The 144179-nt window shown below is 47.0% G+C and overlaps 2 protein-coding genes, 1 long non-coding RNA gene and 1 other non-coding gene across 4 annotated transcripts; 2 read left to right on the top strand and 2 right to left on the bottom strand.

Annotated features, from left to right (window-relative positions):
* Positions 1-4316: 4316 nt before the first annotated feature.
* On the top strand, positions 4317-4423 carry LOC138444515 (U6 spliceosomal RNA). Its single transcript, XR_011258532.1, has one exon. It is a non-coding gene; the product is annotated as a U6 spliceosomal RNA (small nuclear RNA).
* An 18334-nt stretch (positions 4424-22757) lies between these two features.
* LOC138443204 (choline/ethanolamine transporter FLVCR2) lies at positions 22758-84717 on the bottom strand. Its single transcript, XM_069595198.1, has 10 exons — positions 83134-84717; positions 54408-54549; positions 51846-51986; positions 40918-40985; positions 39596-39699; positions 30319-30429; positions 29432-29537; positions 29171-29282; positions 28532-28587; positions 22758-24616 (listed from the first exon to the last, which is right to left on the bottom strand). The coding sequence occupies exons 1-10, from the start codon at positions 83854-83856 to the stop codon at positions 24539-24541; spliced, it is 1641 nt and encodes a 546-aa protein (XP_069451299.1). The 5' UTR covers positions 83857-84717; the 3' UTR covers positions 22758-24538.
* A 26465-nt stretch (positions 84718-111182) lies between these two features.
* BATF (basic leucine zipper ATF-like transcription factor) lies at positions 111183-133835 on the bottom strand. Its single transcript, XM_069595197.1, has 3 exons — positions 132986-133835; positions 130617-130721; positions 111183-111754 (listed from the first exon to the last, which is right to left on the bottom strand). Exons 1-3 carry the CDS (start codon positions 133046-133048, stop codon positions 111545-111547), a joined length of 378 nt encoding a protein of 125 aa, XP_069451298.1. The 5' UTR covers positions 133049-133835; the 3' UTR covers positions 111183-111544.
* On the top strand, positions 111285-119767 carry LOC138443203 (uncharacterized). Its single transcript, XR_011258025.1, has 3 exons — positions 111285-111782; positions 119248-119366; positions 119468-119767. It is a non-coding gene; the product is annotated as an uncharacterized lncRNA (long non-coding RNA).
* Positions 133836-144179: the final 10344 nt, after the last annotated feature.

Genomic DNA, 144179 nt, shown 5'->3' with positions numbered 1-144179 from the left:
AGGAGATCCAACCAGTCCATTCTGAAGGAGATCAGCCCTGGGATTTCTTTGGAGGGAATGATGCTAAAGCTGAAACTCCAGTACTTTGGCCACCTTATGTGAAGAGTTGACTCACTGGAAAAAACTCTGATGCTGGGAGGGATTGGGGGCAGGAGGAGAAGGGGACGACAGAGGATGAGATGGCTGGATGGCATCACGGACTCAATGGACGTGAGTCTGAGTGATCTCCAAGAGATTGTGATGGACAGGGAGGCCTGGCGTGCTGCGATTCATGGGGTTGCAAAGAGTCGGACACGACTGAGCGACTGAACTGAACTTAACTGAACTCTGCATATAAGTTAAAGAAGCAAGGTAACAATATACAGCCTTGATGTACTCCTTTTCCTATTGGAAACAGTTTGTTGCTCCATGTCCAATTCTAACTGTTGTTTCCTGACCCGCATACAGCTCAAGAGACAGGTCAGGTGGTCTGGTATTCCTATCTCTTGAAGAATTTTCCACAGTTTATTGTGATCCACACAGTCAAAGGCTTTGACATAGTCAATAAAACAGAAATAGATGTTTTTTTAGAATTTGCTTGCTTTTTCCATGATCCAGAGGATCTTGGCAATTTGTTCCTCTGCCTTTTCTAAAACCAGCTTGACCATCTGGAAGTTCATAGTTCACGTATTGCTGAAGCCTGGCTTGGAGAATTTTAAACATTACTTTACTAGCATGTGAGATGAGTGCAATTGTGTGGTAGTTTGAGCATTCTTTGGTATTGCCTTTCTTTGGGATTGGAATGAAAACTGACCTTTTCCAGTCCTGTGGCCACTGCTAATTAAAATGATTAGGAAACTGAAAATTGAGACTTTAAATTTTCATTTACACCAGAAACCAGGACATATTAGAAAGTACACTTTTACAGCCATGAAAGAACAAATAAGTTTGAGGAGCCTAAGCCACTCCATTTTGCAAAAAAAAAAAAAAAAAAGAGAGAGAGAGAGAGAGAGTCTCCATTTTAGAGTTCTGAGGAAAGAGTCTTTGGAAATCCCCTGACCCTCACCCCACCACCTGTGAGCCAATCAGATCCCAGATCAGGATCTCCTGACTTTACGTTCAGGACTTATGACCTGCCCGGGAAATTCAAATTAAGCCCAGGAAATGGGAACCAATCAGAACCTGTGGCCAGCCCGGGAATGAAGACCAATCAGAACCCAATACCTAACCCTTCCACAGAAGGTAACCAATTAGACGTCTCCCAACCCAGAAACTCACGTTTCTTGAATTTTTCATGAGCGAATACCCTATATAAGCAATGTAACCCAGAGTTCAGGGCTCGTCTCCTTAGCCTCTGCGTCGATAACGGTGGGAGCCCCAGCTCGAGCTTGGTAATCAAAACTCTCTTGCTTTTGCATTGGATATCGGCTCCCTGGTGGTCATTGGGAGATTTCGCGACTTGGGCATAACATTTGGGGGCTCGTCCAGGATCTCCCATCAGCCCCGCAGGGAAACCAATCCCGAGAGTTATCCGCAGCCGGTAAGCTCTTCTCTGTCTCTTTGTTTCTGATAAGGCCTATTTTCTGAAGCCGGTATACGATTCAGGCTGACACACTGGCGGGTCACCGGTACGGGTCATTGGGAGACATCCTCGGCCCCTTCGGAGGGGACGGAGTGCCCCTCTTCTCTGTAGACGATAGCGGGTCGCTCTCGCAGAATGGCTGAAGGCGTCGTCTTACTTTCAGTTTTGCCTCTGGACTCTCAGAGGTCTGTATCTTCTGTCTCTCTGTCTGTCTGTGTGGCTATCTGTACTGTCTGTGTTAATTTACCAACATCTGACTGATCTAGGAACGACGGGGCAAAGTCAATATAACCCTACCCCTCTATCCCTGATCACTGACCATTTTAAGGAGGTCAAGATGTGCGCACATGACCTCAGTGTGGAAATTAAGGAAGACAAATTAATCACTTTTTACAGCGCAGAATGGCCAACCTTCTATGTGGGATGGCCCACAGAGGGCACCTTTGACTTGGAAACCGTGTACCGAGTCCGAGACATCATCTTTCGACCACGGAGCGGACACCCTGACCAAGTTCCCTATGTCATAGTGTGGGAAGATCTCCTATTGCGCCCCCCTCCATGGGTAAAACCTTTCTTGCCTCAACAGGGATTCTCCACCGCGCAGGTGCTGGTGACATGTGTAGGAAAGAACCTGAAAGAGCCCAAGGAACCTGAACCAATGGCGCCGCTGTACCCCATTTTACAAGGGGGAACAGAGGAAGAACTCTTCCCACCCCCTTACCAACCCCTCGAGCCACTGCGGGCCCCTGCTATCCTTCCACCTAGGGCCGACGCATCAGAAGGGGGGCCCACACAAAATACTCGCCATAGGCAAGCCATGTCTCCGGCGGGGCCAGTAGACTCAACTGTTGCCCTCCCTTTACAAGTGGCCAGTCCCCCCAACGAGGAAGGGAACCAACCTCATCAATACTGGCCCTTCTCTACCAGTGACCTATATAACTGGAGGTCACAGAATGCTAAGTTCTCAGATAACCCTAGAGATCTAACTAACCTTCTAGAAACTGTGCTTTTTACGCATAAGCCCACCTGGGACGACTGTCAACAGCTGCTCCAGATTCTCTTCATCATGGAAGAGAGAGAGAGAATACAGAATGAGGCCCGTAAAAGGGTCCCAGGGGCAAATGGAGAACCCACCACTAATATAGATGAAATTAACGCCTCTTTTCCTTTATCGCAACCTGACTGGAATTACAATATGGCACAAGGTAAGGAGAGGCTCCGGGTCTACAGCCAGACTCTGTTGGGGGGGTGCTCAAGGCAGCTGCATGGAAACCCACTAACCTAGCTAGAGTAGGAAATGTTCAACGAGGCCCCACTGAGAGTCCAGCCACTTATCTGGAAAGGCTGATGGAGGCCTTTAGGCAATACATCCCCATGGACCCAGAAGCAGAAGGCACTCAGGCTGCTTTGATAATGTATTTTGTCAACCGGGCGGCTCCAGACATCAGGAAAAAGTTACAAAAACTAGAACGCCTGGGTAAAAGAGTATCCAGGATTTAGTAACAGTGGCAGAAAGGGTCTACAATATTCGAGAGACCCCTGAGGAAAAACAAGCTAAGGCAGCAGACCGCCAGACCCGCAATATGGCTCGCATCCTGCTAGTGGCAACAGTTCCTGATTCGGGAGAAAGGGAGCGCCAGCTGCGCCGCCTAGTGGCTGAAGGTAAGAGCCACCCCCGTACGCTACCAGCATTAGGAAAGAACCAATGCGCCTATTGTAAGGAGGAAGGACACTGGTCCAAAGAATGCCCTAAGAAAAAGAAGGGACCACAAAAGACCCCTATCCTGGCCGTCGATAAACTGAGCGACTAGGGGAGATGGGGTTTGGTGCCCCTCCCCGAACCCAGGGTAACCCTAAGAGTGGAGGGGACCCCAGTTGACTTCCTTGTCAACACAGGGGCTCAATATTCAGTTTTGCTGGAGCCCCAAGGGAAACTGGCCAGAAAGACTTCATGGGTGCAGGGGGCCACTGGGATGAAACAATATCAATGGACTACCCGAAGATCGGTGGATTTGGGCATGGGCCGGGTATCCCACTCCTTTATGGTCATCCCAGAATGCCCCTTCCCACTGTGGGGAAGAGACTTGTTAACCAAGATGGGAGCTCAAATTCACTTCCTCCCAGGAGAAACTAAAATACTTGGTCAGGCGGGCAGGCCGATTCAAGTACTGACAATTCAATTAGAGGATGAATATCGGCTGCACCAAAAACCGACCCTTCCCCAAACGGACATCCAGGAGTGGCTAGATGAATTCCCTGAAGCGTGGGCCGAGACAGGGGGAACCGGCTTGGCAAAGCACCGCCCTCCTATATATAGATCTCAAGCCAGGGGCTGATCCTGTCCGAGTCAGATAATATCCTATGACCTTAGAGGCCCGATAGGGAATCACCCCCCATATCCGCAGGCTCCTAGCCCAGAAAATCTTGAGACCCTGTCAGTCGGTGTGGAACACTCCCCTGCTCCCTGTTAAAAAACCAAATTCTCATGACTATCAGCCAGTACAGGACCTGCGGGAAGTTAACCGCCGAGTTCTAGATATTCATCCTACGGTGCCAAACCCATACAACCTCTTGAGCTCGCTCCCACCAGATCATCACTGGTATATGGTCCTAGATCTAAAAGACGCTTTCTTTAGTCTATCCCTGGCGCCCAAGAGCCAGGAGCTTTTCGCCTTTGAGTGGTCCGACCTGGAAGAGGGGATCAATGGACAGCTGAACTGGACGCGACTGCCACAGGGATTTAAAAATTCTCCCAGTGCTCGCTTCGGCAGCACATATACTAAAATTGGAACGATACAGAGAAGATTAGCATGGCCCCTGTGCAAGGATGACACGCAAATTCGTGAAGCGTTCCATATTTTTAAAAACTAAAAAAATAAAAAAAAAAAATAAAAAAATTCTCCCACCATCTTCGATGAGGCCCTCCATGAAGACCTGGGTGAGTTTAGACAACAGCACTCCCAACTAACCTTGTTGCAATACGTAGATGACCTCTTAATTGCCCCAAAAGACCAACAGACTTGCCTCATGAACACCCGAGAACTATTGTGGACCCTTGGAAAATTAGGGTACTGAGCCTCAGCCAAAAAGGCTCAGATATGCCAACCAGAGGTCACCTACTTAGGGTATGTGTTAAAAAAAGGGCAAAGGTGGCTGTCAGAGGCATGAAAGGAGACGGTACTCAAAATACCGACCCCAGACTCACCTCGAAGGGTGAGAAAATTCTTGGGGTCTGCTGGCTTCTGCTGTCTTTGGATTCCAAACTATGCGGAACTGGCTAAACCCTTATATGAAGCCACCAAAAGCACCACCCCTTTCAGCTGGACAGAACAGATGGAGGCCACCTTCAAAACTATTAAAACGGCTCTGCTGTCAGCCCCCGCCCTAGGGTTGCCTGACGTCACAAAACCCTTTCTCCTGTATGTGGATGAAAAACAAGGAGTAGCAAAAGGGGTGCTGATGCAACATTTGGGACCTTGGAAATGGCCAGTGCCCTACTTGTCTAAACGCCTAGACCCCGAAGCATCGGACTGGCCCCCATGCCTCCGCATGATTGCGGCAGTGGACCTAATGGTCAAAGATGCAGACAAACTGACACTAGGGCAGGAGTGACATATTACAGCCCCCCATGCCATTGAAGGCATACTGAAACAACCCCCAGGTAGATGGATCAGCAATGCTCGGCTGACCCACTACCAGGGACTACGGCTAAACCCCTCCATAATCATCTTTCTACCGTCTACTGCTCTCAATCCAGCTACGTTGCTTCCTAACCCAGACTTGGAAGCCCCGATCCATGACTGCAGCGACATACTAGCCCAGGTGCATGGGATGCGAGAGAACTTGCAAGATCGCCCCCTGGTGGATGCTGAGGTCACCTGGTATACAGACAGGAGCAGTTTCATTTGATATGGACTCAGGTATGCGGGGGCGGCCATAACCACGGAAACCCAAATTGTGTGGGCAGAAGCACTACCTCCAGGTACTTCCGCTCAAAGGGCTGAACTAATCGCCCTAACAAAAGCCCTCCAGTTGGGAAAGGACAGAAAGCTTAACATCATTACCGATAGCCTGATACGCCTTTGCTACTACTGCCCACATACACGGAGCCATCTACAGAGACAGGGGACTCCTCACGGCCGAGGGTAAGACGATTAAAAACAAAGAAATAAAAGCTCTCCTCTCAGCATTATGGCTTCCTAAAAAACTAGCCATAATACACTGCCCAGGGCACCAGAAGCCAGACACCCCGATCTCAAGGGGAAACAACTTGGCAGCCAGGGCAGCCAGGGATGCAGCCCAGAATACCGTGATAGAGGCCACTCTTCAGCTGCCTGACCCTGGGAGCCCTATTCTGCCAGCTTTGCCCAATTACTCAACAAGAGAGTTAGACTGGATAAAAAGCCTGCCTATGGCCCAACAGCTGGCCGGGTGGTGGAAAGCAGCAGACAGCTCTCTAATCCTCCCAGAAGAACTAGGAAAACAAGTATTACTAAAAATGCATTGTGCCACTCACCTGGGAACCGCAAATTGCAAGACCTGATTAGACATGCCAAGATTACCATGAAAGATGTCAGGACGATAATAGGAGACCTCGTATCAAACTGCAAACATGCCAGCTCACGAACGCTGTCCCTGATCTGGCCAACCAAGGAATTAGAGAATGGGGGACAAGACCAGGAGCTTGCTGGGAGGTGGACTTCACTGAGGTAAAACCGGGTAAATATGGATACAAATACCTATTAGTGTTCATAGATACCTTCTCAGGGTGGGTAGAAAGAAGCTTTCCCCACCAAGAGAGAAACAGCAGAGGTGGTGGGCAAAAAGCTGATTGAAGACATCTTGCCACGGTTCGGGTTTCCGGCACAGGTGGGGTCAGATAATGGGCCAGCCTTCGTGTCTCAGGTAAGCCAGGGGGTAGCCCGAGCTTTGGGGGCTAGATGGAAGCTGCACTGTGCCTATAGGCCCCAGAGCTCAGGGCAAGTGGAAAGGATGAATAGGATGCTTAAAGAGACATTAACAAAACTAGTTGCTGAGACTGGTGGGGACTGGGTGGCTCTCCTCCCCTTTGCCCTGTACCGGGTGCGGAACTCACCCTACCAACTGGGACTCACCCCTTTTGAAATCATGTATGGGATACCTCCTCCAATAATCCCTAACCTAAAGGCAGAAGTGTTAAAAGAAATAGATGATCAGAAGTTGCTTTTTTGTCTCCGGTCCTTACAATACTCCCACAGGGACACATGGAAGAGGCTCAAAGTGCTATATGAATCAGGCCCTCCTCCTGAACCTCACCGCTACCAGCCAGGAGACTGGGTGTATTTGCTCCGTCATCTCCAAGAGACCCTAGAGCCTAGGTGGAAGGGACCCTTCCTTGTCCTGATGACACCAACTGCTCTCTCTCAAAGTTGACAGCATCTCTGCTTGGGTCCACTACACCCACACATGGCCTGCAGACCTGTTCACCTTACGAGAAGAGTTCCTCCCCCAGTGGAAGGCCGAATTGGACAAAACTAACCCTCTCAAGCTAAAACTGCAAAGACAATAAAAGAAGGTAAAATGGTAAAATGGCTACTCGGCTACTCCTGGTGCTCTCCTTCCTGGGCTGGAAGGCTTTAGGTGTGGCCCAGGACCAAAATCCACACCAACCTTTTAAAGTAACCTGGAAACTATGAAATGGAGAGACATACGAGGTGCTGAACCAGACGACTGCCACGCACCCTGTAAACACATGGTGGCCCAACTTATACTTCCACCTAAAAGAATTGATGGAGACTTCCTGGGCACACGCTTATCTGCAGAAAGTGGGTTTGTGTGCGTGTCCGGGGCACAAAAGAGACCGGATAAAGACTTGTGGCAGCATGCAGAGTCGTCACTGTAAGGCATGGGAATGTGTGACTTCAAATGATGGCTGGTGGAAATGGAGTGTGGCCAGGCCGTCGGACCTGGTCATGACGACTTTCGTAAATCCTATCACCTCAGACATGTGGAACAAGTGATTTACCGGTAATTGCCCTGACTGCGACCTCATCAAGGTCTCCTTCACTTCTGAAGGACAGAAGAACATAAGATGGACATCAGGACTCGTCTGGAGTATACAGGGCCTCTGATTATCTTACTTTTGCTACTCACCTTTGGGCCATGTTTATTGAACAAGTTAATGACGTTCATCAAGAGCTGCATCAACACGGTGCAGCTTATGGTGCTCAGGTCCCAATATACAGCTCTGCCAGCGGCCCCCTTAGTGGAAGAAAATATAGAGCTGGTTACAGACCCATGATTGAGTCTGTCCTGGGTCCTTGAGAAGGGGGGAATGAAGAGCCTAAGCCACTCCATTTTGCAAAAAAAAAAAAAAAAAAGAGAGAGAGAGAGAGAGAGACTCCATTTTAGAGTTCTGAGGAAAGAGTCTTTGGAAATCCCCTGACCTCACCCCACCACCTGCAAGCCAATCAGATCCCAGATCAGGATCTCCTGACTTTACGTTCAGTACTTATGACCTGCCCGGGAAATTCAAATTAAGCCCATGAAATGGGAACCAATCAGAACCTGTGGCCAGCCGGGAAATGAAAACCAATCAGAAACCAACACCTAACCCTTCCACAGAAGGTAACCAATTAGACGCCTCCCAACCAGGAAACTCACGTTTTTCAAATTTTTTGCAAGAGAATACTCTATATAAGCAATGTAACCCAGAGTTTGGGGCTCCTCTCCTTAGCCTCTGCGTTGGTAATGGTGGGAGCCCCAGCTCGAGCTTGGTAATAAAAACTCTCTTGCTTTTGCATTGGACATCGGCTCCCTGGTGGTCATTGGGAGATTTCGAGACTTGGGCATAAGAAGTTAGATTAGTAACCAAAGTAGACTAGTTTTACGGCTTACTTTATTGAAAGCCTAAGAACATTTTGGTTTTTAAACAGTTATTTCATGAGGAATAGATGTCATTCACTCAGCCTCCATAACTCAAAGCCTCTAAGCCTTGTTCATCCCAATGTCTGTGCTGGAAATGCCTTCCCCACTTTCTCTGTTCACCTAATCCCACTCTCTACAGCCCAGCTCATCTCACCACCTCCCTAGAGCCTTCCCCAGCTCCTGCAGCCCACAGAGTTGTATTTCTCTGAACTGTAGCAGTTGCTGTATAATCATTTGTTGATGATCTTTTTAATCGATATAAAGCCAGCTTTTACAATGAGAATTAAACACTTTGTAAGGACTTAAGAACCTATACACCCAGTGCACATTTCCATGTCTATATGTATAAATTTCTAATTTGGGATCCCCAAGGAAAATATAGAAAAAGAGCCACTTTACATTTACTATTGCAAAGAATGTCATGCAAAACAAGGATGCCTGGACAGTTTCTAGCTCTAATGTCCAGGTTTACAAAGCATGAATACTTTAATACAGCCCGGGGATCTGAGCAGATCTAGCAGATGTCCATGGAGAGACATCTTGGGAGTAAGTCAACATCCTAGATGATTTAAGACCTGCAAACTTCCAAACCTTTAGAAATGTAAGCCTGTTCCTCCAAGTAGGAACAAGATCGACTTTAAGATAAAGTCTCAGCTGACCTAAAGAGCCATCAGTCTCATCTCATATTCATCCAGGCTGCAGCCTGGCTTCTCAGGCAGGGTCTGGGGACAGTGTGTGGGCAAGCACTGGGAGCTTGTTAAAAGCCCAGGCTCACCCTGGACCTACTGAACTAGAGGCTGCATTTTAAAAGACATCTAGGTGATTGGTTGGTTTGCACATTAAACAGTCACTGGGTGCCTGTGCTTCCTTGCTTGCTTTCTTTGTTAATCTTCACCCCCAAAATGAAGAATTCAAAGCTCTGGGGCCAGGGTTCTAAACTTGAGCTGCCCATTAAAATGCCATGGGGGAACTCTTCACATTCCCCAAACCTGAACCACATCTCAGGTCAAGATCTCTGGGAGTAGCCTCAAAATCTGCCTGTTTAAAACTCCCCTGGTGATGTCAACTTGCAGCCAGGTTTGAGCATTTCTGTGGAGAGAACCAGCTCCGGGTTTTCTACAGAAAGCTAGCACAGTCTGCCCCCTAGAGGTCAACAACTACTCAAGGCTATAGGAATTAAACTTGAAGTCCAAGTGTCATGCACTGGTTTACCATCACCTCCACTGGGGCTGTAGATGTGGAAGTATGGAGCCCGAGGAGGGAATGGGAAGGCTAAATGGCTAACACATCAGGGTGAGACCCTGGATGAGTCCCTCTTAGGAAGTATTGACACTTGGAATTTGTAAACACAGTGCCCTTGGACATCTTGTGTTCGTCCTTTACATGTGTAATACTGCACACTCGCCCACGCCCTGACTGCCTCACCTCCCTCATTTCCCTAATACTTTAGCTCCAAGTTCTTGGGAACATCTCCGTACAGCCCGGAATCCTGAACAAGAGAAGTGTCACTGCACATGCCTATCTGGATACCTGTCCACAGAGTTGAGTTGAATTCCACATCACCACGAAATTTCAGAAAACTGGGACAAAGAGGAGATCCAATGAGTTTTCAGAGAGATAAGAACAGGTTCATAAAACACTTTAAAGGAAACGGGCGCAGAATGTCAGCAGGCTGTCTTCAAGCTGGGAAGCTGGAGCTGAGTACAACAGTCCCTTCTGAAGGAGAACCCTTTCCTGCCGAGAATCCTACACTCAAACTACCGAAGAAAAGTGCGAGTCACACATCTTCACACTTCCAAACTTCTGAAAATGAACTGTCCCTCTATGGTCAGAAGCTGCTAAAGGATGTGCTCCACCAAAACAAGGGAGGCAACCTAGAGAGAGTGAGAGATGAGATTCAGGAAACTGGGTCAGGAGGGCAGGGGATGGGAATCACTGAGACTGTGGAAAAGGAAATCCCCAGGTGGACAGCTATGAGTCAGGCAGGACAACAGCCTGTTCGAATGGACACTGATCAGAGACTCCAGGAAAGATTCTATCAGTAAGATGACACTGAGGGGGTTCTATTTGAAATTATAGAGTGGGGTAAACAGAACTTGGAGAGAATTAGAGGCTGGACTTGTGATCAAAAGCACAAACAAGTCAATGGGGAAGAGAGTCAATTTAAAACTTCAGTGGAAGATAAAAAGCTATGGAGGAAAGGGGAACAAAGCCATGGTGACTTTAAGTGACTTCAGTTGTGAATAATGTGAACACAACCATGATACTGTGAAAACAATGTTGATATAATCCAATATGGCATAACTATATTGTGAGGATGGAGGAATGGGAAGTGGGCACGTGTATGAGGTGGAGATGAGGGTAGAGTGAGCAGAGCTAAATCCTTGTCTACCATATTGGAAAATCAACAGACAATGCCTAATGTGGACAAAATCAGGAAGTATCTATAGGGAAAGTGAAAGTTGCTCAGTCATGTCCCAATGACTTTGTGACCCCATGGACTGTCCATGGAATTCTCCAGGCCAGAATACTGGAGTGGGTAGCCTATCCCTTCTCCAGCAGATCTTCCCAACCCAGGAATTGAACCAGGGTCTCCTGCATTGCAGGTGGATTCTTTACCACCTGAGCCACAAAGGAAGCCTGGAAGTATCTATATACCCATGTTATTTAGAGCTTTGGAGATAAATGCCAAAATATCACCTACTAATAACTGAAAGTAGTTACCTCAGAGGACCAGGAAATCAGGGTAAGCAATGACATTTTTGATACAAGACTATTTGATTTTTTAAACTATAGAAAGCTTTGGTTTAAAAAAAAAAACTGTAAAATTAAAAAATGGAACAAGTTGAATGAAGATTGTGCTGCTTCTCTGAGGCCCACAGGTGATGTCCAGGGGTGAGGTCAATTCCATCCTGGACTTATTATAATGTTGGAGCTAAAGTGAACAACAAACCTCCAGCCCTGGAGCTGCAGGGAAGCCCCTTCAGTTGAGCTGTCCTCCAAAACCATGCTGGGTGTCTTCTCAGAAAAGCAGGTGTGCGGCCAGAGGCTCTGTTACCTCTGTCTGCACCCTTTCTGACCTTCCACCTGCTTCTAGTAGCTTTCAGGCTTGTAGCCTCTGTAGGGGTCTGATGACTTCTATAACATTTATGACTCACCTGCTGCCCCAGCATCCAAAGGCCAAGCCCAGGGCTGCTTCTCCCCTGAATCCTGTGTGCCAAAGAGGAGCTCTGCCAGCTCGCAGTCAGCCAGACCCAAGCCTTGAGAGGCACCATCACTGTGTCCACTGGGTGCTGACCTCCTCACCACCTTCCCCCTGGGCACCACTCCAGTTCAGATTCTCATGGCTCCTTACCTTGATCATGCGCTGCCGCCTGAATTGTGCTTTCGCCTCTCATTCCCCATCACACTCTCCGCAGGGCTCTTCGCTTCTGTCCAGGCCTCTGTCCTGTCTGGAGTCCTTCAGTGGCGGCCCCTACCTTCCAGAAGGTTCTCACTCCCTGGCTTAGCACACAGGAGGTCGTGATGCTGCTCTGGCCGCCTCTCCCATCCCTGCCCACTCCCAGCTTTCCCTCCACCTGCTGGGCCTGCCTGCAGCTCCAACCAGCACTGTAAGCTCACCATGCCTCGTGTCCTGTCTCCCTGCAGGACAAGCATCACCTCCTCCAGGCAGCCTTCCTTAGAGCCCAAGTGTGACTCAGGGGCTCCCCTCACATCCTGCCTGTCCACCTGCCTGGTAGCTCCTTTCTCACTGTAGCATGAGTGTTTATTTGCTTCTTTAAGTCCTCCATTCACCGTGGTTTTCTTCAAGGTTATGAATCATTTCTTTCATATCAAACCCCCGACCTCTCAGCTTGCTGACTGGCCCCAGAAGGGACAGGAAAGTGTGACTGAAGTGACTTCTGAGAGGCAATTCCTGGTGTATCCCCCTCAAGAGGTGTCAACATGAAAGCATACCTGGCTGTTAACCAGCCCAAGGTTGCTCTGAATTAGGTTATCATGTTCCCATTATGGCTTGCCATTGTAATTATCTTTTATTTTTTGTCTGGCTATTGATTGTGAAAATTGATAAACATCTTTCACTATTGTGATTATGAAAGGGTAACAGGTAGGAAGGCTACCTTTTCTAATCCTGTGTTGTCATGACAACACCTGGTCTGCCTGAACTTAACTTTTCTCAAACCTTAAGCTAACCAATGTGTTTTTCCTATGGAAATGTTTTCTTAAGCTATGCTAATGAAACTATGTATTTGCTTGGAAATGTGCCTTTTTTCAAGATTCATGTCAATTGTTTTATGGCCCGGATGACCCACCTTGTGCCAGTGCTATCAAAAATGCATCTGGTAGGAGAGGGTCCTGGTGCAACTCTCTCAGTTTTGACATGTTTCTTTCATCTGATTAGCAACTTGCTAACAGATATATAACTCCTTGCTAAACACTAGCAAGGGGGCACTCTTTCTGTCCCCTTCTGATATTTATGTCAGAAGCTTTCTTTATCCCTTTTACACTTGAATAAAGCTGTTAGGGGAAGCACACCGACTGAAGCCACCCACCCTGGCCAGGCTCTCTAGTAACCATTTACATGAGTTGGTTTAGGCCAGGAGGTCCTGGTAAGGAATAGAGAACTAATAAGCCACCACCGACCAGAAGACTTAGGGAAAGGTCAAAAGGGGACACTGCGTGTCCGTCCACTTCCCAGAATCTCTCTCACTGGCATCCATATTGGCTGAGCTGTGTGTGCGCCACCAGGAAAGACTCTGAGTCAGAATGATTGGCCAAAGACAGCGTGGAAACTAATCCCATCACCACAAAAACTGAGACTGCGAGCCACGTGGCAGAGCAGTTCTCCTGGGTTCCCTCACCCTGCTGCTCTCCACCCGGGTGCTCCTTTCCCAATAAATTCTCTTGCTTTGTCAGCACGTGTCTCCTCAGACGATTCTTTTCTGACTGTTAGACAAGAGACCTCTCTTGGGGCCCTGGAGGCCCCCCCCCCCTTCCTACAATAAAACTTTTGCTGCACAAAATGTCCCTGGATCAAAATCCTCTCTGCTGGGGGTCATGAATCCCGGCATAGCACATGGCTTGGAGCTGCAACATTTCAATTATAAAACTATTACTCACTTAATACCATTTTATCAGGATTGGTTTTCAGAAAAATAACAGAATTCTATATTATCATTTAATTGACAAACCTGTAATCACTTTTTAAATCCAGATGCATATCAGAATTATCTTGGAGCTTTCTGAAAAATACAAATGCCTAGTTATTGCTTTTTTCCACTAGAGCTCCAGATATGTTTCTAATGAGCAGCCCTGTAAAAATAACTGGACTCTGTGATAATCTTTTACTTTTATTTAGTTTGTTTCACTTTTTCTATTTCATACTCAGTGCTCCTATTTCATTTAGTTTATGTTTTCTGGTGTTTCTCCATCTCTTCCTTTTTTTTTTTTTTTCCTTTTGATCTTCTTTATCAAATGTAGTAGAGAAGCTCTTCTATACATATGTAAATAGTATGTATAATATATATATTTTAGAAACCTTATGAATTTTTGCCTAACTGAAAAAATTTATGACATTTTGATTCTACTTGTTTGACTTAGCATGAATAGAATGCTAGATTTCTAATTTTAAAAAATAGACATACAACGGCAACAAAGGTTTATTGTATATCATAGGGAACAATAATCAATATCTTGTAATAATGTATGATGGAAAATAATTTCAGAAATAATATATATCTATTTGTATAACAATCACCATAAAAAGAATTCTACTTTTTGAAATTTAGGAATGTTTATCTTTTGTCAGTTTTTCTAAATGTCCTGTGGACATCTAATAACTTATAGATATAAAATTTTAAACGCAGCAATATAACCAAGATGAAGAGACAGAGGAATACCCAGCAGGTAAAGGAACAGGAGAAATGCCCACCAAACCAAACAAAAGAGGAAGAGATAAGGAATCTACCTGAGAAAGAATTCCAAATAATGATAGTGAAAATGATCCAAAATCTTGAAATCAAAATGGAATCACAGATAAATAGCCTGGAGACAAGGATTGAGAAGATGCAAGAAAGGTTTAACAAGGACCTAGAAGAAATAAAAAAGAGTCAATATATAATGAATAATGCAATAAATGAGATCAGAAACACTCTGGAGGGAACAAATAGTAGAATAACGGAGGCAGAAGATAGGATTCATGAAATAGAAGATAGAATGGTAGAAATAAATGAATCAGAGAGGAAAAAAGAAAAACGAATTAAAAGATATGAGGACAATCTCAGAGACCTCCAGGACAATATGAAACGCTCCAACATTCGAATTATAGGAATCCCAGAAGAAGAAGACAAAAAGAAAGACCATGAGAAAATACTTGAGGAGATAACAGTTGAAAACTTCCCTAAAATGGGGAAGGAAATAATCACCCAAGTCCAAGAAACCCAGAGAGTTCCAAACAGGATAAACCCAAGGTGAAACACCCCAAGACACATATTAATCAAATTAACAAAGATCAAACACAAAGAACAAATATTAAAAGCAGCAAGGGAAAAACAACAAATAACACACAAGGGGATTCCCATAAAGATAACAGCTGATCTTTCAATAGAAATGCTTCAGGCCAGGAGGGAATGGCAAGACAACTTAAAGTGATGAAAGAAAATAACCTACAGCCCAGATTATTGTACCCAGCAAGGATCTCATTCAAATATGAAGGAGAAATCAAAAGCTTTACAGACAAGCAAAAGCTGAGAGAATTCAGCACCACCAAACCAGCTCTCCAACAAATGCTAAAGGATCTTCTCTAGACAGCAAACACAAAAAGGGTGTATAAATCCAAACCCAAACCAATAAAGTAAATGGTAACGGGATCATACTTATCAATAATTACGTTAAACGTAAATGGGTTGAATGCCCCAACCAAAAGGCAAAGACTGGCTGAATGGATACAAAAACAAGATCCCTATATATGCTGTCTACAAGAGACCCACCTCAAAACAAGGGACACACACAGACTGAAAGTGAAGGGCTAGAAAAAGATATTCCACGCTAATAGAGACCAAAAGAAAGCAGGAGTAGCAATACTCATATCTGATCAAATAGACTTTAAAACAAAGGCTGTTGAAAGAGACAAAGAAGGCCACTACATAATGATCAAAGGATCAATCCAAGAAGAAGATATAACAATTATAAATATATATGCACCCAACATAGGAGCACCGCAATATGTAAGACAAATGCTAACAAGTATGAAGGGGAAATTAACAATAACACAATAATAGTGGGAGACTTTAATACCCCATTCACACCTATGGACAGATCAACTAAACAGAAAATTAACAAAGAAACACAAACTTTAAACGATACAATAGACCAGTTAGACCTAATTGATATCTATAGGACATTTCACCCCAAAACAATGAATTTCACCTTTTTCTCAAGTGCTCATGGAACCTTCTCCAGGATAGATCACATCCTGGGCCATAAATCTAACCTCGATAAATTCAAAAGATTTGAAATCATTCCAAGTATCTTTTCTGACCATAATGCATTAAGATTAGATCTCAATGCCAGGAGAAAAACTATTAAAAATTCCAACATATGGAGGCTGAACAACACGCTTCTGAATAACCAACAAATCACAGAATAAATCAAAAAATAAATCAAAATATGCATAGAAATGAATGAAAATGAAAACACAACAACCCAAAACCTGTGGGACACTGTAAAAGCAGTGCTAAGAGGAAAGTTCATAGCAATACAGGCATACCTCAAGAAACAAGAAAAACGTCAAATAAATAACCTAACTCTACACCTAAAGCAAATAGAAAAGGAAGAAATGGAGAACCCCAGAGTTAGTAGAAGGAAAGAAATCTTACAAATTAGGGCAGAAATAAATGCAAAAGAAACAAAAGAGACCATAGCAAAAATCAACAAAGCCAAAAGCTGGTTCTTTGAAAGGATAAATAAACTTGACAAACCATTAACCAGACTCATCAAGAAACAAAGGGAGAAAAATCAAATCAATAAAATTGGAAATGAAAATGGAGAGATCACAACAGACAACACAGAAATACAAAGGATCATAAGAGACGACTATCAGCAATTATATGCCAATAAAATGGACAATGTGGAAGAAATGGACAAATTCTTAGAAAAGTACAACTTTCCAAAACTGAACCAGCAAGAAATAGAAAATCTTAACAGACCCATCACAAGCATGGATATTGAAACTGTAATCAGAAATCTTCCAGCAAACAAAAGCCCAGGTCCAGACAGCTTCACAGCTGAATTCTACCATAAATTTAGAGAAGAGCTAACACCTATTCTACTCAAACTCTTCCAGAAAATTGCAGAGGAAGGTAAACTTCCAAACTCATTCTATGAGGCCACCATCACCCTAATACCAAAACCTGACAAAGATGCCACAGAAAAAGAAAACTACAGGCCAATATCACTGATGAACATAGATGCAAAAATCCTTAACAAAATTCTAGCAATCAGAATCCAACAACACATTAAAAAGATCATACATCATGACCAAGCAGGCTTTATCCCAGGGATGCAAGCATTCTTCAATATCTGCAAATCAATTAATGTAATTCACCACAATTAACAAATTGAAAAATAAAAGCCATATGATTATCTCAATAGATGCAGAGAAGGTCTTTGACAAAATTCAACATCCATTTATGATAAAAACTCTCCAGAAAGCAGGAATAGAAGGAACATACCTCAACATAATAAAAGCTATATATGACAAACCCACAGCAAACATTATCCTCAATGGTGAAAAATTGAAAGCATTTCCCCTAAAGTCAGGAACAAGACAAGGGTGCCCACTTTCACCACTACTATTCAACATAGTTCTGGAAGTTTTGGCCATAGCAATCAGAGCAGAAAAAGAAATAAAAGGAATCCAAATTGGAAATAAAGAAGTAAAACTCTCACTGTTTGCAGATGACATGATCCTCTACATAGAAAACCCTAAAGACTCCACCAGAAATTTACTAGAGCTAATCAATGAATATAGTAAAGTTGCAGAATATAAAATCAACACACAGAAATCCCTTGCATTCCTATACACTAATAATGAGAAAGTAGAAAAAGAAATTAAGGAAACAATTCCATTCACCATTGCAATGAAAAGAATAAAATACTTAGGAATACATCTACCTAAAGAAACTAAAGACCTATATATAGAAAACTATAAAACACTGATGAAAGAAATCAAAGAGGACATGAATAGATGGAGAAATATACCATGCTCATGGATTGGAAGAATCAATATAGTGAAAATGAGTATACTAACCAAAGCAATCTACAGATTCAATGCAATCCCTATCAAGCTACCAACAGTACTTTTCACAGAGCTAGAACAAATAATTTCACAATTTGTATGGAAATACAAAAACACCTCAAATAGCCAAAGCAATCTTAAGAAAGAAGAATGGAACTGGAGGAATCAACCTGCCTGACTTCAGGCTCTACTACAAAGCAAAGTCATCAAGACAGTATGGTACTGGCACAAAGACAGAAATATAGATCAATGGAACAAAATAGAAAGCCCAGAGATAAATCCACACACCTATGGACACCTTATCTTTGACAAAGGAGGCAAGAATATACAATGGAGAAAAGACAATCTCTTTAACAAGTGGTGCTGGGAAAACTGGTCAACCACTTGTAAAAGAATGAAACTAGAACACTTTCTAACACCATACACAAAAATAAACTCAAAATGGATTAAAGATCTAAACATAAGACCAGAAACTATAAAACTCCTAGAGGAGAGCATAGGCAAAACACTCTCTGACATACATCACAGCAGACTCCTCTATGATCCACCTCCCAGAATACTGGAAATAAAAGCAAAAATAAACAAATGGGATCTAATTAAAATTAAAAGCTTCTGCACAACAAAGGAAACTATAAGCAAGGTGAAAAGACAGCCTTCTAAATGGGAGAAAATAACAGCAAATGAAGCAACTAACAAACAACTAATCTCAAAAATATACAAGCAACTTATGCAGCTCAATTCCAGAAAAAATAAATGACCCAATCAAAAAATGGGCCAAAGAACTAAATAGACATTTTCTCCAAAGAAGACATACGGATGGCTAACAAACACATGAAAAGATGCTCAACATCACTCATTATCAGAGAAATGCAAATCAAAACCACAATGAGGTACCACTTCACACCAGTCAGAATGGCTGCGATCCAAAAGTCTACAAGCAATAAATGCTGGAGAGGGTGTGGAGAAAAGGGAACCCTTTACACTGTTGGTGGGAATGCAAACTAGTACAGCCACTATGGAGAACAGTGTGGAGATTCCTTTAAAAATTGCAAATAGAACTGCCTTATGACCCAGCAATCCCACTGCTGGGCATACACACCAAGGAAACTAGAATTGAAAGAGACACGTGTACATCACAGCACTGTTCATCACAGCACTGTTTATAATAGCCAGGACATGGAAACAACCTAGATGTCCATCAGCAGATGAATGGATAAGAAAGCTGTGGTACATATACACAATGGAGTATTACTCAGCCATTAAAAAAGAATACATTTGAATCAGTTCTAATGAGGTGGATGAAACTGGAGCCAATTATACAGAGGGAAGTAAGCCAGAAAGAAAAACACCAATACAGTATACTAATACATATATATGGAATTTAGAAAGATGGTAATGATAACCCTGTATGTGAGACAGCAAAAGAGACACAGATGTATAGAATGGACTTTTGGACTCTGTAGGAGAGGGAGAGGGTGGGATGATTTGGGAGAATGGCATTGAAACATGTATACTATCATGTAAGAAACGAATCGCCAGTCTATGTTCAATACAGGATACAGGAGGCTTGGGGCTGGTGCACGGGGATGATCCAGAGAGATGATATGGGGTGGGAGGTGGGAGAGGAGTTGAGGATTGGGAACTCATGTACACCCGTGTCTGATTCATGTCAATGTATGGCAAAACCAATACGGTATTGTAAAGCAAAATGAAGTAAAAATTAAAATTAAAAAAATTTTTAAATATATTTGTATAGTATATAAGGTTAATATAAATGAATATAAACAGATCTATTCTATTTAAATTATTAATGCCATCATTTAAGATGCTCTGATTCTTTTTTATGCACTTGATAACATATTCTCAGAGAAATGTTTATGTCTCACTATGATTATATTTTTTCTTTTCTCTTATATTTCTTCTGATTTTTGCTTTTTGTGTCTTTGTTTATGATGTCTATCTTCTTAGTGAATTGTACCTTTTATCATTAAAAATAGTTATCTTTGTTTCATTAAAAAAAAAAACAAAACCCAACTTTCCTCAGTCTGAATTCAGCTCCTTTGAAACTCTAACCAATGGCTGGGAGGGACCTCTAACAGTCACTCACTGACAGCCATGTGCTTCCCCGGACCCTATGGCAATTCCTATCTATCAATATCCATTCCAAAATCTTGTGGGAATAAGGGGTGATGATTGTTCTGGCTACTTCCTGCTGAACAGAGGCAATGAGGGGGTGATCAGGAAATGGAATTGATCAGCTTTGGGTCAGGAATATTCCTTCATAATTTTAGTAAGTAAAAAAATTCTCTGCAACTATTTGAACCTGATGAAGTTCCTTCTGCAAGGAAATTCTATTCTCAATACTTATCCTTTCTGAAGAGCAACCTTAAGTCTTCTAAGGGTTCACAAACACATTGCTCTCTAGGACTCTCAGGAGTTGGGTCATTTTCTGATGACGGTGAGGCTGCTTTGACCTGACTGTGATGTATCCATGGCTTTACTCCAGTTACTCCAGCTAACCTGACAGATATGAGTGTGTGATAAGTAATACCACAGGTGGTTCTGTCCACTTTGCAGTCAGCTGGTGCTCAGGCCCTTGTTCTCCACATGTTTTAAGAGGATGCAATGTCCAGGCTGGAAGGGATGTAAGGAAGAGTTGCTAGAGCAAATTCATGAACAGAGGTTTGTATTGTGCCTAGAGTTTGAAAATAATTGGCAACTGCTAAATCCTTCAAAGTATTTATACATTCTCCCTCTTGGGCAGACACATGGAATGGCCTACCATACAATATTTCAAAGAGGCTAATTGTAAGCCTCCTTCTGGAAGCCACTCTGATCCATAGTAGGGCAACTGTCAAGCCCTAACCCCAAGTTAAATTAGACTCAACATATATTAGCAATGCTATTTAATGTAGAATTCATTTTCTCTGTTATTCCTATTGAATGTGCACTCCAGAATAAATATAGCTTCCCATTAATCTGCAGTGGTTGAGACATCTATTAGGTCATGCTAGAGAAAAAAGCAGGCCCGTCATCACTTTGAAGGGTGCTAGACTCTCCACGGAGAAGCCAATGGCACCCACTTCAGTGCTCTCGCCTGGAGAACCCCATGGATGGAGGAGCCTGGTGGGCTGCAGTCCATGGGGTCTCCAAGAGTCAGACATGACTGACCAACTTCACTTTCACTTTTCTCTTTCATGCATTGGAGAAGGCAATGGCAACCCACTCCAGTGTTCTTGCCTGGAGAATCCCAGGGACAGCGGAGCCTGGTGGGCTGCCATCTATGGGGTCGCACAGAGTCAGACGTGACTGAAGCAACTTAGAAGCAGCAGCAGCAGACTATCCAAATTGGGGAAAATTTTCCTTAAGCATGGCTTTCACCACTTTGGAGGCTTTTTCAGTCCTGGTGCCTCCACCAGTCCTGAAAAAGACCACCAATACTAGCAGGAATCTGAAATTCCCTGCGGCTCAAGGCAATGAAGTCAAGTCTATTTGCCACTCCTCGGTGGCGCAGGTGCCTCTGTGTTGGGTCCCTGTCCAAGGAGACCTGACAGCAGTCTTTGGGTTATTTTTAGTATGAATCAAGCAGTTTTGAGAGGTCACTGGATGGTCCATTGTAGGTTGATGATGAAGTTCACTCACTCAGTTTCGTCCAATTCTTTGTGATGCTATGGACGTTAACCCACCAGGTTCCTCTGTCCATGGAATTTTTTTCTTAATATATATATTTTATTGACGTATCGTTGACTTGCAATGTTTCAGGCACATAGCAGGATGATTCAGTTACATATATACATACACAGATAGTACATATATTATTTTCAGATTATTTCCCAATATAGGTTATTACATGATATTGACTATAGTTCCCACTGCTATACAGTAAAGCTTTGCTGCTTTTTGTGTATCTATTTTTTAAATTCAGCCTCCTCCTGGAAATCTTGCAGAGATAAGTTGTGAAGGAAAAGTGCCTGAATTATCTCCCTGCCTCTTGGCCCTCTCTCCTGCTTCCCTACTGGGCCTCCCAGCCTTTCCTGCAGCCACCTCACCACTGCAAGGTCCAGAGTCCACAGAAGCTGCTCTGGTTCATAGTGTACAATCCCTTCCTCTCTTCTGCGAAGGTCACTGAGAGGTGGGGGGAGGCAGGGCTGGAGACGGTCTCAGGGGGGTGGTACCCACTCTTTCAGGGCTTCCTTCAACAGTGCATCTGGAGCCCTGACTACATGCCTGGCTCTGGTCCAAGCACAGAGGAAGAACAGTGAACACAGTGACAAGCTCCCCAAAGTGAAGTTTACAGTCCTGTGGGGAAGAGAGTTGGCAGATAACAGTCACAGCATCATGCAAGATAGCAAGATGGAGGGAGGTGGCAGGCAGGGGAGGCCTCTCTGGAGAGGGGATGTTTGAGCTGAAGTGAGTAAACAAGTCATATGGACATCTGCAGCCAGTGAACCCCAGACACAGGGACTGGCAGGTGCAATGGCCCTGTGGTGGGAACATGCTTGGTACATTCAAGGCACGGCAGGGAGATCGTGTGGGTGGAGCAGAGACTGAACAGAACAGTGGAGGACAGACGGTCAGATAGGAAGGTGGGGGCCACAGTGCATGGGGTCTTGTGGGCTCTGGTGAGCTCTGGGCTGTGGTTGAGGTAAGAAGCTAGAATAGGGTTTAAAGTGGAGGACTGATGCGGTTGACATGCACTGTAAAAGGATCACTCTGAACAGAAAGTTGCTGGAGCCACGGATTCGGCCTTCAGTTGCAGTCTCCACATGGACAGACAGTAACATCTGCAGCCTCATCATTAAAAAGTAACCCACTGGCGTGGTAAGCCTCATCATTAAAAAGTAACCCACTGGCATGGTAATATCGATGTGGAAGGACGACCTTCCACAGTGTGGAGGAGCGCCTCCTCTACCCCAAGCCCCCACCCCTCCAGCCTGTTCCCATGCCAAAGCCATCTCTGCCCCAACAAGTGACAAGGCAGACCACATGGAGGATATTTTATTGCTTTAATATATCTGGTGTTACAAATAGAAAATACTAATTATGATTTCAAATAAAAGGATGGTTTCAGTAAACATTTTGTTTATAAAATTAAGAGACTCAAGAGTAAACACTTTCTCTTTATGAAAAAGTAAGGCACCTTCATTTTCCACCTCCTTTCCATCCCTAACTCAGTCCTTGCACCAGTAGTGTGAACTTCTTCTTTTATGTACAGAGTACTGTACACACACACACACACAGACACACACACCAGCTGCCCTCAGGCAGTGGCCCAAGCACCCAGCACCACTTCCACGCAGGCAGCTCCCATATGCTGAGCCCGGGGCAGTGGCCACAACAAGCACAAAAGAGCACAGGGTTTGTGATCACGGAGCTCAAAGCACTTGAGAAACAACCAAAATGCCTTATTTTGAGGAGATTCTCCCCAAGCCCATGAGTAGAGCCAGACAGCAGGTAAGGCAGGAGGGGGCAGCTTGGGCTGGTTGAAAGGACATGCGCGTGTGCGCGCTCAGTCATGTCTGACTCTCATAGCCTACAGCCTGCCAGGAGCCTCTGTCCATGGGGTTCCCCAGGCAAGAATACTGGAGTGAGGTGCCATTTCCTGCTCCAGGAGATCTTCCCGACCCAGGGATCGGACCTGTGTCTCTTGAGTCTCCTGCATTGGCAGGCAGATTCTTTACCACTGGCAATACCTGAGGGCCCCTGGTTGAAAGAGGGTCCCTTTAAATTCAGAGTATCTGAGAAAGAATTATTACTATCATAGAAGGGGGTGGCAAGAGGGGCTGGGGCTGCAAACACTGTCCCCACCAGAGGTGGATGCACTTACCTAACCCAGCAGACCCGAGTCCCATTCACGGTCCACCTCTCCTTCTGCCCCTTCCCCTCATCTCTCAGGGACCTTTGGAGCTCTCAGGGGGAAGGACACAGGTGAGTTTGCAGTGAGGGTCACAGGCAGGAGAACACGAGCCCCTGAGTGACGTCTGGAGGAAGGCACGGAGGTGGCAGTGACGCACACAAGGCCCTGGGCCAGGACGTCTTCTGCAGAAAAGAGCCTTTCTGTTCCCGAATCAAGCTACCAGACTCCCCAGATTCTTAGCACCATCACATCCCAGGGAGGTCAACTCTCTGAAACTGGCTTAGTCTTCTAGGTGACAGCAATGTTTTTATCAAGTTTATTGATGTTTGGTTTGATCAGCTCTGAGGACAGAGGGTTTGCAGACATTTGCAACATGAGCCAGAAGAACCTGGTCCTGGAGTCCTGAGGGGCTTGTCCTGAGGGTGTTTGCTCTCCCACAGAATGTCAGTGGTCAGTCTGAGGGCCCAAGAAAGACCCTCGTCCAGAGCAGCTGCTGCTCCTGAGAACTGGGCTCCTAAGGGTCTTTAGACACTAAAAAAGTTAATCTCCTGAATAAGATTTCTTTGGGGATAATGTGCAGGCTTTATCCCGAGGGATGGGCTGGAGCAGCAAGGTGAGGCAGCAGCCAGGACTGACTCCAGGATTCTCTCTGCCCCTCCCCAGCTCCCAGAACCTGCAGGGGGAGGGCAGGGCCCCAACCTGTGTGGTGGAAAGGGCATCTCCCCCACGGAGACAGAGACAGGGCAAGCTCTGGAGTGGCTTCCAGGAGGCAGAGCGCTGTCCTACAAGACACAGATGTTCCTCCCAGTTTCCCCAGAAGCTGCTCGGGTGAAGGCCGTGGGGCTGGCAGGCAGAGCTGTGCTGGCTGGAGAGGTGGGGGCGGTCCGAGTCCCCCGACTTGCTCCTCCGCTCTCTCTCAGAAATGCTCCTCCTGGACAGTGGTGGGGTCTTTGTTGCTCTTTCTGTCCTCCTCCTCTTCCCCCTCCTGGGGTTTCTACAAGACAGACAAGGGGACAGCCCTTGGGGTGAAGAGGCAGGGACTCCTTGCTGGAGCATCTTCCTGCCCGTGCGTCTGGAATCTAGGGGGAAGACCAGAGTCCCAGGCACTCAGCATCCCCGACTGAACAAAACAAGGACAGGGGCTCCGGTCACACACAGTGCTCCCCAGACACACACACCATCACGACAGGAGCAAAGAGGAGCGAAAAGGTCAGCCTTCCAGGACACCACAGCCTCCAGGGACCATCTCACTGAGTGCCACTGAGCTCCGGTCACCCTCCTCCCCTTCTGACAACCTCGCCCCACCTGGATGGACCTCCACGTGCCTGTGCAAAGGCCCAGGTCTGCCCCCTCCTCAGGAGTGCTGACTACCCCCAGTCAGGGGCAGCCCCCAGGGGAGGAATACAGTTACCACGTGTATGGAACAGACGCACAGCGAACTGTTACAAAGACAGGAAGCGGTATGGCTCACAGTAGGTATATACTAATATAGCTCCCCAGAGAAGAGGAGGCTTCGGCTCTTTGCCATCAGATTTCTTGGGGACGATGGCATGGAATTAGAAGGTATTCAGGGTCACACTTGTTAGCTGGGTGGGATTAATATGCCCTGAAGATTATGCTCTGAGGCCTCTAAGCACTAACTGCCAACTTGGGCGTTTGTCTGCTGTTTCAGGAACACTTTGCTTCTTCCCTCAGGGGCTCATCTTGCTCCCAACAAGGCCTCAAGCACGGGCCGAGCCCCATAGAGCTCTGACCATCGAGGCTGGCGGAGCACACGCAGGCCACGTCAGCTGGACAAACGGCACTTCACCCGCCACGACCCCCAGGGCAGCCCATGGCAGAGGCAAAGCGGGAGATCCAGTGTCCGGTTCTTCATCTTGCTAACTGTCGGCACCAGCTCGGCCTCAGCCCTGAGAAGCTCTCACTCAGGAGCCAGCAGCCGCCTTCAACCATTCACGTCACCTCCTGTCTCTGACACACTCATGCACACACACCTGCCTCCTTCAGCACGACCACCTTGAAGTCACAACCAAACAAGGCGTATGTCTCTTATGGTGGAGAATCACCAACTGGAAGAAGATGCACACTGTCTTCCTCAAGATGACTCATGAGCCCCCAACCAGAAGTTCTGGCTCTTTCTGCCAATGACACACCTCACTGATCAGAAAACGCACCTGTGGCCCGATGCGCTCCCTGCCCTGTCGTCCCCTGGCGCTGAGGCTGAAGTCCTGGGAGGGTCTGCAGGTCCCACTCACACCCGCCACCTCGGTGGGGAAATGACGGCTCCTTCACGATGCCCTCTGACAGCCCTGACTCCCCTGGGCCCAGCCCCGCGTGACTCTGACCCCCGTCCCACCAGCCCCCCAGGTGCATCCAGGACAGCACCGTGAGCCTGCACCCACTGGCCTCCTGGCCCGACTCACGCTGCTTCCCGCAGTCCACATGCACAGGACTGAGCCCTCACCGCCTGCTGGATAACAAGCCTGGCCCACGGGGGCAAGGAACTGCCTGCGAGACAGGGAAATGTGGGACAACCTAAGTAGCAAACAGGAGGAAACGGACGTGTGTACATGGAGACGCAGGGTCGGGGGGCAGTGGTGTAGAAAGGCTGTCAGACTCTCCTGCGGAAGCAAGCAGGGTAGAAAATCCAGCGTGCACGAGCACATTTCTGCATCCACAGAAAACGTTGGGAAATGACTCAAGTGTTACCAGGTTATCTCTGGGCACTAGGCCTACAGGCAACCTTTACTTTCCTCTGTTTGCTTTGCCCAGGGAAACACTGATTACAGAGTAAACACAGCAGAGTCTCATAGCGCTTGACACAATGCATCACATTTCAAATTGAAAGCTTTTCACCAGTAATCCATCCTGTTATCATAGGCACCTTTTCGTAGGCTCACAATATAGTCACCAAAGTGTCCCAAATCACGTTTCCTCGTCTACGCCTCAGAGACAAGCCCATCTCTGAAGGGCTGATGCCACGCTTCTCACAGGCTCCTGAGGAGACCGCTCCTGTCTCAGGCGTTCCCTGTGTCCCCACTGAATGTCCTGTCCCAGGCATCTCCCCCTTTCCCTGCTACCTGCTGCCACCTGCCAACTCCAGAGTGTGAGATCAGAGGACAAACAAGCAAGCAGAGATGAGCAGCCATCTCTCAGCACACATCCGTAAAGCACTAAACGTATCTCTTTCAGGTACCATTTTTGCCTTCGATAACTGGCAAAGATTTTCAAAATGAGAAATTCTCAGGGTTGGCCTCATACACTGCTAGAGCAATGCACATTAGGAGGATTGATAGTGCCTTCTTTCTACACGACAGTCTGGGAACACATATCAAAGTCTTAACAACAGGCACAACCACTAATCCATTTCTCAGGACAATACAGTGCTTAAGAATATGCCCAAAGAGTCAGCTCCAGAACAGTAAACAACAATCAGAAAGACTCTTGGTGTTCCTGGACAGGAAAGTTGTCAATCAAATCATGTCTGTCCATGTGCAGTTATTAGGACACTGTGACGTCAAGTACGTTGTAACAGACTAATGACCTGACAAAGCGCTTGCAGAAAGTGCAGAAGCACACAGAACAAGAAAGCCTGCCGAACAACAAAAGTGCAAGATTCTACTTTTGTTTAAAAAATACATACATATATCTACACATATACATTATACGTGCACACAGACGTGGGAGTAAAAGCAAACATACAGAACCTCATCTCTAGGTGATGCTATTACAGGATGACTTTCAAATTTTGTACACTTTAAAACAAACAAAAAAGAAAAAAATGTGTACACTTTGCTATATTTTTAAATGTTTTCTACAAAGTATGTGTATTACCTTTGTAACAGGTTTTGGGTGTTTTGTTTTTTTAAGCAATATCCCACTGACTCCTGAGAGCTGAAATTCCTTTCATCCTGATTCAGATTTGATATCTAACACATTGGTTAAAGGATTTCCTGGTAGCTCCACCGGCAATGCAGGAGACCCCAGTTTGAGGCCTGGGTCGGGAAGATCCCCTGGAGAAGGGATAGGCTACCCACTCCAGTATTCTTGGGCTTCCCTGTTGGCTCAGATAGCAAAGAATCCTCCCACAATGCAGGAGACCTGGATTCAATCCCTTCGTTGGGAAGATCCCCTGGAGGGCATGGTAACCCACTCCAGTATCCTTGCCTGGAGACTCCCAATGGACAGAGGAGCCTGGCAGGCTACAGTCCATAGGGTCGCAAAGAGTCGGACACTTTGAAGTGACTTAGTCACAAAATGCTTAGTCACAAAGTTGGACACTTTGTGACTAAGCACAGCACAGCACGATGGTTAAAAGAGTTCCCGTCTTTCCCAATTAGGAAAGAAGGGAAATGCTCTTCTGTTCTGGATCTAATTCCTGGTCCTCTCCCCTTCCACCATGATCCACTCCTGCTTTCGGACTTGTACTTTTAGAGCCCTGCTGGCAACCCATTGGCTCTGGTCCCTCCCCGGCACCTCCTGAGGGCCTGCCACATGCCAGGAGACCCACTGCCCTGGGGCCACCACCGCTATGACAGGATGAAGGAGCCAGCCCCCACGTTTCCTCTCTGTTCATGAACCCCAGGCTGAAAGGAGAGGAGCCAGGGCCTCAAGACTTGTCTCAGGACCCCGGGGTGGGTGTTGCTCTGCAGACTGTGACACAGGGCCCAGCGCTGGGGACCAGAGCAGGGAGGCCAGGAGCAGGGAAGGAAATGGCAGAAAAACCCAGAGAGGGCAGCAGAAAAGCGGGGCTAAGCCTCACGGAGGAAACCCTTTGTCCCCTCGTGTGTGATGCTAAGCGGCTCTCACAAACCCCAGTCCCCTGGGCGCTCCCCCCGCGTCCCCCCAGTGCCACAGCCTCAGCAAAGTCTGTGCCTACGTCTCGGCCCAGCAGCCCCCACATACTCACAGTCTCGGGAGTTTCTTTGTTTGCATCCTGCCTCCGGAGATCTGCCTTGATGAATGCTGAGGTTCAAGGACACAGAAGAAAGGCAACAAAGTTATCTAGCAGAGCAATGGTCAAGCTCATCCACGAGAGGGAGCGCTTACTCTCCTAAGGGTCATGGGAATCCCACCTCCTTCAGACCTTCCAGGGATCTGGAGGTTCCACCAGCCAGCTTGACAGAGCCTGGGAACCACTGCTGTGCCAGACAGGAAGAAGCCAGTGATGACAGTGGCCTCCATGCATAGACCCCTGATGTTTGCAGGGAGTTTGCACACAGTGCTCCAAGCCTCATAGCCATCTCCATTCTACAGATAGGAAAGTGGGGCTCCAGAGGCTGGTCCACTTGCCCACGGTCAAAGAGCTATGGAGGTCAGTGTCACAGTGCAGGGTTCCAACAAGGGTCTTTGGGGACCAAAACTGAAGCTCATTCCAACAAAATATGCTGCTGCCTGCCAAAGATACCTCCTCATGAGCCCTGTCGTCTGCCCTGCTGCACGTGAGCCCCTTAGCTATATGATCAGTGAAGACATTGGGTGCCAAACTGCCAACAGCATAAACTCAGGCACAGTCAGAGCATCACATTGTCCTGAAGCCCTGACTCACCAGTGAGCACTGCCCCAAGGGTCAGGAAGACACACAGGAAGATGTTCCCAGGCGTGGTTCCATAGTTGTCGATAATCTGGCCCTGGGAGATGGTGAAGATGATCCCGAATACCTGCAAAGACATGGGGAAGACTGGAAACAGGGGCCCAGCCAAGCAGCCCACGGGGAGCTGAGCTGCCCTAACGCAGCGCCTGCACCTGCCAAGCCCGGCGGGGAACACAGACCCACGGCTCCGGTGCCACCACCCAACGAGAGGCCTACCTGGGCAGACACGTTGAGGAGGCCAGACGACATGCCTTCTGATTCCGGGTATGTCAGCTCTACGGCAAACTCAAACCCCAGTGGGAGGTAGCCAGTCATAAAGAATCTGAAGGCCAGATCACAGAAACAAGGTGATGGAGAAATTCTGGAGCAAAGAAGAAAGGGTGCCCAGCTCCTGCCCTACAACTCCTTTTTCTGTTTCTTCCCATCAAGACATGCCAGGCCCCTGAAAATCAGGCCACCCCCTAGGTGGTCATTATATACACACACGCTCACACACCCTCACGTATACCATCCATAGGAAAATAAACAAGAGGTGAAGCTGAGCAGAGATCCCTGTGGAAGGGGCACCATTTCCTATACTTTCTCATACAACAGGTCTAGAAAATTCCAGCTCTGATCTCTTACAACTGCACCACACTTCCTGGTGCTTTCACATCTGTTAATCCTCTCCTTCTTTTCAAAAACTCCACAAGGGAGGCCACTCATCTGCAATTACGGATGAAGACACTGAGCCTCAGAGTGAGTAGGCCGGTGCCTACAATCTAATAAACAGCAACAGTGAGCTCAGGACCCACCCTTTCTGATCCCTAGGCCTGTGTACTTACTGTGACCCCAGGTTGTCCCAGGCAGAGCTCACAAAGACGCTAAACATTTCCTAGCCTCCCAGAGATTTATGAAGGACATAATCCATCCCAACAGCATGGATGGGCCTGGGTGCTCCAGGTAGCCTCTTGAGGTCTTATGAGTGAACATGACCTCTGGCCATTTCCACGTTTACAGAAATCAACGAGAGGCGGCAGATCCCTATTGCATCCTAGGATGTCAGTAGGTCTTGGAAGCACGAATGGTGCTTTCCAGTTAAGTAGGTTTGAAGTACAACTTACCCCATTGCGCCAGCCGTGATGAACACTACCCACAGGTGTCCCAGGTTCAAGGTAGATGTGTAAACCACCATGCCCACCAGAGTCATGATATAGACCACCAACGTTGTCTCCCTACAAGCAGAGGCAATGAAGTTGAGTCATAAACTGCAGACAGGATATTTTCCTTTCCTTCCTTCCTCTTTTCCTCCATCCCACTTCCTATCTAATGGGCAACTGCTGAGTGCTGAGCAAGCCCACGTCTGTGTGCTATTTACTCTCATAGAATTTTCTGTCCATGAGGTTGATGGACACCGGACCAGTGATTACACTGTGCTCAGAGTTACAAAGGGTCAGACCAGGACAGTGTGAAGCCATCTTGTAGCACGTGTGTTCTCCTGCAGAAACGTCTCAGCGAGTAAACACTGCACCTGGACTGGCTGCATCCTACCCACAAGCAGGGACACAGCCCTTTCCTTTTCTCCTTCCACCAGAAGAAAAAAAAAGGAGGGGGCACACATCAGCTGTGGTCAGGTGTCAGTGGTACACAGACAACCCCAGAAGCCCATTCTGCTAGTCTGCATCGCCCCCCGACCCCAGGACAGTGCCGGGCAGGGACCTGACTGTGAGAGTCTCCGTCGTCTCCAAGTCCTTCCTCTTGCCACCTGCACACGTGCAGCACAGCTTTTCCGCTGAATCTGAACTCCTCCACTCCTGACAGTGTGGCTGAGAGAACATTCCCCAGCCCTGAACGAGCTCTTGACTCCAAAGCCCAAGGGAGAAAGCTGCACCCCCTGCCGGGTGCATGTCCCTCTGCTGGTCCCTCAGAAGGCCCATCAGTGCTGGCTTCTGCTTCGGGCTCACCCTGCTCGTGCCCCTCCACGCACCTCTCCCCCAGGTTGCCCCTCAGGACTGCTGTGGCCCTGACTCCTGCACTTGGACTGGCCCCTCTCCCTGTCCTCCTGACTGAGGTCAGGGACCCACAAGGCACCTGCTTGTGCACTCTGGCCATGAGCATCAGGACTCAGACCACGAAAGCTCAGAGCGTTCCCTCATCTCTGCTGAAGCCAGAAACACGGTGGGGCCGGCTGTGTATACTGTGCTTACATCAGACTGATACTGCAGTGATTGGATGCCAGAGATTCTCTTAGGCACTTTACATATATTTAGTATTTCATTAACCCTTACAAAAGCCCTGAAGGAAAAGTATGACTGATTTAAGAAAACTGAAATCATATCAAGCATCTTTTCTAATCACAAAACTGAGGTTAGAAATTAACTATGAGAATGGCTGATTCATCTTGATGTTTGAAAGAAAACAAAATTCTATAAAGCAATTATCCTTCAATTAAAAAATAAGCAAATGTTTTTAATGTAAAAAGGAATTTTAAAATATTTTAAAAATCAACAATGAGGAAAAAAAACTACAAAAAACACAAAAACATGGAGGCTAAACGATTATCTACCAAGCACCCACTAGGTCACTGAATAAATCAAAGTAGAAATTAAAAAAAAAAAAACCACCTGGAAACAAATTAACAAAAAACACAATACAAACTATACCGGGTACAATAAAAGCAGTTCCAAGAGGCAAGTTTTTAGTGACACTAGCGTATCTCAGGACACAAGAAAAATCTTTAAACCGTGTAATCCAAGGCAGTTGGCATATTCAAAGCAATTCCTGTCAGAACACTAATGGCAACTTTGCAGAATTAGAACCAATAATCCTAAAATTTGTATGGAAATACAAAAGACTCCATATAGCCAAAGCAATCTTGAGAAAGTATAAAACAAGAGGCATCAGTTCTTCCAGATTTCAAAGTGTACTCCAAAGCTATTGTAATCAAACCAGTATGGTATTGGCACAAAACAGACACATAGATCAATGGATCTGAATAGTGACTCAAAAATAAACCCACATTTTTGTGAACAATTACCCTATGATGAAAGAGGCAAGAACATACAATGGGGAAAAGACAGACTCTTCAATAAGTGGTGTTGGGAAAATTGGACAGCTATATACAAAAGAATCAAACTCAGCTGCTATCTCATGCTATGCAGAAAAACAAACTCAAAATGGATTAAAGACTTAAATTTAAGATTGAAACCACAAAAATTCTAGAATAAATTTATAGGCAGTACACTGACATCAGTCCTAGTAATTTCTGGGGGGTGGGGGTGCGGGGCGGGAAACGTCTCCTCAGGCAAGGGAACCAAAAGCAAAAACAAATAGGACTACATCAAACTGGAAAGCTTTAGCACAGGAAAGGAAACTACCAACAAAATTAAAAGGCCATCTATTGCATGGGAGAAGATGTATCTATAAGGAGTTAATGTCCAAGATATACAAAGATTTAATAGAACTCAACATCAAAAGGAAAAAAAAAACCCAATTGAAAAGTGGGCATAGGATCTGTGCAGACATTCTTCCAAAGAAGACACACAGATGGCCGAGAAGCATGTGGAAAACAGGCATGTGAACTGCTGGTGGGCACTGCAAATTGGCGCAGCCACTACAGAAAACAGTCTGCTGCTGCTGCTGCTGAGTCATGTCAGTCGTGTCAGACTCTGTGAGACCTCATAGATGGCAGCCCACCAGGCTCCCCTGTCCCTGGGATTCTCCAGGCAAGAACACTGGAGTGGGTTGCCATTTCCTTCTCCAATGCATGAAAGTGAAAAGTGAAAGGAAGTCGCTCAGTCGTGTCCGACTCTTCGCGACCCCATAGACTGCAGCCCACCAGGCTCCTCCACCCATGGGATTTGCCAGGCAAGAGTACTGGAGTGGGATGCCATTGCCTTCTCTGTGATGAAAACAGTATGGAGATTTCTAAAAATAAGATTCAAAATAAAACACCCGGGGGCTTCCCTGCTGGCTCAGTGGTAAAGAATCTACGAGCGAATGCAGGAGACATGAGTTTGATCCCTGGTCTGGGAAGATCCCACGTGGGGCAGAGAAAGTAGGCCTGTGCACCACACTGATGGGGCCTGAACTCTAGAACGGAAACTACTGAAGCCCAGGCACTCTAGAGACTGTGCTCCACCACAAAAGAAACCACTGCAGTGACAAGCCAATGCACCACAACTGGAGAACAGACTGCAAAACAACAAAGATCCAGCTCAGCCAAAAGTAAATGAAATTATATGCATATATATGAAAAACCAGAACACTCGGATGACCCAGCGATTCCACTCCTGAGCATTTATCCCAAGAAAATGAAAACACTAATTCAAAACAATATATGTACCCCTATGTTCATCGTAATATTATATACAAAAGCCAAGATACAGAGGCAATCTAAGTGCCCATCAATAGATGAATGGATTAAAAAGATGTGGTATGCACACAGATGTATTTCAGCCATAAAAAGGAATGAACTCTTCCCGTTTGCAGTGACATGCATAGACACAAATGATCTTAGGCTAAGTGAAATAAGTCAGAGAAATACAAACACTATATGATTTCTTTGCTATGCAGAGTCTAAAAAACAAAACAAACGAACAGACATTAAGCCAGAAACAGACTCATAGATACAGAGAGCACACAGATGGCTGCCAGAGGGAGAGGGTGGGGAGACGAGAGAAACAGGTGAAAGAGATTAAGAGGTACAAACGTACAGTTGGAAAACAGATGAATCAAAGGGATGAAATGCACAGGGTGGGAAATACAGTCAATGAGTAATAAAATCCTGGTATGGTAACAGACCACAACCAGACTTAACTTAGGGGTCATTTTGAAATTCCTAGAAAATATTGAATCATTATGTTGTGTTAAGGAACTAACCTACTAGTGTAGTAGGTCAATAATATGTCAAAAACCAAACAAGCATGCAAACTCCTTATTTGTAAGGCCTCCCCAGACAGCCATTTTGCTTTTTTGCATTTCTTTTCCATGGGAAACTAGTCAATCTAATCACACTAGGACCACAGCCTTGTCTAACTCAATGAAACCAAGCCATGCCCGCAGGGCAACCCAAGATGGGCGGGTCATGGTGGAGAGGTCTGACAGAATGTGGTCCACTGGAGAAGGGAATGGCAAACCACTTCAGTATTCTTGCCTTGAGAACCCCATGAACAGTATGAAAAGGCAAAATGATAGGATACTGAAAGAGGAACCCCCCAGGTCAGTAGGTGCCCAATATGCTACTGGAGATCAGTGGAGAAATAACGCCAGAAAGAATGAAGGGATGAAGCCAAAGCAAAAACAATACCCAGTTGTGGATGTGACTGGTGATAGAAGCAAGGTCCAATGCTGTAAAGAGCAATATTGCATAGGAACCTGGAATGTCAGGTCCATGAATCAAGGCAAATTGGAACTCGTCAAACAAGAGATGGCAAGGGTGAACATCAACATTCTAGGAATCAGTGAACTAACTAAAATGGACTGGAATGGGTGAATTTAACTCAGATGACCATTATATCTACTACTGTGGGCGGAATCCCTCAGAAGAAATGGAGTAGCCATCATGGTCAACAAAAGAGTCTGAAATGCAGTACTTGGATGCAATCTCAAAAACAACAGAATGATCTCTGTTCGTCTCCAAGGCAAACCATTCAATATCAGGTTATCCAAGTCTATGCCCCAACCAGTAACGCTGAAGAAGCTGAGGTTGAATGGTTTTATGAAGACCTACAAGACCCTTTAGAACTAACACCGCAAAAGATGTTCTTTTCATTATAAGGGACTGGAATGCAAAAGTAGGAAGTCAAGAAACTCCTGGAGTAACAGGCAAATTTGGCCTTGGAATGTGGAATGAAGCAGGGCAAAGACTAATAGAGTTTTGCCAAGAAAATGCACTGGTCATAGCAAACACCCTCTTCCAACAACACAAGAGAAGACTCTACACATGGACATCACCAGATGGTCAACACCGAAATCAGATTGATTGTATTCTTTGCAGCCAAAGATGAAGAAGCTCTACACAGTCAACAAAAACAAGACCAGGAGCTGACTGTGGCTCAGATCATGAACTCCTCACTACCAAATTCAGACTCAAATTGAAGAAAGTAGGGAAAACCGCTAGACCATTCAGGTATGACCTAAATCAAATCCCTTATGATTATACAGTGGAAGTGAGAAATAGATTTAAGGGACTAGATCTGATAGATACAGTGCCTGATGAACTATGGATGGAGGTTCATGACATCATATAGGAGACAGGGATCAAGACCATCCCCATGGAAAAGAAATGCAAAAAAGCAAAATGGCTGTCTAGGGAGGCCTTACAAATAGCTGTGAAAAGAAGAGAGGCGAAAAGCCAAGGAGAAAAAGAAAGATATAAGCATCTGAATGCAGAGTTCCAGAGAATAGCAAGAAGAGATAAGAAAGCCTTCTTCAGCAATCAATGCAAAGAAATAGAAGAAAAGAACAGAATGGGAAAGACTAGAGATCTCTTCAAGAAAATTAGAGATACCAAGGGAACAGTTCATGCAAAGATGGGCTCGATAAAGGACAGAAATGGTATGGACCTAACAGAAGCAGAAGCTATTAAGAAGAGGTGGCAAGAATACACAGAAGAATTGTACAAAAAAAGATCTTCACGACCCAGATAATCATGATGGTATGATCACTTATCTAGAGCGAGACATTCTGGAATGTGAAGTCAAGTGGGCCTTAGAAAGCATCACTACGAACAAAGCTAGTGGAGGTGATGGAATTCCAGTTGAGCTGTTTCAAATCCTGAAAGATGATGCTGTGAAAGTGTTGCACTCAATATGCCAAAATTTGGAAAACTCAGTAGTGGCCACAGGACTGGAAAAGGTCAGTTTTCATTCCAATTCCAAAGAAAGGCGATGCCAAAGAATGCTCAAACTACCGCACAACTGCACTCATCTCACATGCTAGTAAAGTAATGCTCAAAATTCTCCAAGCCAGCCTTCAGCAATGCGTGAACCATAAACTTCCAGATGTTCAAGCTGGTTTTAGAAAAGGCAGAGAAACAAGAGATCAAATTGCCAGCATCTGCTGGATCATGGAAAAAGCAACAGAGTCCAGAAAAACATCTATTTCTGCCTTATTGACTATGTCAAAGCCTTTGACTGTGTGGATCACAATAAACTGTGGAAAATTCTTCATGAGATGGGAATACCAGACCACCTGACCTGCCTCTTGAGAAATCTGTATGCAGGTCAGGAAGCAACAGTTAGAACTGGACATGGAACAGCAGACTGGTTCCAAATAGGAAAAGGAGTACGTCAAGGCTGTATATTGTCATCCTGCTTATTTAACTTCTATGCAGAGTACATCATGAGAAACTCTGGGCTGGAAGAAACAAACTGGAGTCAAGATTGCCGGGAGAAATATCAATCACCTCAGATATGCAGATAACACCACCCTTAAGGCAGAAAGTGAAGAGGAACTAAAAGGCCCCTTGAGGAAAGTGAAAGTGGAGAGTGAAAAAGCTGGCCTAAAGCTCAGCATTCAGAAAATGAAGATCATGGCATCCGGTCCCATCACTTCATGGGAAATAGATGGGGAAACAGTTTAAATAGTGTCAGACTTTATTTTGGGGGCTCCAAAATCACTGCAGATGGTGACTGCAGCCATGAAATTAAAAGACACTTACTCCTTGGAAGAAAAGTTATGACCAACCTAGATAGCATATTCAAAAGCAAAGACATTACTTTGCTGACTAATGTCCGTCTAGTCAAGGCTATGGTTTTTCCTGTGGTCATGTATGGATGTGAGAGTTGGACTGTGAAGAAGGCTGAGAGCCAAAGAATTGATGCTTTTGAACTTTGGTGTTGGAGAAGACTCTTGAGAGTCCCTTGGACTGCTAGGAGATCCAACCAGTCCATTCTGAAGGAGATCAACCCTGGATGTTCTTTGGAAGGAATGATGCTAAAGCTGAAACTCCAGTACTTTGGCCACCTCATGTGAAGAGTTGACTCAATGGAAAAGACTCTGATGCTGGGAGGGATTGGGGGCAGGAGGAGAAGGGGACGACCGAGGATGAGATGGCTGGATGGCATCACGGACTCGATGGATGTGAGTCTGAGTGAACACCGGGAGTTGGTGATGGACAGGGAGGCCTGGCGTGCTGCAATTCATGGGGCCACAAAGAGTCGGACACGACTGAGAGACTGAACCGAACTGAACTGAAAGGTCCTCATCATGAAATTTTTTCTATTTCTTTAATTTTGTATCCATACATGATGATGGATGTTCACTAAACTATTTGTGATGTCGATTTCATGATGTATGTAAATTAAACCATATGCTGTACATAGATACAGTTTAAGTCCATTATATCTCAATAAAACTGGTAGGAAAAAAGAAGCATATGAATATCTCCAATACGACAAATGTGGAAACTGAGCTCAGACCAGTCAAGTTACTTGTCCAAAGTCACCCACTAGGTAAATGCAAGATTAGAAACCCTGCTCTCTCTGCTCCCACACACAGGAATACTAACACACGATTTGGGCTCAGTTCAGTTCAGTCGCTCAGTTGTGTCCGACTCTGCGACCTCATGAATCGCAGCACGCCAGGCCTCCCTGTCCATCACCATCTCCTGGAGTTCACTCAGACTCATGTCCATCGAGTCCGTGATGCCATCCAGCCATCTCATCCTCGGTCGTCCCCTTCTCCTCCTGCCCCCAATCCCTCCCAGCATCAGAGTCTTTTCCAATGAGTCAACTCTTCGCATGAGGTGGCCAAACCTCTTCGGAAATGAGCAACAGCCTCTGAAGGACACCTCTCCCTCCTGGGTCTTCAGAGCAGCTGCTGAGGTCAGAGGGCCTTCATCTCTTCTCGCCCTGCTCCCTGCATCCAGGCCCTCCTGCTGCAGAACCCAGCCCCATGGACACCCATCTCCCTTGCTGACCACACAAGCTCACCTTCTGCCATATTTCTTTACACACAGCTTCTTCTTAAACCACTGCTGCTGCTGCTGCTGCTGCTAAGTCGCTTCAGTCGTGTCCGACTCTGTGCGACCCACAGATGGCAGCCTACCAGGCTCCTCAGTCCCTGGGATTCTCCAGGCAAGAACACTGGAGTGGGTTGCCATGTCCTTCTCCAATGCATAAAAGTGAAGAGTGAAAGGGAATTCGCTCAGTCGTGTCCGACTCTTAGCGACCAGAATGGACTGCAGCCTATCAGGCTCCTCCACCCATGGGATTTTCCAGGCAAGAGTACTGGAGTGGGTCACCATTGCCTTCTCCATCTTAAACCACTAGCCTGTCTGCAAAACTATCTGTAGCCTCAGCCAGACATAAATGGACCTGACCATCCAATTTCCTGTCTCCAAACCAAAGGGGACACATCTGGGATCCTCGGGGAGAAGGAACAGGCACCAAAATGCCCAGAAGACAGAGCTCCCCTACCCTTTCTCTGCCCAAGTAGTGGAGCAGAAAGAAGAATGTCCCAGCTGATTGCAGGATGCTGATCAAATGACACTAGGAACCGTGTCAGCTAGACTCTGCAGTGTCCAGTCCTTACTACTTGAAGCGAGCAATTGGCATATGGCAGAAACGAGGCAGTAGCCCAGCTCCACCAGAGGTAATTAGATCCAGCCGGGCTCCTCCTTTTGTCCAGCCAGGCAGCCACATCCCCAGGGAGGGCCTCAATTGGCCTTTGATGAGGGCAGCCAGAGGGAGCCCTGGTCGGACCAGAGCCTCACAGAAGCGGGTTTGTGTGCAGAGAACAGGTTTGCCGCTGTCTGTCGCCTCCAGACACTGGGAACTTTGGAGGCCTTGACAAAGCAGCCCAGAATGCTGCCCTGCCCAGCGCAGGACAGCCCAGGCAGCTGCCTCACTGAGCAGCATTAACTGAGCACCCAGTGGATGTGGAGCCCGGGACAGACACAAGTTGAGCCTCTGTTTTCAGAGCACTTTCTCCAAGGTTGGCGACTGAATCAAGGCATCTGGGTTGATTTCTAAATGCAGACTCCCCTACTCAATTGACATCCATGAGGAATGGGGCCCAGGGATCTGTATTTTTAGTAAGCATCCTGGATTAGCCTGCAATCCACTAAAATCTTAGTGGCTCTTAGAAATGCACTGGGCAATCGGGACTAAACCATATCACAATATTTACCAATGACATGGAAGCAATTGCAAGCTAATACACTGAAAATTGTTGGAAGCACAGAGCACCCTGGTTAACCCCAGGGGGTCCATGAGCAAGCCATGGGAATTTGGCAATGGAACCACCTCCTCATCCCCAGAGAAGATACATCTGAACTGCCTCCTTGACCACTCAGCCCCCAGCTGCTGCAATCACATCCTTGCAGCCACGTTCCTAATGAACATGTCATTTCAAAACATGGGTCTCCAATTCAGTCCAAGCGGAAGAGTCACTTACTTGTAGGTTTTTGTCCTATCCAGCCAGATGCCTGAGATCACAGCCCCAAGCATTCCTGCAAGGACGATGGTCAGGCCGATTCTTCCAGCATTCACTTCTTCCCCCTGGGGAAACCATAGCCCCAAGGATCACTCAAGGATGGAACAAGACATCTGATGGGGCGCAGTCACCAGGAGGCAAAGGGGTAAAGGCAAATAACTGGGGTGCCACTACAGCCAATTTTCAGAAAGCAGCAGAACAAGACAAGCTGTAAAATGCTGCCAGTAATTCTAGGGGAGGAAATCCTAGAATAACTGCTCCTCCTAATATAATATAATATAATCCTGGGTGTGGGTGCATGATACTGGATGCTGGGGGAAAACAAGTTCTATCCTTAGAAACCACTTTTAGGTAGATTTTTCAAAAACATAATCCTCATAGGAACCCTTTATCGTTATTCCCATTTCACAGATGGAAAAACTGAAATATGTATTTCCAAACATTTCATACTTAAGCTTTTTTTTTCCAGTTATCACTGTTTTAGAGGTAAGACGACATTACATATGTTTGTGTGTTTATTAAGAGTCAGACACCATGCTGAGGATTTTATATCATCATTTCATTTAATTCTTCTGATTGCCCACCAGGAGGTTAAGAATCAATACTCCCCATTTTACAGATGAAGATATCAAGGCACACTGAAATTAGCCTACCAGCTGAAGGTCATGAGGCCTTTATTAAGTGCAGAGGCAGGATTTAAACTCAGACCTGTCAACCTCCAACACTGGAACACTCACTCACCCATGGTGGCCCACCGTTCCCAAGCTGAGACCCTTGACCTTCCGAAAGAGGATTGGGCCTGACATCCCAACTCCAGGATACTCAGTGTCCAGTTCCCAGTATTTAATCCTCCCTAGTTCTGGAGACATTTGCAACCTGTTTTCCGTTGAGCAACTAAGACTTTAAAATTAAATCTTGCCCACATTTCACAACTTAATTGATTTCATAGGTGATTCTATATGTATATACATTTACCTACTAAGTTGCCAGGCACTATGCTATTTACACATATAAATCTTATGATCTACTAATTCTAAAATCAGTCTTTTAAAATATAAAATTAAATTAATCTTTCAATAAATAACTAGACTTCTTTTGCAGAAAAGAGAATGAGAGCTCAGCGATGCTAACCAGCTCTCACACCGCTGAGAACCACCAGACCTGGGGCTAAGACCGCCTCCCTCCAAATCCTGGAGCTCACACCACACCACCTCCCCAGCGCCTGTCCAGACACTAGAAACCTCCTCCTCTCTGGGACTGGTCAGCTTAGGGAATGCCCTTACCGGGTAGTGGGAGATCACCATGCGAGTCAGCAGAGTGGACAAGGCATAAAAAGCACCAGCGTTCAGACCTGAAGGAAGCAGGGGAAACAGAGCATTAGGGTCGCTGTCCTGGGGGGCCATTGCTGGCTCTCCCTCCAGTGGTGAGAGAAGAAGGACATTCTCATCCTTGTTGCTGCTGAAGGTGGTGACCTCAGAGAAGAAGAAATACTCCAGAACAACCCAAGGTAACCATTTTAACCTCTTTGTAGCCACACACCATTGCCCTCTCATCCCTTTATCCTGTCCTAAAAACACAGTCTCCAGGAAGTACACATTACTCCTAGGTCAGATCCATCTACATCCCTCTTAAGCGCCGGCCTGGCCTAAGGGCTCAGTGAAACTACGGGACACCTTCCACCTCCTCCTGATGACCTATGCCCCCTCCAGAATGCTCCAGACCTCTGACCCCTGACAAAACTCCCATTCTCACCTGTTTTCACATCTCTCCAACTTCTCTTCGCAGATTCAACACCACACAAAGTCTTATATTTGAAACCAGAAAGGACCCTAAAGAACATTTAGATGACTCTCCTAATTCATCAATTTATCCAACAAATAAATGGAATACTTATAACATTCTGTAAGAATCAATTTCTTCAGAGGATGAAGTCATTTTGTTCAAAGCCGTACAGTGACTTCATAGCTAATATGAGACTAAAAATGAATCCAAAGGAGAAGGATCTCCTGCCCTCCTTTCATAATAACAATGATGGTGACGATGGTGGCGGCGATGGTGGTGATGTTATGATGACGACGGTGGTGATGGTGGGAGTGTGGTGATGGCGATGGGCATGGTGACGATGGTGAAATGGTGGTGATGCTGGTGAGGCTCACATGACCACCACTGGCACACCTGGCACTGGGTCCACTAAAAAGGACGGAAGACGGGACACGGTGCCCAGGGACGGCAGCCTCAGGAATCGATGGTGATGGCTGCTGGTGATGCTGCTGGCGCTGATGGCAACAGCACACTCTTCTGTGCTAGGCACGTCTCCAAACAACTTACCGTCCTCATAACAATCCCAGAAAGTAGCTAACATATCCTCATTCCCATTTTACAGATAAGGAAAATGCACACACATTTAAAAAAGAAATACAGAGGTCATTCTGGAAGACCCACCAGGGACCTTTTTAACTTCAGCCAACTTTGAGGCTCACATGACTGCCACTGGCACACCTGGCATTAGGTCCATTTAGAAGGACGTAAGACAGGACACGGTACCCAGGGACAGCAGCCTCAGGCGCCCCTCTTCACTGGAGCGGGTCCACAGGACCCCAGGCCACAGAGCCACTCAGAAGCCATTCTCTTTCGCTCCCAAACTGATGGCTCAGTGCAGGGAAACGTGGGCACGGCCCCCACCCTGCCTCAACCCCTCCCAGGAGCCGCTATTGTTTGTAACTGATGCACAGGCATAGTTGCCAGGATCCCCATAAAGGACAGGCCAGTGGAGAGAGTCGCTGCGCTCAGAGAAGGACAACGAAGGGCCTCCCAACAAGGGGGAGTAGATCGCCCAGCCCACTTGCAGTTATTTTCATCAGAAGTAAAGCCACCTAACCGCAGTTAGCTTCCTTTCTTGATCACGTTCCCAGAGGAATGAGATACCAAGTTAAGCAAAGGTCACATTCTCCTGCAAAATGGAGGGGTTTGGTTTGCCCTCCACACCATCACATGGGTGGTAATGTTAGGGGAAGCACACTGATTGAAACTGCCCACCCTGGCCAGGCACCATAGTAACCGATTGCATGGGTTGTTTTATGACAGGAGGTCCTGGTAAGGAATACAGAACTAATAAGCCACCAACCAGAAGAGTTCAGGAAAGGTCGAAAGGAGACACTGCGTGTCCGTCCACTTCCCAGAATCCATCTTGGCTGAGCAATGTGTGCGCCACCAGGAAAGACTCTGAATTAGAATGATTGGCCAAAGACCACCCGGAAACTAATGCCATCACCATAAAACCAGAGACTGCGAGCCATGCGGCAGAGCAGTTCTCCTGGGTTCCCTTACCCTGCTGCTCTCCACCTGGGTGCCCTTTCCCAATAAAATCTCTTGCTTTGTCAGTACATGTGTCTCCTCAGACAATTCATTTCCGAGTGTTAGACAAGAGCCCAGTTCGGACCCTGGAAGGGGTCCCCCTTCCTGCAACAGTAAAAGGCAGGGCTGCATTCGAACCCAGACTGCAGGGTGCCAGGTCTTCTATCTTAAACACTCGATTTTATATCCTTACGGAACTGATCCTCAAGGATTCCCCCAGCTCAGCTCACTGGTTGTTTCATGCCCAGACTCTCCGAGCAGGTCACATCAGGGATGCAACAAGGCTGAGCTCAGTGCCACAGTCAGCGCCCCAGACATGTCATCAAATATCAATACAGCTGCCAAACTCAGGCTCTCAGCAACTTCTTAAATAACAAGCACACCTACACCTCACCTTCTTACCACACACCCAGCCACTTGGAAATTCCATTCCCAGGTCAAGAGAACCCACAAGGAGACACATTCCTGAAATGGCGGGAGGGGGGTGGGTGGGTGGGGTGGGGTTGTGCAAGGAGGATGAAACCAGCCCCCTTCCTGCCCCTCAGTTTAACAAGGCCAGGGGGCAGGGCACACGCCAGGTCAAGTTCAGCTTGGGCCCACCTGGGCTGAACAAGGAGGGCAGAATCCCCAGGCAACTGAGAAGTTATCCAAGAGGACTGGGAGCAAAAAACCCTAAACACCAGCACTTTTTGTGACCCAAACACAGATACAGACACAGTGCAGAGGGGCTGATCCAGGAGGGCAAGCAGCTTTGTGAGGCTCAAAGGTTTAGGAAAATCTCTTCCAGATCAACAACCCCCAGAGCTTGTTAGAGATGCAAATCTTGACCCCACCCAGACCTCCTGCTGTAGAAACTGGGAGTGGGGCTTTGGGCGGTCTGTGTGAACAAGTCCTCCAGGTAATCCCAATAAAGCTCCAGTATAAGACCCACTGGCTTGGCTAGACTAGTGTGATCTACCAATAACTATCCCCGGCTCCCAGCCAGACAGGAGAAGGGGTCAGGGCTAAGGCAGGGAGGGTGTGGAGGGGAGCAGGGGTTCCCCCTGGAAGGCTGCCATTATTTCCAATTCTTTCTACACTCCATTTGGACCTCCCTGGTGGCTCAGATGGTAAGGCGTCTGCCTACAATGCGGGAGACCTGGGTTCGATCCCTGAGTTGGGAAGATCTCCTGGAGAAGGAAACGGCAACCCACTCACTCTAGTATTCTTGCTTGGAAAATCCCATGGAAGGAGGAGCCTGGTAGGCTGCAATCCATGGGGTCGCAAAGAGTCAGACACGACTGAGCAACTTCACTTTCTACACTCCAACCTTAAAGGCATTAGAAATTTTGAGTCCCTTTTGAATCTCGATGGCCCTCCCCATATTGCCAAAGGTTGCCAGATACAGTTAAATGGCACGAGTCTACTCCACTGACGTCCCTGCTGGCTCAAACGGTAAAAGCTTCTGCCTGCAATCCCTGGGAGGGGAAGATCCCCTGGAGAAGGAAATGGCAACCCGCTCCAGTACTCTTGCCTGGAAAATCCCATGGGTGGAGAAGCCTGGTAGGCTACAATTCACGGGGTCACAAAGGGTCGGACACGACTGAGTGACTTCACTTTCTTTCCATTCCACTGACCGAACCAAGGTGTCCGGCATCCACATTGAAGGGCGAGAATGAAATTCATGCTGTCCTGTGCATGACTACCTCTCACAGGAATGCGGGTGACTGTGTTATATTTGGGTGTGATTGTCCCTTAACAATGTAAGCCTGCCAGGTCAGTGAAATGTGATCGCCCCTGAAAGGCCAGGTCATGCCTGTATCAGCCACCTGGGAGAAGTACGGGTCCCTGAGGGGCTGGGCTGTAGGAAAGCAGAAGGGACTCTGAGTTTCTGTCTTGTGTCAGGACTAAATTATTCAAATGGCAGTCTAGAGATCACTGGCATTAGAAGGCCTCAGATTTTTAAAATGCAGATTTCTGAGCTCTACCCAGGACCTATTTAATCTGATTCTCCTGGATTGAAGCTAGGAATCTGCATTTTAACAACAACAAAACCCCCCAGGCATCTCTTAAACTCCCTGAAAAGGTGACTAAATGGCCTTGGGCACAAGAAGATCACAGAGCAGGCCCATGCTCTGAGAGGCTGGAGTTCACATGGAGGCAGCTGGGAGGGGAAGGGGCTTTAAGACCCCAAGAATCACCACTTACACACCCATATTAGAGGTTCTCAACTCTGCTGCATGCTAGAATCTCCTGGAATGCTTGCAAAGGCAGATTCCCAGGCCCTCGCAGACTCTCTGAATCTGACTTTCCAGAAGAGAGGCAGGGAATCCAGGCACACACCACCCACAACCCAGGGGACTCTACCATGAGGCCAGAGTGGGAAACTCTGATCCCAGATCTCATCTCTGGGTTCTGGGAACTCTGTGCTCATTTCCCTTTTGTCCTCCTGAACCTGGAGTAAACTGTTAGTTTAAAGGGCCAGCCTGACCTTAGCAAAGCTCCAGGGACTCCCAGAAGGATTTGCTACCACCCAGCATCTTGCCAGCATCTTGAGGGGACACAGCTCCTCCGAGGCCCATGTAGGGTGATGTAAAGGCCTTGAGAGCCTCAAGGACAGGTGTCCTCGGACACAGGTAGAGGCTGTGAGTTCAGATGCCCAACCCTGCAGATTCTTCACAAGCATAGCTTGAGTTTCAGGGAGCTCAAATGGGAAGCAAAGGTTATTCTTTTCTGAGAGGCGGTTCTTAGAGAGACAAAGGAGGAGCCCAGGATGGGTGAAGGTGGTACACTCAGTCATTAGCAGAGCTGACACCAAAAACTCAGACCTTATATCCCTTACGTACCAGCTCTGAATTCACTGGCCCATCACTCAAGGCTATTACTCCAAGACACGTGCACACAGATCCAGCACATTTGTCCATGAAACTCTTATCAACTGCTTGATTCCCAGCGACACAGTCCTAAGAGTTCATAATTCAGAGGAAAATATAAACATTGTGTATCATACAGTGACGTGTGTCCTCAGTCGCTCAGTTGTGTCCGACTCTTTATGACCCCGTGGACTGTAGCCCACCAGGCTCCTCTGACCATGGAATTTTCTGGACAAAAATACTGGAGTACATTGCCATTTCTTACCCCAGGGTACTCCAGGAGATCCTCCCAACACCGGGATCAAATCCGAGTTTCCTGCATCTCCTGTATTGGCAGGCAGATTCTTTACCACTGAGCCACCTGGGAAGCCCTACACTAAACGGTTATACATGCATATAATTGAAGTATGAACCATGTCCCTTTTCAAAGCTTAACCTGCGGGATTCTGGGCGGTCTCACAATATTTATCAAATGTGTAGAGGGTCTTTTTGGTTTTTGGTTGTGTGTGCCTTTACAATTTGGAGCAAAGATTGTAGGAGAAGAAAGCAGGGATTCTCAGGCAGACTGAGTGTCAAACACTGCCTTTACATGACCTGTAACTCTCAGAAAGACACATTAAGATTGAAACCTCATCATCCCCATGTCCCAAAGATGGCTGGTCAGTGAAGGCAGGTCCTGCTTCTAACCCCCAGAACTCCAGATCCTCATCTTCAAGGAAAGCAAGCCCCAGGGAAAGGGTCTGAGGACTGAATCTGAGGAAGGACAATCCATCACCACCACCCCTCTCAGACAGATCCAGAGGCCACTCAGGGAACTGAGGTTGAAAACAGACCCCCAGTTCTGTCTCCAAGATGCTCCCTTCTGCATGGGGAGACAAAGTGGTGTGGTTAGGAAGACAGGCTTTGGTCTCAGACAGACAGTTTATACTAAGCTCTCTTGCTTACTACTGTTTAATCACAGGCAAGGAATTAAATCAGAGCCTCCGTTTCCTTAGGTATAAAATGGAGCAGTAAAACACCTAAGTCATGGATCTCTTTTGAAGATTAAATGAGATAATGCATATAAAGCACTTTACACGGTGCCTGACATACAGTAACGGCTCAATAACATTTTTTCCCAAGTCTGTGATCAAGCCTAAGAATCATTTCCTAGTTAGCAGAGAGCCCTGTCACCAAGTCCAACTCTCTATCAAGAAAATAAGGCTTGTGTTTTTCTGCAATGTGGGAGACCTGGGTTCGATCCCTGGGTCGGGAAGATCCCCTGGAGAAGGAAATGGCAACCCACCCCAGTACTCTTGCCTGGAAAATTCCATGGACGGAGGAGCCTGGTAGGATACAGTCCATGAGATCGCAAAGAGTCGGACACAACTGAATGACTTCACCCACTTTTCTGACTATTATGAAATGTGTGCAAACCACCAGATTAGTTCAACTCCTTCTCACTGGGACTGCCCCAGGCTTTTGAGAAAAATGTTAAGAAATTCTATTTTTTTTTTTAACTGGACATTTTTAATATACTGTCATCCCTACAAATGAGATTCTTCTCCTTCCCCCAAATATGTTGCCGTTGCTGTTTGGACTCATTTTGTAACATCTGTGTCCTTTGTCATGTGCAACCACTGGTTTCTGCTCTACTAACTTAGTTTAGGGCTAATGATTAGACAGAGATTTACCGTAAGCCCATAAGTCTCCCCACTTTGCTGAGGACCTCTTTGTATTTATTGGGATTCGCCTGTGATGCTTCAGCAAGGTGGTACCAACTCTGCCCTAGCCTTCACTTTCCTCTTACACAGAGCTTCACGTGCAGCCAGAGGCAAGACTTTAGCACTTCCCTGGGTCTTTCTGGGCATGTGCACAACTCTGGGCATGCAGATTTCTAGACTGCTAAGAATATGTCAGAGGTTTCCAAAGCCCCCTGGTTATCTCATTCTCCAGATTTTCCTTTCAAGATCTTTGGCCAGCCTCTTGATGACCCCAACCAGTATTGTAACCTCAGACAGATGTGATGTTAAATAGTGACTGCTTTTAATAAATACCCTGGACATAGCGCTTTCCCACTGAGAAAACTCGGAGTCAAGTCAAATATAGGCAAATCCTCTGAATGGAGCCTTTCCAGTGAAACGGAAGTCAAATAAACAGTGAGCTAGGGATGGGACTTTGTTGGGGAGGGGGGACCTCCAAAATTGTTTGGCCCCCTCCAGCAGCTGTGAGGTTGCGAGTTTTCACAGCTATCATATCTGGGAAGTTGGTTTTCAAGGCTACCACAGAGCCTGGAGGGGAGGATTGGAATAGGACAAGTTAAAACACAAAGCTTGCTACTTTACCATTATTTAGCCATTTGCCTTGAACAGCTGCTCATTGGGTTAAGCCTTTAGTCAAGAACCCTGAAATAAGCGATGCTGATAATCTCTGCCAGTGTTTTTGTTTTCATGGAGGATCAGAAGATCTACAGTCCTCACTCCACCATCCCAGAAGTGTTAACCCATTTTTTTCTCTGTGTTATCATTTAACCAGATAGATAAGGAAGAGTATCCAGAACCACAGAATTAACACCATTCTGCCAGACTGAAGACCATAGATGCAACCAGCTGTGCAAGATGGAAGGAAAAGAAGTCGCTTTGCCCCGCAGCATGGCCCAGAGCCAAGCCCATATCAAACAGCGCTGCTCCTCGTACATTTTGTTATTTCTTACTTTCACGGGTCAGTGACCTGGCCCTGCCAACAGCCTCTAGCGCTGAAGACTGAAACCTCTGGAATGAGGCCACTGCCTGGCTAATACCACCATCACCATCCTCACTCACAGAAGATACTTATTAAGTGGTTATCTGCCCTAGAATTCCACGGTAGGTCTCAAATGCCCTGTTGTCAGACACAGTAAGGTTTATAGTGGTCAAGGGCTGATGCACTCAAGATGTTTAATTCTAGGGAAAAGGGAAAACTTCTTAGAAGCATGGAATCCTGAGTCTGGAAGGGAACCAAAAGATCATCACATTTCAGTTCAGTTCACTTCAATTGCTCAGTCGTGTCCGACTCTTTGTGACCCCATGGCCTGGAGCACGCCAGGCCTCCCTGTCCATCACCAACTCCCAGAGTTCGCCCAAACCCATGTCCATTGAATTAGTGATGCCATGCAACCATCTCATCCTCTATTGTCTTCTTCTCCCACCTTCAATCTCTCCCAGCATCAGAGTCTCTTCTAATGAGTCAGTTCTTCACATCAGGTGGCCAAAGTTTCACTATCATGTTTCACCACCCATCTATAGGCTGATATTCCCCACAATATCCCCACTAAGTAGTTGGTTCCACCTACACTTGAATATCTCTCAGTGGTGAGCAACTCCACTTTATCACCATTTTAATCACTTTATCACCATTTTTATCTTTAGTTGGCCACCCTGAGAATTAGAAACTTTGTTTTGTGAATGAATGCAGAGACACACTCAGAATCGAGCAGGTGGAGACAGGAAGACTGGAGACCACAGACCCTGAAGACTGACATGGATTCCTGGGGCTGTTCACCTAACTGATTCACATGCCTGGAAACCAGGGGGGCCTCTCTACTGATGATACCACCTCTTAGCTAATGCCTCAGCAGGTAAACACTTTAATTCAGGTAAAGGGTGTTGATAAGCTTAAAATGTTAAGTTGCTTCAGTCGTGTCCGACCCTGTGGGACCCCACAGACAGCAGCCCACCAGGCTCCCCCGTCCCTGGGGTTCTCCAGGCAAGAACCCTGGAGTAGGTTGCCATTTCCTTCTCCAAAGCATGAGAGTGCAAAGTGAAAGTGAAGTCGCTCAGTCGTGCCCAACTCTTTGAGACCCCATGGACTGTAGCCGACCAGGCTCCTCCGTCCATGGGATTTTCCAGGCAAGAGTACTGGAGTGGGTTGCCATGCCCTGGCAAAATTCAAGGAAGGAGTACAGGCAATCATGGATCAGGCTTTGGAGTCTGACAAATCTGTGTTTGAATCCTGGCTCTGCTCTTTAAAAGCTGTGTGTTCTTGAGGTATTACCTAACCTCTCTGAGTTTTTTTCCTCATCTGTTAAAATGGGAAAAATGATACCACTTACCACACACTGGTGTGGTGGGAGTTAAACAAAAAAATCTTGGCACATAGTAAATGTTATATTGTTGAAAGACACATGGTTTCGGAGCCTAGAGAAAACCTAAGGGTATAGCCAAGTCATTGGAAAAGACCCTGATGCTGGGAAGGAGGAGGAGAAGGGGATGACAGAGGATGAAATGGTTGGATGGCATCACCGACTCGATGGACATGAGTTTGAGCAGGCTCCAGGAGACAGTGAAGGACAGAGAAGCCTGGCATGCTGCAGTCCATGGGGTTGGACACGACTGAGCGACTGAACAATAGCCAGCTGGGATTTCACTAAGAGTAAGTCATGTCAAACCAATCTCACATCTTTTTTCTTCTGGTTATTGAGCATGATATACTTTCATGATTTTAATCCCACCAAACGAGAGGGTTAAATGGGCAGAGTGGATAGCAGTAGAGTTGTGTGGATCTGTAAAGACACCTTTAATGGAATGCCCTGAGGTTGTGTCCTAGCCCAGGCCTAGGACAACATCACCATTAATCATTAGAAAGAAGATGCTACAAACACCTTGCTGGAAAGGTGAGCCGATATGCCAGCAGAAAGATGGACATTTATCTTACCAAAGCCAAGAAAATTACATGAAATGTGGATGTTGTCTTCCATTCAGGTAGAAAAGAAGCCAAGTTAGAAGATGAAGGATTGGCTGGGGCGTGATTCACATAGTAAGACTCACGTAAACATCCATCCATACGCTCATTCACTCACCCATCTAACAACTGTTGGAGTACCTACTCCAGGCTACAATACCTCCTACTGCTAATGAATTATACAGGTAAAAAGACATCAATCTCTACTCTCAGGGAGTTCCTACTTTGTGGGAAAAGAGATCTGGAAATGACTTATCCTGTCTGACTCTTTGCGACCCCATGGACTCCTCTGACCATGGGATTTTCCAGGCAAGAGTACTGGAGTGGGTTGCCATTTCCTTCTCCAAAGATGTACTAAGAAAGTGAAGTCGCTCAGTCATGTCCAACTCTTTGCAACCCCATGGACTGTAGCCTACCAGGCTCCTCCATCCATGGGATTCTCCAGGCAAGAATACTGGAGTGGGTTGCCATTTCCTTCTCCAGGAGATCGTCCCAACTCAGAGATTGAACCTGGGTCTCCCGCACTGCAGGCAGATGCTTTACCCTCTGAGTCACCAGGGAAGCCCAAAAAAGCTACAAGCTTCCCTTGTAGCTCAGTCGGTAAAGAATCTGCCTGCAGTGCAGGAGACCTGGGTTCAATCCCTGGATTGGGAAGATCCCCTGGAGAAGGAAATGGCAACCCACTCCAGTACCATTGCCTGGAAAATCTCATGGACAGAGAAGCCTGGTGAGCTGCAGTCCATGGGGTCGCAGAGTTGGGCACAACTGAGCGACTAACACTTACTAAAAGAGGTACTAAGAATAGCACAATAAACGGTCACCTAATACTGCTTTAGGTCTCCCCTGGTGGCTCAGAGGGTAAAGCGTCTGCCTGCAATGCAGGAGACCCGGGTTCAATCCCTGGGTCAGGAAGATCCCCTGGAAAAGGAAATGGCAACCCATTCAAGCACTCTTGCCTGGAAAATCCCATGGACGGAGAAGCCTGGTAGGCTATGACTGAGGCTAAGCCTAGTAGGACACAACTGAGCGACTTCACTTTCTTTCTAATACTGCTTTATAGCAGACATACTGGGATGAGACTTGGAGGATCAGCAGGCACGTTTCCGGGTGACTTGACAGGGATGGTTTCCTAGGTAAACTTAAAGGAACAGGGAAGCCTCTGAGGCACAGCTGGCTCTTCTGCTTAACCCTAAATGATGACTTTACATATACATTTGGGATCTGGAAACAATAAGATACACAGAAACCTCAGGTCTCTTGTCTCAAATGCCCAGTTCCAGTACACCCCAGACACACATGCATCATACCATAGGTGATGACTAGCAGCACAAAGTTGAGGTTTTTGAAGAATCGGATGATGGAACTTAAGTACGAAGCATCAGTAGACGCCAAGGCGTAACTCAGGGACTGGGCCCTGCTGGGGGGATGTTTAGGCTTCTCTTTGAACACTGAAAGGAAAGAAACAGAGATCATTGCAAGTCCCCTGGTACTACTCCTGCAGAGCTGCCACATGGATAAGCCCTGACTCCCTCATCTGAGAAGGGGCTCAGACTCCAAAAGGAAATATTAATTATTTGATTAAATCCTCTAGAGTCTCCTCTCTTGAAGCTGCATCTCACTGCCTGTGGCTGAGGGGCTGGCCCTTTGATTACTTTTTATTAATGACCTTTGGACAGCTGTGATCATTGGACTTTCCAGGCAGTGCTCAAGGATAAAGGAGTCCTGTAATAAATGGCAATACCAAAGGGCAGAGCACTGAAAAATCCCATAGTAACCAGTGGACAGAAAGGAAGTGAGAGCTGAGGCTCTGGGATTAGTGGGCCCAGATGAGGACTCAGCCCCAGAGCGCCTCCCGGGGAAAGGGCTGGGCTGCCCATGCTGAGCACAGAGCCTGGCACCTGCTGCCCATAAACACTCCCTGAGTAAGGGAAGGAGCTGCTCCTATTGCAGAGACCTCGAGTCCCTCCCTAGTTTCTCAGAGTGTGAATCACCATCTGCCTCCTGAGAAACCAGAGGACTAATACACGCTCCTGCAGGACTGGGCCTCTGATAGGAAGGACCGGGGAGGGACAGTGGGGAAACCATTCTCCTTATGTTCTAGTTGCAGTACAGCTGGTACAGTCCATTTCACTGCACTGACTGCTGTTCAGTTCTCTGGGGGCCAGATCAGTTTAACCAGCTGTCTGCCTAAATTGGTCCCCCAGCTGAAGCACCATCTTCACCCCCAGCCTCCATGTGAATGCTCCTGAAAGGTCAGGAGATGGTTTCCAGTTAGAAAAAGCTTTGGAAATGAGGTTTACTCTCTCAAACATCAAAGGTCTTCCCGCTCCACCCAGATAAATCTCCAGTCCAGACTTCAGAGCCTTGCTTCTTCCTTTCCGGAAATAGTCCTGGCCAACTTCCCCCACCCACTGGGAACCTCTCAATTATTGTCTGACCTGTTCACCTTCCCTTCTATCTGGGGAAAGAAATCAAGGCGAGAGATTTTTTTTTTTTTTTTAATCTTGGCAACCATAGCTGTTTGCTCAAGGATTGGGCAACCACAAACCACAATTTGGATAAGATTTTTCAGTTCTTTACTCAGTGAGCAATGGTCAGTGCTTGCTAGTATAATGTAAAGCAAAGAAAGGTCCTAACTCCAGGATCTCTGCAAAGGACCAGGCCCTCACCTGCTACAAACACAAGAATTTGGAGCTGAGCACATCATAATTCGAAACTTCAAGGCTGTCTGAGGATGTTCTTTCCTGTTCTCAACCACAGCTTCAAAGGAACACCTTTCTCACCTTTCCAGGAACACCAGGTTCTCCGTCCAGGAGATTCTGTGAACTCTGAAAAGCCCTTCCTCTCAGTGTGGACCCCAGGGAGGAAATGACACAGTGAGATCAGTTGGGGGAGGTCCATGATCATGATAGTGTTTGACTCTGGAGGTGAGGCCAGCAGGCAGGAAGGAGACCTTTAACGTGTATGGTGGAGTTTTCAAATATTAAATGAAAGCTGGTTAACCTTTAAAGACAATCGACTCACTGAAAACTTCTTCTACACTCTTTATCACAGCGCATCTGATATTACTCAGATAATAAAAGATGATATAAATTATACTAACCAAACATCTCAGTGATTACATATGTATACATGGAGTAATAGTAGTTCTCTGGGGCTGGTGCTTGGGATTAACTAACTCTAGGCTAAGTTAATGGTCATCCTTTGGTGTATGCTTTTTTGTATCTTCTAGATTTTTTCATAATGAGCATTATCCTTATACACATTTTTTCCAAACATTTGAAAAATGTGGGCCCCGGGCATTCTCAGGTGAATATACGAGAGTTTCAGTGTTTGTGGGTGAATCCTGTTTGTTTTGTTTTATTTCAGAAATGTAGATTATGGAGTTAGCATCTTAGGCTAGAATTCAATCTCTGCCACTTACTAACTAATCTTGAATAATTTCCTTCTCTCAAGTCACTGTTTTCTCTTGGTTAAGAAATACTGATACTAGGACCGCCCCCCACCCCCCACTAGGAGTCAATGAGAACAGGTACACTCAGCACAGGGCCAGTGATATCATAAGTGCTCAGCAGAGTTGCATCAAGGGGATCAAGGCTGCCCATTAATTCTAATAAGGTCATACCAAGGAACTGGTAATTAGAACTAATCTTGACTGAGCATCTAACAAAGCACACAGGACCAGTTAGTATTGTATGGGCAGCAACTCCTCTGGCTAAAACATTTGAAGACCACTGGAAGCTTGGCTTCCAGTTTCTATAGACATGTTTTATAAAATACACGATACCTAGAATATTCACAAGGGCCTCACCCAAGTCAGTAGGACCTCCCTGCCTCCCCGCACCCCACGGGTCTGTCAGTGGCCTTACCGATGATGACAAGGATGAAAAGCAGAGTGGCCACGCCTGCAATTATGTAGAACATGATGCTGATGTGGTAGGCAAGCTTGTCCTGGTCTTTGATGTTGGGTACCAAGACGGGAGGGACCAAGAACCCAATGGCAATTCCTAGCTATAGAAGACAGAGACAATCGATTATAGTATCAATAGCCAAGAGGCACACATTTAAGAGACTCCCCATAAGAAACAGTCCTCAACTTCCAGTCCTTAAAACCCAGACAGGGGTTGTTTCCCACTCAAGACACCACAGGTCTTTCTTTTGATTGACAGCTCAATGCACACACACCCTTGACTACCGCCACTAACAATGGTGGTTTAGTTGCTAAGTTGTGTCCGACTCTTGCGACCCCATGGACTGTAGCCTGCCAGGCTCCTCTGTCCATGGGATTCTCCAAGCAAGAATCCTGGAGTAGGTTGACTTTTCCTTCTCCAAGGGATCTTCCTGACCCAGGAATCGATCCCAGGTCTCCTGCATTGCAGGCAGATTCTTTACTGACTGAGCTACGAGGGAACCACTGAAAAAGATTGCAGTTGGGGTTCTCATTGCAGGCGACTTTTTTTTCTAACAACAAATTAATGAAGAACAGTTTTTATACTCCCTTCTCTGTGGTAAAGTAAAACAATGCTAGTTTTGCCTTTGATTCCAGTTAAATCCTTGATTTCACTGATTGACCTGTAGGGTCATTGACCTATAGTTAACCTGTAGCTGAGAGACCAGCTGAGGGATAAATTCTATACACTACAACTCCAAAAACTTGCATTCAGTGAGACATGGAAGCCAAACATCGTGACCACACTGACAAACGTAAGTGTTTAAGTTCACTCTGGAACTTGTCATTTAGAAAGCACCTGTGGTGTGAATTCACAGAACTGCATAAACTTATATACACAGGACATAGGCGTATGAAACTGGCTATAAACACAAACACACACACACACACTCACATACCCCAATAAATTGAAACATCTCATATCAGCACTGCAGTTCTAACTTCAGGGACCTAACAGCTGAGTATTTCTGACAGCAGAAACACCGTGATTCAGGAGTGACCAGCTGTGATGCAATGCCCCAAACCCTTCTGCCACATGAAATACCAAGGTGGAAATTGGAAGATTCAAATTCTAGAATTGAGAGAAGCTAACTCTTTTGTGTTAAAGTAACTTTGTGAATTTGAAAGCAACTGCAGGGAGAGAAGCAATTTGCTTTCAGGCCAATTACAACATCATTAACCACTAATGCACTCATCATTCCAGTTGGTTTTCTAGCCTGTCAATTATACCCACTCGAGGTAGTCACTAATGATTCTTAGCTCTGAAATAGCCTTAAAAGTCATCATCAACAGGTTCAGAGTAGCATTCTTCCAGTGCGTACTGTACACAATCAACAAGTCAAACTGATCTTTTAAGCACCTGCTCTTTGAAATGTATTCTGCTAGATTTCCGAGAGACGTATATGGCAAGAGTACTGCTTCAAGGAGATTTATAATCTAGTGGGGGCAGGGAGAATTAAAAGAAAGATACAAAAGGTAACACAAATGGAGATATTTGTGGGTTGAAGTGATTGAACAATAGTTCCAGACCAAATAGAGGTTTAGTGACTTGTTCAGGGTCACACAGAGTTGAGAAACCAGATCTCCTGGCATCTCTAAGACGTGCCTCCTTCGTGGGGCCTAGATTGCCCTTCAGGGCTAAAAGTCATGAGAAAAGTCCAAGCGAGCAGGCTCCTCCATGAGAGAAGGTATTTCATGTCCTTAGAGCTTTATCTGATCCTCACTTACATTAATCTATCAGAGTTGAGTCCCGCTTCTTAACTGCTGGTCTCCAAGATGTTGAGGGTAAAAAACAGCCAGGGATAGAGGGGCAAATGTACCCTTCACAGCTGGGAAGCTGGGCCACTGCACGCCCTCTCTGGTTTCCTAAGCACTTTGAAGTTGCAGATCTAGCAGTCAACCAAGATGCCAGAGGGTCCCTTTGCCAAGAATGAGGGAAGATATGGGACATCACTCAAGGTTCTGGGATTCTCTCATTCTCAAAAGGACCTTGATGGAGGGGGACCTAATGCCCAGTGATCTTCTGCCTCGAGAGGGAGGTCCTCCCAGCTGGGTCCCCGCTGCACAGTTGAGCCCTCAGAGGCCCTACTCCATCCTCTGTCCACACTCCGTCGACACTCTAAGCCTGAATGAGTGCTTTTCCAGCCTCAGGATGGGGCAGTCAGCTTAAGGACCCGAGGCAGACCTGGCCAGGTGGCAAGGCTGTCCCACAGGGACCTTTCTCTAGGAGGATGTCGGCTTTGGCGGTACTTTCATACCCAGTGTGAAAATTCAGACACAGGGATTGCACTGCAAGCTGCTGCCTCTTCTGCTTTTCAGAACATTTTTTTTTCCCTGCTTCTCGAAAGCTGTGCTCAGTGAGTGTGCAGAGCCCTACATCCAGCTCCTAGATCCAGAGTCTGTGCCTTAGCAGGAAGTCAGTCATGTTGGCTGGCTGGGTGGATGGACAGATGGATACTGGTGGAAGGTCTTATCTACACAAAGCTGGTAGAATCACACAGGTCTGCCCACTAATGACCATGTTCTTTCTACAAACCATGCTGTACTTCCAGTGGTAACGGAAGAAAATGGGTGTAGGGGTGTGGGCGGGAAGAGGGTAGGATCCTGACTAGCTTTTGAGCATCTACTAGGCCCTGAGCATGTAATACAGCTTATCTTTTTCACTTAGCCCATGAAGTCTTACAACAAAGACAAAAATGAGAAACACTGGTCAGTGCGCAGCCAGCATCACACCGACTGGTAGCGTTAAGAGCCGGGCTCCCAAACCAGCTCTGTCCGACTCTGGGCCCAGCTCACCTCCCACCTCCCAGGAACTGTCGCTGCTGCAGCATCAGTCAGCCTAGAAGCCTGTGTCTTCACTCCTTTGAGTTCTGTCACCCACTCGACAGGACACCCACCAGGGCAAAAACCAGAGACCTGCAGCCCTAGTGAGGCCAAGAAAATGTGAAGAACTGAGAGAATGCTGCTCCCAAGGGGTAGGAGCCTCATCTTTTCCATGCTCACAAAAAAAGCAAAGCCCCACACCACGAGTGTAAAGGATTAAAAGTCACTGCTTAAAAAAAAAAAATCACTGCTAACTTGTTCTGGCTTGCCCTTTGCCCCAGCATTTGTTCTCGTTTTATCCTCCTCAAATAGTCCTGGGCAAAGTACACAACTCACAGACAAACCCAGCCACAGTCTCCACCCTTCAGAGCCTAGGAGCCTAATTACAATGGTGCACTTTGCCCCAGAGGAAGACGTTTAATCCAAACGGGGTAAACGAAGGATGGAGATGCAGACTGCGAAGATACTCTATTTTTATCTTTGATTGATCTCACCCTTTCTGCAAACGCAAGGGTGACATCTAAACCCTGTTGGCAAGAGCTGCGATCTTGAACACTTGCAGAGCAAATGTCCTAGTTAAAAACACGTCTGTGCAGCCCAAGGGCTTCGGGTGACAGGAGGAAGCCATACTTGCATCATGCATCACTTGTCATTCTGGCTCACGCACTTGGCAGAGCAAAAATTAATCCAGAAAGCACGAGGCTGCATCTGGGGCAAGATGTCCACACTTAAGCCACTACACAGCACAGCGCATGTGTTACGTTTGCTCTGAGACCCACAGAACCACCGTCCCCATCACCATCCACGTGGGGCACTCAGAAAAGCCCAAGTCAGACTGAGTCAGAACCCAGGCCCAAAGCTGCCCCGAGAGCCGCCTGGTCATGGACATACCCAGACCATCCGAGGAAGACCCTGGGGCTTTCGCAAAAGGCAGGGAGCTCTGTGTCAACACCATGGTGAGGGCTCAGTGCTACCGGAACTGGGACAGACCACTGGTCCCCATCTGAATCCTCTGCCAGGGTCGCAGGCACCTCATCCTCCAGACCCAGGTATCGGTCAGGAGGGTGCCGCTCCTCTTGGTAGGAGGCAACCACACCAGCAAGCAGGTTCTCACCCACCGAACCTCATTCCTCCTCGGCCCTTTCCTCCCCCAGGCAGACCGGCTGATCAGAGAAAGCCCGGCCCACTCTCAGCCCCACGGCTAGGCCCCCGCTGCCTCATTCCTCCCCTTTGGCCACAGTCACCAGATCAGGACAACATATCTCTTGGATTTCAGGGCTCCCAAGAGCCAGCTCCCTGGGACCAAGGATCAGAAATGTCCCCTTACTGGGTCAGAAGTTTCCCTGCAGCAGAAGCCCCGGGCTTGACGGCTCCCTTCCAACTTGGTCTCCTTATGTCTTCACCAGGAATCACCTTGCTCCCCAAGGAGCTCACACCCATGAGGTTCATTTTAAGAGGGAACGTTGTTCATTGCAAAGCAAACCTCTCCCCCTTCCTCCTTTCTACCCCAATGTCCCTCTGACTTGTCACCACTCTATACAGCGGTGAAGGGCTTAGGCTCCGGGGTCAGAAAGGTCTGAGCTCACAGCCCAGCTCTGCCAGTCACTAGAAGGCTGACGTTGACATGGTATTTCCCTTCATTTCGCCTGTTTCCTAGCCCACAGGAAGGTACTGTACTGCCTAGTTCATACCCCCTAGCTCAGGGGGCTGCTCTGAGGACTAGTGGGCCCCTCTGAATGGACTTCCCAGCAGGATGCTCTATGTCAGGAGGGTTCACTCCCTTCCCACCTGCCACGCTCTCCCACAACGACAGGCCTGGGAGGAGAGGCCACCTGGACAAACAAGACATGCTCGGTTGACCGACGCAGCCGCTCAGCCACCTACCCTGGTTCTCCTCCTCATCCTTCTCTGCTCCTTCTCTCTGCCTCTCTCATCTCCTGGGGGCCCTGGCGTCTGCCTTCTCACATCCACGCTGTCTGGACCCTCCCCGGCCTCCTGGGATGCCCACTTTGCCTCTGTGTCCCTTTCAGGCGGTGTGACCTCTCCCCCAGCAGCTTGCACAGTGTGTTCAGAAGCGCCTTCCTCAGCACTGTTCTGATCACGGGGTCCAGCTCAAGGACCCTCAGGGAGCCAGCCCTCTCCCAAGGAGGACCACGTCCACACCCCTCAGCCTGACATTCCTGTCTTTCTTCACCTCCAGTCTCATCTCCATCTGCTTCTCTGGATGGCCCCGGATTGGATGATTCACAAGCCCAACGCTTCAGCATCTCTATCCCAGCAGATTCCTTGCTGGCAAAGGTCTCCCTCCTCAAACCTTTTAGAGCCCAGCTCACCCTCAGTTCCTTCTCTGAGTCCTTGATTATTTCAGGGAGGCCTGGCTTCCTTGACCCAACCCCTTAAATCCTTTAAATTTCACCCCTTCTTCTGACATTAGTCTGCTGCCTGGTAAACAGGACAGGGGGTTATTCGATAAATGGGCATTAAACGAAAGGGCTGCAGTTTACGGGCATGTCAAGAAACATCACGTCCCTTCCAGACTAGCTGTGAACCCAGACCTGGGGAATAATGTGGTTGGAAACTTAAAACTGACTAGACAAGGCTCTTAGAGAAAGTGTGATTTTTAAAATAACATAAGTGAAGGTTCCTTTTAAATTAGCACCACATGAGAAATAAATCTGGGTTCAATCTAGATTGCCATACATCAGGTTTGCTTAAAGCTGATCAACCCCCATGAGCAATCAAAGTGCACAGCACGATGCTACCCCCACAAGGCTTGCTTTTATGCGATGGGTGACCACAAACAGGTGTGTATCTACACAAATCTGTACACATTAGCGATGATCTTCATGATCTATTAATCATTACAGATTAATCAGAAACTAGAGGTCACGGAGAACAACAGTTGAGAAGAATAAACATAGACAAACATATGAAAGTGTTCTTTCATAAAGGGCCATTTCAGTCCATACAGAGTTTACGGGCACTAAAGTGAAAGCGTTAGCTCTTTGCCACCCTATGGACTGTAGCCCATCAGGTTCCTCTATCCATGGAATTTTCCAGGCAAGAATACTGGAGTGGGCTGCCATTTCCTTCTCCAGCAAATCTTCCTCACCCAAGGATGGAACCCCGGCCTCCCACACTGCAAGCAGATTCTTTACCGTCTGAGCCACCAGGGAAGCACCAAAAGGTGCTACAAAAAGCAGTATGTCAACTTTCCTTCCCATACACTCAAACCCACCCACTCCTGGGCTGCATGTCTGGACTCCGGCACCTCAGACGTGGACAGCAGGGCCACCCGCAGGGAGGCCGCCAGCACACCCTGTGGACAAAACCCAGAAGTGACTTCAGCACTCAAGGCCCATCCCTACACACTGCTGTGCTCATTTAAACACCACAAAGCGGTGCTGCTGAGGCAAGTCGGCACACTCAATACAAAATTCCGCTACTATTAATACTGCTCTCCCCGCTTGGCCAGGGGCACTCAGACCATTGTTTATACCTTAGTGAAAACACTACACCTCAGCGATCAAGGCATAACAATCTGGGCAAAATGATGCACAGAAAAGGCTCCGGGCCCCCAGGGCGGGGTGGTGTGCTGCAGGAAAGCCCCATTTGAGAGCCAGCAGGCTCAGAGGGCAGTCCTGGGACTGAGTCTTGGATGCCCAGGAAAGGAGCGAGGCGGCTGCTGGGCATGGCAACACTGAACTCGAACAACGGTTTACTCATGAGGACGGGCCACCCAGGACCACCTGGCAGCTCCTAGGAACACATCACAGTCAGCAATAATGTGCTCACATGACTGTATTTTTTAAATTCCCAAATCCAAGCCCCTGGCTTCTTCTGAAAAAGCCAACTCGGGATTAAGGATGGAGCAGACCTTCAGGAACAAAAGCAATCTCATTGATTTGGGGACAAATCGCCCACGAAAGAGGTTTATGGATTTAAAAGGCTAAGCTTAGGTCCCTAAGAACTTGAGAAGCGGTGTCACAGCTGGTCAGACTCTAGACTCCCTTAGAATCCCCTCCCCTAATCACAGGGTTTGTCCTCAAATCTGTGACTGCGCTGGTGGCTTACATAACCTCGACGCTCTTGGATTTCCTCAGTCCTTCAGGTGGCGCTAGTGATGAAGAACCCGCCTGCCAACGCAGGACACGTAAGAGCTATGGGTTTGATATCTGGGTCAGGAAGATCCCCTGGAGGAGGGCATGGTAACCTCCTCCAGTATTCTTGTCTAGAGAATCCCACGGACAGAGGAGCCTAGCAGGCCAAGAGTCGGACACGACTGAAGCAACTTAGCAGGCACTTGAGGCAAAGAGGTGAGGCGAAGGCAGCAGAAGCACCAGGGAAACCAGGCCGGCCTGGAAGACGTGCCTCCCAGGGAAGGCCAGAAACTCCATCAAGGCTGGCTGACTGCGCTCGCCACGCCACAGCTGCCGGCCTGCTGCTGCTGCTGCTGCTACGTCGCTTCAGCCGTGCCTGACTCTGTGCGACCCCAGAGATGGCAGCCCACCAGGCTCTGCTACTAAATGCTGTACCTATGTGCGCACACACCCTCTTTTAATCCCTATTTATTGTTGTTGTTTTGCTTTTTATGCTGTTTTGGCTGTGTTGGGCTTTCCTTGTGACGTGTAGGCTTGGTTGCCCCGTGGTATATGGGATCCTAGTTCCCTGACCAGGGGTCGAACATGTTCCTTGCACTGGAAGGCGAATTCTTAACCACTCGACCACCAAGGAAATCCCCAAGTCTCTATTTTAAAACTGAGAAAACTAGCATTTAAGTAGCTTGTCCAAGGTCAAAGAACAGCACGTGTTCTATGCTAGGCTTCAAGTTCAGGCCATGGGTACTGGGGTTCGTAGCCTTAACCATTTGGCCAGACATTCCAGTCCTAGCTGTTATTCAAAGCAGAAGGAAGGAAATGAATACATAATGAGCACCCACTGTATGCTAGGCAGTTGCTAAATGATTTTTCACACTATTTCCTTTAATGCCTTACAACAACTCCCTAAAGTCGACAAGATTATCTCTGGTTTGGTTTTTACAGAAGAGAAAACTATAACTTGCCCAAGGTCACCCAGCTTCTAATGGCAGAACTGAGATGTGAGCCCATGGCAATCTGATTCCAAGTCCCTTGACACACTGGGCAAATTTCATGGAAGTAACTGCCTCAGAGACCTGATAACATCTCCAGTCTTACAGGTACGATGCTATCATTCAAGCGCCTCCCATGAGTCTAGCTACTGGAGGAAGCAATCAGCAGATGTGGTTACAGCTATAGTCTGACTGTTTCCCACTTAGTCAGCCCCTATGGGGTTTCCTGTTCTTATATGCTTGACTTCCGATTGTCTTCCATGTAGGCTATTTGTCATCTTTCCAGCTAGATTTTAGCACCATGAGGACAGGGACATTGACAAACCTTTCCTTGTGTGACCCCTCCCCATGCCACACCAGCACTCTGCCAAGAACAGAGATGAGGCTCAGGAAATACCTTCTGAACAGAGAAGACTTTCAGAACTCCACAGCTCAAACCTAAATCAAGTATTGCCAGTCTCTGCTACAGCAAAGCAGCTGAGAAGAGTAGCAATTTGCTGAACTGCAAGAGTTGACCACCAAAAGAAAGCAGATGCAAGGTGAAATGATGTAGAGAAGACCCCCAATTTGGAGCTCCCCAAGATCAGACACAGGGGTCACTGGAATGTAGGCTGATCAACCACCCACCCTCAAACCTACACTTAAGATTTACTGAACACCCACTGTTATGAAGCACCACACTAAAAGGTAGGGGAGGAGATAAATGCAAGACAAAGGGCATTACCAAGCTTCCAAGCAGCCAGCATGCCTTGATCTTGACGTACAGCCTTGGGGATGGGTTTCCTCCTCACTATTGAGAGAGTGCAGGCAGCAGAGGTACCCTGGGCTCTAAGCAGAGAAGGTGCTAAGTTTAGGGGAGGGGTCTGAGTTCTACAGGGAAATTTTGATTAATTTTTTTCACAAAGGGCTTGCTTTTGTTTTTTTTTTAGCTCAGCTTCATATTTGTGCTGCTTTCAGTCATCACCTTGGAGGCTCCTGGTGCACACATGCCTCCTTTTAAGGGTGGCTGTTGCTCCTGAAATTGTGCTTGTGGTGGCATCAGCAAAGGCTCAGTCCTGGTCTAGGTGAGAGCAGCCTTTGCCCCCCTTTCCAGCCTCCGCTCCCCTTTCCCCAAGTGCCTGACTCATGGCCGACTTCTCCACCCAAAGGTCCCTCTCGTGACAGAGCGGACAGCCAATGACCACAGGCTCCCAGAACTTCCCTAGTGACTGAGTCAGGGAAGAGGAATGAAAAGGGACATCTTTCTAACCTCCAGGCCAGGAAAGGGGCGGATGCAGACCTCACTTTCTCCAAATCTTGGAGAAAATAAAAAGCTCCATTGAGATGCTTTGGCACTTCCACCAACTCCCAACCAGACGCCAGCCCATGGCAGCCAACAGCTGAACTCACACATCTCGGGTGCTGTTCCCGTGCTTAACCTCACCACTCCCTGCCTGGTGACAGATGGTGAAATAGCCCAAAGCAGAAGAACTGTCTCCTTTGTCTGACATGTCACATGCTGTCAATTCCTGGAAGCAGTTCATGTGACCACGTGTGCACAGTTAGTCACTCAGTCGTGTCTGACTCTGTGACCCCATTAGCCCGCCAGGCTCCTCTGTCTATGGAGTTCTCCTGGCAAGAATACTGGAGTGGGTTGCCATGCCCTCCTCCAGGGGATCTTCCCAACCCAGGGATCAAACCCGGGTTTTCTGCATTGCAGATTCTTTACCAGCTGAGCTACCAGGAAGCCCCTCATGTGACCACACATGTTTCTAATACTCCCAAGTTTTCATCTGAGTCTGATTGGGCTTTCTTGGTTGAAAGACCCCCACTTTTGACTTTCAGAGGTGAAACTCAGATCAGAGGGCTTACTCACAGGCAGGCCCTGGAAGACTGGTTTCTTAACAGGCTGCCACGAGCCAGGCCCAATTCCTCCCACTTCAGGGTGAGCTTCCAAAAAGAGACAGGCTGGGCCCTAGGTAGTTTTTTCCTAAGACACCAACTTCATACGGTAACTAGCCCTGCCTCTTGGTCCCAGAGAGATCTGGAAAGAAAAAGAAATCTAAACCTTGCACCAGAAAAACTATTAAAATTAGCCATATCTACCACCATCCCCGGAAAGTAATACCATGAACTCTGGCCTGGGATTTAGGGAGTTACTCAGGACCTACTCACATGAGGTCGCTCCCCTCCTACTTGGCCTGACTCTTCCACCATTAGTCACTCCATCAGCCTTAGAGTCTAATTCCTCTTCTCTTAGATTTGAATTCAGGAACTTTTCTTTTCTATCGCTCAAGTCCATAGGGTCTCAAAGAGTCTGACATGACTGAGCGACTGAACAACTCTTTTCTCAGAGCTCAGAATGTGGGTTGGCACAGAGTAGATATTCAAGAAATATTTGTTCAGTCAGTAAATAAAGGCTGTGGTACATTGTCTCAAAGAAACCATAGCTCCCAAGAACTGACATAAAGGTCAGAGTGCTTGGCCCTATAAATGGAGAGTATAGCCCTTAATGGGTTTCCTGGGTGGCCTGCTAATGCAGGAGATGTAAGAGATATGGGTTTGATCCCTGGGTCAGGAAGATCCCCTGGAGGAAGGCGTGGCAATTCATTCCAGTATTCTTGCCTGGAGAATGCCATAGACAGAGGAGCCTGGTGGGCTACGATCCACAGGGTTGCAAGGAGTCAGACACCACCGAAGAGACTTAGCACACATACACATAGGCCTTACTGGCTTCCCAGGTGGCTCAGGGGTAAAGAATCCACCTGCCAAGCTGGATTCAATCCCTAGGTTGGGAAGATCTCCTGGAAAAGGAAATGGCAACCCGTTCCAGTATTCCTGCTTGGGAAATTCCATGGATGGAGGTGCCTGGCATGCTACAGTCCATAGGGTCACAAAGAGTCAGACATAACTTAACGACAAACCAACCAGCCAACGAAACCCTTAACCCAAGGTTGTACCACATGAGATAGACAGCCAAGGGGTTTAGAGCCTTCATTCACGGACTCTCATTTGTCACATTACGTGTGGTCTGTCAGCTGGGGAAACACCCAGAGGCTGGCCGGGATACATGCAATCCAGTACCAATAGCATTCAAAGAGAAACAAAGACTGATGGCCAGGGGCCGCGTCGGGTACTTGCAAGGGACAGAGATCCGGCCGCAGTGGGGACACCCTGGTGAAGGACGTAGATTTTTGTGGAGCAGCATGAGAACACAAAGCGAGCACTCCAGGGACAGATAATGGGGTCCTCTCTTCCCCAAGGAGAGACAGAAGAATTCTGGAGAGAGAAAAATCAGTTATCACAGCCACATGGATGGGCTGAGCCCCACCAGTCTCCGCTTGTTACCGTGGATCAGCATCACCCTCAGGTGGCTGTTGGTGGTGGTTTAGTAGCTCAGTCGTGTCCAACTCTTTGCGACCCCATGGACTATAGTCCACCAGGCTGCTCTGTCCATGGGATTTCCTGGGCAAGAATACCAGAGTAGGTTGTCATTTCCTTTTCCAGGGGATCTTCCTGACCCAGGGATCAAACTCGGGTCTTCTGCATTGCAGGCAGATTCTTTACCAACTGAGCCACCAGGAAAGCTCAACTGTAAGGGGCCTGGGAGAAAATGTGGTAACACCAGGACCACTAGGCCCTGAGGAGAGGACTTCTTACTCCCAGGACCCATCTCCTGACAGTGAGGACCAAGTCAGTTCTGTGTTCTGCCACCAAGGCTACTGCCTACGTCGAAGACAGGAGCCATCCAGGACATACAGAGATTGAAAAGCTGCTTTGTGCCAACCCCTGGCAAAAGGCCCTTCTTGGAATCAAAAAGGAGTTAGAAAGGTCCATAGGACCTCAGGAGCTGCATCATGGCTCAAGTCAAAAAGACCAAATCAGGGATATTCTGGAACCCAGGAGCTCTGGGAGAGGCCCCGACAACCAGAATGACTGGAACTTTTTCTGAAATCAACAGCTGACTCTAAAATCAAGAATGGCGAGCCCTGTAAACCAAGGGTGTGGCCCCTAATCCAAGGTGGCTCTTTACCAGGTGGCCAGGACCTGATCTATATACAGGAAGCCTTTTACTTTCTGAGTGTATTGAGTAAGTCTACAGACATTTTTTTCAGGGCACTTAAGGGGTTTCCCTGATAGCTCAGTTGGTAAAGAATCCACCTACAATGTAGGGGATGCCCCTTCAATTCCTGGGTCAGGAACATGCCCTGGAGAAGGGATAGGCTACCCACTCCAGTATTCTGGGGCTTCCCTTGTGGCTCAGTTGGTAAAGAATCCGCCTACAATGTGGGAGATCTGGGTTTGATCCCTAAGTTGGGAAGATTCCCTGAAGAAGGGAAAGGCTACCCCCTCCAGTATTCTGGCCTGGAGAATTCCAAGGACTGTCTAAGTCCACGGGATCACAAAAAGAGTCAGGCACGAATGATCGACTTTCATTTTCACTTTCAAAAGCCCACATTTGCACAGAATTTCACAGTTTTCAAGGCACCTGCACATCCAGCATACAAACAGCATCAAAACCATCCAGTGAGGTGAACACAGGAAGCCCATGGCACAGATGAGACACGGAGCCCTGGGAGGGGCCCGTCCTTCTCTCCCTTTCATAACTGAGCTGGCTCAACTCACTGAAGTCACAGAGCTGATGAGTAGTGAGGTAACATCAGACTTCTGTTGGTCCACTCCCAGCCCTGCTGTCTTCCCACAGAGCCTTGCTGAGCCAGGCTTCAAGCAGCCACACAGCCCAGGAACACGTGGTCTGAGACCCAAGAAGAGCCAGGGACCAATGGGGTCGTTTGCAATGGGGTTTGCTACATAACTAAGGAATGTGTTTGGGTCGTTATAGAATAGCTAACAATTACTCTGGACCTCTTATCAACATTCTTTCTAGGGGCGTCCCTGGTGATCCAGTGGCTAAGAGTCCATGTTCCCAATGTAGGGGGGCCTGGGTTCGATCCCTGGTCAGGGAACTAGATGCTACATGCCCCAACTAAGACCTGAAACAGCCAAGTAAATAAATAACTTTCTTCTTAAAGTTCTTTCTGGACAGTGAGTCAGAGGCAGTACAGTAACTGGAGAAAATGTCAATATCTATGGTGTCTCTGAACAAAATTACAGTGGTGGTCTGATCTCTGCAAACACAACTTCCTTTCCCTCACAGTAGCCTTGAGAGAACCAGCCATTGCCAAGGAGGACTGTCATTATCGTATAGTTGCTCCCTCTTTTGAAATCCCATAGACTATAACCCGCCAGGCCCCTCTGTCCCTGGAATTCTCTGGGCAAGAATACTGGAGTGGGTTGCCATTCCCTGCTCCAGGGGATCTTCCTGACCCAGGGATCAAACCCGCATCTCCTGCTTGGCAAGCAGATTCTTTACCGCTGAGACACCAGGGAAGCCCTAGGGCTGTCTTTACTCCACAAATAAAGCAAGGCATTATCGAGATGGCTGTCCCAAGGCTAGAGGCTGAGGATGTCCCCTGGCAGCCAGGTCTTCCCAGGGTCCCACCCCCCAAGTCAGCCAGTCTCAAAGGAGGAGCTTCCCCACCTGCCACTCTTCCCAGGACCAGCTTCCAAGGCTGCTTAGGAAGCAGATGGAGGGGATTTTTTCAGGAGGCCCACTGACACATAAAAAGTGGAAAAGACTAGTAGGAGGGCTGGGCCAAGCTGAATTTTTCCTGCACCCACCACTCCCATGCTCCCGAGGCCCTGGGTGACATGTTATTCAATGGCAAATATATGCTCTGGAATCTCCCTTCAGCAATGAGAAGACAATGCCCCAAAGATAAACGGTAAAACCAGAACACCAGTCATCCATCTTTCCATCTGCACATTCTCAGTCCCCACTGTGTGCCCACCAGGGCCTCTTCTGGCCTGTTTTCTATAAACAAGGTCTTATGGGAGGTGACCGATTTCTAGAAAGGTAGTGATGCCAGCACCAACCTAGCGCATTGGTGGAGGGAGTGGACAGGAGGTCTGCTTAAGTTCATTCCTGACCTATGGCGTCAGGGAGGAGGATGGGTGAGTGGTATTCCTGGGACAGCAGCTGAGATGAAAGAAAGGCCTAGATCCAGAGATATGTGAAAGAGTGCTGTGAACCTGAGTTTAGTGAGGAGGGAGAAGGTGGATGTGCACTCAGTGAATGTCTGTGGAGGCTCCTCCTGGTTCAGGAGCTTTCACACCTCGTTTAACATGGATGTCCACCTGTGAGGCTGGCTATCTCAGTACAGATAAGGAAGCTGATGCTCCAAGAGGGCAGGTGTCCAACCGGAGGCTCCAAAGACGGGGCTGGCAGAGCTGGGTCAGGGTCCCACGGCTCCTGTATCAGGAGTTCTCAAATTTCAGTATCACAGTCCCCGGTGGAGAATCAAAACCACAGATTCTAAAGTCCCACCCCGGAGAGGGTAATTCCTTGGATCTGGCCCCCTAGGCCTGGCGATCTGCATATCTCACAAACAACACTCCCCCCTTCCCCATCGCTCCCCACCCCCTCAAGTGGTGCTGATGCTGAAGATTCCTGGAGCTCACTTAGAAACAATGGCCCTTCACTGCCCCGAGGACTGCCCAGGTGGCACTAGCGGTAAAGAACCTGCCTGCCAGTACAGGAGACATAGGAGATGAGGGTTCGATACCTGGGTCGGGAAGATCTCCTGGAGAAGGGTATGGCAACCCGCTCCTGTATTCTTGCCTGGGAAATCCCATGGACAGAGAAGCTTGATGGGCTACGGCCCATAATGTTGCACAGAGTCGGACGTGACTGAAGTGACTTAGCACCCGCCAAGGACAGAAATCAAGAGCTAATTCTCAGCTGCTGCTTCCCTTAGAGTCCCAGGCAGGGGTGGACAGTGGGATCACGGTGTGCTCCTGCCTAGCTCCTTGACAGAGAAGAATCGGGCCTCTGAGTTCATTGACTAGCTCCACAAACAGGAAGCCCAGGTCAAAGGTCTGAGGAGGCTAGGACTGCTCAAGGGGGAGCCGCCACCCCAAACAGCTGTTTGTGATGTTCCCCGCATTAAGGCCACGACTCATGGCACCCCACTTCCTACATTTCTGAGTTGGTGGGCACAGCAAATGGCCCTGAGCAGAGACAGCTGCATCCAGAGCCAGCTGGGCGGACGCAGCCATGCCAACACAGCGACGTGGGGGTACAGATCAGGAATGTCCAGGGGAGAGGAAGAGGAAGAAAAATAACCCCCAGCCTTGCTCCAGCTCCTGTCCCCTTCCTTCCTGGAATCAGCAGAGTTGTCCAATCAAGACTGATCTGGTTTCAAAACGGGTTTGTGTTCACCTCCTCTCTAAAGAAAGAGTCAGAAGGAGCCAAAGCAAATACCACTCCACTTGTGGTTCGGGGACACTCTGTCTAATCCCGAGAAGTTGATGAGCAAGGGAAAGCCAGCCCTACCTCCCATTACCCTCTTACAAACACACAGTGCCCTGGTACTCTCTGTGCTCACGCTGGGGCAAGGCCTCATCTCCAACTGTGTGGGGCTCAGAGGTCAAGCTACAGATTTCACCAGCAGAGAAAAGGAGAGATGCTTGCAAATGGGCGAAGAGGCAGAGGAGTCCGGATGGGCCCCCAGGACATGTAGGATACCTCTCACCCCTGAATAACTCAGCAAAGACAAAGGCCATTAGTCCTGAAAAACCAAGAGACCGGAGATGATCCCTTGGGTTAAGTTTGGGATGGTGCTAGACAGAAGTCAAGAGATAGAGAAGAAAGAAAGAAGAGCAAACACCCACTTGCACCTTAACCCTATAGCTCTTTATCATCTCTGATAGTGTTAGCCACTGAGTTGTGTCCGATTCTTGGTGACCCCCTGGACTGTATAGCCTACCAGGCTCCTCTCTGTGGAATTCTCCAGGCAAGAATACTGGAGTGGGTTTTCATTTCCTTCTCCAGGGGGGTCTTCTCAACCCAGAGATTGAACCCAGGTCTCCTGCTTTGCAGGCAGATACTGTCTGGGCCACTGGGGGAAAAGCCCTGATAGGGATCTCTGATAGGTATCCAACCAATTAACACAGGGTCCTTTGATGTGGGGGTGGGGGGGTGAGGGGGGCAGGTAAAGGCAAGGGAAGGACATCCTGTTAACAGCTTTGTTGGATAAACATCAAGAATCAGGCAGTGGAAAACGGCTGTGTCCATCTGATAAGCCTGGGCGCCATGCCTCCTTCAGTAGGATTTTAGGTTTGTAAGCCTGAGGTCTGATGTGTAGGAGCTGGCCCAGTACCTGTATCATCCCCAAGACCCTGAAATCTTCAACACAGATGCCAGGTTCCGTCAACCACACACTGGGAAGTTAACACCGTCTCCCAGCACCAGACAGCTTTTAGTCAGAGCAGTTCTCAAGAGGAACAAGTCTCCATCAGGAGACTGCCTGGAAACTTCTAGAAAGGCCCACTCTTCCCTATTGACCCAAATTCCTGGTCACTTCATTCATGAAGAATTGGCTCATAACCATCACCTCCTTGGGGATGCTGTCCAGCTGGGTCCCCCGGACATTCACTCTGGAGCATGTCCTCCCACAGAGTGAGCCCTGAATGTCCTGTACACATGGACCCTTAAGCCTGCCACACAGTGGTATAATGAGCATTTAAGTGTTGGTCTCTCTTTCCAGATCAGCAGCCAATTATCTGTGCTGAGGATGTAGTAGTGACAGCACCTGTTCTTCATTTAGCTGATAAACTCTGCTCACTAAAGGCCCTCGTTACTCCTCTCATCCACCTTTTGCAGCTGCTGTTCAGTTGCCAGTCGTGTCTGACTCTTTGTGACCCCACAAACTACAGCACTCCAGCCCTCCCCCATTCCTCATCATCTCCCCAAGTTTTCCCAAGTTTATGTCCATTAGCTAACATTATCTCCTGTGGGCTCCCAGATGGCTCAGATGGTAAAGAATCTGCCTGCAATGTAGGAGACCTGGGTTCAAACCCTGGGTCGGGGAGATCCCCAGAGAAGAGAATGGCAACCCACTCCAGTATTCTTGCCTGGAGAATTCCATGGACAGAGCTTGGTGGGCTATAGTCCACGGAGTAACAAAGAGTCGGATACAACTGAGTAACTAATGCTTTCTTTCAATATTATCTCCATCTTACAAAAGAAGATGCCAAAAGTTAGAAAAGTTAAGGTCTTGTCCAAGAGTACACAGCAGGACTAAAGATGGTGTTCTAACCATCGTGGGCCCAGCAGAGTTCAAGGTGCCCTGTAAGGACTGAATAGATTTTTCCACTGAAGTAATAAGATTGAGTCATGTCAGGAGGACAATCCAGGCATGAGAGTTCCTTTCGACAACCACCTGAGCTCTCAGCTACCTGAGTGGTCACCTTACTTCCCCTCAGGAAAGGAATACTTGTTTACTAATAAATCTGACCGGTCACAGGCTCCTGTTATGCCCAGAGCCCTGAGACATGGGAGAGATGTATTAGTCAAGGTTCCAGTCCTTTGGCAAGTTTCCCATTTAGAGGAGGTGGAGGAACAGGGGAAGAGGACAGGAGAAAAGTTAAGGAAGCAGGGAAACTCAAACCATGGGGAAACAAAGGCCAGTATCCATGGAAACTCAGCAGTTACACAGAAGGGCAAGGATCACCTTCTGCCGGCACAGAGACTGAGGGGCGGCGGGGGGAGCAGGTATCGGGACCCCAACCACAGGAGCCACCTCCCAAGCGGTGTGTGTCCTGTTTCTTTGGTAGTAGAGCGCACACACACACACACACACACACACACGCACGCACACGTATGGCCTAAGCTTCACTATTTTCATTGTTTCTAACTGTGCAGTTCAGCGGCATTAAGTGCATTCTATTACTGTGCAACCATCGCCTCCATCCAGCACCACTTTTCAGCTTTCCAAACTGAATCTCTGTATCCATTAAACATGAACTCCTGCCACCCTCCTGCCCCAGCCCCCCTAAACCACCATTTTACATTTTGCCTCTATGAATTTGATTACTCACAGTACCTGTGGTATAATATAAATTTATTTAGTCTTTCTCTCTGGTTCCTGGCACAGAGCTCTAAATCCTGGGCTTTTATGAGTGATAGGAGTATCCTTTGTGATTCATAGGGATCCTGTTTCCATCACACCAGAGCTTATGCTATGAGGTGACTCAGACTGGAGCCTCTCTAGAGCCTTGGGATGGAGCTGGTCTCCAGAAGCTCAAGTGATTAGAGTTTGGGAACTTTCAGCAAACCCCCGGAGAAGGCAATGGCAGCCCACTCCAGTACTCTTGCCTGGGAAATCCCATGGACGGAGGAGCCTGGTAGGCTGCAGTCCATGGGTCAAAGAGAGTCAGACACGACTGAACGACTGCACTTTCACTTTTCACTTTCAAGCGCTGGAGAAGAAAATGACAACCCACTCCGGTGTTCTTGCCTGGAGAATCCCAGGGATGGGGGAGCCTGGTGGGCTGCCATCCATGGGGTTGCACAGAGTCGGACACGACTGAAGCGACGCAGCAGCAGCAGCAGCAGCAAACTCCCCTCCCCCTCCTTGAGAATAGGAGGGCAGCAGGGAATTGAGCTCTAGAAAAACCCTTGAACTAGGAAAGTTCCCTGAGGCTGGTAAACATGTGACATCAAAGTGCTAAGAGGGCGGCACCCCACAGAGGCTCTGGAATCTCCTCCACTTGGCTTTTCCTGACTTGTACCCTTTATAATAAACCAGGAAAAACAGTTAAGTAAACAGTTTATCTGAGTTCCCTGAGCCATTTTAGCAAATTACAGATCCTGAGCAGGGCTCACAGGAACCCCACCTTATAGCTAGTCAGTCAGAAATACAGGAGGTCCCTAGGACTTGCAAATGGAGACAGTCTTGTGGGTCCAAGCCCTTAACTTCTGGGGTCTGCACTAACTCCAAGTAGTTAGTGTCCGAGTTGAACTGAATTGTGGAACACCCAGTTGGTATCGGAGAAAGTCAGAATTGGTTGGTGTCAGAATGAAAAGACAGCTCAATACCTCACATAAGTAGATTTCCAGAATATCTATTTCTGTGACTACCGTATGTAACTCAGCCACAACGTCTTTAAGGTCCATCCATATGTAGCATGTCACAATTTCCTTTCTTTCTAAGAATGAATAATATTTCACCGTGTGTATATCTCATATTTTAACAATCAGCCATAGATGAACACTTGGGTTGCTTCCACCTTTTAGCGATTGTGAAGAATGATGCCGTAAACATGGGAATAAATATCTGTTCAAGGTCCTGCTTTGAACTCTTTTGGGTATATGCCCGGAAGTAGAATTGCCAAATCCTATGGTAATTCTATTCTTCATTTTTTGAGGAAGTGCCATACTGTCTTCCACGTGACTGCACCATTTTACATTTCCATCAGCAATGCACAAGGGTTCCAATTTCTCCACATTTTGGCCTACGTTTATTACTTTTTTCTTTTGGACAATCATCTTAAGGGGTAATGAAGTGGCATCTCATTGCAGTTTTGATTTGTATTTCCCTAATGCTGAGCTTTTTTTCATATACTTATTGACCATCCATGCATCTTTTTGGGGAGAGAAATTTCTATTCAAGTCTCTGGCTCATTTTTAAATTGGGTTGCGTGTTTGATGTTGTTCAACTGCAGGAGTTCTTTATGCATGCTGGCTATGAACTGCATATCAGATACATGATTTGCAGATATTTTCTTCCATTCCACGGTTTGCCTTTTCATTCTGTTGAGAGAGTCCTGTTTACATGAAAGTTCTCCGCTTTGATGTGGTCCAATTTATGCTATTGTTGCTATAGATGTTTCTAGTCTCACATCCAAGAAATCACTGTCGTCATTACCAAATCCAGGATCATGAAGATTTCCCCCTACATTTTCTTCTAAGAGTTTTATAGCTTTGCACAATACCATCTGTTGAAAAGACTGGTGGTGCTCATGTGTCCTTGTAGGTTCATCAGCTGTAACCCATGCACCACTCTGGTGGGGGTGGTTGACAGTGTGAGGCTACACAAGAAACACGTGTGGGGAATATTTGGGAAATCTCCACCTTCCCCTTGCCTTTGCTGTGACCCTAGAACTGCTCAAGAAAACAAAGTCTATTAAAAAAAAAAAGGCTGTCCTTTTCCTCTTAAATGGTCTCGACACTCTTGTTGAAAATAATTTGACCATATAAAGTGGTCATGCATGGATGTGAGAGCTGGACTGTGAAGAAAGCTGAGCTCCGAAGAATTGATGCTTTTGAACTGTGGTGTTGGAGAAGACTCTTGAGAGTCCCTTGGACTGCAAGGAGATCCAGCCAGTCCATTCTAAAGGAGATCAGTCCTGGGTGTTCATTGGAAGGAATGATGATAAAGCTGAAACTCCAATACTTTGGCCACCTCATGCGAAGAGTTGACTTGTTGGAAAAGACTCGATGCTGGGAGGGATTGGGGCAGGAGGAGAAGGGACAACAGAGGATGAGATGGCTGGATGGCATCACTGACTCGATGGAGTTGGTGATGGACAGGGAGGCCTGGCGTGCTGCGATTCATGGGGTTGCAGAGAGTCGGACACGACTGAGTGACTGAACTGAACTGAACTGATGTGGGGGTTTATTTCTGGACTCTGTACTCCTTTGGTCTGTAAGTCTGTCTTTATGCTGATCCTACACTGTCATGATTACTACAGCTTTGTTATTAGTTGTGTTAGTTTTATTACACACATTAAGAAATGTCAGATCTCCAACTGATTCTTTTCCAAGATTGCTTTGACTACTCAGTGTCCCTTAAACGTCTGCATATGAATTTTCGGATGCATTTTTTCCCTTCATCCGGGGAAAAGATGAAGGAAAATATTTTTTTCCTTCATCTTTTTTTCTTCCTTAAAAAAATCAGGATTTTGATAGTGATTGTGCTGAATTTATAGATTTATACTAATGCTTTGTGTCGTATTGACATCTTAACAATATTAAGGTCTTCCAATCCATGAACACAGGATGTTTTTACATTTATTTCTGACTTCTTTTTTTCAGTAACATTTTACAGTTTTCAGTGCAGAAGTCTTTCATTTTGCTGGTTAAATGACTCAAGTGTTTTCTTCAATGCTACAGTAATTGGAATTGTTTCACTTTCCTTTGGGGATTGTTCATTGTTAGTGTATAGAAACAATTGATGGAAAATGTTGCGCGTTTGGTCTGCTTTGTGCTCTCAAGTTTGCAGGGAGGGACAGGAGAAGGGAGAGGGGAGAGGCAAACGGGCAAAACGGCCATGAAACTTTCTACCATTTTGAATGTGACTTTTTCTTCAGTTGGGTGTTTCCTTGGTTGCTGTAGATCTTTGATGTACAGAAATCCCATAGGGAAGGTTATTTTAGCCAGTTTCTCATGTATTTAATATTTCTGTGGGAGAAGTGTGTGTGTGTGTGTAGCTTCCTGGTCCTCCGTCTACTGATGTCACTCTCCAAGGCTTTAGGCTTAATCTCTAAGCAATGTATCTTCAAGGACAGAACTAAGAAGCCAAACTGGTCAGAGCAGGGGAAAAACTGGGAGGGAACAAGAGATGGGTAGCCAGGAAAGCCAAGGAAGGAGGGGCCCTAGATGCTAAACTGAAGATGTAGACCTGATCCCACAGAATCATCAGACCCTCAAGACTGCCTGCCAAGACAACACGGCCAAGTCAGGAGTCAGGCCAGGCCACCAGAGCCTCCTCCCCTGCAGTGTACTGAGCTGCAGGTCAAAGAAGCAGGATTAGGAGCTTCCGCTATGGTTCCACCGCACAGGCCTGCAGGGCCTCCCCATCCCCCCAAACTCCCAGGGCTCTGTTTATTTTCAGAACTATAAGTGAATCAGAATTATGAGCCCCACCCAAGCCCACCCTCCCGTCTCACCCTGGAGAGTGACTGAGATCCCAGCTCCTCCACCTGGGAACTGGACCCGTCTATAGCAGCAAAGACAGGCCAGCCCTGACAGGAAGCCGGCTCCAGGCCGGAGGGCGCCTCCCCAGGGCACCGGGCTCCTCTCTCCTGGTGAGTTCACGTCTGATCACAAACCTCGCCTGGGAAGCCAGGTGGAAACACAGGCGCCTGGCCTCTTCCCTGGAGGATCTGATTCGGAAGTCCAGGTGAGGGCCCAGGCATCTGTAGTCTGTCCTGGACCCACAGGTGAGGTAAATGGGCACCATTTGAAGGAGCACTGGTCTAGTTTCCTTCCTGGAGTGGCCAGCCTCTGAGCTCACCCACCTGCCTGTATCTTTGGTGAGCGCTTTGCATGAAGGAGAAACCAGAACTGGCATTCAGTTCCTCTTTACCTTCCCTAGAAGTCTCACCCTAGAAGTCTTATATGACCCACAATCTCAAAACATGGACGGTAACAACAACAGCATAATTTTTTAGTTTTATCAGAATTAAAAAAAAAAAAAAACAGATTTCATAAGCCAGACTCCAAAGACAAAATATTGCATGATTTTGGTTATATGCAGGACCTAGAATAGGCAAATTAATGGAGACAGAAAGTAGAATAGAGTAGTGATAGAATAGAGATTACAGAGGAGTTGCTGTTTAATGAGTACAGAGTTGTTGGGAATAATAAAAAAAAAATTGGGGTATAGATACTAGTAGTTCTTAAACAATATTGTGAAACTACTTAATGCCATTGAACTGTATACTTATGAATGGTTAAAATTATGAATGAGTTATAATTTTAGCACAATTTTAAAATTTTTAAGTAAAAATCTGGTTTCTGGCTTCTTTAAAGGCACCAACAAATGAGATGGTCTGATAACATGAGATGGTCATGCTGTGTATACGAGCGGGTGGCAGAGGCTGAAGCAGCTGTCAGTTCAGCTGGGACGTGTGCTCTCACGATGCCATGACCCCCCTCCTGTTTCACTTTTCCTTCCATGACCTGGCTGCCCCTATGAGCATTAGAGGGTTGGTGCTGGCCCCACCCCTTCTCATGCCAGTCTCCACCAGCCTTGCCCTGGCTCTCCCAATCCCTGCCTGGTCCTCTCTCCCAACTAGAAGGGGAGGTCAGCAAGTAGCCAGCCACGGGGGCAGCTGCTTCATGTGCCTTGACAATGACCACAAGCAAAAGCACACAGGCACTGGCCTTCACCTCCCCCCAGACATCACTCAGACCTTGAGAGCTTCCTGACATGGCAACAGCCAGACTGATAAGCCTGAACTTTCACCCACCCACGTGCTCGGAAGTCTGGAACAAGACAAGGCCAGCCAGCCACCTCTCCTGACCTTGACTCCTGAGTCAGCCTCAGGAACACCCAGTCTCCCTGGGCAACAGAGGACCAGCCAGTCCAGCATACACCACCTCAAGACGGGACTGCCTTTCCTAGAGCCTGCATTTATCCACGAGAGCCTGATTTCCAAATGCTTGAAATATGATGAGATTCAGGACCTAATGCCCCCGAATTTGGGACCCTGGCATAGTGAATATTTTAAGCTGAAGGAGTCTGAGAACTGCAAAGCAGAAAGGTCACTGTGACCTCCTCCCCTCTCCTCCCCATTCTTCCCCCAAACAAGCCTTAAAACCCTCCTGTGGGAGGTACCCTCCTGGCTCCCAGAGGAAGGGAGCATCCTTGTCTCTGAAGATAAAGGGACACTGCAGAAAAGAATCCTGACAAACAGGCCTCGACAGTGCTCCCAATCTACAATGATCTCAGACCTATCCTATCACACTCCTCTGAGTGTCCACTCTTATCAAACCTGGCACAGAAGTGCACAAGTCTGCACTTCCCTTGTGACTCAGTGGTAAAGAATTAGCCTGCCAGGGCAGGAGACAATCCCTGATCCAGGAAGATCCCACATATGGCGGAGCAAGTAAGCCCGTGCGCCACAACTGCTGAAGCCCACACACCCTAGAGCACGTGCTCTGCAATAAGGGAAACCTCCGCAATGAGAAGCCCGCACACAAATAGAGAACAGCCCCTGCTTGCGGCAACTAGAGAAGAGTCCATGCAACAACAAAGACCCAGCACAACCAAAAATAAGGAAAATCATTTTTCTTAAAAAAAAGAAGTGCATAGGTCCAACTATTGCTTCATTTCCTCACAAACACTCCCGCGTCACCTAATATTTATAGTAAATCATATGCATAATTTGCTCTTATTAATCTTGACTTTGTCCATTTAATTTTTAGCTGGGGACTCTAAGACAGTTAAGGAAAACTTTTTCCTCCCCTACAATTAGCATCATCATCCCAGACATAGTGGAAAATGTTGCTAGTCTGTAGGTCTAAAATACATGCCAACTTCTAAAGACTCACCACAGAAAAAGAATGTAAAACAGCCTCTCAGTAATTTTATTACATTGATTACATGTCAAAATACTATGTTGGATATGCCGAGTTAAATAAAATATCGTTCTAAACCTAATTTCACTGTTCTATTTACTTTCGTAAACAAATTTACATTTTACCTTTTTTCAAGTGGCTCCTAGAAAATTTGGTCATGCATGTGGCTTGTGTTTGTGGCTTTCCTTATATTTCTATTGGACAGGGCTATTCTCCATAGCCCACAGCCAAGGCTGCTGTAGAACTCTAAGGTGACCATATTTTCTTCACGTTGAAGAGCAAACTGATTCTCTCTAGTCTTTTTCTGGGTGGCGCTATGCTGGGAGCTGCCCTGGGGCCCTGGAGGAAATCCCTTCTGGTCTCAGCGCTGGAGGCTCCTCATTGGGGCTGGGGCCGCCTTGAAGATCTAATCCTGCTCCCACATGTCCCTCACCCCCATGCCACCAAGGGGTCACCAGATCTCACACAAGGCTTTCCTCCCTACCTGGCTCAATAACAATGTGTCCATATCACTCAAAACCCCACACAGACGGTTCTCCCTGGAAACAATGGAACCAGTGTTGGGAACCCTGCGGGACTGCTACCACCTGTGCGAGGGTCACAGGCAAGTGCCTCAGCTGCGGGCCACGTCTCCCTGTCCACTGCCACCCCAGCTCAGATCCACAGGTTTCCTCACCCTGGAGCCTGGAGCCCCCACTTCCTGAGGCTCAGGGAGGCAGGAACAGCCCCTCCACAGGCAGCAGGTGATGTGTGCCTGCTCAGTCACGCCCAGCTCTTTGCAGCCCCACGGACTGCAGCCCGCGGGGCTCCTCTGTCCATGGAATCCCCCAAGCAAGAATACTGGAGTGGGTTGCCATTTCCTCTTCCGGGGATCTTCCTGACCCAGGGACTGAACCCACATCTCCTGTGTCTCCTGCTTTGGCAAGCGGATTCTTTTACACTGAGCCGCCTGGGAAATCCGTCAGGTGAGGAGGCAATGCTAATGCCTGGAGATCCAGAACAGAAAGCAGGGGCTGGCTCCCAAACTCCAGACAAGCTGCTAGACACGGTGCCACCACCAACACGCCTCGAGACGCAGGCCCAGAGCCTGAGACTCGGAATCTTGCCTTTTAATTTCTAAATCTATGGTTTGTCCCCATGAAGACCCAATAATGGCCGACTGACAGGGGCTGTGGAAGAGGAACTGGCTTCGAACCTCCTTTTTATCACTCAGGGCCTGTAGGACCCCGGAAAAGGTTGCTCCATTTATCTGCATCTGAAGTTTCTCACCTGTAACAACAGAGACAATCCCACCCATCTCAGAGGCTAAAACAAAAAAAGCATATGGATGAAAAAGTGCCTTGTATTATCATAGGTGTTGATAGATATTAGCTTCTTTCTCCTTCAGTCTTCCCTTAGCAATGACAAGAAGATAGTAAAAACCTCGCAAAGAACTGAAAACAAATCCTCTATACTCTCATCTGGTTGCTTGTGCATTTTTTAAAAAATCTGGAGGTTGGTGCCTGGTACAGTTTAAAAGCCTAGGAGGAGAACTCTGAAGGCAAGGGAGTCTCTGTGTAGCCCCAGCACAGCACCTGCCAAGGCATCCATTTCTGTGCTAATACACCAACCCTGGTGGTAACGGTTTAGTCGCTAAGTCGATTCCAACTCTTGCCACCCCAGGGACTGTAGCCCGCCAGGCTCCTCTGTCCTTGGGATTTCCTAGGCAATGATACTGGAGTGGGTCGCCATTTCCTCTTCTAGGAGGTCTTCCCCACCCAGGGACCAAAGGCGGGTCTCCTGCATTGCAGGCAGATTCTCTACCACTGAGCCACTGCAGCTTCTGGGTAAACGCCTGTTGAGTCAAGGAACAAATGAGGTCAGAATTTCCAGGGAACAGGAGTCTGGCTGATCAGTGTGAAGTCTGTGGCCACGAAGAGTAACTCTCTGAAAAGACGCTTATAGTCTGTTTAGGCAGCTTCATGGAATCTTTTTTTTTTTTCCCCCCTAAAAAAAGAGCTCAAGGTGTTCTATTAATATTTCTCCACCATTCCATCATGCTTTACTTAGCAAAAAAGGTTAAAACACATGCCAAGAGCCAAACAAAGTCACCTCTACGTGAGGAAGCATAAGCAATTCAGCTTTTCATAATTTTTAACTTAGCACGGTGGGTTAAGGCTAAACGGTTAAGGCTAAATTGATGGCACCATGACAAGAATATCTGCTGTTAGGGTGTCTTTCAATGTGAAATTCTTAGCATTTTCTGACCTTGGTGGGGAGTAGGGGTAGGAAATGGCTAACTATTCTTACTAAATTTTAAAGATATATTCGGCTTTAAGTTTGGGCTTCCCTGGTGGCTCAGATGGTAAAGAATCTGCCTGCAATGCAGGAGACCTGGGTTTGATCCCTGAGTCTGCATGATCCTCTGGCGAAGGGAATGGCTACCCACTCCAGTATTCTTGCCTAGAGAATCCCATGGACAGAGGAGCCTGGTGGGCTACAGTCCATGGGGTTGCAAAGAGTCAGACACGACTGAGTGACTAACACTTAAACTTTTCCCGCACAGGTGTGTGTGGAGAAGACTGAAAAGCAATTAGCTTTTGCTCCATGGTTAACAAAGAAAGTGTTCGGTTCTCTGATCGCCCAGGCCACCTGAGGGTGCATCTCTCTCCTGGCCTCCCCAAATAATGGGTTTGGGACTGCAGTGACCTTGTCTGAATCCCGTTGGGGCTGCAAATAGACAGCTTTAACCCTCTGGAGACATGAAAGATCCCGCCCCTCGACTCCCCAGCTTCACCCTCGGATAAAGAAAACATCCAGTAACGTCAACCCCACCAACAATGCTGCAATGGAGATGTCCAAACCTGTGGTCACACCACCTGTGAGTACAGGGTGTTGTGAATGTCACCTTCAGTACCTATTTTTTAATCTCCCTGAACAAAAAAAATCCAACTGGTTTCTTCCCCAACCCTCAAATCCATTCAATCTTCTGAATGGTCAAACCCACAGGTTAAAGAAAACTGGGTAGAGGCTTTTCTGTTCCTGCTTGTGCTGAGAAGGCCCGTCTGTTGTTTCCACTGATTGCTTACACTATTACCCAAGTGGCAGGACTTACTGGCCTGAAAAAATTTAGCTCAAGTTACCTTTCTGGTGGTAAAGATGAGCAGAATGACAATTTACCTTTGGAGAAGTTTGGAAATTTCTGACCCAAATAAGAACTTTCTAAATGAAAGCTTAAACATTTTAAATCAGCGGTTCCCAACCTTTTGGCACCAAGGACAGGTTTCGTGAAAGACAGTTTTTGCACAGACTGGGAAGGGGTGGATGGTTTGGGGATGATTCAAGCACGTTACATTTATTGTGCACTTTATTTCTCATCTAATGCCACCGCTGATCTGACAGGAGGTACCTGTCCGTGGCCCAAAACTTGGGACCCCTGTTCTAAATGTAACAAACAGGAAGAGGAAACAAGCCTTCAAGAACCAAGGGCGCCTGGTCATTTGTTAGATGTGTAGCCACAACTGCATGTGCTTTGGAAGAAGTGAGACCCACCCCCCACCCCAGGCAGTGGTCCAGATAAAGAAGGACCCCATAAACAGCTGCCTCAACCTTTCGGACACAGTGATCAGACTCACACAAGCCCACCTTTCTGGGCCATGTCCAGACCGAGATGCAAAGAACTTGATATTCTCCTTCCCCTAAGGAGGAAAGACAAAGGATTAAGAGATGAACTTTCCAGGCCTTCCCACGGCTTCTAGGCCTTGGAAATTCAGAGCAAGAGCTTGATTCCCTCCTCCTGGACTTGACTCTAACTCTCAGGGTAGGCATTTGCCACCAAGCACTGCTCCCACCGTCCTGGCTCCAGCTGGGTATAAAGAAGGCGAGCGCAGCGCCAGCACTGCTCTGCCTCTCCACGTGGCGCAGGAGATGCTGCCCTCTGGGAAAGCCGGCTGGACAGGCAAAGAACACCCGCCAACCCCCAGTGGGGCTTCCCTGGTGGCTCAGAGGTTAAAGCGTCTGCCTGGAACTCAGGAGACCCGGGTTTGATCCCTGGGTCAGGAAGATCCCCTGGAGAAGGAAATGGCAACCCACTCCAGTACTCTTGCCTGGAGAATCCCATGGAGGGAGGGGCCTGGTAGGCTACAGTCCATGGGGTCACAAAGAGTCGGACACGACTGAGTGACTTCACTTTAACTAACTTAACCTCCAGTGACACAGAATAGTCTGACGGCCAGGGGCTATTCCCTGAGAAAGAAGAGCTATCCTGTTCAAGCTGGTGAAGGAAGTTCAGGAATGAGATCATAAAGACAACATGTGTTCCAGAAGCATGCTTTCTGCCGGAGGAAGAGAAACTGCGGGTGACGCAAAGGCCCTTCCTTTCATTTCCCCACTTCTCTTACACACCCACTCGGTCACAATCATCCACTCGCTCAGTCACACCCAGCCATGGTCAGCCAGAGTCACAAACACTGCTGAAGTCAGAAAGCTAGGCTTCACGCAGTGAAGCAGTTCGGTACAACGAACACCCTCAGTCCCACAGTGAACGCCACTCACTCCTCTACCCACCTGATTGCCAAAGACAGCTATGGAGCAGGCGGTTGACACCTCATTAGCCCCGAACCAGACGGAAGCAATGCGGGAGGGCATACCCAGGATGAAGACCTGGGCCACGGAGCAGATGACCTGGCCCAGCATGGTGACTGGGAAGAGATGTGGCTGCAGGCTGCCCAGCTTCACCCAGGCCCCCAGGGAGTTGAGAGCGGAGCCAGTGAGGGCGATGGTACGCAGGCCAAATTTCTCCAAGAGCCAGGCCACCGGCAGGAGCAGAGGGATGTAGGTCACCATGTAGCACATGGACAGCCAGTCGATGGCAAAGGCACTGACCCCGTAGAAGTGCATGAAGATGTTATTGATGGCGCCGTACTGGATCCACTGGAAGGCGTTGCACATGGAGTAGCAGCTGAACACCAGGACCACCGCCCACCGGCGCTTGCTCACCTTGATCACGCTAAGATCTTCAGGGCCCGAGCTACTGGGTTGGATCAAGCCACTGGGTTGAGCCAAGGTACTTGGGTGGGCTGAACTACTAGGGTATACAGAGACACTGGGGTGGATCGAGACGCTGGGGTGAGCCGAGACGCTGGGGTGGGCCGAGACGCTGGGGTGGATCGAGACGCTGGGGTGGATCGAGACGCTGGGGTGGACTGAGAGATTGGGGTGCTCCTGGAGCGCCGAAGTTTGCGAAGGGGTGCCATCGTGGTCCTGTTGGTTAGGGTCCTCACTCACCATGACCGCAGCCTCTCCTGGCGCCCTAAGCAGGTGCCGACAACTCGAGTCGACTTAAAAGACAGTGGTGTCGGCTGGTCAGCTAGAGCTGACGTGGCACTTGCCCAACCTGCCCCGGAGGAATAAACTGAGTCCCCAGCCTCCGTAAAAGCCAGCGAGTGGGGCTCTTCCGCTCAGCCCCAAGCTTCGGCTCTCACTTTTCCTTGGCGTCCTCCGTCCCTGACAGCTGTCCCCCAGACCGGCTGCAGGCAGGCCTGAGCCAGGTCCCGGCCGCTGGAGCCTTGAGTGCCTCGGAGGCGTCCTGCCCACCTTCAGCCCCTCGGTCCTGGTCACAGTTTTCTCCCGGCGGCGCAGCCACTCGGCTGGGACTCGGATTGCTCCTCGGGCGGCTTGCGGCCTCGCCCCTCCGCACACGTGACCGCCCCGCCCCCGCCGTGCGCGGCTTCCACCCCTCCACGAACCCCCCACCCCCACTCCCACCCCACCCCACCCACCCCGCCCCACAGCCTCCAGCCTTCTCTAGCTGGCGGGACAGTACAGTTGTTTCGCCACCGCTTGCGGGTGCATTCCTCCCCCCCACGCCCCAGGCACCATGGAAACCGCCCGGTTAATCCCCCCACCCTGGCACTGCTTTCTCAAATTCATTTGCCCCCTCCCGGGGCACTCTGCAAGAAAATGCCCCCTGCCTTTGCGAAGGTAATCCTCTAAAGAGAGTCTCCTCCCTGTCAGTCCGCATTCCCTGCGCGCCCACACGGATGCCCGGCGCCTCCAAACGGCTCTGTGGTATCCAAGAGGGATTCTCGACTTTTGCCCACTTGGCTGAGCTCCTCAGCCCTTGTTGGACTTTCGGAATAAAGACAGATTTGTAGATTTTCCGGGCTGGTTGCGCTCCTGGGGTAAAGGCGAGAAGCGCAAACTCACTTCCCCTCTTTGCTTTCCCTGCGAACTTGGTCTTACATTGAGGAACTCAGATTTGAACCTGTTCGGTAGGACTCTTCTTTCTTCATGGATCCCTGGGCGGCCTCCTAGGCGACAACTTGAGGGCGGAAAAGAGAGGGGAGTTCTAAGACGCTGAAGACCCAGCGCGGGTTTCGCGGTGAGGTGCCCAGCACAGCGCACGATAAGTGGCCTCTGCATGCATGTAGCCCTATGCTGCCCCCTGCTGGTGCACAGCCCATTCTGCATAGAAGCCCTCAAGTCAGGGCCTCTAGGTCAGGCCTGCTGTGATTGCAGCCCTGGGGAGGAACAAGGGCCCAGATCTTCCCTGGGTTCAAACACCGACTTAGCTGCTCCCAGGCCTGCTTAGTAAATTAAGATAGCCCACCTCTCTGTGCCTTAGTAGCTTGGAAAATCAGTAAAACAGGGATGATGAAATAATAGTACCTACCTCACAGTGTTGTTTTGAGGCTTGGATGAGTTAAGGCTTGAAAGCACTTGAAACATTCCTGGCAGATGATAAGCCTTCCCGGAGTGTCAGATATCCTAACAATTAAAAATTGAACATTTCTATTGTGCTACAAATGTATACTTAGTTACCTCATTTAGTTCAGTTCAGTTCAGTTGCTCAGTCGTGTCCGACTCTTTGCGACCCCATGAACCCCAGCACGCCAGGCCTCCCTGTCCATCACCATCTCCCGGAGTTCACTCAGACTCATGTCCATCGAGTCCGTGATGCCATCCAGCCATCTCATCCTCTGTCGTCCCCTTCTCCTCCTGCCCCCAATCCCTCCCAGCATCAGACTCTTTTCCAATGAGTCAACTCTTCGCATGAGGTGGCCAAAGTACTGGAGCTTCAGCTTTAGCATCATTCCTTCCAAAGAAATCCCAGGGTTGCACTCCTTCAGAATGGACTGGTTGGATCTCCTTGCAGTCCAAGGGACTCTCAAGAGTCTTCTCCAACACCAAAGTTCAAAAGCATCAATTCTTCGGCGCTCAGCCTACTTCATAGTCCAACTCTCACATCCATACATGACCACAGGAAAAACCATAGCCTTGACTAGATGGACCTTAGTCAGCAAAGTAATGTCTCTGCTTTTGAATATACTATCTAGGTTGGTCATAACTTTTCTTCCAAGGAGTAAGTGTCTTTAATTTCATGGCTGCAGTCACTATCTGCAGTGATTTTGGAGCCCCAACAAATAAAGTCTGACACTGTTTCCACTGTTTCCCCATCTATTTCCCATGAAGTGATGGGACCGGATGCCATGATTTTCGTTTTCTGAATGTTGAGCTCTAAGCCAACTTTTTCGCTCTCCTCTTTCACTTTCATCAAGAGGCTTTTTAGCTCCTCTTCACTTTCTGCCATAAGGGTGGTGTCATCTACGTATCTGAGGTTATTGATATTTCTCCTGGCAATCTTGATTCCAGCTTGTGTTTCTTCCAGTCCAGCGTTTCTCATGATGTACTCTGCATAGAAGTTAAATAAGCAGGGTGACAATAGACAGCCTTGACGTACTCCTTTTCCTATTTGGAACCAGTCTGCTGTCCCATGTCCAGTTCTAACTGTTGCTTCCTGACCTTCATACAGATTTCTCAAGAGGCAGGTCAGGTGGTCTGGTATTCCCATCTCTTTCAGAATTTTCCACAGTTTATTGTGATCCACACAGTCAAAGGCTTTGGCATAGTTAAAAGCAGAAGTAGATATTTTTCTGGAACTCTTGCTTTTTCCATGATCCAGCAGATGTCGGCAATTTGATCTCTGGTTCCTCTGCCTTTTCTAAAACCAGCTTGAACATCAGGAAGTTCACGGTTCACATATTGCTGAAGCCTGGCTTGGAGAATTTTGAGCATTACCTTACTAGCGTGTGAGATGAGTGCAATTGTGCGGTAGTTTGAGCATTCTTTGGCATTGCTTTTCTTAAGAATTGGAATGAAAACGGACGTTTTCCAGTCCTGTGGCCACTGCTGAGTTTTCCAAATTTGCTGGCATATTGAGTGCAGCACTTTCACAGCATCATCTTCCAGGATTTGAAACAGCTCAACTGGAATTCCATCACCTCCACTAGCTTTGTTCGTAGTGATGCTTTCTAAGGCCCACTTGACTTCACATTCCAGGATGTCTGGCTCTAGGTGAGTGATCACATCATCATGATTATCTGGGTCGTGAAGATCTTTTTTGTACAGTTCTTTTGTGTATTCTTGCCACCTCTTCTTAATATCTTCTGCTTCTGTTAGGTCCATACCATTTCTGTCCTTTATCGAGCCCATCTTTGCATGAACTGTTCCCTTGGTATCTCTAATTTTCTTGAAGAGATCTCTAGTCTTTCCCATTCTGTTGTTTTCCTCTATTTCTTTGCATTGATCGCTGAAGAACACTTTCTAATCTCTTCTTGCTATTCTTCGGAACTCTGCATTCAGATGCTTTTATCTTTCCTTTTCTCCTTTGCTTTTCGCCTCTCTTCTTTTCACAGCTATTTGTAAGGCCTCCCCAGACAGCCATTTTGCTTTTTTGCATTTCTTTTCCATGGGGATGGTCTTGATCCCTGTCTGCTGTACAATGTCACGAACCTCATTCCATAGTTCATCAGGCACTCTATCTATCAGATCTAGGCCCTTAAATCTGTTTCTCACTTCCGCTGTATAATCATAAGGGATTTGATTTAGGTCATACCTGAATGGTCTAGCGGTTTTCCCTACTTTCTTCAATTTGAGTCTGAATTTGGTAATGAGGAGTTCATGATCTGAGCCGCAGTCAGCTCCTGGTCTTGTTTTTGTTGACTTTATAGAGCTTCTCCATCTTTGGCTGCAAAGAATATAATCAATCTGATTTCAGTGTTGACCGTCTGGTGATGTCCATGTGTAGAGTCTTCTCTTGTGTTGTTGGAAGAGGGTGTTTGCTATGACCAGTGCATTTTCTTGGCAAAACTCTATTAGTCTTTGCCCTGCTTCATTCCACATTCCAAGGCCAAATTTGCCTGTTACTCCAGGAGTTTCTTGACTTCCTACTTTTGCATTCCAGTCCCCTCTAATGAAAAGGACATCTTTTGGGGGCATTAATTCTAAAAGGTCTTGTATGTCTTCATAAAACCATTCAACTTCAGTTTCTTCAGTGTTACTGGTTGGGGCATAGACTTGGATAACCTGATATTGAATGGTTTGCCTTGGAGACGAACAGAGATCATTCTGTTGTTTTTGAGATTGCATCCAAGTACTGCATTTCAGACTCTTTTGTTGACCATGATGGCTACTCCATTTCTTCTGAGGGATTCCGCCCGCAGTAGTAGATATAATGGTCATCTGAGTTAAAATCACCCATTCCAGTCCATTTTAGTTTGCTGATTCCTAGAATGTCGACATTCACCCTTGCCATCTCTTGTTTGACGACTTCCAATTTGCCTTGATTCATGGACCTGACATTCCAGGTTCCTATGCAATATTGCTCTTTACAGCATCGGATCTTGCTTCTATCACCAGTCACATCCACAACTGGGTATTGTTTTTGCTTTGGCTCCATCCCTTCATTCTTTCTGGAGTTATTTCTCCACTGATCTCCAGTAGCATATTGGGCACCTAATGACCTGGGGAGTTCCTCTTTTGGTATCCTATCATTTTGCCTTTTCATAGTGTTCATGGGGTTCTCAAGGCAAGAATACTGAAGTGGCTTGCCATTCCCTTCTCCAGTGGACCACATTCTGTCATTTAAGCATCCAAGAATTCTGTGGTGTAACTGCTACTGCTTGTCCGTGTTTTATAGATCGGAAAACTGACCCTCATAGAAATAAAGACTCAGCTGACCTAAAGAGCCATAATTCTCATCTCATATTCATGCAAGCTGCAGCCTGGCTCCTCAGGCAGAGTCTGGGGACAGTGTGTGGGCAAGCCCTGGGAGCTTGTTAAAAGCCCAGGCTCACCTGGACCAACTGAACTAGAGGCTGCATTTTAAAAGACATCTAGGTGACTTGTTTGCACATTAAACAGTCATTGGGTGCCTGTGCTTCCTTGTTTTCTCTTTTAATCTTCACCCCCAAAATGAAGAATTCAAAGCTCTGGGGCTGAGATTCTCAGCTTGGTCTGCACATTAAAATCCCATGGGGAACTCTCCACATTCCCAAAGCCTGAACCACATCTCAAGTTAGGATCTGTGTTGCTGCTGCTGCTGCTAAGTTACTTCAGTCGTGTCCGACTCTGTGTGACCCCATAGATGGCAGCCCACCAGGCTCCCCTGTCCCTGGGATTCTCCAGGCAAAAATACTGGAGTGGGTTGCCATTTCCTTCTCCAGTGCATGCGTGCATGCTAAGTCGCTTCAGTCATGTCCAACTCTGTGCAACACTATAGACAGCAGCCCACCAGGCTCCTCTGTCCACAGGATTCTCTAGGCAAGAATACTGGAGTGTGTTGCCATTTCCTTCTCCATAGGATCTGTGAGAGGGAACCTAAGCATCCATATGATTGGAGATGCCCAGGTGATCTCAATGTACAGCCAAGTATGAGCACCCTTGTGGTTTTAGAACCACTGGTTCTCATTGGAGGCACCCAATTTTGGGGGTAGAAATCATGGAGTCTTGGATTACAATGGAGTATTTGAAAGGAGAACTCATACCCATTTAAGAATTTGTATTAATACATTAAATTCACTTTCACTATTCTCAGTTTTCCAATAGTGTTTCCCATCTTTCTCCAGGGAACACAGAACTTCTGTTCTCTTGGAAACCCTTCTGAGATCTCTGTTCCTTGCCCTAGGTTATCATGGTCCTCTCCCCAAACTCCACAGATACATTCTTAACTTCATTTAACAGATCTGGAAACTGAAGCCCAGAGTCAGAAAGTGTTGTCACAGTCCCATAGCTGATTTAGCATCAGAACCAGTAATAACGAGATAGGTTTCCTGTGTTCATTTCCACATGTCTCTCCCACATGCTCCCTGGGGCAATGCTTCAGTTTGCTGAGAATTCCCAGGGGCTCTCACCCGGGATTCAAGTGATATTTGGGGTTGCTTTTTGTGTGGAAGAAGTCAGATCTACTGTGAGCTCTGGATTCATTCATATTTATTCTGCATTATGAGCTTTAAAAGATGCTTGCTTCTTGGAAGAAAAGCTATGACCAAACTAGACAACATATTAAAAAGAAGAGACATTACTTTTCAATAAAGGTCTGTATAGTCAAAGCTATGTTATTTCCAGTAGTCACACATGGATGTGAATGTTGGATCATAAGAAAGTCTGAGTGCCAAAGAATCAATCTTTTGAACTGTGGTGTTAGAGAGTAACAACTTGAGAGTTGTTATTATCAAGTTACTCTTGAGAGTCCCTTGGACTGCAAGGAGATCAAACCAGTCAATCTGAAATGAAATCAACCTTGAATACTCATTGGAAGGACTGATGCTGAAGTGAAACATGCAAAGAGCCTACTCATTAGAAAAGATCCTGATGCTGGGAAAGACTGAAGGCAGGAGGAGCTGGGGACAGCAAGAGGACGAGATGGCTAGATGACATCACCAGCTCAATGGACATGAGTTTGAACAAGCTCTGGGAGATGGTGAAGGACAGGGAAGCCTGGCGTGCCACAGCTATTGGGGTCGCAAAGAATCGGACACGACTGAGTGACTGAATAACAACAATGAGCTTTGGGATCCTGGGCAAGTTATTTTACTTCTTTAGCCTTAAGTGTCTGAATGTGTAAAATGAGGATTAAAACTACTTGCCTCATAGGGTTGTTATGAGATTTAATTAAGATAGTATATCAATGGTTTTCAATAATGATGTTCTGGCAGCCTCCAGGGTAGTGCTGTCTCTTGGCTGATTCCCACCAGGGAGGGGACAGGTAGATTTTACATTGAACTGTTCTGTCTGTATCCATTGGGGAGACATTTACTGAGCAGCTTACCATACGTTCTATCTAGTTATCAGTATATCTACCTATCAGTATCAATAGGTACACCTTCAGGGTGAAGGAGAAGTACATTTTAGGGATTGCTTCCCGAAAAGGGGCCTGGTTCCTGGTTCTATTTCAGCTGACACCCCTGGGAACTTTGGGACCCACTGACCCGGAACTCAAGCCTTCCTGGCTCTCTACAGAAAATTAGCAATATCTGATCCCTCTGCGTGCATGCTAAGTCACTTCAGTCGTATCCAACTCTTTGCAACCCCATGGACTGTAGCCCACTAGGATCCTCTGTCCATGGGATTCTCCAGGCAAAAATAGTGAAGTGGGTTGCCATACCTTTCTCCAGGGGATCTTCCCGACCCAGGAATCAAACCCAGGCCTCCTGCATGCAGGCAGATTTTTAACCACTGTGCCACAAGGGCAAAGTCGACCCTGGATGAGTCTCCCTTAAAAAGTACTGACACATGGAATTTTTAAAATGTTGCCCTTATACATCTTGTATGAGTAACGTATGAGTGTAACACAGCACACTCACCCACACCTGTCTGCCTCACCTCTCTCAGTTCCCGTAATTTCCAGCTCTATACTCTTGGGCACGTCTCTGTTCAGCCTGAAACCCTGAGTGAAGGAAGTTCCACCGCACAGGACTGTCTTGATATCTATGTGTGGAGTTGAGTTGAATTCCACATCACCACAGAATTTCAGAAAACTGGGACAAAGAGGAGATCCAAGGAGTTTTCAGAGCAAGAAGAACAGATTACTTAAAACATTTTAAAGAAAACAGGTATAGAATGCCATCAGGTTATTCTCAAGCCTGGAAAACTAGAGGTCAGTAGAACAATGCCTTCTGGAGAATCATTTCCAGCCTCGAATCCCATACTCAAAACTATCAAAAAAGAAATATTGGAAAAAAATCAAACATTTTCATACATGAATAGTTTTTTAAAAGGTAGTTGCATATCCTCTTTCTCAGCTCAGTTCTGTTCTGTCACTCAGTCGTGTCTAACTCTTTGCGACCCCATGAATCACAGCACACCAGGCCTCCCCGTCCATCACCAACTCCCGGAGTTCACTCAGACTCACGTCCATCAGGTCAGTGATGCCATCCAGCCATCTCATCCTCTGTCGTCCCCTTTTCCTCCTGCCCCCAATCCCTCCCAGCATCAGAGTCTTTTCCAATGAGTCAACTCTTCACATGAGGTGGCCAAAGTACTGGAGTTTCAGCTTTAGCATCATTCCTTCCAAAGAACACCCAGGACTGTTCTCCTTTAGAATGGACTGGTTGGATCTCGTTGCAGTCCAAGGGACTCTCAAGAGTCTTCTCCAACACCACAGTTCCAAAGCATCAACTCTTTGGCGCTCAGCCTTCTTCCTCAGGAAGCTGCTAAGGGAAGTGCTCCACCAAAACAAGAGAGGAAACCTAGGGAGCAAGACATAAGATCCAGGAAACTGGGACATGACGGCAAGTGATGGAATTCACCAAGGTTGTGGTGAAGGAACATCCCGGGTGGACAGCTATGAGCCAGGCAGAGAAACAGCCTGTTCTGATGCAAGCTGATTAAAGACTCCAGGAAAGATTGGTCCTAAAGATGACATTGATAGGACTGTGTCTGAAAACACTGAGAAGGGTTTACATAATTGGGAGAGAACTGGGGGATTGGAGTAGTGATGAGCACAAGTTAAGTGCCACAATTTTGAGCTCTGGTGGAACATAAAAAGCTATGGAGGAAAGGGGAATAAAATCATGGTTACTTGAAGTGACTCAGTTGTGAACAGCATGAACACAACCATAATAATGTAAAGACTGAAAATTGATATCACCAAATATGACAACTGTATTGGGAGGATGGAGGAACAGAAAGTGGGCAAACATATGTGGTGGAGGTGAGGGTGGGGTGAGCAGAGCTGAATCCCTGTGCACCGTATTGGAAAGTCAATGGATGATGCCTAATGTGGACAAAACCAGTAAGTATCTATACACCCATGTTGTTTAGAGCTGGGAAGATAAATACCAAACAAAAAAAAAAAATCTGCTAATGGCTGAAAATAGTTGACTCAGAGGACCAGGAAAGCAGGGTAAGCAGTGATATTTTTGATACATAACTGATTTTTAAACTATATATATATATATATATATATATGCAGAATTTTAAAATAGAACCAAATGAAATAGAGATTGAGCTGCTTCACTGAGGCCCACAGGTATGTCCGGGGTGAGATCAATTCCATCCTGGACTTTATCATGTTGGAGCTAAAATGAGTACCTAGGCCACAGCCCTGGAGACTCAGGGAAGCCTGTGCTGGGTGTCTCCTCAGAAAAGCAGGTGTGTGTTCAGAGGCCCTGTTACCTGCACTCAAGTCTTCACCCTTCTCTGCCTTTCCATCTGCTTCTAGTGGCTCTTAGGCTTGTAGCCTCTGTGGGGGTCTGATGCCTTCTATAATATTTGTGACTCACCTGCTGCCCCAGCATCCAAAGGCCGGCCCAGGGCTGCTTCTCCCCTGAATCCTTGTGTCAGTGAGGAGCTCTGCCAGCTCGCAGTCAGCCAGACCCAAGCCCTGAGAGGCACCATCACTCTGTCCACTGGGTACAGACCTCCTCTCCTTCTTAGTTAAGATCTCATGGCTTCTCACCTTGGTCCTGTGATGCCCTCCTCATTGTTCTTATGCCTTCAGTCCCCACCCTGCAGTTCCACAGGGCTCTCCACTTCTCTCCAGGCCTCTGCCCTGCCTCAGGTCTGCCTTGAGTCCTCCAGTGGCTGCCCCTAGCTTGCAGAAGGTTCTCACTCCTTGGCTTAGCACACAGGTCTTGTGATGTCGCTCTGGCCACCTCGCCCACCACCGCCCACTCCCACCTTTTGCTCCAGGAGGGTGGGCCCGCTTATAGCTCTCAGTGAGCATTATGAACTCATCATGCCTAGCATGTGACTTGCCTCACTGCAGGACAAATGTCACCTCCTCCAGGAAGCCTTCCTCAGTGCCCAAGTATGATTTAGAGGCTTCCCTTACATCCTGTATGTTCCCCTTTATGATAGCTGCTGTCTTACTGTAGCATGAATGTTTATTTTCTTCAGTAAGTCGTCCACTTACGTAAGTCCCTCAAGTCCCTCAATAAGATCTTGCCTATTCGTGTTCAAACCGCAACCTCTGGCTTGCTGTCCTGACCTAAAAGGGGCATGACAGCATAACTGAAGTGACTTCTGAGAGGCAGTTCCTGATGAGTCTCCCTCCAGAGGCCTTGGCATGAATGAAAGCAGGTCCAGGGGTTCTGAATCATCCCATCTCTGTTCGCTTCATTTGCTCATTTCTTTCCTAAAGCACCTCCCCTATGGGTGTTGTCCATCCTGCACCCAAATCTCATGGAGCCCATGGTCAGGATGATTGGCAGTGGGGGTGGGGGGCGGGCACGCCTACGCCGAGGGGAATCTGAATTCCTTCCCCTCTTCCTTCCTTTCAGAGAGTCTCCAAGTCCATCCTCCAAGGGGGTGTAGGCAGAGCCTGCTGAGGCCCCAGGCAGGAGGGAGATGCCTTCTCCTTAGACGAGGGGGGCATGAGAGCTTCGTGTCTGGATGTGGAGTTAGCAGGCTCTGCCCGGGGCACAAGGTTTGAAATCGATTTTTCAGTTCCTTGGAAATACAAGCCTGCAAATAGAGGGGCTGCAAATGGTATCAGCCCTTCTTTAAGGGAAGGCCCTTGTGCCCATTTTATATTCAGCTGCACCAACTGGGTTGTGTCCATAGGCATCCACTCTGTTGTTCTTCATACCTCTTTATGTCTTGAGTGCTCCTTAATAATTAGAAAACCAAAAAAAAAGTTACTCCACAAACATGGAAAGCCCTAACTAAAAAAACACGAGTCAAAGAGGAAGGAGATGTTAAAATGGCTTCTTCTCTTTTTTTGCATAATCTATAGAAAGCCCAGAGGTGTGAAGCTTTCTTTGCATAATGAGATAGAGGAACTGCATTAGCAGTGAGAGTTGTTGCTGCCTGGCAACAGTCACCAGCCCATGGGGACAAAGCAGAGGGGTGCTGACCCGGCAGGGTTATGTGAAGTTAGAACCGCAGTGCAGACGAGAGATAGAATCATCTGGTCCAGCCCCATGCTGTATAGAGATCCTCTCTGGCTTGTTTTCACAGTCATCACCACAGACCCAGTGCTGTGCTGGGTGTCAGGGAAACCAACACAACAAAGACCATGGTTCTAGGGGACTTCCCAGGGGGCCCAGTGGTTAAGATTTCGCCTTCCAATGCAGGGGGTGTGGGTTCAATCCCTGGTCAGGGAGTGAAGATCCCATATGCCTCACAGCCAAGAAACTAAAACCTAAAGCAGAAGCAATATGGTAATAAATTCAATAAAGACTTTAAAAGTGATGATTACATCGCTCAGTCGTGTCTGACTCTTTGCGCCCCTCCAGGCCAGAATACCAGAGTGGATAGCCTTTCCCTTCTCCAGGGGATCTTCCCAACCCAGAGATCAAACCCAGGTCTCCTGCGTTGCAGATGGATTCTTTACCAGCTGAACCACAAGGGAAGCCCAAGAATACTGGAGCGGTTAGCCTATCCCTTCTCCAGGGTTGGGAAGGTCTGCTGGAGAAGGGAGAAATCTACCCACTCCAGTATTCTGGCCTGGAGAACTCCATGAACTATACAGTCCATGGGGTTGCAAAGAGTCGGACAGGACTTTTTAAAAATGGTTCTCATCAAAAAAAAAGTCTTTAAAGAAAACAAAACAAATGAACAACAACAAAAAGACTGTAGTAGTTACAATCAGGGAATCCACAGACTCACGAGACAAATCTGAGAACCCATCATTGCAGGGCAATGCAGTGAATATGTGGTGGAGATCCATGCTGGGTCACAGCTGGCAAAGCAGGGAGCCAGAAGGGGGCTTCTCGGAGAGATGTTCCAACAGAATCTTGAGGGGCAGGTAGGACTTGGCCGGACTCTGTAGCAGAGTTGGGGTTCAGTAATGAGCAAAACACATGTGTTCCCTCCCTCCCTGCACAGAGTTGACGGTCTAGTCGGGAGGACAGCCATCAGCCAAACAGTCACGCCTGTAGGTAAAACTAGGATAAGTACTATGAGGGTTATTTGTAAGAATTTATAAAGAATGGATGAGCTAGATCTTAAAACAGGTCTTAAGAAAGAGTGGGGGCTAAATAAGAGAAAGAGAGAGGAAAGGCATTCCAGGCAGAGGGAACAGTACATGCAGAGGCCCTAAGGCAGGAAGGAGCAGGGCCTTTCAAGGAGTTACACAAAGTCTGTGTGTCTGGAGCAGAGAGAGGGTGAAGATAAGACTGGAGAGAGAGGCAGCAGTTAGTGCTGCAGGATCCATCACAGGCTTTTCATTTTATCCTGAGAGCAGAAGGGAGCCACCGAGAGGAATCAAGCAGAGGAGGGTCAGATTCGTCACTGGGAGAGGCTTCTCTGGCTGCTTCCTGGAGAAGCCAGTTGGGGTGTGGGGGAGTGAGCAAAGGGACAGAGAGATGGCTCATGAGGCCACTGTGTCACGCAGGTGAGAATGGGGTTTGTGAACTGAGCACAGGCAACGGCAGGAGGGTGGGGAGCAGTGTGCAGTGAGAGCGAGGGCTGGACGGGATTGGATGGGGAAGGAGAGGCACAGGGAGGACTCAGGATGATGCCCTTGGAGGCAGGGGAACGGCCTCCTCCTGGAAATCTTGCAGAGACAAGTTGTACAGGAAAAGCGCCTGCGCTATACCCTGCCTGCCCCATACCCTGCCTGCCCCTCCCACACACACCCCGGCCTCCTGTTTCTTCTGCTTCCCTACTGGGCCTCCCACCCCTTTCTTCAGCTGCTCTAAGTTCAGGGTATAATTCCCATGAAAAGCCAATAATCAAATTTTATGGAAAGTAACTCCTCTCCTTTTTCACTCTTTAGTGTCACAAGCCCTCAAGGCTTCAGGGTGGGACGCTTGGCTCAGGTTCACTTTAATTCTGTGAGTAAATGAATAATTAGAAAGAAACAATCAAGTCCAAGATGAAACCCAAGGATTTATGGATTCCCCGCTGTTCTCCCAAGTCGACAGCTGGGTGAGGTCCCTGCAGAAATGGGGTGCTGCTCATGGTGCCTGGGTGACTGCAGTGTGGGGAATAGCGAGGGAGAGGAATGGGCACAGACTCAGATGGCAAGCATCCAGGGGACGCACACAGTGACAGCGCCGCGTCGTGTCGTTTCCGTGCTGGCACACCTCCCCTCTGTGAATCAGGTAACCACACGTGGAAAAACTGACGCACCCTGCTTCCATCCCCCACGGCCTTCATGGTACATGAGCCAGGACTCAGCGTCCCCTCAGAGCCTGGCCCCAAGCCCCGTCATATAGCTTGCTTCCCTCTGTCTCCCAGACACTCACTCCCTTGGAATCTGACACGTCCCCAGCATCTCCGCAGTCACCAAAACCCAGCACCCAGCCAGGGTCCTGGGAAAGTCTGAGACATCACAAGGACTCTGTGGGGTCTAGAGATCCAGCGATCTTTTCCTCTCCTTCGTGAAAGTCAGTGAGAGGTGGGAGGAGGCAGGGATGGAGGGTGATCTGGGGCTGGTAATATCCACTCATTCATGTCTTCCTCCAACAAGTGCATTTAGAACCCTGACTACATGCCACGCACTGGTCCAAGCACAGAGGAAGAGATGGTGAACACACTGACAAGTTCTTCAAACTGCTGAGGCTTACAGTCCTGTGGGGAAGACACTCAGTGGATAAACAATGAGTATAACACCACAGAAGACAGCAAGACAGAGTGAGGTGGTGGGTAGGGAAGGCCTGTCTGAGGAGGTGATGTTTCAGCAGAAGTGAGGAAGCAAGCCACAGGCTTGACATCTGTCTCGAGTAAACTCAGACCCAGGAGTTGGCAGGTGCAAAGGTCCTGTGGTGGGAACCGGGTTGGTCCATTCAAGGCACAGCAAGGAAGTCGTGTGGCTGAAGCAGAGAGAGAGAGAAAAGAGAGAGTGGGGGACAGATGTTCATGCAGGCAGGGGCTGCCTTGTATGGGGTCTTGTGGGCTCTGGTGAGGATTTTGGTTGAGGTAAGAAGCTAGAGAGGGTTTTAAGTGGAGGAGTGATGTGGTTGATCTGCACTGTAAAAGGGTCATTCTGGCTGCAGTGTTGAGTAGTAAGGGGACCAAAAGTAGAAGCAAGGGAGCAGTGGGGAATGCTGGCAAGGGATGAAGGAGGCAGATAGATATACGTGCTTTGCGGTAAGAGGTATTGATGGTGGGCTGAGTGGGTCATGGCACCAACTGTCAAAATGGGGGATTCCCTCTGTGAAAATGTAACTCAGCACAGAAGAGTCATGTCTTCAGCTATTTGGGTGTCTCAAGCCACAAACACACACACATATACACACACAGATATATACACACACATAAACATATAGACACACATATATACTCACACATACACACAGTAGTAACAGCAGAGTCTCTCCTTATGAAGCCTAAAGGTACACTGATAATATAAAATCTCCACTCAGGACATTTACTCAAATTGAAGCAAAAACAGAGACTAATATTTAGATGGCCACAATTTGTTCTTGAGGCAAATGATTCAATCAACTCAATCTTCAGAGAAACAGTTGAAGCCAGAATCAATCCTGATAGGCAGCGTGGCATGCTGAATTTGGTTTCAATGCCTCTAGCACCTGCCATAACCTGTCCTCCGATCTCTAGTATTCTTATCCCTCCCTACCCTCCTGTCAATCAAAAAAGACCTTCAGAGAAGGAAGAGGCAAAAATTCTGTCTACAGTGCAAATGACTGATAAGACAAAGTGTTGCTCATACTGGGAACATTTGCACTTTGGATGTAATAAATGCCTTAAGCCACAGGAACAAAGTCTGGTGTTCGTCTGCCTTTGTGATTATATTCTATCAACAGCCACCTGTCTCACAAAAGTTGTTCTAATCTTTCATTCACCATAGTTGGAAGATACTTGACATGACTGTTTAAGCACAAGAGCATTTTGTCAAAGGGACATTTTTTTTTTCCAAAAGGATATTTTTTACATATTACTTTAAAACCCATTAAGCTTCTAACTGTTTTAAAATTCTCACATTAAAAACTTAATGTGCATCTTCATTGCATCCTTGAACCTCTTCCCATCCTCATCCCCCATTCTTTCCTTCAGTCCATTTATGATCCATTGTATCAGATTTGCCAGGTCAAAATGGCCCTTGAGTCAAACATTCTGCTTTACTTCAAGTTGGTTGACTTGCAAGTATGAGGCTGTTCTGGCTCACTACATAGTGATGACTGATGACAACTTGTGATTGCCAATGGGATGCTCCCTGCCCTTGACCACCTGTCTACCAGTAGCCTCTTCTTGAGGCTTGGGTACTTGCTATGTCAACTGATGAGTTGTTTTTACCTTGGAGAGGGTCTACAAATAGGTTTCAAGAGTCTGTGAAATCATATAATCTAGATTTGGTGAGTACATAAATACAAAGGGAAGCAAAGCAATCCAATGGCCACCAAATGTGAGAAATTAGCAGACAGATGGGCCCATGGGATGGACAACTGGTGTTTGTCAAGTGGAGTAAAACTGAAGTTTGTTCTCATCCAGACACTCCACCAAGGACAAAGCTAGTGGCAGAAGCTGAGCTCTGTTGAAGTAAAGAGATAAGGTGCCCACTCCTGAGGTCAAGGAAGACTTCCCTGTCTGCACACGTGCAGGAAGGCTCCTTGGGGGTCAGATAAGGAGGGGTGCCAAGGCATAATAAGTGCAGACATACCCTCACAGGCCTCAACGGTGGGATCCATCTTAGCAAAAAGTTGAATACGCGTCTTGGGGAGGGTCCTAGGAACAGTCAAGAGTGAAAAAAGAAATAAGATAACTGGCCAAAGGTAAATGAAGCCCCAGAAGAGCTGTCCTATAAAATAAGTGATTTAAATCACCTCTTTATTACCTACCTCCTTATTAGGGAGGGACACCCAGACCCTTTCTCTCAGGGTATGTATTTCTGCTTTGCTTCTGTCTTAAATAAACAAACTGCTTCTCTGTGTGCTCTCCCTCATGTTATGCTGGATCTCTAACAGTAAACTTTGTATCTGTTTTTACAGTGTTTGCCTCCTTGAAACATTCTTGCTTTCCGTGGAGGTGAGGGTCATGGGAAATTTGCTTCTAGACTCCAGCCCCTGCTGGTCTAGTAGCTAGGATTCCTGATTTTCATCCAAGCTACCCAGATTCATACTGTTCATGGGGTTCTCAAAGCATACTGAAGTGGTTTGCCATTCCCATCATCCAGGATGAGATGGTTGGATGACATCACCGACTTGATGAACATGAGTTTGAGCAAGCTCCTGGAGTTGGTGAAGGACAGGGAAGCCTGATGTGCTGCAGTCCGTGGGGTTGCAGAGAGTCGGGCATGACTGAGTGACTGAACTAACTGACTGACCCAGATTCAATTCCTGGGCAGGGAACTAAGATCTCTCTTTAGGACCGTTCACCGTTGTCTCTCTGAAATCAGAATCACCAGTTTAGATGGGTACTCAGATATTTCAGGTGAAAAAACAAAACCAGGCAACTTTTGAGTATGCCACCTAATATCTGCCCTCACTAGATACACCGTGTTCGGGCCTCATCCTTCTGTTACATTTTTTTCGTCGCTATGGGCAACTGGACCATGTAGCCCAAATATTACGTGAATTTCTTAACACAAATGATGCACTTTGGAGCTGGATTAATTCTGGGCAGGGTGAAGCACATGTTTCGTGAAGCCATTCCTGCCTTCTAGAAGGTGACCCTTTTATTCTCGCTCCACTTTGCACCAAGATTCCAAGAACCAGGTCTGAAAGGAGAATGTGGATTCTGGCTTCCATGTTTCAGGTGACTTTGGGTTTGGGAGAAGACCCAGAAAGAGCCATGGGAAGTGCAGGAAGTGGGAACTGCTCCTGCTTACCTACCCAGCTAAGATGTCCTGCTACGGTTAAGACCGAAATCGCTCAGCAGCCGCACGTTTCAAATTGAGGTAACTCCCCTCTACCTTAAAGGTCAGGACAGCCGCGGTGCTGACAGAGGCCTCCGCCCCCTGGCAGTCTACCCCACAGCTCTTGAGTCATCACGTCTGGATGACTAGGCTGACAAAAACAAGGTTTCAGGAGCTGAGTCGAATTGGTGGGAAGCAGGGCGATCGGGCAGAGTGATGGAACAGGAAAGCACTGTCCTTGTGTTGCAGGAAGGCGGACCCCTTCCAGGGCCCGAAACTGGGCTCTTGTCTAACGCTCCAAAATGAATTGTCCAAGGAGACACATCTGCTGACAAAGCAAGAGATTCTATTAGGAAAGGGCACCCGGGTGGAGAGCAGTAGGGTAAGGGAACCCAGGAGAACTGCTCTGCCGCGTGGCTCGCAGTCTCAGGTTTTATGGTGATGGGTTCGTTTCTGGGTGGTCTCTGGCCAATCATTCTAATTCAGAGTCTTTCCTGGTGGCGCACGCATCGCTCAGCCAAGACGATGCTAGCGAGAGGGATTCTGGGAAATGGACGGACACACGGTGTCTCCTTTAGACCTTTCTCCAACTCTTCCGGTTGGTGGTGGCTTATTAGTTCCGTATTCCTTATCAGGATCTCCTGTCATAAAACAACTCATGCAATAGGTTACTATGGTGCCTGGCCAGGGTGGGTGGTTTCAATCCGTGTGCTTCCCCTAACACTTGGAGTCCAAGGATCTGGGCTCCAGCCCCTGCCCTGTGAACTTGGGTGGGCCAGCCACGTTGATCTCTTTGGCTGTAGGATGCAATTAGATAACACAAGACACGGTGAATGAACTTCCCAGGAAGTGGAAGGTGCTCAGTGAGATGGATTGTGCAGGACCTCACTGAGGCAGAATTCTTGGCCCTAGACCAGGCTATGATCCTCCTGTAGCTTGTCTTATGGAAACCAGGTTGGTCGCCTGATCTGTAGAGATTTGCATCCCTAACCATTCATTTATGCTACAGATGTTTCCACAGAGCTATGCTGAAGCCCAGTGAGGCATCAGCTTGCATCTAGAGGTCACTTCTGCATATCCTGAGAACACAGAAATGGTTGGCTGCCAGAGGCAGAATGCAAACTGTCTGGGTCTCTCCTAAGCTGGGAAGTGGGGATGGATCCAGGAAAGGGAAGGAAGTGGGGGGAGGGTGGCGGGGGAAGGGGGTGCGGGTTGTCGCCACAGTTCTCTGTCTTGTCACTAGGTGGCAGCACCAACACAGGACTGCTGCCCCCATCCCGAAACCTGGGACTTGAGAAATTCCAGCTTGAGAAACTCAAGCTTGGTAAACAGCTCCAGCTTTGGAGGCAACGAGGGCAAGTTTGAGTCCCATATCTGCCCTTGTCTGTGTGACCTTGAGCAAACCATTTAACCTCTTTTGAGTTTGTTTCTTTATCTGTAATAATAGCCCCTACAATAAGGTAAATGTTTGATAAGTGGCAGATACTGATGTCCCTGCCCTCGGTGAGAAGGTTAAACAGCATAGTTCCCTTATTCTTTTATCACTCTTATTTTGTGCTTTTTTTCTCCCTCTTTCAAGAGCACCCCTGCTGCTTATTTCAAATGAACATGTAGATAAACATTGGGCTGAGGGAAGACAGGGCAAGGTCCACTGTGACTTTCCTAGAACAGACTCAGCTTTTCTCCTTCCTTCCCTCTACCCCTTCTCTTCATTATCTTTCTTCTACCTTGGGATTTTTATATTTTACTTACAAATGTATGTTAACCACTTGCTCTGGGCAACTGTAAAGCCCTGGGCTAGGTGGGACAGGTAGGGGTGGGGTGTGTAAAGGGAGCAGAGAGGACAATTTTTTTTTTTTTGACTACTTCTCAAAGCATGCAGGATCTTAGTTCCCTGACTGGGGATCAAACCCATGTCCCCCTGCCATGGAAGCATGGAGTCCTAGCCACTGGATCGCCAGGGCAGTCCCGGATGGGAGCAGAATTATATACACAGAAGACAGTCCTCCTTCAGAAGCGTTCCCAGTCCTGTAGGCACTGAACCAATCGCTAGGTGGTGGGCACCCAGCGCAGCTGAACTAAGTATTAAAATGTTTACATCGTTGCGAGTCAGTAATCCCTGCCCTAGTGACGTTCCTTGCTGCAGTGCAGAGAAGGCTCCACTCTGCTCCAGCACCAACGTCCACGCTGATTGGCCAGTGCCTGGCCTGAATTTTGAATATTGCCCCTGAGCAGGTTGGTTGGACTCCACATAGAATGAACTACGGAGGATGGAGAATGCAGCCTGGAGGCTGAGCTGCCAAGTCCCATCCCAGTGACAGTTTCAAAATCAGAGCCTGGGGTTCTCACCAGAGGCAGTGATGGGTCTGAATTCAGGTCAGGCACATCAGAGGCTGGTGCAGTGCTGGCTGAACGCCCAGTTCTCATGGAGCACGGGGCATCCCAGAACTCTCTCAGAAAACAATCCATTCCTATTGGCCCCTGAGAATTAGGATCCAATACCTGCTGCCTTCCTGGGAAACCCAGGTATGAGACATCATTCCTGAGTTTAGGGTTCCTTAATAGAAGCTGAGTTTAGCTGATTTAGGAGCTTGGATGATAAAGAATTCACCTGCAATTCAGGAGACCTGGGTTTGATTCCTGGGTGGGAAAGACTCCCTAGAGGAGGGTATGGCTACCCACTCCTGTATTCTTACCTGGAGAATCCCATAGACAGGGGAGCCTGGTGGGCTACAGTCCATAGGGTCACAAAAGAGTCAGGCACAACTGAAGCGACTTAGCATGCATGCACTAGCTGAATTTTAGGAGAAAGTGAATTTGTTGAAAGGAGATTGTGTGGCTCATAAAATCCAAAGGAAGGCTGAAGAAAAGACTCAGAATAAAGCAGGATTCAGGTCAGTTCTCCAACACAGAATTCTCTAGTCAGGGTTCACAGTGGAAGTGGAGAGCTAACCACTCACTATCTTTTGGGTCTTCTTCCCTGGTGGCTCAGAGGTTAAAGCGTCTGCCTGCAATGCGGGAGACCTGGGTTCGATCCCTGGGTCAGGAAGATCCCCTGGAGAAGGAAACGGCAACCCACTCCAGTATTCTTGCCTGGAGAATCCCATGGACGGAGGAGCCTGGTGGGAGGAGCCTGGTGGGCTACAGTCCATGGGGTCACAAAGAGTCGGACACGACTGAACGACTTCACTTTCACTTTCTTTCACTTTTGCTCTACTCAAAAGTCATTCCCAGGACACAGTCTGATTGGTCCAGCCTGGGTCACACCATTGCACCTTGGCCAAATAAGGCAAGGCGCCTGACTGATAGCTCTACACATGGGAAAGAAGCTATGCTTTAAAAGGAAATTAGGGTAATTTACCAAAGGAAGGAGGCATGGATTCTGGGTGGTGAAAAATGATCCTGCTAATCACTTGCATCTCCATTCTATGTCACAGTTCAAGCGATACCCTGTCTTCAGCTCCCAGGGGTTAGATCCAGGCAGATCTAACCTGGGTTCATACAGCCTTGTTCTTCCTACCCCCTTGGGGATAAACAATAGGCCAGCATCTGAGGGGGCCATAAGGAATTTTTACCAACTCCATCCTTCCTTCCCTCTTTCCTTTTTCCCTTCCTTCATTTATCAAACAAATAACAAGGGTCTCCTGTGCTGGGTACTAGGGACACGGAAGAAACTAGGACAGACAGTCTCTGCTTTTGCTTATGGGCTCTGAATGGCCTATGTAGACAGCCATTCGCCTGTCCACCATTAGCCACCACTGGTGGCCTTGTCCATGACATGGGCTTGTCTTTATCATTCTCGGGAGACACCGACGTGGCTATCGTTTTTGAGGCTCCAATGGAAGATGCCGCCTAGGGATGTGTCCTCTTTCTTTCTGTCAGAGGACTAGTTTATAGAGAGGGTGTGTGTGTGTGTGTGTGTGTGTGTGTGTGTGTGTGTGTGTGTCTGTGTCTGTGGATGTCTGTGTAGGGGGTTGAGGGCATGGAGAGCCAGCTGAGCAGGGAGGCAGGCCGACTTCCGCTGTATATTATCATGGACCTTGAGCAGCAAAACAGAAACTGAGGAGGGTCGACAGGGGCAAATGCCCTTTTAGAGAGTCCTGCTCAGGAGGCCAGCTTGCTTTTGCTTTGATCTTGGTCCTTGGCTCTGTCTGACGGATGACATCTAAATACAAGACTGAGAGCTAGACAGCGGTGTGCCTCAAGAGACACAGCTCACCTATGCTTCCTGTGGCCCCGTCTGGGGCTCCTGTCCCGTTTCTACCGATTCTAAAGGAATGAATCCCTTCTCTTGATTCCTTTTCTTTAAAGACCTGACTTGTGCTCACTCTCCATATGTGGCTTGAATGGACTTTTGTTGCTTGCATTCTATTGTCAGAATAAGAATTGTCTTGGACTCAGTTCAGTTCAGTCACTCACTCGTGTCCAACTCTTTGTGACCCCATGAACTGCAGCACCCCAGGACTCCCTGTCCATCACCAACTCCCGGAGCTTACTCAAACTCATGTCCTTCTAGTTGGTGATGCCATCCAACCATCTCATCCTTTGTCATCCCCTTCTCCTTCTTGTCTTCAATGTCTTGGATTATATACTCCTAAAAGGCAGGCACTGTGTGAGGGGTAGAGGATGTAAGGCATCCAGGGTCACGTCAAAGATTTGAGTCTTCACCTTAATAGTTATCTGGAATAACTTTTACCCTCTAATCCTGCCCTGTGCCAGTGGGCAGTTGATAAGCAATTCATGCGAATAATGCTGACTTCACTGAGAGAAGATGCACCAATAGGGATGGGCAGGACCTGCTGCTGATGAGACAACCTAATTTCACTGTTCCAACAGCACAGCTATGAACAGCCGATCTCCAAAGCTGATTGCTGACTGCACGTAGCAAGATGGTTCGGAAAGTTTGGCGTCAGTATCTTAATATACCTCGAGATGGGGAAATGAGATATGTCGCTTTTCACTTTTCAGACTTGGATGCATCTCTAGAGAAAGTAGAAAGGGAAAATTTCAGAAATGCTACTGGGCCTCTCAACTTTAGTATTTATACTACATATTTGCTGGTTTTGAAATTTTAAATCTATTTATTTTATATAAATATATATATTCAGTTTTGGCCAGCATAGTTTTATTCGTCTCTCTCTTACCCCTTTATTCTTGTGTTCAATGCATATTAAAAAGCAACAACATAGAAAACAGAGCAAATATTTATTAATACATAACACGTACATAACAATACATCCCAACCTTCCTGGTGGATCAGACGGTAAAGGGTCTGCCTGCAATGCAGGAGACCTGGGTTCAATCCCTGGGTTGGGAAGATCCCCTGGAGAAGGAAATGGCAACCCATTCCAGTACTCTTGCCTGGAAAATCCTATGGACAGAGGAACCTGGTGGGCTACAGTCCATGGGGTCACAAAGAGTCGGACACGACTGAGCGACATCACAACATGTACATTAATGAGTCGTGATTCTTAATTGACTGTAGTTTTTAGTGTATTTCTTTAGATCATTTCACTTTTTATGAAAGTATATTAATTTGTTAAGGAAGATGTAGATCATCACAAAAAACGGAAAACCACTAAATTTATTGAAATAAATATACACTGACGAAATAAGTTCTACTTGAGTATCATCTAAAATCATCCTGCATTCTAGGCAGGCACTGTGGCAATTGAGTGGAACTTTGAAAAATGGACAGAATTTTAAAAAGCTAAGGTGGCGTAATAAAGTGAGGCATCTATGCCATTTAGATCAGATTCACCTCATGCTACTTAAATCAGAAATGACAGGGAATCTTATTAAAAATGAGGATTCCTGGGTCCCACTTCCAGACTTACTGAAGAGATAACAGCTAGATGAGCAAAGGCTTGATGAAAGGAAAGTTTGAGATGTGGTCAAGGACATGAACAAGGACTGTGAACAGCCTGGCCAGTTCACAGGATTTGCTTCCAAGAGGTGAGAGGTGGACACGAGTTCCAGGGCGGGTTAGTTAGGCCGTCCTGGACAGAACGAGGGTTCTGCAGTTAGGTGAAAGGGGGGAATGACCTTGAGAGGCCAATCATGAGTCTCTGCCACTGTTCGTAACCTTGGTCTTTCATCAGGAATCCTCCAGAAGAAGCCAGACAAACCTCCTAAGCATCAGTGAAATCTGTCTCTGTAAATTTCTCCTCTCAAGAGGGGGCTATTTAGCTTTGCCTGCTGGTAGATTCTTTAAACCAGAATCAACTTTTTATTCCATTTTCCTGGAAGTAGGTTAACTCAAATCACATATCAAGCAGTTGAGAAATAACATTTTCAGGAGGAAGGGACTTCTCTGGCAGTCCATTGGTTAAGACTTCACCTTCCAAAGCAGAGAGTGAGGGTTCAATCCCTGGTCAGGGGGCTAAGATCCCACAAGCCTCGCAGCCAAAAAAAAAAAACAAAACACAAAACAGAAGCAATATAGGAACAAATTCAATAAAGATTTTAAAAACAGTCCACATCAAAAATATATTAAAAAAAAAAAAGATTTTCAAGAGGAATATGTCTCTATTCCTTTCCAGCCCCCAAGTCCCCTGGTACGCACAATAGTAGCTAGTCATCCACACGGTGAGGAGTCCATTACATACACACTGGCCACCAAGTGTAAAATGCACCATTGGGCATCATTCCCTCAGGCCAGGAACCTTGGGTACCTCTTAAAATGCTAATCCCCTGTGACGGAGGTAAAGATAATTTCGTCTGTCCCACCTTAGTGTTGGTCTTAGTTCATGTAACCATCGTTTTCCCCCTTGGAATTTCTGGGCCACTTGGGAGCACCGACTCCAGTGAGGCAGAAGGAGGCCGGGGCAGCACAGAGAGCCGGCCTGTCTGTCCCAGAAAGAAATGGGGTCCCCAGCCGGCTGGGGAAGCTGCATGCGAGGCTGCAGCTGCAGCTGGGACATTGACTGGAGGTATGAATAAACACTGCTGGGAAGTTTGGGTCCAGCAGATGGCAACCCCGTGACCTCTGAGCTGACTTTACCTCCCTCTCTCTCCCCACCCACGCTTCTCAGCCCGAAGACCAAAATTCTGGCTTTCCTGTAATTTGTTTTGACGCTATCTCAGGGAAGAACGCTGCAAGTGAGAGGCGAACACTGAGGACGACAGGAGCCTCTGTCAGACTGACAGATGACGATGCGCCCGTTTCTTGCTGCACAGGGCGTTCACCTCGCCGGGGCGTTCCGCGGAGACATGGCTAACCCAGATCAGAATGACACGTTGGCAGGCCTCTGCAGGGCCACCCTCAGACCCGGGCAAAAGAGGTCCCTGCTCTGGACTCCCCCCCATTATGGAAACTCCCCTCCTCCTGCTGTACCCCTTCTCATGGGGCCCTGAGTCCTGGGGACTGAAGGGATGTGCCTACCCAGAGCCCTCTGTCCCTTTAGACCATGCTCCATATTCCCAGCACGCTGGAATCCCCTGTCAGTGTCCCTAGCTGTCTTCCAGCAGCTGGAAACTTCTTCCCCGTATAACTCTTCACCAGAGTAGGTCAGACCCTGGTAGTTGCGCCCCTAGACGTGAGGGAGTGGCCCAGGGATGGCTTATGTGGAGGAGGGGTGTGGGTGGACTGGTCTTGTAGGCTGGTTATGTCCACTGACATCCGCGTGAGGCCTCTGAAGGAGCCGGAGGAGAGACGAGAAGAGGACAGGCCGCAGTCTCGGCTGTTTCTCCCTGCGGTGCCTTGTGCTAAAATGAAGTTCTAAAGCATCGCAGCACTTTATATTCAAACCCCACCTTCCAGGTTGTGAGGAAAGTCTATTTATCAAGGCAAGAGAAAAGAGCATACTTTGTCTAACACAGTTAACATATTTTATAAGTTTGATATGAGTAAATATTTAGCCATAGGGTACGTGGCCTCTGGACTCTTGCTACAAGCCCTGCAAATATGAGAGGCAAACCTCCTCCACACACACACTTTGTTTGGTGTGCAGAGGGTTTTAAAAACTGGAGGAATTCATGTAGAAATTCTGATTGGGGGCTTTTCTTGGAAAATTGGAAGCTCTGGCCACGCTGGTCCTGAATTCCAGGGCAGCGTGGAATGGGACCGAGGGGCAGCTGTTTGCTTTCAGCAGGTAAGCGCTCATTGTTCAGTTTGCCACATTCCCAGCCACTCCCAACTGTCCTGCGTCCAGTGAGTTTCTTGTATTTACAGTGCCTCCCTGGGCCCTGGAGGGATTTATATGTGACTGGTCCACCCACCTGAGGGACTACCTCTGTCATGGGCAGGAGGCTGAGACAGAGCCTGGATGGTGGGACATCCGAAGTCAGCGCACTGGAAGTTGAGGCCTGTCTGTAGCTGCCCCTCCAATTTCCCTGTGTGGCAGCTTTGACACTCACCCCAGCCTTCTGCAGTCTCTGTCGGACTGATCAGAAAGGAGAAGTGGAACTTCCCAGGCTCATTAGAAAGTAGCGAATGAAAGGGGAAGAGAAGTCCCTGCCGAGAGACAGGAGCGGCACACGTGAGCCCTACATTTCTGGTCATGGCTCCGGGTGTCATTCGGAAGGTGCCCGGCACTGGTCATGTGCCTTCTGCGGGGGGTTTCTGGGGGGAAATCACAGAGCTAGAGCAGGGGTGGGGACAACATCTCTGATTGGAGGGAGGCCCAAGAGAGGTCTGGTCCAGGAAGGGCAAGCTGGAAAGTTCTGCTTCCTGAGACTGAGAGAGAAAAATCAAATTCTAGTCAACGCAGGCCATATCTCAAGGGGCCATGGCGGCTTTGCTTTGTCTGTTAACACAGGTGTGGGAAGGAGCTACCCAGAGCATCAGCTACCAGAAACCAGGCCCTGAAGGAAATGGAGGAGAGCTCCTTCTTGCCATAGCCCCTCATCCCAGGCTACAGCAAGTTCGTGCACTGGAAGGGGAGTCTCATTTACCAAGTTCTGTTGGGACACCAAAGGTTAAAATGCAGGATTCTGCAAGCAATGCTGATCCTTGGAAGAGGTCTTCTGGCCTGTCTCCAAAAAGCTCCAAGCTCCCTTCCACACACTGGGCCTCCACGGGGAATCGACTTCAGGGATGAGAGCTCTATGGTGGCAATGCGCCTTCAGAGGCCCTTGGGCTGCACAACTCCCATAGTTAGGCCGCAGGGAGGTCAGGTGGCCACGTGCTGGGATGCAGCACTTCCAGGCCTCTGCAGAGTTTAGTAGTCACACTAGTCCAGCACTAGCATAATCCCAGGGGGTAGGAGAGACTTGGGCAGGCGGTCCCTGAAACCTTGCCTCAAGTCAATCAGAGCCGTCAGCAGGCAGGCCCAGGAGATGCTGGCAAAGGGGAGCAAGCTTGTTCCTCCCTTCCCTCCATGCTTGCTGCAGCCCAAGATGGCCACCAGCAGGGTGGCCACAGGCAATGGCTCTGAAGGGCCACAGGGTGGGCTGCGGAGGCTGCTAAGGGGCTGCATCCGACACCTTCCATGCCAGTCCCTGTCATTTTGGGCCCCAGCTGGCTCATCAGGGGCCATGCGTATGTCTGGGGGTGGGGGGGGTGGGGGTGGGGGAGACAGGCCCTGCCATGGCTCTTGGGCAGTGGTGTGGGTAAGGCCAGAGGGCGCTTGGCCTGGGGATTTCTGAGGAGCAGGTGGATGTCCAAGCAGGAAAACCAGAGCACACTGGTTTCAGCTCTGCCAAAATTTGTGGGTTCGAAGCCCTGAAGATAATCCTATGTTATCTGAGCCACATAACAGGACTGATGCTGAAGCGGAAGCTCCAATACTTTGGCCAACTGATACAAAGAACTGACTCATTGGAAAAGATCCTGATGCTAGGAAAGATCGAAGGCAGGAGGAGAAGGGGATGATAGAGGATGAGATGGTTGGATGGCATCACCAACTCGATGGACATGAATTTGAGTGAGTTCCAGGAGTTGGTGATGGGCAGGGAAGCCTGGCGTGCTGCAGTCCATGGGGCCGCAAAGAGTTGGACACAACTGAGTGACTGAACTGATCTGAGCCACTGCTGCTCTCAAACTGTGGAGCCTTGAGGAGACAGCGAAGCTGTGTGTGCGCTATCCCGGCTTCCCAGGGGAGGTGGAGTCCTCAGCAGGACACTGGTGCCTGTCTCTGAAGCCGGGTTGCCCCGCCAGAGAGGAAGGCCTTGCCTTCATGTGAGGTGCTCCTTGAGTTAGTAGTGCTCCTGGTGTGGGGCCAGGCATGCAGCAGCCCCCAGGGCCGGCCATCTGGACTGGGCTGAGTCAGCGCAGTCCTGTGAGAGGTGAGTACCAGCCTGAATGACCATCCCACTCCACTGCACCAGCCCTTCTCTCCTGCAGAGAATGACCCTAGAACCGACTTGAGCTGACAGTCTAGCAAGTATCACGCAATGAGGAATGGAAAGTGGGAGGTCACATAGAGGCAATGTGGGGAGGGAAATGATGGAGATGCCTAGAGGAAGAACTGAAGAGGCTTTGAGAAAACCCAGCTTCCCAAGTAGATGAACAAGCCGTGGGAAAGAGCCCTATGAGCAGAGACGCCAGACCTTTCAGGGCTCCTGAGCCCAAGGACCAAAAAAAATGACCCAAACCCCACAGAACTTCAGGTTTCAAGCCCTTGCCAGATTGGTTTCTTTTAATTCATTTATTTAGAAAAATAACCCTGCCCTACCCTCCTCCCTCTGGGTCACCGGACTTGGGCATCATGCTTGACCTAGCTTTGGGTCAGGTCTCCCACCGAGTTGAAGGTCCAGGTCCCTGGCGGCGGGCGGCCACGCTGCTGGCAGCTGCACACATTTCCAGTTGCCGTGCGTTCCCATCCCCGGGCTCTTGATCCTGGGGTACGGCCTCGGCCTCTGGCTCTCTGCGTGGAGAGAGGGCGCTGACGGAGGAGGGCTGCCCGGCTACAGTCTGTGCGCCCCTCCCAAGGCCCTGGGAGCAGCTGGAGACGGAGGCTCTGCTCTCTGCTCGCCCTCCCTCGGGGGAGCTCAGGGCTGGAAGCGCGGGGAGCTGACGTGAGTCTGGTGGAAGGCATGGGCGCTGTACACCACCTCGGGGGGCGAGGGCGCGCCGGGGGCCAGCACAGAGCACAAGGGCTCGTGGCTGTTCAGCACCGACGTGAAGTACTTCATCTCTTCGGTGAGCTGCTTGATCTCCTTCCGCAGCGCCGCGTTCTGCTTCTCCAAGTCTTCACTCTCCTGTGAGCGGAAAGGATGGAAAATGCAGGTTACTATCAGGGCGCAGGGGAAGACTGCGGGGAGTGAAGGAGGCAGTGGGAGTTCCGCATTAGATTTCCACTAGCGCGGCCAGGCAAGGGCATCGGTGACTTTTTCTGCACATGCGAGCGTGTGCACGCATGCGTGTGTATTTGTACGTGTCATGTGTGTGGATGGGTGCGGTGCTGTGTGCTGTGCTTAGTCCTGTCCTGTGCTCAGTCGCGCCCGACTCTTGGCGACCCATGGACTGCAGCCCGTCCGGCTCCTCTGCCCACGGAGATTCTCCAGGCGAGAATACTGGAGTGGGTTACCATGCCCTGCTCCAGGGGATCTTCCCAATCCAGGGATCGAACCCAGGTCTCCCGCGTTGCAGGCAGATTCTTTATACCATCTGAGCCACCAGGGAAGCCCATGCATTTGCATAAATACATGTATATTTGTACATGTATGTGTATAGCTGTTTAGATCAAACCATATGAAATTGCTGATATTTATTTTGACCTCAGAAAATGGCAGTTGCATTCGGTCCCAACTAACAGAGATATGTGTGTGTGTGTGAAGGCATGTGTGAACTGCATGAGTGTGCTCCTTTGCATGCAGGTATATGCATAGGTCTCCATAAGTGTATATGAGAGTTGAGAGTGGCAAGTGCATGTCCAGGCCAGTGCATGACCAGCCAGAGCTGGAAAAACGGAATAGAGTTTGTGAGACTGACTTATACTAATTTCACTTTTTTCTGCTCTGTTACACTGGTGTGTTCGCCTAACGTTCCCAGCATTTGCATTTAGTCTTATGAATGGAGTCCTTGGTTAACTGTCTACGTCACCCAGATTCTAGAACATTTGGGGTCTTCTAAATGATAAACGGTCAAACTCCAGCAGAGTTCTCTCTCCCAGCAGCTTGTCCTGTAGAACTCTGGGTGTGGCCCAGCACCTGTGCTTTCTTTTTTTCCAGAAACACCTTTACCCCCTTGCTTCAGGGAACCATCAGATACATGCTAATCAGAAAACCTCAGGACACCCCTGGTGGTCCAGTGGTTAAGAATCCGCCTTCCAATACAGGGGATGTGAATTCAGTCCCTGGTTGGAAAACTAAGATGCTGCAGAACCCCTAAGTCTGCATGCCGCAACCGGAGAAGCCTGCGCACTGCACCTAGAGAGGAGCGCACATGTGCCAAAACAAAGACTCAGCGCAGCCAAAGAGATTTTAAAAAGAAAGGCTCAGGGTAAAGAGCTCTGACTACCGATCACATCATTAATTAGTCAACAATTACACCCTGGTAATTAGCATTTACTGGAAAACAATCCCACCTTCAGAAAACCAGGGGAACTGCATTTCCAATGTGATTTTAATGTTCACATTCCTTGACTCAGATAGACCATCTTTGCTAATCATTGGTACCCACAGCGGAAGAAAAAATGGCACTGGAAATGCAAATAAATTACATTTCTGTTCAAAAAGTGACCTACTATATGGATTCCAGGTCTTATTTTTCTTGTTCTGTTTCACTTAGGTTAGTGTTTTCCAAGCTTGCCATGACATTAGAACTAATCTGAGGGCCTGATAAAAATACAGTTCCAGGCACTTCCTGAAATCTAGAGGTTTGAACTCAGTGAGTTCGGAACTTGGGATTTGAATTCTGGGAATCTGAATTTTTAACAAATGCCCCAGATTATTCTAACCACCAGACAAGTTTGAAAACAATAGCTAGTAATGTTAAATGTGATAATAAATGTGTTCTAACTATCCAAGCACTTATTAAGTGCCTGGCATGGAGTATGAACTCAAGTGCTTGTTGATGACATCAACCGATGGATCAGAAGTTGACTCAGAATTACAGTAGGCAGTGAGCATATGTGTGATAACTTGACATTTAAAATTTGCTTTAGAAAACCAGCTTCAGGTTAATGAGAGAGTTAGTTACACTGCTGACTGCCCTAACCCCTGCAAATGGGAGTTCTTTTGAAGTGGTAAGGAGAACGTGGCCTTATCCATCAAGGCAGCTTCCGGCAGTTTGTACAGGACAGATGCTAGCGTGCTCAACCTCAGCCTGGTATTTCCTGTGTGTGGCCCGGGGCTAGAAAATGTGTCCAGGTCAATACAAAGGAAAACTCCATCTCTAAAGCAGGATGGGGAGTTGGGATACCAAGAGCCACGATGGTAGAGACAGGGGCACTGGCTGCTGCTTCTGCAAGGTGTGACCAGCTCATTCACCTCACCATTTGATTATTTCCGGGCACATCCCAGAGACAGGGCATCCCCTCTCTTTACCAAAAGGTAAGATAAAGCAACAAATAAGACTGGGGGGCGTTGGCAAGACGGGAACTGGGGGCCGGGAGTCCTGGCCCCTTCCTCTAGCCCTTTTCCTCGCCCCCTCTGAGAGTTTCCACTGGTGACAACATTTACTGTAAGTTCTGTGCTCCGAAGAGCCTGGGCAAACCCCGAGGCAGAAGGGAGGGGCGGGTAGGCGGGCCACAGGGACCAACCGCTCTGACCTTCTCTCCGCCCAGAGGCCGGCCGGCTTTCGGGAAGTGACAGCGGGCTCTTCCTCCCTAAGCCAGCCCTGCTGAGCTCCAGCTTTGTCCTCTCCTTCTCCCTGCCCCTGGGAGATCCCGGAGCTCTAGGGGAGTGTTCAAAACCACCGTGGCCTCTAACTAGAAAACAACCAGCTGTGACAAGAAACTTGTCTTTACCTTGGGAAGCAAGACTGCTTCCTGCCAGGGCCCCAGAGAAACCTGCACTGCCAGCCCAGGGGCCCTGCAGCCAGCCAGACGCTTCACAGAGGAAGAGCCTGACTTCCCTCGCAGAAGCAAGCGGCTGATCTAGGGCTCTCATCCCAACCTGCCCCTGCCCGGTCTAGGTCCACTCTGACCCTCCCTGGGGCCCAGCATGCCCTGCAAAGGGTTCACACAGGGACACCTGGCTTAGGGACACCTGCGGGCAGCTCTCTACCCAGAAGTACCATGATCACAGCCCCCCTAACTTCCCCCTGAATTTCCTATAGGGCCTGGAAACCGAGAACTCAGCAAGGGAAAAGGAAAGTAACATTTAGAAAGTAAATTTTAGCTTCTAATGTATGTGTCTTCTCCTAAGGTGGGGGTGGGGTGGGGTGGGGTGGGGGCGGGGCTGCCCTTGGGCTTCCACATAACCTGCTTTTTACTTTTGGGGATTCATTTGGATCCTTTAGGCTCCTTGCAATAACCCTCTGAGGTAGCTATGTACGGCCAGCCTTTATCATTATCTCCATTTTACAGATGAGGCCAACTGAGACCCTGGGAGAAACCTACTGTGCAAACCCCCCACTCCCATCCCTAAAGGAGTACAAGCTGGTGGCAGCAGCTGCTGAAACAAAGAGCTATAGATTCACCTAGAGACACTTATTTTCTAACTATCCCTTCCCCCACCCCACCCCTGACCCCCCACACCCATAAATTCGTTCTCAAAGTCTGTGAATCTGTTTCTGTTTTGTACACAAGTTCATTTGTATCATCGACGTTTACACACTGCTATATTTAAAATGGATAACCAACAAGACCCTACCATATAGCACAAGGAACTCGGCTAAGCGTTATGAGGCAGCCTGGATGGGAGGGGAGTTGAATGGATACAGGTATATGTATGGCTGAGTCCCTTTGCTGTCCACCTGAAACTGTCAACTAAGCATTATTTATCAGCTCTAGTCCAATACAAACTAAAAAGTAAAAAAAACAAAAACAAATAAAAAGACGCATTTTCTCGGAGGTCCAGAAAGTTTGAGTGGGTGACTGATCCAAAGGCCCAGAACCAGGTAGATGCAGAGCAGGGCTGGGCTCTCGGCTTCTCCAACTTCAGTCCTGTGCTCCTTTTAGCCCACCCACTGCTTCTCTTGAGAGGTTTGATGACTCAGGGTCTCTGGAGTCACTAAGATCACTAGCCTTCTAAGAGAAAACTGGGTCTTGGTTTGGTGATCCTTCAAGACAACGCAAAAACCCTGAGTTGGTCATAGTCTTCCAATGAGTTACTCTTGGTCATACTCTTCCAACAGAGCTAATCATCACCTCCCGCCCTGAGCTGGGATGGAGTCTAATGTGCAGCTACTCTGTGAGAGGGTTGACTTGGGGCCAGACCATCCCCAGACCACAGCATGGTCTGGAATACATGGCAACAGGGCTGGGGAGCTGGGGGGGCTCCATCAGGTAGCAGTGGATAGGGGTCTTGGTCCTGGCTCTGGCTGGGTGACCCTTGGTGACATCCTTTTCCTCCCTGAGCCGCAGTTGCCTCACTTTAAACCAGGAAGACTGGACCAACACATTGATTCTCAACCTTGGTCACACACTAGGATCATTGGGATCCCTGGAAAGTTTTACTGATGCCTGATTCTGATTTAATCAGGCTGGGGTACACCTGGGCATTGAGTTGTTAAGGGCTCCCCAGGGAAGTCTAATGTGCAGTGAATGTTGAAAACCACAGGATTAGAAGTCTAAGCCCTCTCTAACTCTCAAATATTTCAGATTTTAAATGGACTACCTGTATGTATTAGCCAACTAGAGCCTCTGTTTGGAAAGGGTAGTTGTGTGTTGGAAGCAGAGGTATGTAGACTCAATGTATATGAGATAGATAGTAGAAACCAAAAATTTAAATGAATAATCGAGTTTGAATTAATAATGACTAACATTTCTTGGGTGATACCATGTGCCAAGCACATTACAGTTACCATTACATTTAATCTTTGCAAGAACCCTATGTGGCAGATAATATTACTAGCCACATTGTAGAGAAGAGGAAAATCTAAGGTAGAGAGAAGTTAAGTAACTTGTTCAAGGTCACACAGCTTGTCAGTTGTAGCACCAGTACTTGAACTGAGACTGTCTGCCTTCAGAGCCTGTGCCCACCATCTTCTCTTGCCTTTGAAGTCTGCTTAAATCTTATGATATCTGGTAATTATCTCCTCTGAGGCCTCAACCTGGTTGACTTTCCTATTTCATCTTCCCTCTCTTCCCGCCTCATGCAAATTGAGATGCTAATGTTCACAATTCACCCTCACCTGTGAGGTTACTTGGTGCCGCCCTTACCGTGAACCACAAGCAGTTTGGGGGTGGCTAAGGAGGAGGTTTCTTGGGGGTGTGGGAACATTCTGGGAAATTCCCTAGTGGAGGGGCCAAGCAAGGGGTCACTGTAGAGCACTTGAATGATGGGGAATCCCCAGGCAGGTCCCTTCCCCAGAGGGAAGCCAGTTGGGACCGAGGCTAAGGACAAACTCTAACCCAAGGCTCTGGTGGGGACTCTCCACGCCTCCTTCGCAGGGCTTGGAGCGTCTTCCTGCCAGGTCTGGTTTCATGCCTTGACCTTCTCCTTGAGTTTTCTAATCACACTTTCCAGAAGGGTGAAAATAGTCCCTGTGTTTTTCTCCTCAACAGAATCTGCAGTTATTGGTAGGGTGACCTTTCAGCTCCCACCCACACTTCATTATGAGAGTGGTGTGTGAAGCTCACACCCAGCTCTTGGTTCAATTCCCAGCAGTCTTCAACCCACCACCCCACCTCCCTGCCCTCCCAGGCAGAACGAGGCTGGAGCCCACCATTCCCAGAGAAGTCCGTGAACCAAGAGGTAGGGCACGTCCCAAGCCATAGTGGGATCTATGCTATGTCCCCCCACCAATCCTGGGGAAATAGCCCCACTCCTGTTCCTCACCTGAGGAGGAGAGAAGAATCACTAAACCACAGGTCTTTGCACTGAATTCTGGAGAAATCTACACTTCTGAGCCTTAAAGCTGAAGCTCCAGGACTGTCAGCACCTGGTCATCTGCTGACACTTAACTGCATCGGCCACGCCCCTAGGGCCCTGCCTGGGGTCCTCTCTTCTGTTCCTTCGCTTTCAGGACCAGGACTGCATTGACCTCATATATGAGAAACACTGTAAGATAGTTCACTCAACGTCTATCCCGAACTCCTTACCCCTGTTTTCCTCTAGAGAGGTTAGGAAAAGAATTCCTCAATTACCCAGCTTCCCCTTCAGCTAGATAGGACCATGTGACAGATTCTGACCAATGAGACATAAGCAGAAATACAGGGAGGGAGAGGATGAAGTTTCGCTTCCCCAGGGATAAAAGGGAAAGCCTCACCAGACAAAGGCTACCCTCTCTGGACACAGATTGATGCCTGGAGATTCAGGAGCCATCTTGCAGCCTTGAGGATGAAACCCCCCCTCCTGAGAATGACTGCCCAAAAGAGAGAAGGAGCTTGGTTCTTTGATGACATTCTTGTACTATCCCTGGTCTGTCTACTTCTGAACTTCTTATTTGAGAAAAATCTAAAATACAAAAGGTGACTTGTTGATGCCTCTGTTGGATAGTTTTTCTATAACTCCTGACTGATACCTCAGGTTAGAAAGGATATCATCCAGTTTTGAAAAACAAACTAATAATTTCCATCAACATCAAGGTCTGAACTGTTTTCTTTGGTTTTGTTTTAAGCTCCAGGTCTCTGGAACAGAGTGTCTGGGTATCTACTCACAAAATTGCCCCAAATTCACTCCACACATTGTACCACATGCATCAGACAGTCTTCTAAATGTCACAACTCCCCAGTTCTCAGCCCTCGCTGCACACTGCAGTTTCCTGGAGAGCTTTGTTTTTATTTAAAAAAAAAAAACTTGATTCCTGGGTTTTACCACTGAAATGTTCCAATTTAATTGTTCCAGACTGGGTTCAGGCATCAAGATTAAAAGAGTACTTGCCAGGTAAGCTTAATGAACACCAGCTTGAGAAGTATGTTCATAGCAGGTTCTTCTTGAAAATAATAAAACAATATAAATATATACAGTTTGATTTTGTTAAATTTATGATATTATATTTATATATTTACTTATATTTTATTTTATTAAATGCATTTATTGTGTAACATAGTATAAATAATATAAATATAAAGAACTTTAAAGAAGGAAGAGGATATTTCTAAGTCAAAATTTCTTCTAAAAGTAAATGGCTATTTAAGGCAAAGAGTCTTATAGTTGGTGAAAATTTCAAGTGGCCCAAAATAGTTCACTCTTATAGAAAGGCAAGAGGTAGAGGACTTATCGGAATCTCATTAATGATAACTTCATCAAATTATTTGTCCTATGGATTGTTACGCTCGGTGAGGACAGGAGCCATCCTTGTCTTCACTGTTTCATCCTCAGTGAAGGACAAAACACGGTCTGGAGTGAAAGAGAGTGCTTTATCCTGGGACTGTGCCTGGCACACAGTGAAGAGATCAGTAAAATCATGTTTCTTGATTGCCAACTTGGAGTCTGTAATAATTTACCAAAATCTGAGACCTGCATTGGAAGAGTCTGCTAAATTTGTGATATCCATGAAATTTCCCAGGGAGTGTTTAACCAAGCATTTAAGTACGTTTATTGCTTCTACTTTTAACTCTAGAAGAGTTAGTTACAAATGAGTGTTTGGTGGTGGTTTAGTCGCTGAGTTATTTCTGACTCTTGTGACCCATGGACTGTAGCCCACCAGGCTCCTCTGTCCATTGGATTTCCCAGGCAAGAATGCTGGAGTGGATTGCCATTTCCTTCTCCAGGGAATCTTCCCGACCCAGGGATTGAACTCTGGTATCCTACATTGCAGGTGGGTTCTTTATCAACTGAGCCATCGGGGAAGCCCACAAACGAGTGTGAGAGATTTTTTTTTTTTTTTAAGGCCTGCTTAGCAACATTTTTGTTCCCCAGACTGAAGCTGTGGAGTGGAGGCAGCTGAATTACAGCACTGTCAGAACCCTGCATGCAATTTCCCTGGCCTCAACTTAACCTGTCCCAACCAAATGAAGCAAAGGAGACCTGCCCAACTGTAGTGAAAAACCCAGCCCAGGAAACAGTGTTCTTAAAGTTTGTATAAGCAACTGGAAAGAAGGGCATACATTTTCATATATGATAATACTTCTGATATCTTCATGTGATTGATTTATAGGAAAATACTGGCCTCTCTGCATTAAACAAATAAAATCTTCTCTCCAATGCAAAACTGACAAATGCCTTATTGCTTTCTTTTGACATTTGCTCTCGAATTATTTCACAAACAGCCCAGTGAGGTGTAATTGCTTTACATTCCGTAGGTCAGAATTTAGGTTCAGATATCTGCCTTCTCCCTGTCCCCACTGGATTTGAATTCATTTTACTGAGGCCCCCACCCCCACCCCATCTGGTTCCTGCTCCCTGGGGCACAATGGCCTTTTTTCCCTCCCGAGTTCCTCTTCTTGAGCTCACAGTCTTGGGCCCCACAAGGCATCTTTCTGACCCATCACAGGCCCCACAGAGTTTGGCCTGAAGGCTCTGTAGATAGCACTCTCTCCCAGGATCTTCCCAGGCTCCTTCCCATGACTCTTTGATTTCAGATGTCAGGCCCTCAGAAGGACCTTCCTTGACACCATTCCCAGCCCTGTCCTTAAGTCACTGTTAACACTGCACCATTTGGTTTCCTTTGAAGCCCTCCTCACTTTGTGTGATTAGTGAAATGCTGCTGCTAAGTCACTTCAGTCGTGTCCGACTCTGTGCGACCCCATAGACGGCAGCCCACCAGGCTCCCCCGTCCCTGGGATTCTCCAGGCAAGAACACTGGAGTGGGTTGCCATTTCCTTAGTAAATAACAATTGGTCAGCTGATTTTCCAGTGTGACTTCTCATTGAATGTCCCTGAAATCAGGGACTTAGTCTGTCTTGTCCCTGCTGAACTCTCAGCACCTAGGGAAAAAAATGCCCATAGGAGGCATTTCATGTACACTCGTACAGCAGAAAGAATTATTTCTGTCGACATAAGCTCCGGTACTCGGAATATGGCCTTTGCTTTTGCCATTTTCTGGACTACCGCACCCTCTTAGCAATAGGCATATTTCTGTGTCAGCTGAGTAACTGGAAAATATTTTAGTGACAGGGTCATCTCATGCAGGAAATTGCCTTCTAGCACCAGGAATCTAGCCCCCTCTAGTTGGCTCTGAACTTAATCTTTACTCGTGAGTTTCCTAAGAGCCTTAGGTCATCCTCCTTGGTTCCCCTCAATCTAGTGTGACCAGATGTTTACTAGGACACTCCCAGTTCATAGTATGGTCCTCATGTAATTTTTTACTAGCACCTCTTTTCACTCTCAAAAATGTCCCTGTTTGGAAGATAAATTATGAGATCTCCTACCAAAGCCTTTCTCCTAAATTCTGACTCAGGGATGCCTTCGCTGTTCTCATCCTCAGTGCCCACCAGAATTCACTCAGGGTCTATTTGACCATTTTCTTATTTTTTTAATAAAAAAATATAATATAAGTACATTAAAGATATATTTTTTAAAAATATACCCACCCATGATTCTAGTCCTCTAAACACAACCCTTTTCATTTGTACGTGTTGCCATCTTGTCCTTTTTAACAAAGAATAGCAACCAAAATGTCCAGCATTAGAAAGCCATGTAAGGCAAACAGTTGATCATCTGTTTGTTGATACAACCATTACAATAATAATTATGGTGATTTTTGTAAGTGTGACAAAATGATGACAGAAAAGAAAATACAAATTTGTATATATACTTAGAGTATACTTACATCAGCCATGAATGTATAAATTAATTATTACAACAACCTTGTTGGGATTTAAGTGTTATAATTTTAGATGATTTTTTTTTTTTTTGGCCTTTCAGTGTGGCACTGGGGATCTTAGTTCCCCAATCAGGGATCAAACCCATGCCCCCTGGGCAGTGAAAGGTCAGAGTCTTAACCACTGGACTACCAAGAAAGTCCCAAGTGTTGTAATTTTAAATAATTTATTTGGCTAACAAACTTTTGGAAAGTTTCTTAATTTCATTTTAATGTTACAAGTTATTGATTACTAAGAAGAAATAAATTTCTATGAATGTATTCCCTAGTATAGCATTCTCAACCAAGGACAATTTTGACCCCCCAGGGAACATTTGGGAAGATTTAGAAATATTTCTGATTTTCATAACCAGAGGGGTGAGGTGGTGCTACTGGCATCTAGTGGGTAGATTTTAGATCTTACAAAGCTGGAGACCAACCCCCTCCCACACACACAACAAAGAATTGTCCAACTCAAAATGTCAATATTGCCGAGGCTGGGAAACCCATGGTGTGTATTGTTTTCACAATCAGAATAGAAAATTGGGTTATATTCATTTCAGTAGGAAAAAAATGTTACGTAAGCTTTCTGTTCATAGCCTTTGCCCACTTACCTATTGGCATCTTGAGGTTTTTCTTAAAAAGGCTGTTCTTTCTATACTGTATTAAATCTGAGTTTATTTAATTTGACAGAAATATTCCCCTAGTATGTCATTGTCCTTTTGATTTTGGATTACACCTTTAAGATCTTTTTTAAAATAAAGGAACTTTGACTTCCCTTGTGGTCGACTGGCTAAGACTCCGAGCTCCCAATGCAGGAGACTGGTGTCCAGTCCCTGGTCAGGGAACTAGATCCCTAAGACCCAGCACAGCCAAATAAGTAAATAAAGGAACTTTTAAATTTAGCTCCTTTCAACCTGGGACTCTCTGCCTTTCTGGTCTCTTACTATGTGCTTGGGCTCTGTTGCTGAACAGTGTCTGGACTATTCACATGTCCTGGTTAATGGCCTACTTCTTAACTCACCCTTTGCAAAAGGACGTGTGAGAACACCATCTGCAGAGCAAAGTCCTGCTCAGCAAAGGGGCACAAAAACAAAAGCAAGTGGTGGGAAGGCAAGAGGTTTCGTTTCTTGGGTGTCCTTGAGGAAGACAGCAGCGTCCTCACCAGTAATACATACAGCAGGGTGACCTGGAGCATCTCTGAGTTTCTTTTTAATTCTGCGATTCCATCAAGAAGGGGGCATGACCACAGTTATGGTTAGTCCCTCTACGAACTCCTGTATGGACCCATGGCAGGGTCCCCTACAGGTACTCCGCAATCTGAAGGGGGCTTTGTCCTGTGGAACCAATCTATGGAATCCCCCTAGGACTCGGGGGGCCTGACTGAGTCCTACAGAGGAAACTGAGTCTACCCCAGACCAGCTTGGGGTTTGGTGAGACTCCCTCATGCTTTCCAAGAGAAAGTAGTCTGGTAGCCACTGAAAACAGCTTCATGAAGACTTCAGCTGGGTGGGTGCCACCAGTCTCTGACCGGGACATGTAATCACATTCAGACAGAAATTCCTTATACTGCCGAATACGCCTGCTGACCGTAACCACGCTGACCCCTCATTAGTAGGACAAGCAGTTGGTGGGGGGTGAATTCCTCTGTGTGTTTTTCCTTCCCAAATGAGAATCGTCAAATTTTTATTCTGATTTTTAAAACGGTACACATTTATTATAATAAAAAGAATTACAGAAAAGTACCAGGAGTAAGGTGACTTATTCAAATCTCAACCACATAGAAGTAGCCACAGTTAGCATTCTGAAGACTGTTCTTCCAGACATCTCTTATGCATGCAAACATGCCCCCGAACCACAAATTTTACATCAAGAGGATTATACTCTGCATATTCTTTGTCACTTGCTTTGTCACTCAATGCCATGTCATTAGCATCTTTCTGTGTTGATAAATACGGATTCACTTACTCATTTTTAGTGATAGTATAGAATTCAAGTGTATGAATGTGTCATAATATACTTATCTCCATAGCTGGGCATATGTCCAATTTTAGAGTAGTGATAAAGTGTATGCTGCTGCTGCTGCTAAGTCGCTTCAGTCGTGTCCGACTCTGTGCGACCCCATAGACAGCAGCCCACCAGGCTCCCCCGTCCCTGGGATTCTCCAGGCAAGAACACTGGAGTGGGTTGCCATTTCCTTCTCCAATGCATGAAAGTGAAAAGTGAAAGTGAAGTCGCTCAGTCATGTCTGACTCTTAGCGACCCCACGGACTGCAGCCCATCAGGCTCCTCCGTCCATGGGATTTTCCAGGCAAGAGTGCTGGAGTGGGGTGCCATTGCCTTCTCCGGATAAAGTGTATACTGTTCACAAATAATGAATTGGCCATCTTTGTGTATCATTTTTTCTTCAAACTCCTGTAGATGGAATTGCTCCACCAAAGAGCAGGATGTTAATATTTATTGCTACACAACTTTCTTTAAAAATGGTCTCAATTTTCTCAGCTAGGCCTCATGGAGAGAAAGTGTCAACTTTGGAGGATGCTGCCTAAAGAATAAAAGAAAAAAATTCAGGAAGGAGTTCAAGGAGGATGAGTCTTCATGAGAGTCCAAAGGATGAGACTGTGTTGCCTAGTGATTAGGAAAATGGGTTCTGAAGTCAGACAGACCTAGTTACAAAATGTGTGACCTTGGACACATTAAGTTACTTAACCTAATACAAGAATGACAAAATAAGGTTTTTGCGCAGATTAAACAAGATAACTGCAGGTAGAGCACACAACGCACAGTGCCTGGTATATAGTTGTGTGTTCAATTAATGTTTTTAATAAAAAGAAGTTCAGGGCAGCAGAGGCACAAGAGAAATGTCCTTTCCATGGATAGTTCACCGATTTTACACTGAACTTCTTTAGGCTGGAACTAGTAAGAACATTCATTCTTTCTGTGGTTTTCATTTTGCTTTATTTTTTTTTACCTATGACTTCTCTATACCAATAAAACTTAAGGTATAATCTCCTAGAGGGAGGAAAAAAAACCCTGATAGAATGAGAAAGAACCGTAAACAGTCTTCTTGCCCAGGCCTTACCAGAAGTCCAAGAACAACACTCTCTTTCTAAGGAGGCCTGAGAAGTGAGCATCTTTGCTGAGCTTTGCTTCTTCCATTACTTAATTTTCCTCCAGTTATAAAAACTTTACTTCTCACAGCATCAGCTTAATTTCAGACATAATTTACCCTCCTGATATTTGCTATATACGACATTAAAGATCTACCCTGAACCTTTAAATCTTTCTCTCTCTTTTTTTAAATTAGTATGAGGATCTTTCACACTAGACGCGGCCCCAGGCAAACACCCATTCCTCCTCCAATCTAAGTATCTGAAGTTCCAGCTTCCAGATCTGACCCTGTAACTCTGCTTTGCTTCCAGTTCCATCCTCAAGGCCAGATCTGACTTGTCAACATCATAGCTCTGGGCTAATATTACTGCCTTTCCATCGCCTCCTCCACTTTTAGCCTTTTCATGAACACAGCTTCTCAATCGATCTCAGTTCTTTCCCACTGACCTGGGACACAGACTTAAAATCCTTCCTGCTACAAGGCACCAGAGTATCCTACAATTACCAAGATAATCACACAAATGAAACTAATTCGCTGTCCCTTACAGTGGCTTGTTTAGTGCTGGAGACCTTAAGATTACTCATTAGAAATCCCAACTGACTGTTGTCCCAAAGGACTGAGATATTTATGCACGATGTTCAAGGGATAAAACATCACAGTGGAAGACTATTCAATGTTTGAGATCAAATTAGAAAAGAAGTCATTCTAATGCACATGTAATAATGATCTATATTGGGAATTTAATATCTATATTATATAAATAAAAGCACATAATAAAAGCATCCAAATTATATTAAAAAGTACAAAAATGCAAAGTATCTCTCTTCTGCATTAGACCTTTTGTCCTACTTTCAGAAATATGTATCATTAGCAATTTTGGGGGAAAACCTACTTGAAATTTTTTAAGCTTATATGCATATGCACATATGTGTTTTTATTTTCATTGAAGATATGCATGGAAGAAAACTATACTCCAGACTCATACTTATTCACTTAAGAGTATAGAAGCTTGATAATCTTTTCAGAGTAGCACATTCAGATTTAACTTGTTATTTTAATACCTTCGTGGTATTCCACTGAATAAACCAACTCTAGTTTATTGAATGAGTCTCTTACTGATGACCGTTGAGCTTGTTTCCTGTCTTTGCTATGACAAGCAATGCACCGAGGGTTATATCTACATATACATAATTGTGTAATCTGTGAATGTTTGTAAACAGATTCCTAGATGTAAAATTGCCAAGTTACCGTGTATGCGCACTAGTAACTTTGGACATGGTCAAACTGCTCCCTAATGGAGTTGCACCTAATTATACTTCCAGTAGTAGGTGGTGGTACCTGCTTCACCATCATCTTGGCAACATGGTCTTTTAGCAACATTTTCTGTCTTTGTCAGGCTGGCAGAGAATGTAACTGTTGCTTTAACTGTCATTTTCCTAACTGAGGTCTAGCAGCTTTTCTGTATTTATTTGCCATTTATTTTTCTCTTTCTTTAAATTGCCTATTCTTATTATTATTCATTTTTTCTTTTGTTTGTAGATCATTTTCTTATTCATAAGGGCTCTCGTATATTAAGCTAATATGCCCTTTTTTGGTCATATATGTTGCAGGTATTTTTCCCAGTCTTCACTTGCTTTTGATTTTACATATTAGGTACTTTGAACTGTATAGACATTTTCAGTTATGTATAAAATACAGTTTTTATTGATAAATGTGTATCAATCTTTCCCTTTATGGCTTCAGGGTTTTTCATTTTATCTGGAAGACTTCATTCCAAGATAAATGGTTTTAATGCTTATTTTTCAAATGTCTTCAATTTTTTCTGTACGTAATCTATACGCATTGTAAAAGAAGTGAAGACTCTAGTTTTTTTTTTTTTAGATGACCAACCAGTTTTCCCAACACAATTTATTGAGTACTTCATTTTTTTCTCGTTTCAAATGCCATCTTAGACATTTTGCATTTTTACCTGTGTCTTAGGAACTAACACAAATTTGAGTCTATTTGTTTCTGAGTCTATTTGTTTGAGTTTGTTTGGAGGTCTACTTCTATGTTCTATTCTGTCCAATATTCTATCTTTTCTACATTGTTTTGATTTCTATATTTATAATTCACTTTAATATCTTATTCAGCGAATTGTCTCTAATTACCCTCTTTTTTTAGAATTTTCCTAGAAATTTTCACATGGTTATTTTTCACAAGGTATTTAGAATATCTAATTTAATTTCCTCCAATACCCAGAAAATCCTATTTTATTGAGATCACATTAAATTAGATAAATTTCTAAATTAAGGAAAATTGCTATCTTTATATAGAGACATATTTTTTCAATTATTTGAAATTTTAAAAATCACCTAGAATAATTTTGAAGCTTAAAACAATTAAACCCTGTATTTTTTTTGTTAAATTTATTCCTTCTTTCCATTTGCTGTTCTTGGTATTGTAAATAGAATCTTTCTTCCTATTAAATTTTTAAATCTAGTTTGCATGAGAAAAGTTATTACTTTTTGTGTTAACTTTGAAAGCTGACTGGGTTCTTATTATTTTTAATAGTTTTTAGCTGATTATCTTGGATTCACTTATTAGTGACTAATACCTTTTGAAAGTGAATGGCTCAAAATATGACTTTCTCCTTTTTAATCAATACCTTTACTATACCTAACGGACTCTACACTTGACCGCGAGAGAAAATGAACTGAGTGTGCTGAGTGCTGTGTGAGACACCAACCAAATGAGAATTAAAAAACAGAATGTGGGGAAATTCCTCGGTGGTCCAGGGGTTAGAACTCTGAGCTTCCACTGCAGGGGGCACAGGTTCGATCCCTGATCCGGGAACTAGAATCCCACATGCCACGAGGTGCAGCAAAACAGACAGAATGTGGACACTGTTGATATTACGATTATGAAAAGGAGCTCCTCCTGATTTGGTTAATGTGAGCGGTAGTCAAGGCCAGAGATGTTATCACATTGGCATGAGGTTAAACCGCTTGTTGAAAGCACCAGCTTCCCTACTCCACTCTTTTAAAAGCAATCTACATACAGAGTGTTGATGCAAATCACTTATAGGATAGATACTGAAAATGCTAAATAATAGGTATTCCTCTCTCTCACTGGAGAAACAAAATAATTTTTTTGCTATTTTAAGAGAAATAATAGTGACAAAGTTGAAACCGAGAAATCAGTTGTTACCCCAGCATCTAAGAGGCTAGCATACTAATACAAAGGTGGTCCTTATTTAGGACCACAGTACTTTCTAAACCCTGGTCTTTTACATCTTGTTAGGTGAGTCCTATGGCTGTGTCTTTGGGCCAGAGAATGGTTCCAGAGCCTCAACATGTGGAGACAAGCATGGAAAGGAGTCAAGGGCGCACCAGGCACCCAACCCTAAGAATGCTGGTGGTAAATAGAAGGCCTTCTACCTGAATCACAAACATGATTAAGAGGATAATGGATACAGAAGATAGGTGATTATTGTCTGAGAGGAAATGAACATTTCAGATCACAATCAAGCTCTCTGTTTGATGGTGGCAGATTTGTATGTTGCCGCCAAATTTCAGATTACAGCCAAACCCTCTGCTTAATGGTGGCAGATTTATATGTTGCTACCAAAAGCTTCTACCCAAAGTCAAGAAACATAAGCCACATTGGTTGCAACACACAGGCTTGCTGTATAAACTCTGAGGTGTTCTACTCACTGGTCAAAAAGTGAACGTGAATGCTATGGTGCTCAGAAGAAAGGAGTGGGGAGGAGTCTGTCCAGGTATGGCAACAATGAGAACATTCTAGAGACTGAGGCCAGGGGTTTGAGTGTGGACATAGTGACTACATGACTTGGGTCTCCATGGACCTCCCAAACCCCAGAGCGTGTCTTGGTATAGTCTTGACTAGTATAATCAGATGGGTTACATCTTCTGGCTCAAACTCTTTTTTTGCAAAGAGAGGCAGCAGAGTCAGTGTTGAAAACCTTGCCTTAGCAAGGAAGCATGCATGACACCCTCACTGATATGTCCCCAAGAGTTGAAGAAAGACCAGGGGGTTGAGTTCCCAGGGAGACAGAGGCACAGCTCGAGTTAGGGAAGACTCCTCTGCTCCTACTGGGAGGCAGGGGGTTCTCCATCACTAGGCGTGATAGGCATACTTTGGGGATCATGTCCAGAGAGTGTTGTAGAGATTCTTGAGCATCAAAAGTGTGTCTGAACTTTCCAGCCTTTAAGAAATCTTTCAAATCTGAGATCCTGTGATTTATATATAAATATAAATTCAGATGCATAAAACCTTAGTTGTAATCTTATTTCTTATAGTGATAACTATCTTTAATATTACTCTTATTACACTTAAAATTTTTGAATAGTTATGCTATGCCTAGGAGGACTGAGCTTGAGCTGTTCATATGCACTCTATCTATGAGGTACTCATTGTCCCATTTTCCTGATAAGGGAACTACAACTAAGGGGGGTAAAGAACATCTCTACAGTCTAAGGTGGGTCATACAGACAGTGAATGGCAGAACTGGGACTCACACCATGTCCTTAGGATGGTGGCACTGCTGAGCAATACATAATTTCCTTTTTTAAAAATATTTCAAACTTATAAAGCCTATAGCAGATTTCCAGTTTCAGAACATTGTCTACTTATACCAAAAGATAGACTTTATCCTTACTAATTTTATTTATTTGCTTGTTCTAAAGAATACTGAATAAGAATCAGATGCTGATGGAGGTAAAGTGAGCAATCATAGATCTTTCAAGCCTAAAAGAGTAAATTGGAGTGTCGTGAGCCCCTAAGCCATGGTGAAATCATGGAAAACTTATCAGCAGCAGGGCCACCACCAGCTTAACGTTTACACTACTGATCACAATTACCAAAGAGAACAGACTTAGTGTTCATCCATTCTTTCTTTCAACAAATATTCATGAGTATAAAACTACATTAGTATGCATTGGAAGACATGTTGAATACATTTCAAATAAAACATGAGCAACCAATCAGAGATCTTCACACTATCTGCTCTCTGCTTCCTTACAAAGTTAAAAATGGTATCTTTTTACCTAAAACTGCATCTTACTTTTCCTTGATGGGATTAACACAGTTATTCTTTAACTGACCAGTTACCAGGCTAATCTTTCAAGTAAACATAAGTATATTCATTTTTTATGCCAATTCCCCTTTTTATCATTGGAATGAATTCCTGGGGTGCTAGGGGTCTGGGAATGGTTTGGGGTGGGGGGCAGTGTGGGGAAGGATGAGAAAGGACAGTGTTGCTAGAGGAAGGGCTGAAGGGATAGAAGAGAAAGGAGCTAGTGGAATAAGGGTTGATTGAAAAGGAGCAAATTAAAGGGCAGGGTGAAGAGAGTAAGGTGGTAAGGTGAGGGAGATGAGGAGAAGACTTTTCTGTAACAAGCACACAGCCATGATTTGTGAACACTGACCAGGATCTTGTGCCGCTGGAGGAAATGCAGTTCTGATCGCCCAAGACCCCTGCTCAAGCCAGGGGTCAGGGCTTCCCTAGAAAGTGCAAGACTGGAGGCAACTCAGTCAGGATGATGACTGTGCCAGATACGTGCGCTTGCAACTGTATCATTCACAGACCATCTCGGGATATCATCAAAATAGAAATTTTGAAATCAAACCTTAATAATCTTCAGAAAAGAAGTTGTGGGGTGCAGCAGCCTATGGACCTCATTGTCCCAAATGCAGGGCTGGGAGTGGCCGCCCTGCTGGCCTCCCAGGGGATGGGACTATATATATGTGCTCCTAGCACTGTGAGATGACAGACTCCCCCAAAGAACATGACACCTTCTGAATTGCTCCCAAAGGCAGTCGTGACTTCTGCTGTCTGGGTCCACGTGGGATGGAGCTGAGGTTGTCCCATCCCTGAGCAGGTGGATCCCTTCCACCAGACTCTGGGCTGCCCACACTCAGCTCCTTTCCTCCACATGCCATCTTGGGGCTCATTTCTCTTTCAGCCTCCTGGCCCATTTCCTGCGACAGAATCTTCTCCATGCACCCACTCCACCTGCATCCCTCACCCTCCACTGACACCCCCACATACACATCTCCACACAGGCAGACTCAAGGCTCCGTCCCGGCGTCCACAGGTTGGTGGGGAGTAAAGCCTACCGTCCAAGAGGATGAAGAGAGGTCTGAACACTCACCAGGTGGAGGGTGTCGGCTTTCTGTGTCTGCCTCTGCCGGCTCTTCTGGGCGGCGATGCGATTTTTCTCCCTTCTCTGAACCTTTCTCACATCATCAGATGAGTCCTGGGGAGCAGAGATGATGAGAATTAGGAGAGTCTACTCCTCTCTTCTGAGCTGAAGCCGCCTCTCATGGTGTTTGGTATCCTGCCGTCCACTCTTCCATTTCTTCATCGTTATTTGCCTGTCCACATCCTGGTGACCAAAAGGCTGAACCCAAAAGGGAACCCTTCCCCACACTCTGTGAAACTCTCTTGTGTCTCTGTAGCTTTGGCCAGAAGATACAGGAAGACTGCAAAAGAGCTTGAGGCCTCAGGAGGGCTGAATTTGGAAAAAGATGGTTAAGGTGATGAAGTATGTTTCATCACCTCTCCTCTTCAGGGCTGCTCCACCCTTACCCTGTTACTTCTGGCCTAGAACCTTCTTGTTTTGTTTTGTTTTTTTTTTCTAAAATGTTGTTGAGCACTCACTATGTGCTTGCTTCTGTGCAAGTGTTTTTCCCTGAGGTGCTCTTGTTGAACCCCCTGGTTTGATGAAGTTGATGTGAGTATTTGCATCTTACATGGGGGAACAAAGGCTCAAAGAGCTTGCCCAGGGGCTCACAGCACTCTGGCAAGTTGCATCCTCCAGTGCTGAGTCTGATGCCTCTCCAAGCCACTCCCTCACCCACTACCAACTACTTCTTCCCTGGTGTGACCCCTTGGGGCTTCTGTTGCCTACACCCCCGCCCCGCCCCAGTCTGAGGTCCCCATCCCAGATCTGCCTCTTTGTCCCCTGCATTCGCTTCCTTACACTCAGTGACCCTGACATCCCCCAGGGCACCCTGAGCACAAGGCCTAGTACAAAGTGGAGACTAGGAACAGTTTTAACGACGGAGATGACCTGGCCCTGGCAGGTAGGAGACGGGTGCTTAGGAGGACCCGGGGACCTTTGGTGTCATCTGAGTGCCTCCCACAGATGGGCGTGTGCTAGGTTAGCTCTGGCTTTGCCCAGACACTACAGGGTAAGTGTAGAAGTTTGACCAAAACCCTCCTACACCTCCAGCTGTGTGCCATCTCACATCCCTGCAGGATGGAGGGACACAGTTCCCAGGACAAGAGTCTGCCCTCCCAAGCGTATGTCTCACCAACGGGCCCAGTACTTCCAGGCCATTGCAGTCAGAGGGCAGTGGGTTAGGTAGGAAGGAAGTGCTCTTCCTCTCAGGAGGCTGGGGAGCCGGGTCAGCACGAAAGCCGTGAGTAATTTCCTTCCTAAGAAGAGCGCAGACGTCCAGGCGGTCGAGCCAGGGCTGCAGTGTCTGTCCTCTAGAGGCCTCCACTAGGACCCTTTCCTACCTGCCCCTCTGCTGTCAGGCATTGATGACAGAAGCTGTAGTATATCTTTGTATGCTTTTATTCGGGCGGCAGCATTTTCAAGGCCCTCTCGGACACCCGTGCGAAGGAAAGAAGGCAGTTTTTAAACCCCGAGTTGGAGAAGACTTTGTCCTCCACCATCGTACTGGAGGAGCAGGGAGAGGGCTTCCTGTGGAGAAGGCTATCAAGGAATGCGATGAGGAGAAAGCCCCGGGAGATGGGAAGCAGTCAGTATGCTCGCGGTGCTTTTTCTTTTTTTCTTTTAGCAACCCTCAAGCTGAAAATTTTTGAGTTGGAAGTTACAATCTTAGACACCCAGAATCTCCACCCTCACCTCTCTAGTTTCCCCAGAGCTGAACTACAAGGGAATAATTTCAAGTGCCCAGAACCATCTCCTGATTCATTTCCTTCCTCCTCCAGCCCCCCTCGCCCCCTCCTGTGCCAGCAACAGGTTCTGTGCTAGGAGGTAAGATAGATCCTTCCGAGCTGGACTGGGGTCCTCCTCCTTCTAACTTGCCTTCCCCCACCCCATCCCTTTCCTCTCCTCTGCTGCCGGCTGTCTCCTGGGCAACCATGTAGCTTTCAGGGCGTGCGTGCCCTCAGCCCGCATCAACGCTCCTCCCCACTCACTCTGCTACCGCCTTGGAGAGAGGTAGACTCTCTCTTCTGAGAGACCAGAGTTATTTGGTGCCCATTCCCCTCTCGGCTTCCTAGAAAGCTTCCTGGGATGGGACCCCAGGTGAGGTGAAGGCGATGGGTACCATCAGGGGACGCGGAGAGCATCCTCTGGCAGGAGGGGCGGAAGGATGAGGGTCTCTGCCAGAGATGCACGGCTTCCCTGCAGCCCTTGAGTCTAACGGGATGCTCCGGCCATCTCCTGGCCCCTCAGCGTCCCTGGGCAGAGGCCCAGGAAGCCTGGCCCTCTTCCTGCTGCCCCGGAGAATCAGGAGGGAGGAGGAGGGAAAGGCAGGACCCTACCTGTTTGCCAGGGGGTGGAGAGCGGCTGAAGCTGGAGTCGCTGCTGTCAGAGCTGTGAGGCATGGCCACGGTCTTCCGGGCTCTCCACGCAGCCCCAGGCGCCTCGGGGCTCCCCTGTCACCAGCCGGCCTCCCTTCCTGACTGCTCCCCCCGGGCCAGCAGCCCACCCCCCTCCGCAGGGCCCTCCTTTGCCCGCCTTGCCACCGCCCCTGACCCCTGCGTCCTCCTCGCTCCGGGGTGCAGAGGCTCTGCTCCCCACAGGGACATGTCGCTTGCCTTGGGGCTCGCGCCCTCTCTCTCTCTTGTGGTTTCTGGTAACTCGCGCTGGAAGTCACATGGGCGGAAATTTAAGTTAGAAGTTAAATTGAGAGAAAATACATATCTGGGAAAAGACTCACCGAATTATGTGAAAGAAAGAAAAGAAAAAAAAAAAGATACACAAAACCCCAGAGGCCTTCCGACAGTTTGAAAGGCAGAACAGCTCACTTCAATTGATGAAGATAAAAAGAGAAAAACAGCCCAGGGAGGGAAAAACCCCAGCCAGAATTAGCAAGTCCATCTTCTGTCAACACGGGCAGAAAGAAGAGGACAGCAAGGAAAGAGTTTCCATTGTCACCCGACTTGATTTTTAAACCGAAATGAAAGCAACGGGCTGGGATTTCTTTCTGGTTTTTCACCAAAGTGGCTGCCTGTCCTGTCTTGTGGAGAGGGGAGGGAGGGCTTTCTCTGTCTCTCCTGCCTTGGGGTGGGCTGGGGTGAAGGGACCCACGGGCTCAGACCTTTCTAGACAGACAGAAGGGGTGGTGTAGGTCTGAAAGCCACAGGGACTAGCTTATGCCTCTTGGCAAGTGCTCTCTCTAGAGGAAAGATGCTTCCTGTGTTGAAGATCTTTCAGGGGATCCGGGTCAGCCTGGAATCTTAATGATTCATGAAGCTCCCAAGGTCAGAGCCCAGAGTGTAGGAACAGTTGAACACACACAGACACAGAAATGAGCGCTGTACTTGGAGTTGAAATAATCAGGATTTGAAATCTCCCTCTATCCCTTAGTATGTCTGTGGCCTTGGATAGCTCACTCATTTATCTGTAAATGAAGGGTGATAAAATCTTCTCTGCCTACCTCTCAGGGCTGTTTCAAGAAGCAAATAAAAGTGGATTACAAAGCCCCAGCAGACTGTAAACTATGCCATGAAGACAATCGTTAGCTGTAGTGCCACTTGTCCTGTTGCATGCATGTTTGATAAGTTCTCAGTAAGCACTCCCCCACACACCTAGGCATTTGGGCTTTCAAGAAATGTCTTGTCTTATTCCCCATTCGGCTCCAAGCTAAATATTTGCCTTGCTTAGTCCTCACTGAAAGGAAGTATGGCCCCTGAGGGATGTTTTGTCCACTGGCTGAATTTCTGGCCTAAGACAATACTGTCCTAGACGTAATTTGAGCAAAAAAAAATCCCTTCCCCTGTGGAAGTTGTATTTGAGTGGGAGAAGCAGACAGTAAACAAGAGTTAATATTTAACACAGCAGAAGGTGACAAGGGGCATGGAAGAAAATAAAGCGGGCAAGGGGTGGGGAATTCTGGGGGTCAGTGGGTTGCTGTTTTTGCAGGGTGGTTGGAAAAGGCCTTCCCGAAAGGGAGACAAGTAAGCAGAGCCCTGAAGGGAAGGACGGAGTGAATGGTGTGGGTGTCTAGGGGAAGAACATTCCAGCAAGGACCTGAGGTGGGAGAGGAAGAGCAGGGAGGCCAGGGGAGCTGGAGTGAAAAGCTGTGAGTAGCAGGAGGTGAAGTCAGCGAGGTACCAGGCGTTTACATCAGCCTCGGAGGCCACTGTAAGGATTTTGGTTTTTGTTCTGAAAGAGATGGGGAGTTCCCAGAGGACCTGCCCTCCCGCTTGGATGCTGTGATTCTCTACCTCAGCCACTGTCTGTTCCCAGCACTCATCTAACTTAGTAATTATTTACTTTGTTTCTCCGGGTGTTCCCTCTTTGGAATGTGAGTGCTATTTGTGAGTTTTATTCAGCAAGTGTTTATTGAGCACCTACGTTGTCCCCAGTTCTAAGTAAGGATATAGTCAGTATTTTGACTGTTTCTCTGAATGAGGTGATGAATCCGTTTGTTTTGCTGCATGATAAACCACAAAAAAGAAAGAAAGAAAGAAAGAAAGAAATCTCAGTGGCTTAAAACAACATCCATTTAGTCAGCTTTTGAGTGAGAGGATCATCTGGAATATTCCCCCCGGGAGCTGGGGGGGTCTCAGCAGGACCTCGTCATGCGTCCTCATATACCTGTAGGTTGGTTGATCATTGGCTGGTCTAGGACCATCTTGCCCAGGACAGTTCCACATCCTGTGCCCTCATATACCCAGTAGGTTGGCTGATCATCGGCTGGTTTAGGACAAACTTGTCCAGGACAGTTCTGCTCCACGTGGCTTCTCATCCCTCAACAGGCTATCCCAGGCTTGTTAACACAGCCGTTCAGATTCCAAGAGGAAGGCTAGAAGCATTCAAAGCCTCCCGGGGCCCAGATTTCCCACCATGGTCCTTCTGCCACATTCTATTGGACAAAGACAGTTACAAGGCCAGGTCAGATGCTCTGGGTTGAGAAAGAGACTTCATCTCTTGATGGGAAGAATTTAAAGAATTGTGGCCATGTCTGTGGTCTCCCACAGATGAGGTTTTAGAGCAGGAGTGATGAGTTCTAATTTAGGGTTTTTAGGGTTTTTTTTAATTTATTTATTTAGTTCTGGCTGCATTGGGTCTTCATTGCTACGCATGGGCCTCCTCTAGTTGTAGCTCGTGGGCTGTAGAGTGCAGGCTCAGTAGTTGTGACACACGGGATTAGTTGCCCCGAGGCATGTGGGATCTTCCCAGACCAGGGATTGAACCCGTGACCGCTGCATTAGCAGATGGATTCTTAACCACTGAACCACCAGGGAAGTCCCTAATTTGAGTTTTAACAGGATTTCTCTGGAAGCAGTTGAGATTTAGTGTAGAGGAACAAACGGAAGTAGGGAGGCCAGGTAGGATGCCAGCATTGGATTAGTGCAAGAATCCAAATAAGAAATATTGGTAAAGTGACCAGTGAAGTAGTGATGAAGGTGGTGAGAAGTGGGCCAAGTAATAACCGAGGACTGCGTCTCTCTTATTTACAATTATATACCCAGGGTGCCACTGGGTCAGTCTTGTCCAACTCTTTCGTGACCCCACGGACTGTAGCCCACCAGGCTCCTCTGTCCTTGGGATTTCCCAGCAAGAATACAGGAGTGGGTTGCCATTTCCTTCTCCAGGGGATCTTCCCGACTCAGGGATTGAACTCACGTCTCCTGCATTGGCAAATGGATTCTTTACCATTGTGCTAACTGGGAAGCCCATACCCAGGGCGTAGTAGATGCCTAAGAAATAGCTGTCAATGAAATTAATGTCTGAATAAATTCCCAGAGAACTTTGCCTATAACTTCTGGCTCTTATCATGACCACCTTGTCCTGTATCTTTTCTCACCGTTAGTGTACTGAAAGCTCTGTAAGGATAAAAGCTGTCATGTTTGTGTTTCATTCAGTTTAATTTAACATTGATTAATGCCACTTATGGGGCTTTCCTGGTGACTCAGATGGTAAAGACTCCGCCTGCGATGCAGGAGACCGGGGTTCTATCCCTGGGTTTAGAAGATCCCCTGGAAGAAGGCACGGCAACCCACTGCAGTATTCTTGAATGGAGAATCCCCATTGATAGAGCAGCCTGGTGGACTACAGTCCATGGGGTCGCAGAGTCAGACATGACTGAGTGACTAAGCACACACACAGTGCCTATTATATGGCAGAAATTGGAAGTCTGAGAAAGGCAGAGACCCCCAGCCCCACAGTAAGAAGGGAAAGAAGTCCAATAACCAAAAAGGCTATCAGAAGTGTAATAATAATGTAATAACTGTAATAATGTTCAGGTGAAGTTCTTAACTCTTTAAACTTTCTACCATTCAACAGTAAACACTTGTTATATAAATGACTGCTTTATTCTGGGGTTCCAAATCAATATACTGCTTTGATACTCAACAGAGATTAATGAGGACAGAAATGAAAAATTAGCTCTCATGTAGAAAGATGGTCTTCTTCAATAGTAATGATTATTAATTATTTTTAAATATTTAAGATTAAGGAATAATAAACACTTGATATCCACCATTAAGCTTAATAATAAATAAGATGAATAGAACTGAAGGCCCCTATAAATCCTTCCCTAATCCTGTTCCCTCTCCACCCAGGTAACGGTTATCCAGAATGTTGTTCTTATCATTCTTACATGTTTCTCTTTATTTGAACCATATCTGTATGTATATCTAAGTAATACATAGTGCTGCCATGCATTATTTTTAACTTCTTACATTGTCAGTATTTTTACATTTAATTTCTAGTTTTTATTACACAGTATCTGAATGGTCACAGCAAGACTTGTAATATTGGCATTCCCACTGAGGTTATTCTGGAGAATACTACAAAGCTACCGAGTGACTGATCAGCTCAGTCAACATCAGCCCAGAGCCTAAGGATAATACTAAAAGGTAGCTTTCTTGCTGGCTCAGTGGTAAAGAATCTGCCTGCAATGCAGGAGACGCAGGCTCAGTCCCTGGGTTGGGATGACCCACTGAAGAAGGAAATGGCACCCCACTCCAGTATTTTGCCTGAGAAATCCTATGGACAGAGAGGCCTGGCAGGCTACAGTCCATGGGGTCACAAAAGAGTTGGACATGACTTAGTGACTGAACAGCAACAAAGCATTTGCAAGGCACTTAAATCCCTTATGCTGACAACTAACATCTGTCAGTCAGAACATTTGCTGGTTCTTTTATGGTCCTGGTACAAATTAGAAAACAGTGCCACCTATTGGTAGGCAATCCCGGGCCAAAAGGCGTGGACTGGTGAACCCCTGTTTGACTTACCGTCAGGGCTCTTGAGCAGTAAACAGTCCATACCCTTGCTGTGTCTCACTTCCTATGTGTTGGGCACATAAAATGACTCATTTAATCCTCACAACAGACACAGAAGCTAAGTAGAGGTGACCTTTGAACAACTCAGGGGTTAGGGGTGCTGACCCCTGCATAGTCAAAAATCCACATATAACTTCCAACTCTCCCAAATCTTTGACTTAATAGCCTACTGTTGACTGGAAAACTTACTGATAATCTAAACAGACGATTAACACATATTTTGTATGTAATATGTGTTATATACTGTATTCTTATAATAAAGTAAGCTAGAAGAAAGAAAATGTTATTAAGAAAATCATAAGGAGGAGAATATTCATTTATAGGACTATATTTCATTTATCAATACTGTAAGTTTACATCATCTGTTTATAAGATGAATCGTCTGTCAGTAACTACCTCAATATTGCTTTATGTGATACAAAGATGTTACACATGTAACTAATACTGGACATCAAAAATGCAAAGACCATGTGAAAAAGAAATTAATATCTATTACAGGTATAATGATTCATGCACAGATAACGAACAAACAAGCAATATGACTGTTTTATGGTAGCCTAGCTTATAGCAGCAGCTTATATTCTAATGAGTGAGTGAATTGTTACAAAATTTTTAAGGTATACTGTATTACAGTTATATTTATAATGCAGTATGAGAGACATTGTTACTTTTTTAAACCTATGTTGATAGGCTGATTGGCCACTTCTCCAGCAGTTGTGTCCGACTCTGTGCGACCCCATAGACGGCAGTCCACCAGGCTCCCCTGCCCCTGGGATTCTCCAGGCAGGAATACTGGAGTGGGTTGTCGTTTCCTTCTCCAATGCATGAAAGTGAAAAGTGAAAGTGAAGTCGCTCAGTCCTATCCGACTCCTAGCAAACCCATGGACTGCAGCCCACTGGGCTCCTCCATCCATGGGATTTTCCAGGCAAGAGTACTGGATAATATAAAGTAGTATAATTTTTTTAAAGCAAGTAACTTTTGAGTAGTGGGATCACCGAGGTGGGAGAGGGGGTGGTGCTGAGGGAAGGGATGGGAGAAGCAGGAAAAGAGGTAACTGAGAATTTAGGGCAGCAGCCATTTGCCAATATGTATTTATTTCAGTGGGTAAATAACTAGAATCATAACGCTTGTGCCTATAGGATGAGCCTTGTTTAAAATTAGCAGGATATGTTGTAAGCAAATGAGCTTCTTACGGTAATTGAAAATCGATATTTTTTAAGTGCCATAAGCTTGCTATATTCACACCAATCTACTTCTCCTATTCCTTTGCTGTTTTCAGTGCCAGCACAAATACAGACTTCAGTTCAACTCCCACTGAATCAGTTCATTTCCAAGACCGCTGTTTTACGAAAGCTGAGATGCTCTGACCAAATTGTTGAGAAAATGGGTTGAAACTACGGAACCTAGCAAAGCAGAAACTTCCTGAGTGTCGGTGGTGTGCCCCCAGGTGTTGGGGGTGGGAGTCGGGGGCTGAACAAAGAACTAGGTACTTTTCCTTCAGGATAGTCATTTCAGAAATCAAGCTTCCCTACCTGGGAGGAGGTACAAAATCTCCCAAAGTCGAAAAAAAGGAAGGAAATACTTGCTTGGGACCCCCCTCGGTTATTCTTATATAACTGGTCTGAGCTTGGGTAATTTTTAAAAAGCTCCCCAGGTGGTTCTAACATGAAGCCACTGGATGCAGGGGAAATTGTGGAGCCCATTTCTCCAGGAGGGGTTCCATCATGGTCTCAGAGTCCAGTTAAGCTTCTCCGCCCAGTTCTTTCATCTCTATTCATCCTCTCTCACCTGCCCTGGACACAAAGGCCTCCACGCCCTGGGGTTAATCGGCTCCAAATCTACTTTCCTCACCTGATTTGAGCTGACACAGGGCCTGTATGTGTGAGCCCCAGGGTCCGGTCCACCGAAGCAGGTTAGGCAGAAGGGTTGGGGGGGGAGGGGGGCGTCGTTGGCCCTAGAGGGGAATGAGAGTCAAGGAATGTTAGGAGAAACCAGGTGCTCAGGAGGCATCAGTGAGCACCTGGGGCCACTGGCTGCACTTTCAGGCCCCTGTGCCTTTTCCTCTGAGAGGAGTTTCACATTCCTAGAGCTCTCTGCCTCACGTTCCCTGATAGTCCCCTGTCTAGTTAGTAAAGACGAAACCCAGGAAGAGGAGAGAAGACTCTTCTGCGAGGGCAGGCAAATGTCCCCCAGGTCCCCAAGGGCTCCTCACTGGTGGCAGTTAGGCGGGAGGCCTTCTCGTCAGCTGCTGCCCACCCTTGCTGCCCCACCCAGGTCAGAATTCCTGGGTTATCACCCCTCCCATCTAGACCATGAACACACTGACACCAAAAACCCACTCTTTTTTTCCGAGCTGTCTCTGAGCACCTTGCTGGATGTACCACCTTTGAAATCTTAAGAGCTGAAGGCTGCTTGTTAGCTATTTGAGTAAAAATAATAAAAATCCCCTAGCTGCCTTATTAAAAAAAAATTTTTTTTTTTTTATGGTGAAGCACAAAGCACAGTATGGTGCATCTTCAATGCTCACAAGATGGCTAAAGGGGATTTTTCTCAAAGTTTCCCAAACAAGCAGGGAAAATATTTACCTGAAGGCAGAGCACTCCAACAAAGGGGCCAGAGTGGGTGGCCAGGTGATGGTAGGGAAATTCCCCCTGAAGGCACGGGCAGGGCCTGTAGTCCAACCCTCTTCTTTTCTGGGCTTTGTAGGAAGCTTCTTAGGAGGCAGTGGCCGCCCTGAATGTGTCGGCCCCAAAGGGTTAAATCGAATTTCTTAACTCTCACATTTTGACATTTGGACAGATTAATCTTTTCTGTAGGGGGCTATTGTAGGCTGTTTAGCTGCATCTCTGATCCCTATGCGTTAGATGCCAATAAAATTCCCCAGTTATGAAAACCGAAAATGTTTCCAGATCTTGCTTCAGTTCAGTTCAGTCACTCAGTCATGTCTGACTCTCTGCAACGCCATGAACCACAGCACAGCAGGCCTCCCTGCCCATCATCAACTCCCGGAGTCCACCCAAACCCATGTCCATTGAGTCGGTGATGCCATCCAGCCATCTTATCCTCTGTCGTCCCCTTCTCCTCCTGCCCTCAATCTTTCCCAGCATCAGGGTCTTTTCAAATGAGTCAGCTCCCCCCATCAGGTGGCCAAAGTATTTGATTTTCAGCTTCAACATCAATGCCTCCAAAGAACACCCAGAACTGATCTCCTTTAGGATGGACTGGTTGGATCTCCTTGCAGTCCAAGGGACTCTCGAGTCTTCTTCAACACCACAGTTCAAAAGCATCAATTCTTCTGCACTCAGCTTCTTTATAGTCCAACTCTCACATCCATACATGACCACTGGAAAAACCATAGCCTTGACTAGACAGACCTTTGTTGGCAAAGTAATGTCTCTGCTTTTTAATATGCTATCTAGGTTGGTCATAACTTTCCTTCCAAGGAGCAAGTGTCTTTTAATTTCATGGCTGCAATCACTATCTGCAGTGATTTTGGAGCCCCGAAAAATAAAGTCAGCCATTGTTTCCACTGTTTTCCCATCTATTTGCCATGCAGTGATGGGACCGGATGCCACGATCTTAGTTTTCTGAATGTTGAGCTTTAAGCCAACTTTGTCACTCTACTCTTTCACTTTCATCAAAAGGCTCGTTAGTTCTTCTTCACTTTCCGCCATAAGGGTGGTATCATCTGCATATCTGAGGTTATTGATATTTCTCCTGACAATCTTGATTCCAGCTGATGCTTCCTCCAGCCCAGCATTTCTCATGATGTACTCTGCACATAAGTTAAATAAGCAGGGTGACAATATACAGCTTTGACGTACACCTTTTCCTATTTGGAACCAGTCTGTTGTTCCATGCCCAGTTCTAACTATTGCTTCCTGACCTGCATACAGGCTTCTCAAGAGGCAGATCAGGTGGTCTGGTATTCCCATCTCTTTCAGAATTTTCCACAGTTTATTGTGATCCACACAGTCGAAGGCTTTGGCAAAGTCAATAAAGCAAAACTAGATGTTTTTTTTGGAACTCTCTTGCTTTTTCGATGATCCAGCAGATGTTGGCAATTTGATCTCTGGCTCCTCTGCCTTTTCTAAAACCAGCTTGAACATCTGGAAGTTCACAGTTCACATATTGCTGAAGGCTGGCTTGGAGAATTTTGGGCATTACTTTACTAGCATGTGAGATGAGTGCAATTGTGTGGTAGTTTGAGCATTCTTTGGCATTGCCTCTTTTGGGGATTGGAATGAAAACTGACATTTTCCAGTCCTGTGGCTACTGCTGAGTTTTCCAAGTTTGCTGGCAGATCTTGCTAAGCAGATGTAAACTATTATATGTTCAGTCGTCCAGTCATGTCTGACTCTTTGCGACCCCATGGACTGCAGCATGCTAGGCCTCCCTGTCCCTCACCATCTCCTGAAGTTTGCCCAAGTTCATGTCCGTTGCATTGGTGATTCCATCCAGCCATCTCATCCTTTGACACCCTCTTCTCCTTCTGCCCTCTATCTTTCCCAGCATCAGGGACTTTTCCAATGAGTCAGCTGTTTGCATCAGGTAACCAAAATACTGGAGCTTCAGCATCAGTCATTCCAATGAGTATTCAGGGTTGATTTCCCTTAAGATTGACTTGTTTGATCTCCTTGCTATCCAAGGGACTCTCAGGAGTCTTCTCCAGCACAGTTCAAAGGCATCAATTTTTTGGTGCTCTGCCTTCTTTATGGTCCGGGTCTCGCAACTGTATGTGACCACTGGGAAGACCATAGCCTTGACTATATGGACCTTTGTTGGCAGAGTAATGTCTTTGCTTTTCAACACAGTGTCTATGTTTGCTACAACTTTCCTGCCAAGAAGCAGTCATCTTCTGATTTCACTGTAGTCACCGTCTGCAGTGATTTCAGAGCTCAAGAAGAGGAAATCTGTCACTACTTCCACCTTTTCTCCTTTTATTTATCATGAAGTAATGGGACTGGATGCCATGATCTTAGTTTTTTTTATATTTAGTTTTAAGCTGGCTTTCACTCTCCTCTTTCACCCTCATCAAGAGACTTTAGTTCCTCTTCACTTTCTGCCATTAGAGTGGTATCGTTGGCATATCTGGGGCTTCCCTTGTGGCTCAGCTGGTAAAGAATCTGTCTGCAATAAAGGGAACCTGGGTTCGATCCCTGGGATCCCCTGGAGAAGGGAAAGGCTACCCACTCCAGTATTCTGGCCTGGAGAATTCCATGGACTATATACAGTTCATGGGGTCGAAAAGAGTACAAGCACGACTGAGCAACTTTCACTTCACCTCACTTCACATCCACATATCTGAGATTGTTGATGTTTCTCCTGCCTATCTTAATTCCAGCTTGTAACTCATCCAGTCCTGCGTTTTTCATGATGTGCTCAGCGTATAGGTTAAATAAACAGGGTGACAGCAGACAGCTCTGTCATCCTCTTTCAGTCCTGAATCAATCAGTTGTTCCATACTGTTCTAACTGTTCTTATTCTAACTGTTGTTTGTTGGCCCACCTACAGGTTTCTCAGGGGACAGGTAAGATGGTCTGGTATTCCTATCTCTTTAAGAGCTTTCCACAGTTTGTTATGATCCATACAGTCAAAGGCTTTAGCGTAGCCGATGAAACAGAGATAGATGTTTTTCTGAAATTCCCTTGCCTTCTCTATAATCCAACGAATGTTGGCAATTTGATCTCTGGTTCCTCTGCCCTTTCTAAACCCAGCTTGGATTTCTGGATGTTCTTGGTTTGTATAATGCTGAAACCTATCATATAAGATTTTAAGCATGCTCTTACTAACATGGAAGATGAGTGCAATTGCCTAATGGTTAGAACATTCTTTAGTACTACCATTCTTGGGAATTGGGATGAGGATTGACCTTTTCTAGTCCTATGGCCACTGCTGGTGTCTTCCAGATTTGCTGACCTACTGAGTGCAACACTTTGATAGCATCATCCTTCAGGGTTTTGAATAGCTCTACTGGAATTCCATTGCATCCACTAGCTTTATTAACAGCATATACAGAATGGATATATAACAAGACCCTACTGAATAGCACAGGGAACTATATTCAATTTTTTGTGAAAACCACAACAGAAAAGAATATGAAAAAGTATGTATATAAATGTATAACTGAATCACTTTGCTATACAGCAGAAATTAACACATTGTAAATCAACTATACTTCAATAAAATAAAATTTTAAAACAATGTTTTTTGGCCTTG

Source organism: Ovis canadensis, chromosome 7 (genome assembly GCF_042477335.2).
Source record: "Ovis canadensis isolate MfBH-ARS-UI-01 breed Bighorn chromosome 7, ARS-UI_OviCan_v2, whole genome shotgun sequence".
In the NCBI taxonomy this organism is placed as follows: domain Eukaryota; kingdom Metazoa; phylum Chordata; class Mammalia; order Artiodactyla; family Bovidae; genus Ovis; species Ovis canadensis.
The sequence above is the reverse complement of the archived record's forward strand: the minus strand, read 5'-3'. Positions and strand labels throughout refer to the sequence as shown.

Coding starts and splice junctions, on each gene's coding strand:
- BATF (XM_069595197.1), bottom strand. CDS start 133,048: ATGCCTCACAGCTCTGACAGCAGCGACTCCAGCTTCAGCCGCTCTCCA. Junction 130,722..132,985: donor CTCCACCCCCTGGCAAACAG/GTAGGGTCCTGC, acceptor TCTGCTCCCCAG/GACTCATCTGATGATGTGAG. Junction 111,755..130,616: donor AAGCCGACACCCTCCACCTG/GTGAGTGTTCAG, acceptor TTCCGCTCACAG/GAGAGTGAAGACTTGGAGAA.
- LOC138443204 (XM_069595198.1), bottom strand. CDS start 83,856: ATGGTGAGTGAGGACCCTAACCAACAGGACCACGATGGCACCCCTTCG. Junction 51,987..54,407: donor TTTCATCCTTGTCATCATCG/GTAAGGCCACTG, acceptor CTTTCCTTTCAG/TGTTCAAAGAGAAGCCTAAA. Junction 24,617..28,531: donor ACAAAGAAACTCCCGAGACT/GTGAGTATGTGG, acceptor TCTGTCTTGTAG/AAACCCCAGGAGGGGGAAGA.